The sequence below is a fragment of the Cervus elaphus genome, chromosome 29 (genome assembly GCF_910594005.1).
Source record: "Cervus elaphus chromosome 29, mCerEla1.1, whole genome shotgun sequence".
Lineage (NCBI taxonomy): Eukaryota > Metazoa > Chordata > Mammalia > Artiodactyla > Cervidae > Cervus > Cervus elaphus.
The window spans coordinates 11936047-12049889 of record NC_057843.1 but is presented as its reverse complement, the minus strand read 5'-3'; the positions used below and the strand labels follow the sequence as shown (position 1 = coordinate 12049889).

Sequence of the window (113843 nt, the reverse complement as noted above, 5' to 3'; positions counted from 1 at the left end):
ATAGCCTGGGAGCCGTGACGATGTAGCTTGGTGAACGGACCATAGTTTTTTTTTAATCTTCAGCTGGGTTACCTGCTCCTTTTCACCACTGAGGTCATTTCAGGGCACATGTCGTAGTCTGCTCCAGCTGCCATGATGAAATGTCATAGACTGAGTGGCTCAAATGTCAGAAATTTATTCTCTCACAGTTCTGGACGATAGATGTCCGAGGTTGAGGTTGCGGCGAGCTCATTTTCTGGTGCGAGCTCTCATCCTGGCTTGCAGCCAGCCGCCGCCGCCCGTGTCCTCGGGCGGCCTTCCCTCAGCGCCTGTGCACAGATGATGGATGAACGGACGCGCTCCCGGGGGTCTCTTCTTACGAGGGCCCGGCTCTCGTGACCTTTATTTAAACTTACCCTAGAGGTCCCACCTCCACAGCAGCACAGTGGGGGCTGGACTTCAATATAGGAATTTGGGGTGGAGGGGGCACCCGTTCCGTTCATAACAGGGCACCTTATACCTTACAAATTAATCTCCCTCTAGTGAGTTTTAAGCCTCAGCTTTCAGCACTCGGGTCTGTGGGCTAGTCAACAGAACTTTGGCTTATCTGCTCACTCAGCCATGTCTGACTGCAACTCCACGGTCTGTAGCCCACTAGGGTCCTCTGTCCATGGAATTCTCCAGGCAAGAATACCAGAGTGGGTTGCCATTTCCTCCTCTGGGGGATCTTCCCGACCCAGGGATGGACCCAGGTCTCTTGTTCTCCTGCATTGGCAGGCAGAATCTTTACCACTAGCACCACAACACCCAGGATCAAATCCTAACCCCCAGCTCCCCCCCAGATAATTGGACAAGGCAGGTTCCTCAGCATCCTTGCCTCTGAGATCCTGGGATCTAGCTTCTGTTCATGAATAAAAATCACAGACAGAACCCTGTTGTACAAGAAAACCCTGTGACCCACATATTAAAATCAGTGTAATAGCCACGCTTTCCGGGAAACAAACTCAGAAGGACAGTGCAGATAGTGGAGTGCAGTTTATTACACTGGTGGGCCCAAGGCAGAGTCTCCTCTTAGCCAAGGACCCCGACCAGCATTTGTGAAAATCTTTTATACCCCATGTGTACGTGTCTGAACCCACCACCCCAAATTCCTTGAGGCTTACAAAGGAAGGCTAAATACAATCACAATAACCCCATCATTCACGTGTTATGTGTTCAAATAGTTAATAAGCCTGCGGTTACATTCCAACCAGTTAATAACCGATAAGCCTGTGGTTACTTTCCGATAGATACTATCCGGAGGCAGGGGTGATTAGTGTCTGTTTTCTCTTAGGTGATGAGTAACCTGGATATGATCTTCAAGGTTCCCCTGTCCGGAGGGGGTCTTATCCTTCCATTGTCGTTCCCACAGGCACTAAGCAGAGAGTTCAGAGTCCACTGGACAGGTGGCTGAGCGTGATCAGCATGGACAGGCCTCAGGTGGAGTTCAGGCCATATGAATTCCTTCTTCACTAGCATGACAACACTAAGAAGGGCTGAAAAAACACATCCACCCCTCAGACCTCCAGTGCCGAACCTGGAGCAGCCTGGCTCCCCACCCTCGGTGCTTATGGGGAGACATTCTTGCAGCTATGACTTCTGGAATGGGGTCCCTTCACCTCTGAATTTCCCTCCTCTCCCTTCCAAACACCCTCTATCATGTTCATTAATAAAGTGTCTTGGGCCAGTGTCCCATCCTTGCTCTCAACCAGGCTGAACAAATAAACCCCTTTCACCTGGTTTCTCAAGAAGTCACTGGGTGCTTACTCTCCAGGTGAGAAGCTTGCTGCTCTTGCTGGGCCCAGCCCCTCCCTGTCTATGGGGTTCCCATCTCCCTCGTTCCTACTGTTTTCTAAATTCGTATGTGCCTGATACCTCCTAGGCAAACAAGTGTTCCTGGTGCCCAGTGAGTTCACAGACGAACATTTTTCTTGCAGCAAATAAGCATATGTGTCTTTGGCAATGGAACAGCTCATGTAGGTGGAAAGTGATCTAGGAGAAGGATAAATTAGACAGGACTTTTAGCTACAGTGTTAGAAGCACAATTCAAACTGCCTAAACAAACAAAAAAAGTGGCTCAAGAACCGAGGTGGCCATTGCCACAGGCATAAGATTGGATCTAGCGACTCAGACTCAGGTCCTTCCAATTCATTTCCATTTGTGATGGCCTCACTCTGGGCCAGTCCGTGTGCTGGGGGACATGGCCACTGACAGCTCTGGGATAACAGTTAAGCTTGTGATCTTAGATCCCAGTGTCCCCTAGGCCAAAAATACTTGGAGTTTCTTAGTCACCTAAACGAAGAACCTTATTCTGGGCACAGCTGGCCTTTCAGGGTTGAGTTAGGACAGTGTGACAGAGCCATGAGAGCTGCTTCTGAAAAACAGGAACCCAAGCTCCACGGGCTGCCTTCTTTGGAAGCTGTTAAATGTCCCGACTACAAACAGAATTTAACATCCAAGTAGTTTTTGTTTACCTGTACAAAGACTATATAATTAATAGTCGATATTTAACAGTTTTAATAATTTACATCCTCAAAACTGAGGTCTACATTTTAAATATAGATTTGTTGAGTGAGATTTCATATTAAATACAGATTTGCTGAGTGGAATTTATAGTTTTATTACATTATATCATAAAACAGAGATACTGGTATGATCCTGAAATTAATACTCTAATTTGGCTCCAGTCATCTGGTCAGCAGCAGGGCTTATGCGTATCTGCTACTGTGGTGGTTCTATAGGATGTTGATAACGTCCCATGAGTACAGGGGGTCTAGGGCCTGTGTATTTGGGAACCAGTGGGTTACATGGACCTTATCACTGCAGAACTGACACAAGGACACACAATGGCAGTGTGTGCTGCGAAATCATTCATTTGAGGGGAGAGCGGGTAACAGGCAACATAGAAGCCTATTTGCCCACAGAACTGCTTTCTTTAGAGCATCGCACAGCACCACGTTCCACAAGTCACACTTGAGAAAACACTGACCTGCTGGATTCTTTGTTTTTAGATTCAAATAATAATATCAGTTTCAAGGGTTGGAGTCAGTTTACTGGCCTTGTGACACAATCAGGCATTAGACTGAAAGTGACTTTTCAGGGGAAATATCACAAGGTCAGCACTAGCGGGGAACACTGTTAATAAGAGTGGTTGTATCAGATTATATCAGAACCACCTGAGGAACTTCAAAAGCTACACGTGGCTAGACACACCCTGCCAGGATGTTCTAAGGGGGCTAGGCATGTGCCCAAGACAGACTCCCAGTTGGTTCTGAAACGCAGCCTTTGATCTAGAAATCCAGGGACCATTTGGGCATCAGTCAAGAGTATGCAATTCTTCAATCCTTACTACTGTTTTCTTTCCTTCAACAAGTATCAACCAGATGCCTACTCTGTTCCATGCTCTATACCTGCAAGGGCTTGACTTCAGGCTAAAGTGAAACAAGGAAATGCTAAGTTTTTCTTGTTTCAGCTTTTGTCTGCATTCTTCGGTTGGCTGTCGGGAAGGAAGGCTACTCACCTTCATCGAAACTGAATTATTTAGATTTCCAGCAGATTTTCCAGCACTGAAAATCTGCTGGGTGTGTCGCTCAGTGCAGTCCATTGCAGCCCCATGGACTGTAGCCCCAGGCTCCTCCTTAAACCCTTGGAATTTCATAAGTGATGACAGCAACAAAGGTGTCTTGGTTATGTTAATGACTGACCTTTGGACCACACCTAAGGAAGGGTGGGCATTCCTGGTGGCTCAGAATCTGCCTGCAGTGCAGGAGACCTGAGTAGTGCAGGAGACCAAGGTCGGGAAGATCCCCTGGAGAACAGAATGGCATCCCACTCCAGTATTCTTGCCTAGAGAATCCCATGGACGGAAGGACCTGGTAGGCTACAGTTCATGGGGTCGCAAAGAGTCAGACACGACTAAGCAACTAACACTTAAGGATGGGAAAAACAATCACATGATCAGAGGGTTAGAACTTTCAGTCTCATCCCTTGCCCTCAGGGGAGGTGAGAGGGGCTGGAAGTTAAACAAGTTACCAATGGCCAATGACTTAATCAATCATGCTTCCATAATGAAGCCTTCATAAAACCCAAAGAACAGGGTTCAAAGAGCTTCCAGGTGTATGAACACATAGAGATTCAGAGAAGACATGGAAATTCTGAACCCTTTCCGCATATCTTACCCTATGCATCTCTTTCATCGGGCTGTTCGTGTCTCGCTGTATCCTCCTGACTACGCCAACTGTCTTGCTGTATCTCACAGTTCACTGAACCCAGGCAAGACAAGGCATGAGCAAGGAAGCTGGAAGAAGATGCGAGGAGCCATAGGAACTGTGAACGTGCATGCTAAGTCGTTTCAATCGTGTCTGACTCTTTGAGACCCTAGGGACTGTAGCCCACCAGGCTCCTCTGTCCATGGGGTTTTCCAGCAAGAATACTGGAGTGGGTTGCCATTTCCTCCTCAAAGGGCTTTTCCCGATCCAGGGGTCAAACCCACATCTCCTGCATTGCGGGTGGATTCTTTACCACCGAGCCACCTGGGAAGGAACTGCAGACACTTTACTCACTGTGGGAAGGCAGACATGCTTTATTCTCTAATGGCTGGCACAGTAGTAGCAACTACGCAACCCAATTCAATACAATTCTTACTCCCCTCAAAGGGCTTTTCAGGTGGGGCTTATATAGCTTTACAGAACAAAAAGCCGCCCATGGCCCCGCGAGTACATAATGACATGCATGCGCAGTTCTATAAGTGATCTCAGCTGTTACATAACCATGCAAAGTCATTATTTACAAAACATGGGGTGACAGCAAAAAGTCGTGGGGCAAGAGAGCCTGACCATTGCCATCTTGGCTAATTTATAGGAACGGTCCCTACACTTTTACAATAAACCAATAATCTCTGAGTCCTGTGAGTCTCTGGCAAATTAACTAAGGCCACAGAGGAGGTTGCTATAACTTTCATCCCTATTCAATTGGTCAGTTCAAGTTCAGTTCAGTCACTCAGTTGTGTCTAATTCTTTGCAACCCCATGGCCTGCAGCACGCAAAGCCTCCCTGTCCATCAACAACTCCCGGAGTTTACTCAAACTGATGTCCATCAAGTTGGTGATGCCATCCAACCATCTCATCCTCTGTCGTCCCCTTCTCCTCCCATCTTCAATCTTTCCCAGCATCAGGGTCTTTTCAAATGAGTCAGTTCTTCACATTAGGTGGCCAAACTTTGGAGTTTCAGCTTCAGCATCAGTCATTCCAATGATTATTCAGGACTGATTTCCTTTAGGATGGACTGGTTTGATCTCCTTGCAGTCCAAGGGACTCTCAAGAGTCTTCTCCAACACCACAGTTCAAAAGCATCAATTGTTTGGTGTCCAACTTTCTTTATAGTCTAACCCTCACATCCATACATGACTACTGGAAAAACCATAGCTTTGACTAGATGGACATTTTTTGGCAATTGGTCAGAAGCACAGGTAGTAACAATGTGTAGGGAGGAGGCAGGCAGTCTTATAGGACTGAGTTCTTAACCTGTAGGACTCTGACGCCATCTCCAGGCAGAGAATGTCAGAAGTGAGTTGAATGGTAAGACACCCAGTTGATAAATTGCTTGGTGGTGTGGGGAAAAAAGCCCACATTAAAACTGGTGAGCAGAACCTGAATACTCTTATAAAATACAAACGGAAAATGAATAAAAATCAGCAAGTAAGTCGGCTTAAATAACTCATTTTTTTTATGTCTTACTAAGAATACGTCTAATAGTAACCATGATCAAGCAACTACCATGTATAATCAAGGACTTCTCATATGTTATTTCAGTTAAAAACTCTCCATTAATCCTTACAGGTATGCATTATGCTTGTTTTGCAGAAAATTAAGCCAAGGAATAGTTACATAAATAGCAAGTTCTCTGACTCAGCCTGCAAAACCAGTCATCAGATCAAAACCAGGATGAGGTGGTTGTTGTGCGTCACCCGACTGATCTCCAGGATTGATCTGGGTAGTCTGAGTGGTCTCTTGGACACCAAATAGCCTTCAGATATAAATAGGTGCTATTTGAAAAGTTATGTGATCCCTTATATTGAGCATATTAACATTTTATGATGTTTACAAGTTTGTTTAAGCCATTGACGATCCTAGTGTATTACAAACAGCTCATATGTTTTAGGAATTTGCTTTAAATTACTACAGAGCCTACCCTGAGCTGAACATACAATACCTTGGCCTGGGGTGGAGACAGAAAAACTCAGGTGTCTCTGTGTCTGGAACACACCAAACTAAACTCCCGAGCATCAGCATACCATGTTAAACGGCACAGGATACCTTTGCACGCATTCTACTTTTTTAAACAGAATGGACAGCCAAATTAAACTGCCCCTTCAGGATCATCTAAGGGACCTACCTGAGAACACAGTCCAAATGTTGACCATCAACTATTACTAGAAAATGGCTTGAGATGATCAATCGAAGGGAACAGTGGCACAGATTAAGAAAAAAATTAATTGGGCAAGATATCCAATAGACTAAAACAACAGAAATCAACTTTGCAAGGATGACTGTTATCACTTCCATGTTCCCATTACTAGTCATTGTCCACTGCTGAGAACACGCTCTTCAGCACACGGAACTCTGCTCAGTAACCTGTGGTGACCTGAATGGGCTCTGTGAGTATGTGAAACTGATTTACTGTGCTCCACAGCAAAAACTAACACTTCAGAGCAACTACGTTCTAATAAAAATTAATCTAAAAATTTAAAAAAGAAGAAAAAGAACTAAACTTTAAAGGAGAAAGGTCAAAGAGACAAAAAAGAAAAAAAAAAGTCCACCACTGAATTTTAATAATAGATGCCACACGTTGCTACACAGAGAATACAAGTATATGTGACTCTGATGCCTATGAATGTGTATATACATTGAACCTTTGGAATTGCCAACATGTGAGGGCTCAGAAAAAGAAGCCCATAGAAAAGACTGGGGAAGAGTTAGAAGAGCTAGTGGCCAAGACGGAGTTCCAAGAAAGAAGTATTCAACAGGGCAAAAACAGCTAAAAGATCAAACAGAAGGACTAAGAAGTGCCCAATGGATTTGACAACCAGAGTCACTGATGACCTTGACAAAAGTAATTTCAGTGGATCGTTCAGGGCAAAAGTCAGTTTATAGTAGGTTAGTCAGTTCAGTCGCTCAGTTGTGTTTGAGTCGTTGCGACCCCATGGACTGCAACACGCCAGGCCTCCCTGTCCATCACCAACTCCCAGAGTTTACACAAACTCATGTCCATGGAGTCGGTAATGCCATCCAACCATCTCATCCTTTGCCATCGCCTTCTCCTCCCGCCTTCAATCTTTCCCAGCATCAGTATCTTTTCCAATGAGTCAGTTCTTCGCATCAGGTGGCCAGTATTGGAGTTTCAGCTTCAGCATAGTGGGTTAAGGAGAGGGAAGTATGGAAAACCTTTCAACATTCCATTCACTCATTCATTGATCCCAGTGTGTACTGAGTGGCTGTGGGTGCAGTGGGTTCTGAAAGGAAGGATGGCAACAAGTTAAGGCTTATTCATTTTTCCCAAGCTCTCCTGGCCAACAAAGAATCGCGTGCTCTAATCCACTCACTTGTGCTTGACAGACATGATACAATATCAGTACAAACTGCTGAAAACGAAATAGAAGTTGAGTGATAAATACTCAGTATCGTACAAGCCATAGGAAAAATAACTTGACCATAGTACAAACAGACCCATCATTTACCCACAGGTCTAACTTCTTCTTCATTCAAGGCCATCCATTCCCTGCAGATTGAGGTCTTGAGCGTGATTGTACAATTCTGCAGCATCAAATGGGATCTTCTCAAAATTAAAGTCCTTCCACTTTGCATACAGTGTCTGAGCTCCAGTCACAACATCTTCCACAACAAAACTTTCGATCTTTATAACTGGAATCTCGAATGACTTGTACCTCACGTGAATTCCCCAGTCATGGAGGCAGTCCTTCCTGGCACAGAAGATCTTAGCTTTCTTCTCAAAACTCCCAAAATTCTTCGGTCTCGGATGTAACTTAGTCACGAAGCGCTCCCTGAAAGCATCTCTAACCACAGTGAAATGGCATTCCTACAGATAAAGGGATCGAATAGCACCCAAAACAGAATGTTAGAACCAGAACATAACTATGATTTAAAAAATAAAATTCCCAACCAAACTTGTTAGTCCTCCTCTGCATGAGGTGTCCCCCATCGACTCACTGATCCCTCCACGCCCACCCTCACCTCCACTGTGTGGTTGGGAGTCAGACTGCATGGATTCTACTCTGGTCTTGAGGCAAACTCACGTTTCCTCCCTACTCCATCTGTAAAAGAAGTGGGACCCCGCCTCCTCGTCATCTCAGATTATTGTGGAATTTTACCTTTTATGGCAAAAGAAAAAGACTCAGAAAGGTATGGGAACTTGCTAGTATTAGCCCTAAATGTGTTTCATGCTCCAGTGTTGCCCTGAGTAGAGACTTCAGCTTTCTGAAGACTAAACAACCCCAGTGTGACAACTCATCATGTGAACCAGCCCAGGCCCTCCACTGTCCCCAGTCGGCAGCGATAGAGTTACGTCCACTTTTTGTCTTTGGAGATTTTTCTAACCCTTTATCTAAAAGTTTTAAGGAAAAAAAAAAAATAGAAAGCTAAGCTGCAGATGTGTTTAAAATCAGGAGATTTTGCTTCCATTGTAAAAGTGACCCATATCCCCAAAAGAAAGTTTAGAAAACGTAAAATAGGTGTGGGAGGAAGGCTCAGGAGGGAGGGGACACATAGATACTTGTGGCTGATCCACGTTGTTGTACAGCAGAAATTCACACAACACTGTTTAACAACTGTACTCCAATTAAAAAAAATATTTTTAAAGAAAACATAAAATAGAGAAAAGCATCACGGAGTCTCACTGCAAAACGTGAGGAGGTTTTAGTATACTTCTGCAGCCTTTTCTGGTACACACCTAAGTGTTTTTGTTGGTGGTAGTCATAGTGGTGGTGGTATTATTTCACATTGCTCTGATCGTAGCATATTTACTACTTTGTATCCTGGGGTTTTTCCACTTTGCATTAATTTGTAAAAAGTTTTTCCTTATACTACATAAGCTTCCTAATCATTTTGTTTAACAAATTTTATTTTGGAGTAACTGCAGATTTACAGGAAAGTTAGAAAGGTGGTCCTGTGTACCCTTCACCTAGCGTCCCTAAGCACTACCATCTTACATATCATAGCACATTTGTCAGAACTAAGAAATTAATATCGGCACATTAGTATTTACTAAACTATAAATTTTACTACTTTTTCTAATAATACCTTTATCTGTTTTAGGATCTAATCTAGAATACCACATTGCATTTAGCATAATGATTATTTGTAATGGTTATACAGTATTTAGTTAAACAGCAAACTTTTAAGGTATTCCTTTATTGTTGAATATTCAGGTTTGTTTTTTTTTTAATGTTTTAGCTTTTTAAAAATACATGGACCTTGGTCAGGATAACAAAAGAAATAAGAGTATTCTTACTATAATCCTCTCACCGATAGATAAGCTTTAATGAGTGCTAAAAAATGACCCAGTGCTCTTTGTGAAAAGGGTTGCTTACCTCCACCACTCTTATATCAGCTGTGTAACATGCAAAGGTTTTGCACTTTCTGCAAAGCAGTTTTTTATTTTTCTTATCAAGCACAGGTTTTACTTTTCCTTGATTATCCCTGATTAATTTTTCATGACTCTGTATCTGGAGAATCTAAGTGCAAAAAAAGCAGACAAAAAACCCTTCAAATATGTACTCTGGGTATGACTAAAATACACACACACACACACACACATACATAATAATTTATTCCTATACAACTTCTATGAATATACAGTACCTGGTGTTGTTTATAAAAATCCCATAGGTAATTTTGATTCTCCTAATTCTTTGTTAGTCAGTGTTTAACTGTGGCCTCTCCAATTAGTCCTTCCATATCTTCATCAAAGATCCATAAAAGCATGAAAGATGTCCATAAAACAGTCATGTGAACCATGCTTTCTACATTAGTAGTTGGTAAAACTTTAAAAACCCTTCACAAATAGACATATGATATGCATTGACTGTTTCAGGAATGAAATACCCACTCCCTAGGTATAAACCCATTGAACAGAATAGCAGGCAGAGGAGTCCCCCACTATCTAAACCTTTTTTCTCTCTTCCCTTGCAAACCACAAAGAATATTGTTGAATTATATTAAAGTTAAATGTCTAAACAGGATGTCTACATTCTACCTCAAAATTTGGCCTTGGTTAAGTACAACTAAGAACCCTGAAACATTATATATAAAATAAACCTAAGATTCTGAAGGATGAAGAGAAGAAGGCAGACCAGTTAGGAGCCATGGAACCCTAGAAACAACACAGGAGTGAGCTCCCTGGGGTTCTTCTTTTTTGGCCTTGTGTATACATCCCAGACACGGGGCTGAAGAAGCTAGCAACCAGAAATGCCTCTCAGCACAGACAGAAAGTCTCAACAAAGGCCTGTCTCTCTAGCCAAAGGATGAAGACAGGGGCAACTAGCTAGACAGAAAACTTTTAGACAATAGCTATTCCACAGGAAGAAATCAACAACAACAACAAAAAAACAAGAACCAAGGAACCCTGAATCTAGTGGGGAGGAACCTAGAATTCCACTAAGCAGGACTGATAGGAAGCATCTCAACACTCCCCCCTGGTGGTGTCAGAGAAGGCCACACAGGGAGCCAGGATTTTCAGTCCTGCCACATGGTAGCCCCCCTGCCTGTAGTATCCATAGAGATCACGGTGGGGGCCAGAACTTCCACCTCCAAGCGGAAGTAACAAGGAGCCTCCACTTGCTGACATCAACAGAAGCTGAAGTAGGAAACCTAGCCTTCTACCCTCACCTGGCAGTTATGAAACAGGGTCACCTACCTCCCCTGCCAGAACAATATCAGAAGAAGCCAGGTAACACAGAAGGTTAAGTAAGATCCCAAATTTCATCATATGGTATGAAAACCTCTGGGTTTTGATTTAAAAATCACTCTTTATACCAAAAACCAGGAAGATCTCAAACTGAATGAAAAAAAGAAAAAAAAAAAAAAAAAGAGAACCAGTTGATGCTAACACTAAGATGACAGAGATTTGAGAATCATCTGACAAAAACTTTAGCCATAATAAAAATGCTTCAATGGGTCATCATAAACACTCCTGAAACACAAACAAATTTAGAGGCTCAACCAAGAAATGGAAGATATAAAGAAGAACAGAATGGAAATTTTAGAACTAAAAGATACAATAACCAAAACAACAAGTTTAGTGGATGGGCTCAATAGCAGAATTGAGAGGACAAAGGAAAGAATCGATGAACTGGAAGACAGAACAATAGAAATGGCCCAATCTAAACAACAGAGAGTGAATAGAAAAAAATTAATAAATGAGCAGAGCCTCGGGTAACCTTAAGACTATTTTAAAAAGATCTAACAGTTATGACAGGAGAGGGGAAAGAGCAGAGCTTAAAAAGTACTGAAAGAAACAATGACTAAACATTTCCCAAATTTTACATAACAGAACCCTACAGGTATAAGATGCTGGACAAATCCAAACAAGATAAATGTAAAGAAACCACACCAAGACACATTATAATTAAACTTCGGAAAACTGAAGACATAGGAAAAAAACTTCAGTGTGTATGTATGGTTTGCCCCTTAGCTTCATTTATTTATCTATTTCTGGATTTACATGTTTTTTTATGTAGCAATTTCACCTTTAAGAGATTTATCCTATGGGAAGTCCAGATCATTTGATTTATATTGTCTTTTTACAATTTTTTTCAATTGAAGTGTAGTTGATTTACAATGTTATGCCAATCTCTGCTGTAGAGCAAGATGACTCAGTTACACACATACAGACATATTTTTTTCTAGTATGGTTTATCACAGGATATTGAATATGTTCTCTGTGCTATACAGTAGGATCTTGTTTATCCTATTGTTGTTTAAACTGTTACATATATAATAAATATATTTATAAACTATTATATATAATATATATAAAAACTATTATATATAATAGTTTAAACTATATATAGTTTATAAATATATTTAGTTTATAAAACTATTTAAAGTTTATAAATTTATAGTTTAAACTATTATATATAATAGTTTACATTTAATTTGCTAATCCCAAACTTCCCTCCCCGATCCACTCATCCTTGGCAACCACAAGTCTGTTCTCTAAACACATAGGAAAAAAATCTTGAAAGCAACCAGAAAAAAAAAAATGACACCTTACCTACAAGGGAAAAACAATCTGAATGATACCAGATTTCTCATCAGAGAATGTGGACAGCAGACAAAAGTGACATATTTTTCAAATGCTAAAAGAAAACCTTGTCAACACAAATGCCTATATACTCAGCAATATATACTTCAGAAATAAAGAGGATATAAAGACATTCTCAGATGAAGCAAAACAAATTATTTTAAGAATTTGTTCACCACCTTCCTTTCCCTAAAAGAAGAGCAAAAAGAAGTTCTCGAAAGAGGACACGACAGAAGAACACCTGAAACATCAAAGATGAAGGAAGAAAGAGCATGGTGATTTCAGAGCAGAGCTGTGTGTAGAAGGATCTGCTCTGCCCCACGGGTCTGTGGGGCCGCCTCTTTTTATCCAGTGTTCCAGGTGGAGCCAGACAGCTTAGGTGTAAGCCCTGTTCCTACCACTTAGCAGCTGTGTCATTCTGGGCAAGTGCCTCAAATATAAAATGGGAATAGTCATAGCATTTACTTCATAGGTTGTTGGGAGGTAACATGAGTTAATAATTGATCAGGACTGCCTGGTATAGCTTTGATGCTCCTTGGTATTCGTCTTGGTCTGTTAGGCTAGTCTTTTGCCAAGAACCATGAAAACATTAATGATGGTGATTTGTACTTCAATATTGGGTAGGGCAATACCTATTCATGAGTTATTTTTTCTGAAATGTCATCGCTATTTTCATTTATGTATGTGTCTATATAAACTCTAGAGCCATTTTACAAAGCTAAAATTTATACTTTGATTATGGGCTATGATAAATGTACAACTGAATTTGCAGTGGATGCACATCTTTAAAATACTCAGTCATTCAATTCAAGAAAATGGTGTTTCTTTTCTTTCTTTTTCTAAAGTGTTTTACTTGGCTGTGCTGGGTCTTAGTTGCAGCATGTGGGATCTAGTTCCCTGACCAAGGACTGAACGTGGGTCCCTGCATTGGGAGCTCGGAGCCTTAGCCACTGGACCACCAGGGTATTCCCAGGGTTTCTTTTGTCTTAATTTACCTTCTATTATTCGGTAAAATTTTTTTAGTTGTCCTTGTGGTGTTGGAGAAGACTCTTGAGAGCCCCTTGGACAGAAAGGAGATCCAGCTGGTCCATCCTAAAGGAGATCAGTCCTGGGTGTTCATTGGAAGGACTGATACTGAAGCCGAAACTCCAGTACTTTGGCCACCTGATGTGAAGAGTTGACTCATTGGAAAAGACCTTGATGCTGGGAGGGATTGAGGGCAGGAGGAGAAGGGGACGACAGAGGATGAGATGGTTGGATGGCATCACCAACTCGATGGACATGAGTTTGAGTAAACTCCGGGAGTTGGTGATGGACAGGGAGGCCTGGCGTGCTGCAATTCATGGGGTCGCAAAGAGTCGGACACAACTGAGTGACTGAACTGAACTGAACTGATTTATGCTTCAAACATTTCTGGTTAGGCCAACAGATGCAGAGTTTAGACAGATGGACTCTGCCCAGCCCCACCCCAACCTAGCTGTGTGATCTACTGACACTGAAAATTTTCATGCCTCAGTTTCCCTCCCAGAGCGTGACTTCATGAGAGGCTCGACCACATGGATCACTGAGAGACCCACTGATATAAATAAGCATTTGCAGGGCTTGGTGGAGAGCAAATGTTCTGCATGTATGAGACAGTTATTGTCACTGTGAGTGGAAATGTCCCAGCCCCATATACCTTGTACTGGCTACTGATCACCCATTGAGAAGCCATTGATCTCTAATGCACTTCAAATTGAAATAAAACTTGATTTATATTTAAAAATTTAGGCCTGGAATATAGGTCAGGAAAACAATCAAAATATGATTTTCTCTCCCCCAACTCCCCACTCTACTCCATCCCACCTGTAATTATTTTCATTGTTTTTGTAAGAATAAAGGATGCTTAATGCACCCTATTTCCAATCCACATTTTCACTGCTGTAAAACTACTGCATGATGTATGCATTTACCTCATTATTTCCTCTGGGTGAATTTCTAGAAATGAAATTCCATGGTTACATGATATACATTTCCCTATGAGGAATTTAAATTTCTCAGACATGGTTCTGATCGTTATTTAAGGCAGGCTCAGGGTGGGGGGAATGTGACAGGAAAAAAGGTAAAAATGTAAACTTGCCCTTTAGGCATCCAATTAAAAAAAATCACCTATATCTAATGATGTTCGATTATATACTAAAATGCAATTAAATAGTTCAGTTCAGTTCAGTTGCTTAGTCGTGTCCGACTCCTTGCAACCCCATGGACTGCAGCACGCCAGGCCTCCCTGTCCATCACCAACTCCTGGAGCCTGCTCAAACCCATGTCCATTGAGTCGGTGATGACATCCAACCATCTCATCCTCTGTCGTCCCCTTCTCCTCCCACCTTCAATCTTTCCCAGCATCATGCTCTTTTCAAATGAGTACGTTCTATGCATCAGGTAGCCAAAGTACTGGCATTTCAGCTTCAGCATCAGTCCTTCCAATGAATATTCAGGACTGATCTCCTTTAGGATGGACTGGTTTGATCTCCTTGCAGTCCAAGGGACTCTCAAGAATCTTCTCCAACACCACAGTTTAAAAAGCATCAATTCTTTGGTGCTCAGCTTTCTTTATAGTCCAACTCTCACATCCATACATGACTACTGGAAAAATCATAGCTTTGACTAGATGAACCTTTGTTGGTAAAGTAATGTCTCTGTTTTTTAACATGCTGTCTAGGTTGGTCATAGCTTTTCTTCCAAGGAGCAAGCATCTTTTAATTTCATGGCTGCAGTCACCATCTGCAATGATTTTGGAGCCCAAAAATATAACGTCTCTCACTGTTTCCATTGTAATAACCTCAAATATTTTAAATGTCACTAAAGGCAATAAATATAAATCCTAAAAATTAAAACTCTTACTTCTATACTGAAAACTAAGTAAAACTCAGTAACTGCATGAAGAGGTTTAACCAAAGTCGGGAGTTAAGTCTAGAGCACACAGTCTCTCCTTCGCCCACCTGTGGTTGGGAAGCGGCCTAACTCCCTACACTGAGGTGAGAAAAGCGAAACTATGAATACCTGACTGTATGCAGTCAGGGGCAGAGATCAGGCTGGAAATTCTGTAGTCAAAATGCACTTCCTTTTATCCTGTATCTTATTCTCTACTCATAAGAAAGGAAAGTAGGCTTCTTCATTTTAATTTCAAATGACCCTCCACAACTAGAACTATGAAAAATATCCTTTACACTTTATTGCTCTAGAATGAAGTCCAATCAGATCCTGAGGCTTCCATCATGGAAATAAGTTTCTGGAGGGTTCTGGGCTGTCTACAGTTTCAGCTAGATGGCTGCAGAATAACCAGAGGTCCCCAAGGGCCACAGTACTCTGGGGAAGTCAGCCACACACAGGTAATGGACAAGGCAGCTATGGGTGTGGAGAAGAGAGTGCACAGGCTCCCTTTCCCCTACTCAAGGACTGCCCAAATGCGCTCTGAACTTCTTCCCTCACTTGTGCAAAGTTTTGTGATATAAAGGGCCTGGATGCTCAGATCCAATGTCCAGTTCAGTTCAGTCGCTCAGTCGTGTCCGACTCTGTGACCCCATGAACCGCACTCAGCACGCCAGGCCTCCCTGTCCAACACCAACTCCCAGAGTCCACCCAAACCCATGTCCATTGAGTCGGTGATGCCATCCCACCATCTCATCCTCTGTTGTCCCCTTCTCCTCCTGCCCTCAATCTTTCCCAGCATCAGGGTCTTTTCCCTGCATCAGGACCAATGAGTCAGCTCTTCGCATCAGGTGGCCAAAGTATTGGAGTTTCAGCTTCAACATCAGACCTTCCAATGAACACCCAGGACTGATCTCCTTTAGGATGGACTGGTTGGATCTCCTTGCAGTCCAAGGGACTCTCAAGAGTCTTCTCCAACACCACAGTTCAAAAGCATCAATTCTTAGGTGCTCAGCTCTCTTTATAGTCCAACTCTCACATCCACACATGACCACTGGAAAAACCATAGCCTTGACTAGATGGACCTTTGCTGGCAAAGTAATGTCTATGCTTTTTAATATGCTGTCTAGGTTGGTCATAACTTTCCTGCCAAGGAGTAAGCATCTTTTAATTTCATGGCTGCAGTCACCATCTGCAGTGATTTTGGAGCCACAAAAAATAAAGTCAGCCACTGTTTCCCCATTTATTTGCCATGAAGTGATGGGACTGGATGCCATGATCTTGGTTTTCTGAATGTTGAGCTTTAAGCCAACTTTGTCACTGTCCTCTTTCACTTTCATCAAGAGGCTCTTTAGTTCTTCTTCCCTTTCTGCCATAAGGGTGGTGTCATCTGCATATCTGAGGTTATTGATACTTCTCCCGGCAATCTTGATTCCAGCTTGTGCTTCCTCCAGCCCGGCATTTCTCATGATGTACTCTGTATATAAGTTAAATAAGCAGGGTGACAATATACAGCCTTCACATACTCCTTTTCCTATTTGGAACCAGTCTGTTGTTCCATGTCCAGTTCTAACTGTTGCTTCCTGACCTGCATACAGGTTTCTCAAGAGGCAGGTCAGGTGGTCTGGAATGCCCATCTCTTTCCACAGTTTATTGTGATCCACACAGTCAAAGACTTTGGCATAGTCAGTAAAACAGAATAGATGTTTTTCTTGAACTCTCTTGCTTTTTTGATGATCCAGTGGATGTTGGCAATTTGATTTCTGGTTCCTCTGCCTTTTCTAAAACCAGCTTGAACATCTGGAAGTTCTTGGTTCACATATCGCTGAAGCCTGACTTGGAGAATTTTGAGCATTACTTTACTAGCGTGTGAGATGAGTGCAACTGTACGGTAGTTTGAGCATTCTTTGGCATTGCCCTTCTTTGGGATTGGAATGGAAACTGACCTTTTCCAGTCCTGTGGCCACTGATGAGTTTTCCAAATTTGCTGACATATTGAGTACAGCACTTTCACAGCGTCATCTTTAGGAGTTGAAATAGTTCAACTGCAATTCCATCACCTCCACTAGCTTTGTTCATAGTGATGCTTCCTAAGGCCCACTTGACTTCCCATTCCAGGATGTCTGTCTCTAGATGATTGATCACACCATCGTGATCACCTGGGTTGTGAAGGTCCCTTTTGTACAGTTCCTCTGTGTATTCTTGCCACCTCTTCTTAATATCTTCTGCTTCTGTTAGGTCCATACCATTTCTGTCCTTTATTGAGCCCATCTTTGCATGAAATGTTCCTTGGGCGTCTCTAATTTTCTTGAAGAGATCTCTAGTCTTTCCCTTTTCAAAACACCACAGACAGGGGGCTCACCCTGAGAACCATAAATCCTTTGACTTTTAAGAGAATAAGGTTTCTCCTACCTTGGTATACTTCTCCTAAGCCTTTCCCCTTGATAGCAAAGCCTGCCTCTTTAACCATGGCAGCGTGCGCTGGTCACCACAACAGGACAGGGATGAGACCAAGACTCTGCCCTCCCAACCACCATGGAATTACCAGCTAGCAGTGACTCCTGGCCACCCTTGAGCTGGGTCCCTGCTCACTTTTTACCATCTCTGCCCATTTTCAGTCCATGCATGTTAGGGGAATTCCCCAGTGCTCTTAACTAGCCTGATTCAACAGATATTTAACAACAGTCCATTTTCTCCTCACCCTACTCTATGACCTGATGCGTTGGCTACAAAAGAACATATGGCTAAGTATCTTCGCTATTCACCTGAAACTACCACAATATTATTAATCAGCTATACCCCAATACAAAATAGAAAGTTTGAAAAAAAAAAAGTCAAAAAACAGAAAAATTAAATTTTAATTTAAAACATAATTTTAAAAAGTAAAAAAAGAACTCTAGGGCTTCTCTGGTGGCTCAGTCGTAAACAATCTGTCTGCTAGTACAGGAGACATGGATTCAATCCCTGGTCTGGGAAGATCCCACATGCTGTGGAGCAGCTAAGCCCATGTGCCACATCTACTGAGCCTGAGAACCACAACTACTGAAGCCTTCACTTCCTAAGCCCATGCTCCGCAACAAGAGCAGCCACAGCAGTGAGAAGCCTGCTCACTGCAGCTAGGGAAAAGTCCTGGTGGCAACAGAGACTCAGCACAGCCAAAAATAATATAAATAAATAAATAAAATTATTAAAAAAAAATAAAAAAGAATGTCTATATGTTTGTTCCAGCCTATATCTTCCTCAACAGGCTTTTACTCTCTTGCTTTTGCCACATGTGAGTATAAGCACACCGTTACCTAGTGGAGGAGATAAAGAAGTTATGCCAAAGCTAAAAAGGTTTTAAAGCCTTTAATCAGCATTGCGTCTATATTCTACACAATAGAGAGGCAGCTCAGGGGAAAAACCTTGTCCTAAGTAAAAGTAAGGGGGGAAGTTAAGGGGAACTAAAGAATTTCCCTGCAATTCTTCTCAGTGAAAACATAGAAGAGGTACTTACAAATATCTGGTTCTCCTAACTTTAGGAAAAAATGTTTTTTAAAATGAGTCGACACTGACATAACATCATAATTTTTTCCTTAAGTAACTGTTAGTTTGCTTTCGATAGTTCATTCCCTCTCAATACTTTTTTGAACATACAGATTATGACTTTTCAAAATTATGAACCCTATGGAATTAGTCTACTGCATTGTAAGACTCATCTTCATGAAGTTAAAGTAGGCCTCTCACCCTTGTCCTGTAACCACTCCCATTTTAAGCACTTACTTTACAACAGGCACTGTAAGAAGCAATGCATACATCTCACTTTATCTCCAAAACCACCCTGTGAGTTCTACAAATGAGAATGATGATTTCAAAGAGGAACTATCTGAAGTCACACGTTTTATAAGTGGCAGAATTGAGACTGGAAGCACTGATTCTAACGTTAAACTCTTCCCCAGGGCTGCAGAGTCCAGTGTCTCCAGAGAGTCTGAGATGAAGTCTCTGCAAACGGTCTGGAGAAAGTATGGGTGTCTGTGAGGGGTGGGGGGTGTCTGTGTGTGTCTCTTTCCCTAATCTGCTTCCATGCCGTGTCATAGAGGAAATTAAAATCAAACTAGGGCACCACTCAGAGGCTGGGCTGAGCCAGCATGCTACTCCAAGGTCCACACTAGCATCCATATGCATGAACAGGCCTGCCGATACTGGGCACAGCTCCAGGCACAGTGCACCAGGACCCCCTCCCTGAGGACTCCAGGTGTTAGAGAGAGCCGTGAAGAAAAGACGAAAAAGAGCTGTGTCTTGAGTGTTAGGGTGTTGTCCTCAAAGTGAACAGTCCGTGTAGGAGCTATTCTAGCTGTTTCCCTTTAGATCTAAAAGCATAGCTTCAAGTATTAGCACTATAAGAATTACAGCAGAATGAATATTCTGATATTCACTGTGGGGTGAATTCCTGGCGGTCCAGTGGGTAAGAACCCACCTTCCAATGCAGGGGAGGAGAGTTTGATCCCTGGTGGGGAAACGAAGGTCCCACACACTGTGGGGCAACTAAGCCTGCCACAACTCCTAAGCCTGTGTGCCACAGCTAGAGAGGAGCCCTTGAGCCCTGACTAGAGAAGCCTGCACTCTGTAATGAAGATCCTACATGCTGCGACTAAACCCAATGCAGACAAATAAACAAATACTTAAAAAAATAAAAATATAACCTAAGAAACACTCAGAGCAAAATGAGAACAGGTACCAACCAGGTTCATGGTCCCTGTTCATGGCTTATAGTTAGATTCTGAAGGAGTCACACGGATGCAAAGACTTACCTTTTCCTTAAATTCTGCTTCATTCCAGCTCTGCAGGCTTGAAATGGAGTCGTTCATCATTTTTTCTTTGCAGATGTTTATTTTTTCTTTTTCGATTACATCAGCATTACTAGTCAGAAGGAAGCACTTGCTCCCTCTTGCTCTTCCTCTGCCTGTTAGAAAATAAACACTTTATTTGGTGTCTTTGACTTAAAACTCTGGCAAATGGGAGAATGTGAAAGAAACAGGGCTATTCTTAAAATTCAACTTTGGTTCACTGAATCCCACTTTCTGGAAAAGCTGAGCTGGTAGGGTGTGGAGTCAAATGCAGCTGTGCAACTGCACATTAAACATTCAGATAAAGGAACCCCCTTCAGGCTGGCTGCTCAGGGTCTCCCTGGTGCAGTGTGATAGGACAGACACATTATGAGAGACACTGCTTAAAGACAACCCAGCAGGAACCTCCAGGATGACACTGTGAGGGCCCCAACGATGAATGACAAACAGATGGGGAAGTGGGGAAATAAGGTATGTTCACAGGACTTGACTGGTGGTCCAGTGGATGGGAATCTACCTGCCAATGCAGGGGAAACAGGTTAAAACTCCTGGTCCAGGAAGATACCACATGCCACGGGGCAACTGAGCTTGTGCACCACAGCTACTGAGGCCACACGCTCTGAAGTCTGCACACCCTAGAGCCTGTACTCTGCAGTGAGACAGGCCACCGTGACGAGAAGCCCGTGGACCACAACTGGAGAAACGCCCGAGCGAAAAGCAAGGAAAACCCAGCATTCAGTTCAGTTCAGTTCAGTCGCTCAGTCGTGTCTGACTCTTTGCAACCCCATGAAGCACAGCCCGCCAGGCCTCCCTGTCCATCACCAACTCCCGGAGTCCACCCAAACCATGTCCATTGAGTCGGTGATGCCATCCAACCATCTCATCCTCTGTCGTCCCCTTCTCCTCCTGCCCCCAATCCCTCCGAGCATCGAACTTCCAGATGTTCAAGCTGGTTTTAGACAAGGCAGAGGAACAAGAGATAAAATTGCCAACATCTGCTGGATCATCGAAAAAGGAAGAGAGTTCCAGAAAAACATCTATTTCTGCTTTATTGACTATGCCAAAGCCTTTGACTGTGTGGATCACAACAAACTGTGGAAAATTCTTCAAGAGATAGGAATACCAGACCACCTGACCTGCCTCTTGAGAAACCTGTATGCAGGTCAGGAAGCAACAGTTAAAACTGGACATGGAACAACAGACTGGTTCCAAATAGGAAAAGGAGTACATCAAGGCTATATATTGTCACCCTGCTTATTTAACTTATATGCAGAGTACATCATGAGAAACGCTGGGCTGGAAGAAGCACAAGCTGGAATCAAGATTGCTGGGAGAAATATCAATAACCTCAGATATGCAGATGACACCAGATATGCAGAAAGGGAAGAAGAACTAAAGAGCCTCTTGATGAAAGTGAAAGAGAAGAGTGAAAAAGTTGGCTTAAAGCTCAACATTCAGAAAACTAAGACCATGGCATCTGGTCCCATCACTTCATGGGAAATAGATGGGGAAACCCAGCATAGCCAAAAATAAATAAATAAAACTTTTAAAAAAGAGACATGTTAAAGAAACAAAAGACCTATACATAGAAAACTATAAAACACTGATGAAAGAAATCAAAGAGGACACAAACAGATGGAGAAACATACCGTGTTCATGGATTGGAAGAATCAATATTGTCAAAATGGCTATTCTACCCAAAGCAATCTATAGATTCAATGCAATCCCTATCAAGCTACCAATGGTATTTTTCCCAGAACTAGAACAAAGAATTTCACAATTTGTATGGAAATACAAAAAACCTCGAATAGCCAAAGTAATCTTGAGAAAGAAGAATGGAACTGGAGGAATCAACCTGCCTGACTTCAGACTCTACTACAAAGCCACAGTCATCAAGACAGTATGGTACTGGCACAAAGACAGAAGTATAGACCAATGGAACAGAATAGAAAGCCCAGAGATAAATCCACGAACCTATGGACACCTTATCTTTGACAAAGGAGGCAAGGATATACAATGGAAAAAAGACAACCTCTTTAACAAGTGGTGCTGGGAAAACTGGTCAACCACTTGTAAAAGAATGAAACTAGAACACTTTCTAACACCATACACAAAAATAAACTCAAAATGGATTAAAGATCTAAATGTCAGACCAGAAACTATAAAACTCCTAGAGGAGAACATAGGCAAAACACTCTCCGACATAAACCACAGCAAGATCCTCTATGACCCACCTCCCAGAATATTGGAAATAAAAGCAAAACTAAACAAATGGGATCTAATGAAACTTAAAAGCTTTTGCACTACAAAGGAAACTATAAGTAAGGTGAAAAGACAGCCCTCAGATTGGGAGAAAATAATAGCAAATGAAGAAACAGACAAAGGATTAATCTCAAAAATATACAAGCAACTCCTGCAGCTCAATTCCAGAAAAATAAATGACCCAATCAAAAAATGGGCCAGAGAACTAAACAGACATTTCTCCAAAGAAGACATACAGATGGCTAACAAACACATGAAAAGGTGCTCAACATCACTCATTATTAGAGAAATGCAAATCAAAACCACAATGAGGTACCATTACACGCCAGTCAGGATGGCTGCTATCCAAAAGTCTACAAGCAATAAATGCTGGAGAGGGTGTGGAGAAAAGGGAACCCTCTTACACTGTTGGTGGGAATGCAAACTAGTACAGCCACTATGGAAAACAGTGTGGAGATTCCTTAAAAAACTGGAAATAGAACTGCCATATGACCCAGCAATCCCACTTCTGGGCATACACACTGAGGAAACCAGATCTGAAAGAGACACGTGCACCCCAATGTTCATCGCAGCACTGTTTATAATAGCCAGGACATGGAAGCAACCTAGATGCCCATCAGCAGATGAATGGATAAGGAAGCTGTGGTACATATACACCATGGAATATTACTCAGCCGTCAAAAAGAATTCATTTGAATCAGTCCTAATGAGATGGATGAAACTGGAGCCCCTTATACAGAGTGAAGTAAGCCAGAAAGATAAAGAACATTACAGCATACTAACACATATATATGGAATTTAGAAAGATGGTAACGAAAACCCTATATGCAAAACAGAAAAAGAGACACAGAAGTACAGAACAGACTTTTGAACTCTGTGGGAGAAGGTGAGGGTGGGATGTTTCAAAAGAACAGCATGTATACTATCTATGGTGAAACAGATCACCAGCCCAGGTGGGATGCATGAGACAAGTGCTCGGGCCTGGTGCACTGGGAAGACCCAGAGGAATCGGGTGGAGAGGGAGGTGGGAGGGGGGATTGGGAGGGGGAATAAGTGTAAATCTATGGCTGATTCATATCAACGTATGACAAAACCCACTGAAATGTTGTGAAGTAATTAGCCTCCAACTAATAAAAAAAATTAAAAAAAAAATAAATAAAAAATAAAAAAAGAGACATGTTCACAACCACCAGAATATGGGTGGAAAATGAGAAGTGGTATAAAAAAGAGGGATAAAAGGGCCACGGGCATTCAAATTAGAGATGACTGCCAGCTGGGAGAATGAGGAACCGGCGATGTGGAAGCAGGGGGAGAGAAACAATGAGCAGCAGCAACAATACATGAGCAAGTCCTTCAAAAAGGATAAAAGGTGAAGCCAGGTAGGCTGAAGTGGATAATGCACAAAGTGCAAGAACGGGAAACCAGGTTGGAAAGATAAGAGGTGCCGGATTTTGAAAATGCTTTAACATCAAGAACATTTGGGAACCATGGGAGTTTCTATACAGGGAGGTGAGATGCTCAGAGCTGTTTTTCAGGAAAAATAATGTGGCAGCTGTAGTTATGGAAATTAAGGAAAAATAAGAAAGGCCAGTTAGGAGGCTGCCTAGTTCCAGTGGGACAGAACTTGCAGTGTCCTTTCTGACACACAGGGGACCCACCAGCACCCAAGCACAGCCATGAACCGTTCACATGTGACTGCCGAAGCCTCAAAGCTGGAATTTTCCTTCCATCAATACGTCAGCCAATATTAACCAAGAAAGCAGTATTCATTGTGAACAAGAACAAAAATAGACAGAATTGTGGACAAAACTGTAATCACCCCATCCTGACCAAGTAGGTCACCGTAAGGGCCAATGATGGAAGGGTCCACTGTGCCGCCAGTCACGGCAAACGAGAAGGGCTGGAATGACAGACACATTCACAAGTCAGACAAAACGGTAGCCTTTGAGTCCTGGCATCAAAGCTCTTCTTACCTCTGGTTTGGATCATCTTGATGACATTGCCCACATACTCGTAGAGGATGACCAGATTGCACTGAGCAATGTCAATGCCTTCATCGGCAACCGAGGTAGCAATTAGAATCTTGCTGTCTCTGTTGGTTCTGAATGCATCCAGTGCACACTTCTGTGCTGGGAGGGTCATTCCTGTGTCAGAGGGCATTACATAACTCACCAAGAGGGAACTTTACCATTGAAAAAAACAGCTGTTGATTATGGAAAGCTTACGACATGCCAGGTACTGCGATAAGTGCTTTACCTTCATGATCTCACAACAAGCCGTGGGGTAGGCCCTATCCCTGTCCTTGCTTTAGAGAAGATAAGGCGGGGGGGTCTGACATCTTGGACTTTATCACAAGTCTGCCTGACCTCAAATTCCAGCTGCAGCACCTACTAGCTATGTAGTTTCGGTCACGATATCTCAAAACAAATGTTAAATTTTTTGCAAAAATACCAACAGCTTGACAAATATCATAGGATACCACTTATGTGTAGAATCTAAAGAAAAGCGTACCAATGAATGTATTTACAAAACGGAAGTAGTCATGGATGTAGAAAACAAACATGGTTACCAGAGGACAAGGGGGGAAGGGATACACAGAGATTGGGACTGATACATACACACCACTATATATAAAATAGATAACTAATAAGAATCTGCTCAGTGCTCTGTAAGGCCTATATAGGGAAAGAATCTGAAAAAAAAGAGTGGCTATATGCATATGTGTAACTGATTCACTTAGTTGTATACCTGAAACTAACATGACATTGTAAATCAACTATTTCCAATAAAAATTTTAAAAATATATCAATAGCTAACTGTAACACCTTTGTGCACATCCAGGAGGTCTCAGCTAACAAGACCTTTTCACATCTACTTACTCACTGGAACTTCACAAGGCCCTTTTTAGGTTGACATGGCAAATGTTATGATTCCCCTTTACTACAGGTGAAGACCTGGAGGTTTTGGAGGCATAGTAAACTGACAGCTAACTAGCCAAACCAGGCTTGGAATTTAAGTTGAGGACCCTACCACTGTGCAGTTTCCAGCCACTGATACACTGAGAAGAGCAGGAACTTAAGTGGTCTCCACCTCAGAGTTAGCAGAATTTATAAATGTTCCAACTCTGTCCCAGTAAATTGGCAGCAAAATTTTCACATCTATTTTGCCGAGGCCAAAACAATTTCTTTTCACTATGATCTACTGAACAATGAACATGCCCAAGACAGACACCACACTTCACCAATTTCTGAATTTAACTATTTGTTCATCAAACATTTATTCTGCAATTATGGTTTGTCAGATAAGGATAGAATGGTTAAAAGGCTCATTTTTATCTAAAGGGAGCTCCCAGTTTGTGGAAGAAGGCTATACATGGGAAACTATGATTCAGTGCGATGACAATGAATGCAGCCAGAACTGTGCGCTGTGGGATGTGGGCGAGGGAGACTCCACCCTCGTGGTCTAGACTCAGGAGGAGGGGGAGGCTGCTGGGCAGAAGCACAGTTACTGGCACAGAGTGAGTTCTCAGTGAATGTGGGTGGATGGTGGATGGAGAGATGAACGAATGAATGGACGGATGAATGGAGGGATGGACAAACAAATATGAAAAATACCTTCTGGGTGCTTATGTATGGTGAATAACAAAGTTTGAAAATCAAGTTGGACTCATGCTGGAGTCATACGGCAGAAGACAATTCCAACCACAAGGTCGTGTTGGACCTCATTTGGTAAGCCAACTATTCAAAATCTGACTTTGCTTTTTAGATTAATGAGGCTTAAATTTTGCATAAAGGGAAACTTCAAGGGTGATGACCAACGACTGAGAGCAGGACTGTTTATTATAAACAGCACTCAATAAGAGATACAGTGAGGACGTGTCATTGCCTGTCACTGGGGGGTGGGGAGCATGGCTGTGAGAACGTCAGCATGAGACTGGCCACCTAGGATCAAAGCTGCCTTTCATCCTTTAAACCCCCTACCTAGATTTTAGGATTATCTCTAGGACTTTTTTTAATTATAAAATACATAATGCATATAAGTCTTTTTATATTTTAAAGAATAACAATAAAATAGATAGAGAACATTTCTATTTCCAGTTAATCTACTGGTTGAAAATTTGAGCAAGAGAGTAACATACTCAAACAATATTAAAAACAAAACAGAACTTTGGTTTTGTCTGCAGGACATATGGGAGGAGGAAAGTCTACAAGTTTCTGACATTTGAGCATGGTGATGGCTTTTCAATGTGTCCACTGAGCTAGGCTTAACTGCAATCCCCAGATGCTCACCTAGGTGTTTCTGTGAAGGGGATTTGCAGATGTAATTAAACTTCTTAAATCAGTTGATATGGTTACTCAATAAGGACTTCATTTTAGGCAGGCCTGACCTAAACAACGCGGCCCTTGAAAAGAGGACTGAGGTGATCCCTGACCTCAGAGACTCTGGACAGCTCACACCTATGGGGTTCCACTGGTCCTGACCTGCCCTGCGGACTCGGACTGGCTTTGCCGTCCAAGTGTGTACGTCAATTCCTTGTACTACATCCGTGTGCCTGTCTGTGTACAATATACATGTGTTGCTATATATATATGAATGTATATATATATATATATGTATTTATAATCTCCTACTGATTTTGCTTCTCTGGTTGAATCCTGACTAATACAAGCACTAAGAAAGAATTAAAATATATCATATATGTTCTTATATATATAGTATGTTAGATCTAATGCACTATATATAAATACCCATTGTCTGATTTGTTCGGCCACGTCCAGTCAATATGCCAGGTTTTAGAAAGCTGAGCCTAGGATGTTCTTCAATCCAGTTCTTTAAGGCCTGAAAATACAAAGCAATTGTCAGCTGGATACTATTCTGTACTAATTCAATATTGCATATATGCCGCCTGATTTGAAGAGCTGACTCACTGGAAAAGATCTTGATGCTGGGAAAGAATGAAGGCAAAAAGAGGGAATGGCAGAGGATGGGATAGTTAGATAGCACCACTGACTCAATGGACATGGATTTGAGCAAACTCCAGGAGACAGTGGAGGACAGGGGAATTTGGCATATGGCAGTCCATGGGGTCACAAAGAGTTGGACATGACTTAGTGACTAAACAACAATGCAAGTAGAAAAAAAGCTTAAAGTAAATGATAATAGAAAAGAATTAAAAAAGAATGTATGTATATGTATAACTGAATCACTTTGCTATACAGCAGAAATAAACACAACATCATAAATCAACTCTACTTCAATTTTTAAAAAGTATACAGACAAGCATTCTGAAGTAGTTTTCAGACTAATAGACCTGAGGAATCAAAAGCTTCTAGTGATTGAATTCTATGCAATAAATAAATATAATGGTGTCTCTCTTTGTAATCTGATATGATTCAATTTCTAAGACATTTTTTCAGTGAAAAAGGCAAGGTTCAGAATAGTGGGTAGGTAGAAAATAAGTGAATTTAGAAAGATCTCAGGACACAAGATCAATACACAGACATTAGTTGTATTTCTAAATACCAGCAACAAACAAAAGTACCATTTATAATGGCATTAATACTTAGGTGTAAGTTTAACAAAATCTGTGCAGAATCTGTATGCTGAAAATGACAAAACACTGATAAAAGAAACCAAAGAAGATGTGGCAGGTGGCCTCTAAGGTAGCTGTGAGTGATCTCCACCCCCTAGAATTCAGATCCTGTTTAATCCCTTCCCCTCAAGTGTGAACTGAACTTACTGACTTGCTTCTAGTGAATAAAATAAGGCAGACCTGAGGGGAATCACTTCCAAGTTGAAGCTATAACATGACTGTGACCTTGACATTAGGTGCCCTCTCAACCTCTCTTGGATCACTTAACTCTAGGGGAGGCCAGCACCCCTTTGTGAGGTCGGCCTGTGGAGAGGCCCCCATGAATGAGTTAAGCATGTGTGTGCATACTTAGTCATTAGCTCATGTCCAACTCTCTTTGTGACCACTATGGACTGTAGCCCTCCAGGCTCCTCTGTCAATGGGATCTCCCAGGCAAGAATACTAAAGTGGGTTGCCATTTCCTTCTCCAAGGGATCTTCCTGACCCAGGGATCAAACCCGTGTCTTCTGTGTCTCCTGCATTGCAGGCAGCTTCTTTACCCACTGAGCTATCAGGAAGCCCCCATGAATGAGCTAAGCGCATCTTCTGCCAAAAACCACACAAGTGGGGTTGGGGGTTGATCCTCCCAGCCTTGAGGTGGCTGTCGCCGTGGCCAACAACCTGACTGGAGCCTCGTGAGACGTCCTGAGACGGAAACATCCGGTTAGTTGTTTCCAGGTTACTGACCCATACACATTATAAGATGATAGATATCTGCTGTTTCCAGCTACTTAGTTTGGGGATAAACTGTTATCAGCGGTAGATAATGAATACAGAAGCCCTTATAAATAAAAAAGATACAGTTAGGATATCATTTCTCCCCAGCTTTATCTATGGGTTCAGTGCAATCCCAAATGAAATTTCAATGGATTTTCTCATAGATGTGGATGAGTTTATTCTAAAATAAAAATGGAAAGGTAAAGAAAGGTAGCTAAGACAACGTTGAAAAAAATTTAAAAGTTGGAAGACTCACACTACCTGATTTCAAGACTTAATTACTAAAAAAAAAAAAAAAAAGACTTAATTACTATAATGCTACAGTAATCAAGACCGCATATGACGGGTGAAAGGATAGATGTGTAGGTGAATGGAACAGAATCCAGAATCCAGAAACAGAACAACATGAATACAGTCAACTGATCTTTTTAAGTAACAAACGCAATTCAGTGGAGAAAGGATAGTCTTTTCATCACATATGCTGAAACAATTGGATGCCCACATGCTAAGAGGAAAAAAGTCTCAATCCATACTTCAAGATGAATTGTAGACTTAAATATAAAATCTAAATCTATAAAACTTCTAGACGATAACATGGGAAAAAATCTTTGTGTTTTGGGTAGGCAAAGGTTTCTTACACACAAAATCATAAGCACAATCCACAAAAAGAAAAAGAAAAGATAAAATGGACCTGTCAAAGGTTAAAACTTTCAGAAAGAGATAGGTTAAGAGAATGAAAAGATCTTGAGGAAAATGTTTGCAAATCACATTTCTGATAGAGGATATTTTTGTCAGAAAATAGAACTCTCAAAAAACTAACAACAATAACTTAAAAACTCAACAATAATAAATAACCCAGTTAAACCCCATTTTAAAATGGGCAAAAGATGTAAACAGACACTTCATCAAAGGAGATACATGAACAGCTAATGAGCATATGAAAAACTGCTAAATCATATTAGTCACTAGTGAAATACAAATTAAAATCTTAGTGAGGTACCACTAGATGCCCACAGACATGGCTAAAATTTTTTTTAATTGATGGAAAGAATAAAAATTTGTGAAGTGCTTGCTGTGAGTGTATCAAGGCATTATAAACCAGAGTGATTGAGACAGTGAGGTATTAGTGTAAGGATAAACAAACAGAAAATCAGAAAAGAATAAAGAGCCCAGAAACAGACCCACACAGACCCTATATAGGGATGCTTAATTGCAAAGAAGTGAAGAACAGACAATCTTTTAAATAAAATGATACTGGGCCAACTTGTTTTCCACAACGAGGAAGAAGCTTACATCCACTAGTGCTCGGGTTTTCGCAAAGAGGATGGTTCTGGTCTCTGGGTTTAAGTGGTATTCCTCTTGCAAGATGAAGCTGAGATCTTCGAGTTTAGGGTTCTCATTGCTGGGATCCGTGGAAATATCTTCTAGTTCCAACAGCTTTTCTGCAAAAAGGGGAATATTTTACAAAAGGCTTATGTGTGTGTGCTAAGTCACTTCAGTCATATCCAACTCTTTGCTATGCTAAGGACTAGCCTGCCAGGCTCCTCTGTCCATGGTATTCTCCAGGCAAGAATACTGGAGTGGGTTGCCATGCCCTCCTCCAGAGGATCTACCTGACCCAGAGGTCAAACCCACATATCTTGCAACTCCTGCATTGGCAGGCAGGTTCTTTACCACTAGTGCCACCTGGAAGCCCACAAAAGGTTTATAAATTCTAGCAATTTAGAACACACTGCAACCTCTAGCTATAGTTCAAACATTTCATCTCTCAATCTCTGACCAGAATTTTATCATAAATAACCACCAATGCAATGCATACACTGAATACACTAATAAATGCATAAATTTTTCCTCCCCCCAGAGCTAGTTGTTCAGTGTTTAGCATATGTATAGTTAATACTTTGGTATAGACCAAAAATTATTATTTGGGAAAAGGCATTTGAGAGAGGAAGAAGAAAGACTTACTTTTCATTTAATATTTTCCTATATTTTTCTTAATATGAACACAGTGGCATCATGAGCCATATCGGTTTTCTTCTTTATATAGAAGTACATAATTACAATCTTGTTTGGTCACCAAGTCATGTCCAATTCTTTGCTCCCCATGAACTTCAGCATGCCAGGCTTCCCTGTCCTTCGCTATCTCATAGAGTTAGCTCAAATTACAGTCTAAATATCATTAAAACATTTTTATATTTTTAAAATCTTTATAAAATTACCAAAAGTTAAACCAAAACATGTTCCTATCAATTGACTATTTCTATGGGATGTATCTTTTGCAAATCCTACTATTTTTTCCTTCTTCGAAACAGGAAATAGTGTAAGCAGCAGATTCTTTTCCTAAGTGCAGATTTCCCTGAAGTTTCACAGTCCTGCCACGTATCCTATCTTCTTAAGCCCAGGACAAGTCCCCGAGCATCACCAGGTGTTGCTAAGTGTGACACCATATGCGTATGCTGCCCCTGGAGTCTCCAGGCTCTACTGGCTTCCTCCCCCTGGAAACACCACCTACCTTCAAATCTCTGAGTGAGATCTTGCTCAATTGCATCAAATCCTGCTGCCCGGACATTTCTGAAGAAGTTTTTCAAGTAATTCAGAGCATCTTTCACCCGTGCATCCTCATTGATAATGAGGGCATCATTGTATTTCTGTTGAAAATGGAAACTTTCAGTATGTTTCTAATGTCTAATACAACTGTTATACTTAAGTTCATTTCACTGTACTTAACACAGAATTAATTTTAATAATAAACTTGTCTCAAGTCTATTCCAACTCAGTTTTTAAAGATGAATTGCCTCTAACAGTTTTGCAATAAAACCCTAGAACCATACTGTTAAAAAACAACAACAACACACCTCAATTAGCTAGAATTAGTCATTAATTAGGATCACTTTGGATCCTAGAATCCTTGGAAGAGAAAGAAAATTACATGAAAAATGCATGTCAAAGATTAAATCACAAAAAGGAAAGCAAAGTAACTTCCACATCAACCTGCTTCATAATTCAGACATTCAACTTAACCTCTTTGTACATCCAAAGCCGTCACTGAATCACACCAAATATTCAGTTAAGTTCATTAAAATTCTACAAATTCACATGGACTGAATGTATTTTAAAATATTTTCAATGGCACGATAAGCAGAGGTGATGGTGGTAACTGTTGCTTAGGTTCTTGGTTAACCAGCAAACAACTACAGACTCTGGATTTCTTAGCATGTGGTTTGACCAAAGGGAGGAAAATGTGCTTCAGGTTATGGCAACATGACGCACCTGCTGAGCTTTAAAGACTTTAAAGATGGCTGTCCCTGGTCATGTATCTATAGTCATATTCATCACCCCCAAGGTCAAATATGGGGATACTGAGGTAGAGCACAGACCCATGGCCTTTGTTTCTGTCCCTCGGCCTCTAGGGCTAGGTTTCAGAGAGCAAAGATAGATGCTGATTAAGATAGCTTTTGGCATTTGCTTCATAAGAACCACCAGGAAAGTTCCTAAACGATGCTCTCTCAGCTGCCACAGCACAGCTCCCAGTAGGTGTTACAACTGAAATATCCTTTTCCAAAGAAGCTGCTGCTGCTGCTAAGTCACTTCAGTCGTGTCTGACTCTGTGCGACCCCATAGACGGCAGCCCACCAGGCTCCCCCATCCCTGGGATTCTCCAGGCAAGAACACTGGAGTGGGTTGCCATTTCCTTCTCCAATGCATGAAAGTGAAAGTGAAAAGTGAAAGTGAAGTCGCTCAGTCGTGTCGACTTCTAGCGACCCCGTGGACTGCAGCCTACCAGGCTCCTCCGTCCATGGGATTTTCCAGGCAAGAGTACTGGAGTGGGGTGCCATTGCCTTTTCCATCCAAAGAAGCTACATACCCGCAAATGTGACGTGTACAAAAACAGGGCTTTACAGATCCTGCTTTCTTCATCTTTGTCTGGCATCTGAAACACCATGCATGCTTTCTGAACTGCAATTATCCACTGTTCATATTTCTGTGTTCCAAAATTCCTATTTTGAATTTGCGATAAGTTTTCTGAAAAAAAAAAAAAAGTTTTCCATTGTGTCATCTGGCTCTTCATTTAAGGCTCTAAGCATGGTCTCGCCTTCTAATTTTGATTCCTTACTCTTTGTACACAGAGAATTTCTCTTGAGACAGTTTTCAGCAGTGTGTCTACGTACAAACACAACTGCTTACTGAACACTGACTACGTACCAAGAATCAACATGTCTTATATTTATAATTTCACTTCACAACCCCATGACGTAGACACATTTTATAGATGAGGAAATGGAAGCTCGGAGAAGTGAAATCATTACGCCAAGTCACACAGCTAGAATATAGAGGGAGCACAGGAATTCACACCCAGATGTGTCCCACACCCAAGCTCTGCTGGCTCTGTGAGCTGACAACCAAACAGCCCAGAGGCCAAACAACGGCCATGGGAAAAACCCTAACTGCCCCCCTTTTGTTTTTTGGCTGCGCTGGGTCTTTGCTGCAGCACAAGGGGCTTTTCAACATTGCATGTGGGCTCCTCTAGCTGGGGTGCACGGGGTTAGTTGCTCCACGGCATATGGGATTTTAGCTCCCTGAGCAGGGATTGAATCTTCATCCCCTGCATTGCAAGGGAGATTCTTAACCACTGGACCACCAGGGAAGTCCCCTCACCCATTCATCTTTAATCAGACGAACAAAGGCAGTTACCCAACAAGTAGCAGTAGCCCCATCTACAAACAAGGGGATATCAATAAATGAGAGCAATCAACAGGTATCTACTGAACGGAGGTAGGTGCAAAAATGAGCTAAGCCATCAGGCAGTGAGCAGCTGACAGCGTCTGAACAGGTGAAGAGATGGCAGGAGGGTACAAGAAACAAGAAGAATAAGAAGGCAGAAAGTCATGTCTCCCCACCCTTCTCCACCTCCACAACCCTGACCATGTTCGAACACTTCTGGATAATACCATGATCTCCTCCTGCCTGGTCTCCTTACCTCCTTCCTCCTTCCCTCCAGTCCAGTCTCCATTCAACAACCGGGGGGAATTTCCAAAATTGCAGATGAGACAATGCTAATCCACTAGTTAAAAGCCTTTAGGGAGGGACTTCCCTGGCAGTCCAGGGGTTAAGACTTCACCTTTCAAACCAGAGGGTGCAGGTTTGACCCCTGGTCAGAGAACTAGGGTCCCAAATGATGTAAGGTCCTGCGTGTTGCAACTAACACTTAGTACAGCCAAATAAATAAGCACACGTATCTTTTAAAGTCTAGGGTCTCCCTTGGTGGTCCAGCAGCTAAGGCTCTGCACTCCCAGTGAAGGGGGCCTGGGTTTGGTGCCTGAGCAGGGAACTGGATCCCACATGCCGCAACTAAGACCCAGCACAGCCAAATAAATACATGCTAAAAATAACAATAATAAAAGGTTTAAAAAATAAAATACAAGTGTTTAGTGGATTTCTCCAGCCAAACTCCTAGTCTGGCCCACAGGGGGCCTGTGGTCTGGCCTTTACCTGCTTCTGACTCTCCCCTCTAGCGACTTTCCTTCCTACAGTTCTCAGGATTAGTGAAAGCCCCCAGACTCTCTCCACGCGCCTGTCTCCTCTGCCGGAAATACCCCTTACCCCCACCACTCCCACCACTCCCCGGCCCCACCCGTGTTGCCTTACTGTTGCTACCCGCTCGCCTCTGGCACTACTGTTAGCCAAACTGAAAATGCCGCAAGGGCAGGGGTTGTGTCTGAGGGTCCACGCTGTGTTCCCACCACCGAGCACTTAGCCCAGCGCTGAATGAACAAACAAGAGAATGAATTTGTTCGAGGGAACTGCTAACAGGCAAGGAGCGGAAAGTTGGCAAGAGAAGCAGAACCAGATGGTGTGAGCAGGGTGCATGGCAGCTGAGCGGCCAGCCGTGAGAGCTCTGCCTAGAAGAACAAGGAAGCCAGCAGGACACTGACAAGATAAAATGGGTAATTTCAGGCTGGGTAATGGGGGTTCGACGGGAAAGAGGGTAGAGGCGGGCAAAGCAGCTGTGAGAATAAGTTGTTAGAAATCAAGCTGTGAAAGAAAGAAGAGAAATTAAGCGTGAGAGAAGGTGAAACATAGAAGTTACCTTGGAGACAAGAATTCAACATCTCCAAAACTCTAAACTCACTTGCACGTGCCAAAGTTGCTCCTCGCTCTGAAACCAGTAACACCTGCCGGTGCATACACAAGTGCCCAGAGAGAAGCCCCGCACTCGCTCACTCGCTCACTCCCACCCAAACCCAGTGAGCTCTTAAATCTGAACACTTCTGTTTCCATGAGCCTGTTCCCTTCATTATCCCATCTCCACTGCCTCACTTTGGCTCTCTTCATTTCTCATCACAGAACTTATCAGTTCAAAATTGTGCGTTGCTTCCGATTTGCTTTTAGAATATCTATTTATTTATTTGGCAGCGCTGGCTCTTAGTTGTGGCATGCGGATCTAGTTCCCTGGCAGATGGAAGCTAGGCCCCTGGCATTTTGAGTGTGGAGTCTTAGCCACTGGACCACCAGGAAAGTCCCACTTCTAGGATAAAATTCAAACTCAGCATGGCCTACAGGACACCTTCACTGTCTGCCCCTGGCCTCTCCCCCAGCCCCACTCTCCTTCCCACTAGTCCCCTGTTAGAATTAGCATGAAAGCTTGCAGATTCTAAAATTCACTGTGCTCTCTTCCCTCTGCAACTGCTGTCTTTTTTACTTCACTTGATCACCTCTCCTTCTTAACCTGGCTGACCTCAAGATCTGTCTCACGCATTACCTCCCCCAGGAAGCCCTCCCTATGGCCCAGCCCTGGCCTAAGTTCCCCTGAGTGCCCATAATAGCAGTGTGTAACCCTGCCTTGCCACAGGGCGACTATTCACATCTGATTCTCATTGTTTGATGGTGTGTTCCTTGAAGGCAAGACTGTCTTTAATCTTGGTGCTTCCTTTACCTAGCATAGTACCTGGCACAATACCCGGTCAATTAATTACTTGATTTAAAAAAGGAGAAGCAAACCTGGCAACTTCAAGAGGGTCTCAAAAGAATAAAGAATCAAAGGTCACCTGTAGGTTTGAATCCAGGACTTCAGGGCAATGGTGGTTTCATTCATATAATGAAAAGCTAAATTTGGAAGGTCAAGAAAGCAATGAATTGATTTAAATATGGTATTTTTCAGGTGTGTGTGTCTAGGTGGATACACTTTGGATTTAAAAAGGAAAAAAAAAAAAGCAAGAGAAAATAAAGAAGGACTTATAAGCCTCCTGAATAACATAAACAAGAAAGTCAAACTCTGGGTATCGTCTTGACATTATTTGGACTAAGAAAAGTGCAAAAAGACCCCAGTGAACAACAGATGGCCGTTCCCAGAGGGAGAGAAGACAAAATGAGGCTATTCTCACCAAGAGTTACGGTCCCAAGTTCTTCAAAGATACTCTTTGCCAGAGCCTCCGTCTCTGCCATCAGCTGAGATATGATGCATTTAAATTTGTCTGTAGTCCGTGATTCCACTTTCCTGAAAACTAGAGCCGTCAAAGGAAAGTTAGTATTTCTCAGGAAGAACACATCATAGGTGAAAGCAGGTGTCTCAAACCTTTCTCAGCCTTTGTCACTTCCTCCGTAAAGCCCGAGGCCCCAAGCTCACAGGCATCTGAACGATGAAACGAATACTCAAGACACCTTGCAGCCACTGCCTAGTGTTTAATGCACTCATTCTAACACTCTTCATGGTCCAGGTCTAATTCAGCTTCTTTTTAAAAATAATTTTATTTATTTATTTTTGGCTGTGCTGGGTCTTCATTGCTGCATGGGCTTCTCTCTAGTTGTGGCAAGCAGGGCCTACTCTCCAGTTGGGGTTCGTGGGCTTCTGATTATGGTGACTTCTTTTGTTGAGGAGCACAGCATGTCCCCAGGGCATGCGGACTTCAGCAGTTGGCTCAGTAGCCGCGGCTCCCACGCTCTAGAGCTCAGGCTTAGTCGTTGTGGTTCAAGGGCTTAGCTGCAGCATGTCATGCGGGATATTCCCGGGCCAGGGATTGAACCCGTGTCTCCTGCATTGGCAGGCGGATTCTTTACCACTGAGTCACCGGGGAAGCCCTCAGGCAAATTTTAGATTCTAGCTTTCCACATGCGTATCTGGTGAAAGAGGTCAAAATCAAGAGGCCTGGGAGCTGGGAGTCCTCAGTCACACTTCAGACTCTGCAATCAAAAGCTCTGAGGCCTTTGGCGAGCACCTCAACTTTCCTGGGACTGTTTTCTCCCCTCAAAACTGCCCCGCTGCTGCTTTTTCGTCACCAAGTCATGTCCAACTCATTCATGACCCCACGGACTGTAGCCCTCCAGGCTCCTCTATTCATGGGATATCCCAGGCAAGGATCCTGGAGGGGATTGCCATTTCCTTTCCCTAATTCAACTTGTTACTCAGGCTTTCCTGTTAACTCAATACAGAGTTCCTGCTCTGACTAGGCTGATATCCATCTTGTTTCTGCAAATACCATATTTTAAGCCCTGTCTCTGTTCTTTGATCTTCTCCCTTCCCACCCAGTCCCCAGGGGTGTTCACAATGTTCCAAATATTCATTTTTGCAGTATCCACAGAACATGCTGTGTTCTGGTGATAGCTGAAAAGAACATGCTCTGCGCTCCAGAGAAGGCTGTCTTCTTAGGAGAGAAAGATACACAAGCCAGGTGACCAGGCAGAGAGCTGTGACACGGTATGTGCAAAGTGCCATGGACCACGGGAGGCTTCTCTCATTCTTCCCGGGGCAGCAATGTCATCGGATAAATAGGGGAAGAGGCAGGGAGGAGGGAGCACAGTCATATGCAAAGGCTGGGATGGACAAAGCTTAGAGAGAGAATACACATGCCTCCTCCATCTGAGGAGCCCAGAGAAATGCAACTTGGTTGGGTTTGTGGGAGGTAAAAGGAGATGAAGATCAGAGCATGGGAAAGACCAGATGATAAAGAAATTTGTGCCTGTCCAACTCTTTGCAACTCTTTTGGACTGTAGCCCACCAGGCTTGTCTGCCCATGGGATTTTTCAGGCAAGAATACTGGAGTGGGTTGCCATTTCCTTCTCCGGGAGATCTTCCTGACCCTGGGACCAAACATGCATCTTCTGTGTCTCCTGCATTGGCAGGCAGGTTTTTTTTTTTTTTTTGTTTTTTTTGCTGTTGAGCCATCGAGGAAGCCCAAAGAAACTTGTGTTCGACATCAAAAGTTGTAGGTTGAGTACCTTGTCTAAATTCCTTATAGCCAGCGCCCTGACTGTCTTAAGTGTGTTTGTTCTGCCTTGTACTCATTTGGTTGTATGCCATTTAGAGAGCAAGGGGTGAAGTCATATGTGTCTTCCGTACCCTCTCTCCCTTGCTGGGTTAGTATAGCATCGATATTCAAGAAATATCAATCTTTGTTAGTCAATCTTGGTAATCAAATCATATTCTGATCTTTTGAGAAAAGACAGGATGAGTTCAGATACTTTCACTTCAACCAAAATTCCAGATACATATTCAAGTAATGGATAGGAACTCAGTATCATCCTCAGGCACAGAAGGCGGGAAGGACCGAGCCACGTACATGCTAAGGTGTTCTCAGCACCTCTCTCACTGCCAGTACCTTAGTTACGTTTTATGGAAATGAACAGTAAGAATGATTGCTTTCTACAGGCCACTCCTGAGCTTCGCTGGGGAGAGAAGCTGGAAATATGATTATTCTCCAAGTTTGCAGTTAAATATTTTCCTCTAAGCAGAGAAAGGGTAAAAATTCAGTGTTCATCTACATGACCCTGAACTAAGAATAGCAGAGGGTAACAAAGTCCCAAAGGGCTTGTGACTGGATCCCACTTACACTTCTGGGGCTTATAAACAACCTCCTCCAGTTCCTCCAAGTTGTCTCTGACAGTTGTTACCACTGATGTGTCGAGAGAAGCACACACTTTGCAGATATATTCTGTGGCTTCGGCTGTATTTTTGGCATCTCCAACGCCAACTGAGGCAGTCAGCCCAATGACCTGTGAGGAGCATTCCAAATTGTCAGATGTCTGGGAAATAGCAAGATGTTTCCACAATCCCTCATGTAACTCTTTCCTGCTAAAGTAGGGTTTTTATTTTTAAAACTAACTTCAGATAAAGAACAAGAACATTACTTTTCTTTTCTGACATTCTCTACGACATCAAAAATGGAAAGGTCCCCATTAGGTGAAGCACTGAGTAGATGCAGGAGCCACTGCCCAGCAGCTGAACACAGATCAGCACAGAAGCCCAGAGAAGAAACCCTTTCCGGCAGGACTTCTCTGTCTTTACCCTCGTTTGCCGAGTGACACACGCAACAATACACTGAAAAGGGCAACGACTAAAATCAGACATGCGCCCATTTCAGTCTCAGCCGTGTCACATGGCTGGGTGTCTTGGACAAAAGTCTTCATCTCTCTGTAAAGCTGGAAAACTTTAGCCATTTAAACTGGAAGTTGTGTGACATAGAGAACGGACTTGTGGTTGCCGAGGGAGAGAGCAGTGGGGGCGGGCTGGACGGGAGTTTGGGATTAGCAGATGCAAACTATTATATGTAGGATGGATAAACAGCAATGTCCTACTGTATACACAGGGAACTATATTCAATATCCTGTGATAAACCATAATGGAAAAGAATATGAAAAGAATGTGTATATATATATATATATATATATATAAAATGGAATTGCTTTGCTGCACAGCAGAAATTAATACAATACGAATTAATATTATAAATCAAATAGGCTTCAATTTTTAAAAAATGACAGCTTCAATTTTTAAAAAGTGATTAACTTCAATTTTTAAAAAAATGGTAGCTGGGTGAGTTCAATAAGATGACATTTGTAAAGAATTTAGTTTAATGGTCTTCTAAATACTTATTTCTTCCTCTAATAGTCACTCAAATATTGAATGACTGAATGAATCATTCAAATAAACAAGGAATCTAGTTAACTATCAATTTTATTCTAAAAAACTGAAAGAGTGTGATTTCTACTAAATTCTGTCTGAATTTTGGGCACCATACTGGATTTCTTCTAACCTGTGCTTCCTAAATGGTTAATTGTTAAGCCTAGAGAATGCAACACGAATGTGAGACAGGTGAACCAGAGGCATGGTTTCCAACCTCATTCGGCCTCAGTAACACCAGGCCGTCCATCTGTGTTCCTCTCAGTTGTGTCTCCCGTTTCAAATTTTCTCAACGCTCCTGAGCTCCCACCTCCATTCTCATCTTGATTTTTCTCAGTGAACCATCTCTCTTTCCTTCATTCAAGAGAAAACGCCAGGGATTCCATACCCTTCCTGCCCCCATGTATAAACTATTCTCTGTGTTGACTCCTCTCAGCCCCTCCCCTCTGATGACACCAAAAATAGCGTCTCGTCCGCTCTCCTGCACTAATCCATCTACTCATCCCACACCCTCTGGTCTCTCCTGGCTTCCTGTTCTGTCAGTCATTCCCTCTGTCCCATCCTGCCCCTCTGGTGGCTATCCACAACTTCATACTCTGCACTCAGGCAATATTAAGAACGTCATGATTCTTGGGGATTCCCTGGCAGTCCAGTGGTTAGGACTCAGCATATCCACTGCTGTGGCCTGGGTTCAATCCCTGGTTGGGGAACTAAGGTCCCCGTAAGCTATACAGCACAGCCAAAAAGAAACAAAAACAAAAAACTTAAGCTTCTCGAGCCCCTATGCACTTTCATACCCCTGTGGCTCTAGACACACAGTAGCCTTTACTGAAAACCATCCAGCTATTTTCCTTGTAAACTATTGTTAGTTTTTACCTATCCTATCTTCTATTAGGTCTCGCTTTACTTTCATAGCACATTTAAGATCGTTTTGATCTCTTTTCTGTACAACTCCATTGTCTGTTATTACCATAAATTATGACATAATTCTCACATATTTGGCTCCCCACAAAACTTAAGCTGCTTGAAGGCAAGGACTGTCTTTTTATATTTGTGACCCAGTGCCTAGCACAGGGCATGACACATGGAGGTACCTAATACATATTTGTTAAGTAAATAAATGAATGAATCAATCAAAATTAACCTAAAGAGTTGTACAGTATGCAAGGATCTAAGAAGGACATCCTCGATATGGCCACAAGGGTAAGTAAATAGGATTTAGAAAGAAATCCATCTGACTTTGGACATACCTGGGGCAGTGAGTCTGAAGATCCTCCCAGTTTCTGATCTAGATAATTAAACATAATCATATTATATGGATGGTGTTTATTGGTGTTGTGGCATTCATCAAATATCATCAAAGTAAAGATGGAGAGTGATGGAACAGTCCCATTTTTAAGGCTGTTCACAAGAATCTGTGGTGTTAAAATGATGATGTCATTGTTCTCAATAATCTGTTCCACAGAGACATTGTCAGCTGTCGCTCCAGAAATGCCTGCAACTTTGTACCTGGAAGATGACAGAAATGTCCCATTAGTAGCCATGACATGAATAAGGAACCACAAAGATCAGAATGTCAATTAAATTCTCCCTAAGTCCAAAAGGAATGGATTTGCAGAAAAGCTAAGTTCTTGGAGCAAAGCCTGACACATAGTAAAGTGAAAAAAGTGAAAGTGTTAGTCGTGTCAGACTCTGCTACCCGTGGACTGTAGCCTGCCAGACTCCTCCGTCCATGAGATTCCCCAGGCAAGAATGGGGAGTGGGTAGCCATTCCCTTCTCCAGGGGATCGTCTCGACCCAGGGATGGAACTAGGATCTCCTGCATTGTCGGTAGATTCTTTACTGTCTCTGACATATAGTAAGTGATCAATAAATGTAATCGAGGAAGAATTGCTAGTATTAATAGAATATATTCCATGTGGCACCTGCAGATACAGAGGACCGACCATAATTCTTTCAAGCCACCATGAAAGAAAATAGAAAAGAGTAATATTAAATAAATTATAAAATAATTTAAAAAGTTAAATGTGCCATTTAAATATAAAATTTATCTTAAGTCATTTACTCACTCTACAAGAGCTAATCAAAGGAGTTTAGGATTTCAGGTATATCCATGAAGGAGTTATATCTAAATTATAAAAAAGCTTAATCTACTATAAGTTTTTTGAATCATGGTTTTCCAAAAGCAAAACAAAGCAGAAAACACATCGGTTACATGATCTAGAGAAAAAGGAGCTGGACCAACTCATACTTACCCAAGTCTTTCAAAATGTTTTGAGAAGACAGATTTCTGCTGTTCATATACTGGGAGTTGAACAGCAAAAAAGACAACTTTCCCCTTTCGTCCTTGCGGAAATTTCTTAAGATGATGTTCACATATAAGAAGTGAAACAAAGGTTTTTCCACAACCTTTTAACATATAAAGAGAAAGACAACAGACAAGTAAACAGATGATGGGGGTGGGTTAACAACTGAAGAACTTTCACTCTGACTCAAACACCAAGCTGCTTCCTAGGTAACATGCACTTGCACACAGCCAGGGACTGCAGGAAGCTAAAAGAAAGCATTTTCTCTACTTCCTCCTGTCCCTGAAAACAGGAGACTACATGAATAGAATGGTTTTTTCAAAAGATAAATGGAACAATGAGACAATTGAAACTTGCCTACTTGGTCCCAGTGAAAAAAAGGAAGCAAACAGAGAAATAAACTATTTCAGTAATTGCATCTGCTTACCAGTAGGAGCACATATTATTGTGTTCTTTCCCTTCTGAGCGGGTAAAGCAAGCTCTAGTTGGTAATTTCTTGGTTTCAATGGGCTATAAGTTGGAGGCACTCCTGTAATACAACAGAAACTAAGTTAGCAAAGAGTGACCACCCTGAGGAATCAAGTCAACACTATCTTCCAAAGGACAAGAAATATGACTCTAGCAAGAAACACCTCATTTAAGAAAGTTTAGGATTCTTATTTCTAATTAACCATTCCAGCTTCTGCACTGATTTGAAATACAGAATTCTCCCTCAATAGCAAAGTACCAATGGCAGGAAGGAAAATAGGAAAAAAAAAACCCACAAAGATTTCTTTCTGAAATCATCATGGAAGCCTAATCAGGAGAAACTAAAGCAAGAATGGCCTGCTGCTGCTGCTAAGTCACTTCAGTCGTGTCCAACTCTGTGTGACCCCATAGACGGCAGCCCACCAGGCTCCTCTGTCCCTGGGATTCTCCAGGCAAGAATACTGGAGTAGGTTGCCATTTCCTTCTCCAATGCATGAAAGTGAAAAATGAAAGTGAAGTTGCTCAGTCGAATACAGGGCAAAACAGATCGCCACGGGTTAAAGGAAATGCTGTGAGACAAAACAACAACAAATCCTTCTAAGATCTTTGAAAAACACCAAACTGAATTACCAAACTCCAAACTAATCTCTTACCAACAAGCAACCATGCTTTATAATTCCGCAGGCTCTCACATGATATTCTCTCTTAACGGAATCAGAAGTTTCAAAAAAAAATCAGAGGTATCTCACTAACAGATAAGCGTACAGAATGTTAAAAGCTAGAAAGACCTTGGAAATCATCTATTGAGTCTAACCTACCTATTTTAAGGTAAATGGAAATTTCTAAATGGTTAACTGAGTTTGCTAAGGACCTTTACCTGTCAGAAAACTTAAAGCAATTGACATTCACTGATTTTATTCTGGAGTGACAAAAATATGTATCATTTTGTTGCAGAAACAGTCCATCAATTCTCACCTTTTGTTCTTATCCTCAAATCACATCCTTCTTCCAACACTTCTTTATTGATCCTATTTTTTTTCTCTGATGCCCTTTTATAAATAACGCTTTACTTAATTTATTATGCTGCATTCTGGTCTCCTCATGAAAATATGCTTCTAGAAACATGAAGTGGGCCTTATAGGGACACAGTTAACTCATAGTGCCTTTGTGTGAATTAGAGAAAGGACTCCCTTTTGGAGGATATAGCCCCTCACTGCACTGCGTTGGCAAACAATGCAGGCTGGATCTCACCCCAGCTCAACCTCTAGGGCCCACACATTTGTACAGTGCACACACTTATCAACATACATTGCAGCCCCGGGATCTTTTTTTTTTTTTTTCATTTATTTTTGTTAGTTGGAGGCTAATTACTTTACAATATTGTAGTGGTTTTTGTCATACATTGACATGAATCAGCCATGGAAACTGAACAAGTGATTCACAAAGAGCAGAAGTATTTCTTTAGAAAGCAGGGTCGATTTCAGATGTCACGGGCATTGAGCTTCTGGGAGGACTCTATTTGCATTTTCAATGTAGACATGCACATCCTTAGTGATAAAAAAAAGACCAAAAAGAAGAAGGGAAAAAAAAGGAAGAAGCTGGCAAGCGCTATGGCAGGGAGAGAATGGTACTTCTAGTTGTAGGGGAAAATATCTGTTTTAACACATATTCTCTTTTCGTTCTGATTTTTCCTTAAAAACCTTTTCATTAGGCTATGACTTTTGGCACTGCAAGACATGACCCCACACGAAATACCTCAAGAACATCATTACAGAGAACGAACAATGCTGAGTACCTGAAGGACAGGAATTCTGGCTAAGATTCTGGTTTTCTGGTTCTTCTTTGTAGACAATCTGTACGTCCAAAGTTTTCATTTCATCATCCTCAAGATCTTTCATTTGAATAGTTTCTGCACCTTTATGAAAACAAAACACATCTTATAATCTCTATCTGATTATGATCCTGATGGTGAAAGCCCTACAAAGAGGTCATAAAATTTTAAACTTCCATTACAATATCTCATAACCTTTCCCTCTACCTTTTAAAACAACTAAACAAATCTTTTTGAATTTGAAATCTCGATTTGAAGCCTGAACTCCAAAGTTGGTTAGGACTTTATTATTCACAGTGTGGAAGACAGACCAGAAACTTCTTTAGGAGCTTGTTGGAAATGCAAACACTTGAGCCCCAACTGAATCAGAAGCTTCATTTTAACAAGATCCCTAGGTGATCCACAACCACACCAAAGACAAGCCCTATTAGCAGAAACACGCTTGTCTTCCATTCCTGACCTGACCCAAGACACCAGATGTGTATTTAGACAGATAATTTCTGAAACAATTATAATCTTAAAGAAGACTCTGAAAGGCTAAGACCAGACCTCAGATGGTTTACCAAACTCAGCCTTTAAGATAATGCTCCGAGAAGATGTTATTAGCTTCAGGAAGCCAAGTGATAGCTCAGCCACTTAATCAAAACAGACTCTTCCTTTTAATCTTGTTCTAGTTCGGTTCCAGATGGATTCTAGGCAAGAGAACCACCAGATAGTGTCTCAGATGATTCTGTTCTGAAAAGGCAGTGAGTTGTGCAGTTTGAACCTTTAACTCTAGAATTTTCAAGCTATTTCTCTCAGCATTTAAACCCAGAGAGTGAGCTCAGACTCTGCCTTTCCCCCAAATACTCTGGGCAGATAGGCTAATTCTGGATGAAAGGGTTTGTCCTGATCCATTTTCAGGGGATATATACAACCCAACTAATTCTGTAGACAAAAAACCACCTACCTCCCAGAACTCAACTTCACACTGGCCTCTCACTAGAGATATAGCTAAGAGTATTTGAAGGGGAAAATGTTTCTGACAGTGAGTGAAAAGCAGGTAGGAATGTAAGAAGCTCCAAGCAGAACTATGAAGAGGGCCTCTTTTCAGACCCTCACACCCTTCCGAATATCCTACCTTTCTCTACCATCCACAGTTCGCTGAACTTGCTCTCTTCTTTCTCCAATGCAAGTTTCAAAGTTTTGGGCCAGTTCTCCTTGTCTGATCTGAGAAGGCATTCAACCATTTTCTCTGCACCTGCCATCAGCCCCTTGTTGGAACTTATCTAAGGAAGACAATTGCAGTGGACTGATCAGGTGTTTCAAAAGTTTTCATCTTATGAGTTTTTACTGAAGAAACATCAATTCAAATACTATCAAATTTAAAATCATTGTATACTCTGGTTCACTAGGTCTCTTTCATGACTGTTTTTGCCCCCATGCAACTTGATCTTTTAAGACACACTTCCCTTTATCCTTGTCCTCTTACACATGATATCACCATGTCAGGCCATGAGTTCTTACCTCCTCTGAGATGTTATTGTATTAACATCAGCTATATCAGGAAAACAAACTATTTCACACCTATTCAAAATATGGCTATACTGGCATAGGCATATTTGGAAGGATATAACAAAATATTAATGAATAGTTTTTTCTCGATAGTGAGACTTACATGGTTCTTATTATTAATCATGATAATTAAAATTCACTGAGCAATTACTATTATGTGCCAGAGATATGTAAGCACTTTACATATATTATCTCATTCAAAGCCTATAAAAATACCTTACTTATTAGTTAGTACTTTATTAGGTACCATTATTATTCCCATTTTATACAGGAAACAGAGACTTAGAGAAACTAAATGTGCCCAAGATCACACCACTAGTAAGTGGCTGAGCTTGGATTAACAAAATTGGTTTGTGTCCAGAGACTGAATACTTAACCACTGGAGTCCACAACCTTTTTTCTTTTTATTTGCTAAACTGTTTGATTTTATTTAAATTTGTAGAAAACATTATTCACAAAAGTAATAAAGTAATTTTAACTGAAAATAGGGCAAACCTGAAAAGACACAAATTGATTACTCAGATCACAAATAAAAGTATCCTTCTAGGTAATTATGCCTTAGATTTGAGGACTTTAGTGGATTTTAATGATCTTACTCAGCTCTAAAATAACATAGGAAACAGAAGACATTCCTCATGGTCAAATTTTCCCCAAAATTCAATATTTAATATTAATTAAAATACCTGAATAATTTCTTCACATTCCTGATTAATTAAACATCCAGATATTTCAGGAAGGATATCTTCTGGATTGATTGTGGTTTTAAATTCTGGTTGTAAACGCTTTAAAAGTAATCTATACTCCTCCAATTTTTCAATTTTTTGGAAATCCCAACTTTCAATGGCTTCATAAAGTCCAGAATAACCTGCAAAGTAGGAAAAAAATAGGGCTCTTAGGACACCAACTAAAAAAATATGTTGAGATTAAGATCATAGAAATCACTTTTGAATGTATCGTGAGAGAACTGAAAGCAACTGTAAATCACTTCCATTATTTATGATCTTTCAAAAGGAAAATTCAATATTCATTTTAGGCACCCCACATTTCAGGTGGGGCTAGTGGTAAGAACCCTGGGTTCGATCCCTGGGTCAGAAAGATACCCTGGAGAAGGGAATGGCTACCCACTCCAGTATTCTTGCCTGGAGAATCCCATGGACAGAGAAGCCTGGTGGGCTACAGTCCATGGGTTGCAAAGAGTTGGACACGACTGAGTGATTAACACTTTCACTGAGAATAAATTTGAAGTCTTATATGTGGTCTTAGTAAGACATCTTCCTTCCAAGGTACCCTATGGACTTCACCTACAATCTCTGATTTGCCTTTCAATTGAGTCAAACCATCATGCTAAGTATCTTAGTGCAAAGCAGTAAAAAGGGCGAAAAGAAATATGAATGTCAATTCCTGCCCCTCAGGGCCTTACCGCCTACGTTATTCCAAGGAAAGAATAGTAAGTACAATGGGAAATTTGAATGAAAAAATTATTTCCAACTAGAATTATCCAGGAATGCTTGGCTCTAAGTTTCTCTTCAGAGAACCACCAGGCTTGTCTGACTATAAGGCCCACACTCTTTTCATTGGGCTATAAAGACCATATCAGCACATATGAAGCTATTACCCAGCTTAATACCTGGAATATTCCAATACCTTTGTGGGTGTGTGTCTCCTCTCTCTCACTCTTCTATCTTCCTGCAAAGATACCACTATCCGGTATTTGATTTATCACTCTTGATTTCTTTGAATAGTTGTGTGCTATATGCTCAATTCTCTAAAGAATACATGTTTAGTTCAAGCTTGCTTGAAATGTTTTAATTATATTCTTCACTAAATGCAATTTTCTCTGACGTTTAAAAAAGTTTAATATTACACTTCTAAGCTTCACCTGTGCTGTCATCTGTAGCTATGTTCATACATCTCCATTGCAGGATAATCAACTTGTGTGAATATCACAAAATGTATTTATCCATTCTCTTCCTGAAGGATCTGGGGTTGCTTCTAGCTTTGTTTCTTTGCTTGCTTGTTTTTGGCATTACCAACTGATTATAGTATGAACATTCTTTGTAAGTGTATTCTGGAATATATGTGTTAAGAATTTTTCTGGGCATATACTTAATAGTGAAACTGCTGGATAGAAGGAGAGCTGTAACTATAGGAGCTGATGCCGATTATTTTTCAAAACAGTTGTAGCACTGTAACACCCGCTATGGTCATCCTTAATATTTCCCATTATTAAAAATCCTCAAGCCTTCCCACTGTTGGACTTCCTAGATTTTGCTATTATGTTTCTAAGTTACAACTTCCTAATTGCTAACTGGGCTGAGAATCTTTTCTCATGTTTATTAACCTTTCATGCTTCTTATTCTTTGAAGAGTCAGTTCACATTTTTTGCCCTGTAAATATTTTCTTTTTCTTTTCTAACTGATTTTAAGCCTTTTCAAAATATCATGGATACTAATTCTTTGGTGATAATGTAGTTTGAAAATATCCTCCTCCAGTTTGTCACTTGTTTTTTCACTTTCTGTATAGTGTTTTTTGATAAACAGATACTCTTAATTTTAATGTCCTCAAATTTATCAATCTAGGTTAATGTTTTAATGTTTTATCTCATAAATCCAGTCATGCCTAAGGTCAGAAAAATGCTCTTCTGTATACTAATCTAAAATAGTTAAACTTCTGCTATCATGAACCAAGTCTTGAATTCTTTTGACTTACTGTGTGTGTGCAAGTGTATGTATGTACATGGAATGAGGTAAGGAAGACAAGTTTATTTGTATCCACATGGATATGAAAGTTAGGGTTTGCCTGGTTTTTAACATTATCCCATTTTAAATGGCCCACTGCAATGTATCAGAAAGTCCCTCCTTTCTGAATAATCCTCTTTTCCCGGTGATCTCCAGTACATCAGAGTTCCATAAATATATGAGTCTGATTGAAGGCTCGCCATTCTGTCTCATTGGTCAGTTGTTCAATACCAGGGCCAGCATCACACTGTATCAATGCCTATGACTTTTAATAGATCTTGATATCTAAAAAAGGAACCCCCAACCTACTGAATTCTTCTTTAGAAGTGCACTGACTATTCTTGGGTCATAATTCTTCCACATACAGTTTAGAATCTGCTTGTCAAGTTCATAAAGAAGAATGCAGGATTTTTGCTTAGAATTGTACTGAATGTATCACTCAATGTAGGGAGCACTGACGCTTTTACGGTCCTCCTCTCTATGTGCACAGGTATATGCCTCCACTTAGCTTGGACTTTTTTTTTTCTCGGCTTTGCTGCACAGCTTGCAGGATCTCAGTTCCCCAACCAGGGACTGAATCCAGGCCATGGCAGTGAAAGAGTTCTAACCATTCGACCACCAAGGAATTCCCTAGAATTTCTTTATATTTTTTCAAAAACCTTTTAGCATTTTCTCTATTCAGACTCCACACATCTTTGGCTAGATGTATTGCTAAATATATTGTAACTTTTGTTACTATTAGAACTGGTATTTCATTTTGGATTACATTTGCCATTTTTCCCAGTGGGTGGAAATACAACTAATTTTTGTATACTGATCTTATATCCAATAAACTTGCTAAACTGTCCCATTAGTTATAATAACCTCTCTGTAGATTCCTTTGGAAATTTCAAGTAGGCAGTTATAGCATCTGCCTGAAAATAGTCTTTACATTGCTTCAGGTTAAGAGACATAAACTAAATGTGGATACTTATAAACTAATAGAATTTCACCTTTACAGAATCTTTAAACAGTCAAGTACTATACTCTGATTTGTGAGTAAAAAGAATGAACTAACCTGCTTGGTGAAGGGCATCCAGAAAGCCGCGGAACCAGCCTTCCTCCTGGAGCTCCAATAGGATCTGGAGGAAAAGTGAAGCAGCCTCCATGGGCCCCTTGTTGTTCTTCTCGGCCTGAATATGCTGCACCACATCTACAAACAGAGGCAAGAGGGACTCATCAAACTGCAGAACCGCTAATCATTGGAGGGCAGACCACTAATCATTGCAAGGGTTGTCAGATCTTCTCCAATGGGGCTGGGGATTCACAGCAATGGAAGGACCTGCAGGAAAGCAGCAAGTTCTCTGTCTTGGTCAATCATACCCATTCTTCACTACCCCCACCCCTACCCCCAGCCTCTCTGGAAACTTCTCCTATCTGTTGTGGAAGTCCAGACACATGCTGGAGGGCAGTCCTTAAGAAAAGGAGTTTCTTAAAGATGTTTGCAAGAGTCTCCCCTTAACAAGTGAGAAGTCAAGGTAGCACCAGGTTAGGTAGAAAAACCATGGCTTCTTCTAACATTTGAATGTTTCTTATTCAAAAGTCTGAATTAATCGCAGGACTAAAAGGGCATAGGATAGGACCACTCCTGTCATCAGTGACAATTATAGCGGACACAGCAACCAGCAAATCTGGAAAACTCAGCAGTGGCCACAGGTCTGGAAAAGGTCAGTTTTCATTCCAATCCCTAAGGCAGGCAATGCCAAAGAACGCTCAAACTTCCACAAAATGGCACTCATCTCACACGCTAGTGAAGCAATGTTCAAAATTCTCTAAGCCAGGCTTCAACAGTACATGAACTGTGAACTTCCAGATGTTCAAGCTGGATTTAGAAAAGGCAGAAGGAAAAAAGAAAATAAAAGGCAGAGGAACCAGAGATCAAATGGCAAACATCTGTTGGATCATCAAAAAATCAAGAGAGTTCCAGAAAAACATCTATTTCTGCTTTATTGACTATGCCAAAGCCTTTGACTTCGTGCGTCACAACAAACTGTGGAAAATTCTGAAAGAGATGGGAATACCAGACCACCTTATCTGCCTCTTGAGACATCTGTATGCAGGTCAGGAAGCAACAGATAGAACTGGACATGTAACAACAGACTGGTTCCAAATCAGGAAAGGAGTATGTCAAGGCTGTATATTGTCACCCTGCTTATTTAACTTCTATGCAGAGTACATCATGAGAAACACTGGGCTGGATGAAGCACAAGCTGGAATCAAGCCTGCTGGGAGAAATATTAATAACCTCAGATATGCAGATGACACCACCCTTATGGCAGAAAGCGAAGAACAAAAGAGCCTCTTGATGAAAGTGAAAGAGGAAAGTGAAAAAGTTGGCTTAAAGCTCAACATTCAGAAAACTAAGATCATGGCATTGGTCCCATCACCTCATGGCAAACAGATGGGGAAACAGTGACTTTATTTTTTGGGCTACAGAATCATTGCGGATGGTGACTGCAGCCATCCGCAATTAAAAGACACTTGCTTCTTGGAAGAAAAGTTATGACCAACCTAGAGAGCATATTAAAAAGCAGAGACATTACTTTGCCAACAAAGGTCCGTCTAGCCGTCTAGCCAAAGCTATGGTTTTTCCAGTAGTCATGTATGGATGTAAGAGTTGGACTATGAAGAAAGCTGAGCACCACAAAGAACTGATGCTTTTGAACTGTGGTGTTGGAGAAGACTCTTGAGAGTCCCTTGGACTGCAAGGAGATCCAACCAGTCAATCCTAAAGGAAATCAGTCCTAAATATTCATTGGAAGGACTGATGCTGAAGCTGAAGCTCCAGTACTTTGGCCACCTGATGCGAAGAACTGACTCATCTGAAAAGACCCTGAAGCTGGGAAAGATTGAAGACAGGAGGAAAAGGGGACAACAGAGGATGAGATGGTTGGATGGCATCACCAACACGATGGACGTGAGTTTGAGTAAGCTCCAGGAGTTGGTGATGGACAGGGAAGCCTGGCATGCTGCAGTCTATGGGGTTGCAAACAGTCGGACACGACTGAGTGACTGAACTGAACTGAACTGAACAGCAACCAGAGTTAGAATGAACAGAGGTCCTTTCTTGGTCCTTTTTCCAGGCTTTTGCTGAGACATGTAAAAAACTTAGTAAACAGAAATCACAATGGAGCCAGGAGACCAGAAGGGGGCGCTCTCATGCCCTGCACCCATAGCAGAGCCCAAGAGGAAGAAGTCAGACTTCTCTTCTTTCCTGGCAAGGACTGAGCCAAGGAAAAGCCACTGACTGTTTACTACAGCTCCTCCCAGCCTCCTTTTCTCCTCTATAGAAGTGTTCTTCCTTTGCCCTGCATGTGGGACCTGCATGTGGCTGCCATGATTGGACATCCCAGACTGCAGTTCTCTGATGATCCTGAAAAAGTCTGTCTTTGCTGGAGAAATATCTGGCAGTCTATTTATTTCAGGTCAACAGGTGGTAGGAAATATGGTAGAAAAGAAAAGGCAGAAGGAGCTAAAGAAAACACAGTGAGGCCAGGTAACAGACAACTATCCACCAACCAGCTGGTGGTCTTACTCATTTTGCACAGTAACTCCATGTCTGGGCTGATAACCAAACCATTACCTTCGTATGACGTGACATTTGATAATTTTCCCCACTGTCGAAGCAAAGCAAAGTCAGTTGCTCCAACTCTTTGCGACCCCATGGACCGTAGCCAACCACGCTCCTCCATCCATGGGATTTTCCAGGCAAGAGTACTGGAGTGGGTTGCCATTTCCTTCTCCAGGGGATCTTCCTGACCCAGGGATCGAACCCAGGTCTCCTGCATTGTAAGCAGATGCTCTACCGTCTGAGCCACAAGGGAAGTCCTATTGTCAGTGGGATGTAAATTCTAAGGGAGTAATTCCAATTGTCTGGCAGGTTTACCTCTGTATTCTCAGAGTTTAGAAGACCTAGTACTCAATGTACACTTAATAAAGGTATGCTGAATGAATGTAAGAAGACAGGAAGGAACGCCTCCCTTTTCTGCCAAGGTCTATGCAACAATAAAACAAACCCTTTTAAAGTATAAAATTCAATGGCTTTTAGAGCTGTAAATCCATTACCACTATATAATTTTACTGCCTTTTTATTACTGTAGAAAGAAATCTTATACCCATTAGCAGTCATTCCCCATTTCCCCTGTGGTAACTATGGATTTGCCTATTTTGGACATTTCATATGAATGGGATCATAGAGTATGTGGTCCTCATGGCTGGGTTCTTTCACTTAGCATAATGTTTTCAAGGTTCATCCATGTTGTAATCATGTATCATATTTAATCCTTTTCCCTGCTGAATAATAATCCAGTGTATAGATACACCAGTTTTGTCTATTTATTCATCAGTTAATGGGCATTTAGGTTTCTACATTTTTTCTTTTATGAACAGTAATGCTATAAGCATTCATGTACAAGTTTTTGTGTGAACATACATATTCATTTCTCTTATGTACATAAACAGCTAGGCACAAGACTGCTGGGTCTTAAAGTCATATTCTGAAGCCTGGGGTTAGGATTTAACCAAAAGAGCTGAGAAAACAAGGCGGGGGAGGGACAGATAATTTAATCAGTGTAACAGAAAACAGGAAAAATGGGGTGGAAAGCAAAGAGTTGATGTGGTAAAATACAAAGAAATGAACAGGAAAGATATAAACCAACTACATGAAAACAGCTGCCTATGGGGCAGGACTTGAAGTAAAAACTCTAGGGTATTGTTAACATTCAAAAATAAGATAATATTATACACAGAATTTTTAAGCTTGCTTTTAAAAAATTATTTATTTCTGGCTGCACTGGGTCCTCATTGCTGCATGGGCGGCTCTCTAGTTGCAGAGAGTAGGGGCTACTCTCTAGTTGTGTGGAGGCTTCTCACTGCAGTGGCTTCTTTTGTTGGAGCACAGTCTAGGCACACGGGCTTCAGTGGTTGCAGCAGGAGGCTCAGTAGTTGTGGCTCTCCGGCTCTAGAGCACAGACTCAACAGCTGTGGCCCACGGGCTTAGCTGCTCCGCGGCACGTGGGATCTTCCCGGATCAGGGACTGAATCCATGTCTCCTGCACTGGCAGGCAATTCTTTACCACGGAGCTACCAGAGAAGCCCTCAAGCTCACTTTTTAAACTTACCTTTTGGGGTTTTTTTTGTTTTGTTTTATGAGGGGTTTATTGTCTTTTTTTTTTTTAAGGTTTATTCAGAGAGATACATACTTCACAGAAACTTTTGGTATTTTTATTGTGATGTATTATAACTATAAATTAAAGTTAATATATATTAAAAAATAATCCCACCTATGCACTCCCATAAGCACACTATGGTTTTCCATCAACACAGTCATCACACTTTTATTAGCTATTGTTCAGTTACCTGACTTCACATATGCACTCTAATCTCAGAGTAGAACCATTCTTATTGATCCTTCATTTCCTAAAAGGATGCTTCCTATTAACTATTATGTGTAGTAGTATGTGTTAATGCTAGCCAATGCTAGCCTCAGGCCTGACACACACCTTAACTGGTGCTAAGTTGCTGGTTATTAAATCAGTATACTAATACATGAAAGAAGGGGATTCATATCATTGTTAGTGTTTCACTTTTTGGAGGATTTCTAGAAGAGACAGATGTCTTGCATGGCATACATTCTTCAAGGGCCCCAACTACTCTGTGGCCATTAGGATGTTATTTTGTTACTTGTCTCTGAGCATAGCAACAAAGTGGGAGTCCTTTGTGTTGGTGGTATTCTTTCACTCCTCACTCCACAACCTGTGCTTTGCTTTTACAGAGCAATTAGCACTCAAGTTACCTGTCAGCTTTAACACAGTTTCCAAAAACTGACTCACATCAGGAAAGTTATGTAGGCGTTTGGAGCAGACTCCCTCTTTCACCTCACTCTTTCCAGGCAGCCCCTCCCTTCTCTTCTCCCTAAGGCTCTGCTTACCCCTGGCACAAAGTACCTCAATACAAATCTGTAAAATGGCCATTATCCATCATCATGGGACTCAAATGCTGTGCGGAAACACCTGAATTGAAGCCTAAAGCCGTTCACTCCAGTGAGTCTTGCTCCTCTCATAATTTGAAAAGATACATGCACCCCAGGACTTATTACAGCACTATTTACAGTAGCCAAGACATGGAGGCAACCTAGCTCTCCAATGACAGAGGAATGGATTAAAAAGATATGGGACATACATACAATGGAATATTACTCAGCCATAAAAAAGAATGACATAATGCCATTTGTAGCAACATGGATATACCTAGGGATTATCATACTAAGTGAACTCAGACAGAGGAAGACAAATATCATATCACTTATATGTGGAATCTTAAAAATGATACAAATGAACTTCTTTACAAAACAGAAACAGACTCACAGACCATGAAAACAAACTTATGGTTCCCAAAGGGGAGAGGTGGGGGAGAGATAAATTAAGAGTCTTGGATTAGCATATACACACTACTATACAAAACAGGTAATCTATGGAGCACCCACTGGATAGTGCCTAGAACTCTGCTCAATATTCTGTGATAACCTATATGAGAAAAGAATCTGAAAAAGAATAGTATAGGTATATCTGAATGGTATAGGTGGTATATATAGGTATAACTGAATCACTTTGCTGTACATGAAACTAATGCAACATTGTAAATCAACTATAACCAATATAAAATAAAAATCAAATTTATAAAAGTTTCCAGTTATCTGCTGATAAGATCAAGATCTGGCAGAGTGAGTCTCAACTTCTTTCGGAGTACAGCACTTTCTTATCATTTGTGTGCTTCGGTCCTCACCTGTCTCCACCAACCCCTTGGACTTTAAAGTATTTTAAGGAAGGGCTTGTATCTTATTCTGAATCTCTGATGTCAGCGCAAAGACCAACACAGTAGACGGACACAACTATTAGTAGAAATAAATGAAACGGACAGCGACATATTTCCCCAGCTTTAAGTCTAAACAAATGTGCAGCTCTAAGCAAGTCGTTTCACTTCGCTGGGACTCAGTTTCCCCACCTGGGCCTCCAAGGGCTTCTCAAACTCTTGACAATCCCCAGTCTAAAATATTGAGAAGATCTTGCCACAAACCCGGCGTTAACTGTATTGAACTGAAAGACCGGGATGGGGGTGGAAAGGGAATAAGAAAGAAGTCCTGAACTGTTTTCTTGCCCCAAGGGACAAGCGGCAACCACTCACCGTCCCTAAACCAGGGAGTCATGTAGCTCAGGATGTAGGTAGGGTCCAGGATCTTCCTGACATAGCCGCGGAAGGCGTGCAAATTCCGCCGCTGTTCGGCCGTCATTCCGGCGGCTCAGCTCCCCGCGACCACCTGCCTCGCCTGCGCTCCGCTCGGCTGCGCTCCGAGAAAACACAGCTGTGAGGCGCGAGAAATTTTCCCAAGTGAGCACCCAGCGCGGAGGCGGAGCTGCAGGGGAACCCGGGCTGCGGAGGAAAAATCGAAACTGCAACTAGCGGTGGGGGTGGGACGCCCAGGCTCCCTGCGCGGTTTCGTTTCCTCTCGGGCTCGCGTTTCCCGCGAGTTGCTCTTTGGTGTTCACATCATCTTAGACTTTCTGTTTTGCTTTTAGGGCCGTAAAGTTTAGATACGATAAAATGCATAGGTGCTAATTTATAATTCCGTGAGTTTGGGGAAATGTATGCGGGTGTAACCACTTTGCCCAGGTTGTCTGGGTCCTGTGGTCTAGTGTCTTAACTTTACAGGAGACTGTCACCTGTCTTCCAAAGTGGCCATCCCGCGGTGCCTTCCCGCCTGGAGTGTGAGAGCTTCAGGTGATGCAAGTCCAGGAAATACACACGCTGGTTAGTCCGTTGTTCGCTTGTTTGGTTTGGGCTTTTGCCTGGTATGAAATAGTGCACTGTTGTCATATATATGTAGTCCAAATATCCTCTCCCAGTCTGTCTTACATCATTCTCTTTAAGGTGTCTTTTGAGCATAAATTTATTTTGGTGAAACCTAAATAAATTTAAATAATAAATAAATTTACCAGTTTTTTCGTTGATTACTGCCTTTTGTGTCCTCTTTGGTGAATCTTTGCCTACTCCGAGGTCATAAAGATATTCTTTGTTTTCTTTTAGGTCTTTGTGTTTTCAGCTTTTATCTTTGGTTATGGACATCTCAAATTAATTTTGTTGTGGTATGAGGCAGAGGTCAAGCTTTCACTTCTTCCATACTTGTACTTGTCTCACACAAACTATTTCATTGAAAACTTTTCCCTTTTAATAGCCTTGGCACCTTTGTCAAAAAACCAACTGACTGTGTACTATATCTGATTTTATTCTGTTCCACTTATCTATTTGTTTACAGTGCTTTATTTCTCTTTGTAAAGACTACACTGGGACTTACCTGGTGGTCCAGTGGCTAAAACTCTTGCTCGCAGTGCAGAGGGCCTTGGTGTGATCCCTCGTGGGGAACTAGATCCCACATGTTGCAGCTAAAGATCCTGTGTGCCACAACTGAGGCCTGGTACAACCAAATAAATTAAAAAATACTAAGGAGAAAAAGTACATTGACCGTTCTGGGATCTTTGGATTTTGCTATGAAATTTCCTTGCCTGGAGAATCTCATGGACAGAGGAGCCTCTCGGCTCTAGGGTCGCAAAGCGTCAGACGCCTCCGAGTGACTTTCACTTTCATGAACTATTCAGTTTGCCAATTCCTATTTTTAAAAAAGCATATTGGGGTTTTGATCAGAACTACATCAAACCTACAGGTGAACTTGAGGAGAAATGACATTTTTAACAGTAGTGAGCCTTCAAATGATGGATGTAAGTTTTCATTTATCTGGGTCTTTAATTTCCCTCAGCATTATTTTATAGTTTTACAAGTACAGATCTTCTACATCTCTATTAAATTTATTCTTACCTATTTTACATTCTTTGATGCTTCTTTAAATTGAATTGTTTTTAAAGTGTCATTTTCAGATTTTTTTGTTGCTGGTATATAGAATCTATTAATTCACTTGTATTATGCAATTCACTAACTCACTTATTAGCTCTAGAGAGTTACTGTTCTGTAGAGTTCTTAAAAATTTCTATGCAAACAGTCATGCCATTTGGGAATACATGGGTTTTATTTCTTCTTTTCCAATCCTTACGCCTTTTATTTTGCTTCTTTCCCATATGGCACCTCCTATGGCTTCAGAAGAAAGCTGAATAAAACTGGTGCGAGTTGACACACTTATCTTATTACTAATCTCAGCAGGGAAACAATCAATGTTCACTTTAATCACAAACTCTGTAACAGAGAAGAACAAACCTGACTCCATACCGAATCCATTCCTTTAGCTCTAACATGTGTGGTCTGTTGCCTGTGCTTGGTCACGCTGACTCTGCACCAAGGGTTCCTCAAACTCAAAAGAATGCTGCCTTCAGGCTGAAATATACAGGATAGTCCATTCTCAGGACTCTGATCTTTAGAGGCGTAACACCTTTGCATTCATAGAGAGATAAAAATTTGAAAGCAGAGCATAACATTTGTCTTGTCGGAGGTTTGTAGGAACATCATGCCAGACCTAGGTCAACGGCGGTTAAGAACAAAGGATTCCAGTGCCAAGAAGTTTGCAACAACCAGCCACACCGCTTTCCCTTTTAATATAAAAAAAGGCTCAGTTCTAACTTTTGAAAGATGGTTCCTTAGGACACTAGTCCACCATCTTCTTGGTCTGTTGGCTTTCCAAACAAAGTCATTATTCCCTGCCCCAGCAGCTTGTCTTTGAATTTACTGGCCAGTCATACAGTGAGTGGTATAAGCTTGGACTCAGTAAACAGGTTGGCTATTGGTTTTTCCTAGATGCCCTTTATCAGATTGATGTTTTCTTCATTTCTGCTTTGCTCAGAGGTTTTTTTTTTTTGTTAAATCATGAATAGGTGTCAAATTTCTCAACTTTTTAATATCTATTGAGGTGATCATATATTGTTAATATACTGAATTTCATTTATTGATTTTTTAATATTAAATCAACCTAGAACTCTCAGGATAAATCACATTTGATCATGAAGTAGCACCCTTTTAAAAATATATTTCTGGTTGGGTCTTCGGGTAAAGATGGCGGAGCATGGTTACAGCTTTTCGCTGACTACATTCAGCCCGTCTGGTAAACTTGTCCAGATAGAATATGCTTTGGCTGCTGTAGCTGGAGGAGCTCCTTCAGTGGGAATTAAAGCTGCAAATGGCGTGGTCTTGGCAACTGAGAAGAAACAGAAATCCATTCTGTATGATGAGCGAAGTGTCCACAAAGTGGAACCAATCACCAAGCATATAGGTTTGGTGTATAGTGGCATGGGCCCAGATTACAGGGTACTTGTGCACAGAGCTCGAAAACTAGCTCAACAGTACTATCTCGTTTACCAAGAACCTATTCCCACAGCTCAACTGGTCCAGAGAGTAGCTTCCGTGATGCAGGAATACACCCAGTCAGGAGGTGTTCGCCCATTTGGAGTTTCTTTACTTATCTGTGGTTGGAATGAGGGACAGCCATATTTATTTCAGTCAGATCCATCTGGAGCTTACTTTGCCTGGAAAGCCACAGCAATGGGAAAGAACTATGTGAATGGGAAAACTTTCCTTGAGAAAAGATATAATGAAGATCTGGAACTTGAAGATGCCATTCATACAGCCATATTAACCCTAAAGGAAAGGAATAATGCTGTCAGCATGTCTGCACACTCCATGCTCTGTGAACGCATCACCATAGCCAAGGAGCTGATCAAGAGAGCAGAATCACTTTCCAGATCAAGAAAAGGGGGCATCGAAGGTGGTGCCAAGCTGTGCAGCAAGCTGAAGGCGGAATTAAAATTCTTACAGAAAGTAGAAGCTGGAAAATTAGCTATTAAGGAGTCCCACTTGCAGAGCACTAACCTGACACACCTCAGAGCCATCGTGGAATCAGCAGAAAACCTGGAGGAAGTGGTCAGTGTTCTCCATGTCTTCGGTTACACAGACACCTTTGGAGAAAAGCAGACCCTTGTGGTGGATGTTGTTGCAAATGGTGGTCATACTTGGGTGAAAGCCATTGGCCGCAAGGCTGAAGCTCTGCATAACATTTGGTTGGGCAGGGGCCAGTATGGTGACAAAAGCATTATTGAGCAGGCTGAAGACTTCCTCCAGGCCAGTCACCAGCAGCCCGTGCAGTATAGCAACCCTCACATCATCTTTGCATTTTACAATAGCGTCTCCAGCCCCATGGCTGAGAAGCTGAAAGAAATGGGCATATCAGTGAGGGGGGACATAGTAGCAGTGAATTCTCTGTTAGATCACCCTGAAGAGCTCCAGCCCAGTGAGAGTGAATCAGATGATGAGGGCCCTGAACTTTTGCAGGTGACCCGGGTAGACCGAGAAAACATCCTAGCAAGTGTCGCGTTTCCTACAGAAATCAAGGTGGACGTGTGCACAAGAGTCAACCTGGACATTACTACTTTAATCACCTACGTATCTGCCCTCAGCTATGGAGGCTGCCACTTTATCTTCAAAGAAAAAGTGCTCACGGAACAAGCAGAGCAGGAGAGGAAAGAGCAGGTTCTGCCGCAGCTGGAGGCATTTATGAAGGACAAGGAGTTGTTTGCTTGCGAATCTGCTGTCAAGGATTTTCAGTCTATTCTAGATACCTTAGGAGGACCCAGGGAGAGAGAGCGAGCTGTGATGCTGATTAAGCGAATTAATGTGGTCCCAGACCAGCCTTCTGAGCGTGCCTTGAAACTAGTGGCTAGTTCAAAAATTAACAGCCGCTCATTAACAATTTTTGGGACAGGAGACACCCTGAAAGCCATTACAATGACTGCCAATAGTGGTTTTGTCAGGGCTGCCAACAACCAGGGTGTTAAGTTTAGTGTATTTATCCATCAGCCCAGAGCGCTTACTGAGAGCAAAGAGGCCCTAGCTACCCCCTTACCAAAAGACTGCACAACTGACAACAAACACTAATGATATCCTTTATTGTCATGGAAATAAGTTATTTATACCAAAGGCTGTGTCTCCCCATCTTAATTGGAAAAAAAAATCTATGGTAAAATTAATACTTAGAACTCTTATTAAATCAGTTGATGGTGTGTCTCATCTATAAAGTAAATAGCCTACCATAGAAAAAGCATAAGAGACAACCTTATTTATCAAACTGGCTACATTATAATTAGAACAGAAATACATCTCTGCAAGGCTTGTAGCTGTATCACAATACTTTGATTTGTTTGATTCAGTAGGGCTCCATCTCCCCTAATGGTAATTGCATCTCTTTGACTGTGGCTACATTGCATCTTGCATTAAATATCGAGCAACCTCTGAAAAAAATATATATATATATATTTCTGGATTCAGTTTGCTAATATTTTGTATTTATGGTCATACATTTTCTTGTAATGATAAGGTTACGCTGACCTTATAAAACAAAAGTTTGTGTAAGACAAGTATTGTTCCATCCTTAAATATTTAACAAAATATACCAGTGAAGCCACTTGGGATTGGAGTTTTGTTTGAAGATTCTTCTTATTATTATTTTTTATTGAAGGATAATTGCTTTACAGAATTTTGATTTCTGTCAAACCTCAACATTAACCAGCCATAGGTACACATATATTCCCTCCCTTTTGAACCTCTCTCCCATCTCCCACCCCATTCCACCCCTCTAGATTGATACATGAAGATTCTTCATAACAGTTCAATTTCTTTACTAGCTATAAGGCTATTCTAATTTTCTGTTGTTGTTGTTTAGTTGTTGTGTCTGACTCTTTCGCAACCCCATGGACTGAAGTCCACCAGGCTCTTCTGTCTATGGGATTTTCCAGGCAAGAATACTATAGTGGGTTGCCGTTTTTTTCTCTAAGGGATCTTCCAGACCCAGGGATCGAACACTCATCTCCTGCATTGGCAGGCAGATTCTTTACCACTGAGCCACCTGGGAAGCCCTAATTTTTTATCTGACATCAAATCAGTTTTGGTTAAGTTGTGCTTATTAAGGAATTTGGCCATTTCCTCTAAATCATTATATTTGTTGATATAAAGCTATTCATGATATTCTTTATTATCTTTTTACCTTAAAAAAAACAGTCTTGTAGAATCTAAAATATGACACAAATGAACTTATCTACAAAACAGAAACAGATTCACAGACATAGAGAACAAAGACTTGTGGTTGCCAAGAAGGAGTGGGGTTGGGTAGAAATGAACTGAGAGTTTGGGGGTAGCAGATGCAAACTATTATATATATGATGAATAAACAACAAGGTCCTACTGTATAGCACTGGGAACTATATTCAATATACTGTAATAAATGATAATAGAAAGGAATGTAAAAAAGAATATATATATGTATAACTGAATCACTTTGCTGTTTAGCAGAAATTAACACATTGCGAATCAAATATACATCAATTTAAAAAAAATTTAGTCTTGCCAGGAATTTACCAACTCTGTTTTTTCAAAAACCAACTTTGGCTTTGATAGCTTCATTGTTATTCTATTTTCTGTTTCATTGATTTCTGCTCTAATCATTATTTTCTCCTACATCCACTGGGTTTAATTTGCTCTTCTTTTACTAGTTTGGTAAGTTAGAAGTTTAAATCACAATTTTACAATTTTATACATTTTTCTTTCCTAATAAAAGCCATTTAAGGCTATAAATTTTCCTTTCCTCAGCTGAGTTTTAACATCCCATCAGTTTGATAGGTTGTGTTTTCAACATCATTCCATTTGAAATAGTTTCTAATATCCCTGTGATTTCTTCTTTAACCTGTGAGTTAGCTAGACATATGCTGCTTATTTTTCAAATATTGGGAATTTCCTAAATAGCTTGATGTTATTGACTTCTGATTTTAAACTGTTGTGATCCAAAAGCATATGTTGTAGGATCTCAATCTTTTGGAATCTATTGGAATTTGCTTTATGACCCAGCATATAAACTATCTTGATATACCTTTCAGATATACTTAAGAAGAATGTATATTCTGTAGTTCTTGAGTATAATATTTGATAAATTTCAATTATGTCAGGTTGGTTTATGAGTGTGGTTCTAGTCTCCTATATCCTTACTATTCATAGTTTTCTTTACTTGTTGTATCAAGGACTGAGAGGGGTGTTAAAATCTCCAGTTATGATTACTGGTTTGTCCATGTGTCCCTTTTGTTCTATCAATTTTTGCTTCATAAATTTTGTAGTTCTGTTATTAGATGTGTACACATTTAGGATTGTTGTTTTCCTGATAAATTATGTCTTTATGAAATGTCTTTTTGTCTGTGTTGATACTTGTTATATCAAAGTCTACTTCATGTGTTATTACAGAACCTATAACAGCTTTCTTATGCTTACTGTTTGCATGGTATATAATTTTCCATCCTATTATTTTCAACTTCTCTGTTAATATGTACAGTGCACCTTTAGTATACAGTTTATAGTTAGGTGTTCCTTTTTTATCCAGCTGACAATCTCTGCCTTTTAATTGGAACATTAAATCTATTTATATTTAGTCATTTTACGGGTTTAAAACTGCAGGTTAGCTGTTTGTTGCATCTGATTTTGTCAGCTGTAAATTGTTTTCTTTTTAGTTTTGTCTGTGTGTGTGCATCTTTAACTTATATCCGTCTACTTATCGTTAATATACCACATCAAGTAAAAATATAAGATCCTTGCAACCATGTAATTCCATCCATCCCAGCCCATCATTTTGCTATTGTCCTAATTTTTACTTTTTTATGCATTATAAACCACATAATACAATGCTATAAGCTTTACTGTAAAAAGTCAGTTGTCTTTAATAAGAAAATATTAAATAAGAAAATTATTTTCTTTTCTATTTCCCATTTACCATTTCTAGTGTTATTCATTCCCATTTGTAGATAATGGTTTCTTTCCATCTGATGTCATTTCTTCTGGTTCCTCCAATATGTTGTTTAGGCTTCCAGTGAATTTATCATTTTAAATATTGTTTTGAAGAGTTCTAAGATTTTCACTGTTTTTTTCTTCTTTCAGTTTCTCAGCTGAGAAACTCTATGTTCACCATTATAGCTGTCTTTTAAGTTCATGTATATATTTCTAATTATATCTTTAGAGTCTTCGCTAATTCCACCACGTGGATTATCTCACAGTATGTGGTTGGGTTTTTTCTTTCTTTTTACTTTTTTGGCTGTGCTGCCCAGCATGCGGGACCTTAGCTCCTTGGCCAGGGATCACACCTGTACACCTGCATTGGAAGCACTGAGTCTTAACAACTGGGCCATAGGCAGGTGCCACACTATGGTTTTGTAACTTTTTTCTCTTGACTACAGATTCCCTCACACGTTTAATAACCTTTTATTTTACACTGGACATCACAGATATGCTGTAGAATCTCTGGATTCTATTATTTTACTTTGGGGAGTGTTGCTTTTTGTCTAGTGTACTAACTTACCAGTTATTAATTTTGAAATTATAGAGGGCTTGTTTCACAATTCTGGTGGGTTTCACACAACTGTTAAAGGTTTGCCTTTATGCAAGGTGATTCCCTTATTTGGGGATATAGTCTTTTTTGTTAAGGTGTGGCCCTGAGGGGTTTCAGTGAAAAGCCCTACATGTTTCCACTGCCTTTCCAAGTTGGTGAAACTCAGACTCCAAATTCTGCCTTCCCTTTTCAGCTTTCTTGCTGAGCTTTTCCAGCCCTCCAGCCGTTGCTTACCTGGGCCCTTGGATTCTCCCCTCCATGGAAGGATTTGAGTGAAAGTTATATACAAATTCTAGGGGTCCCTCTGTTTCCTTTCAGAAATTTCCCCCTCAGTATCATCACTGTGGCAGCCCCAGGGTTCAGCTTCTAATTCAATGACTGTGACTCTCTGTGTTCAAACTGACAGACGGACGAGTGGGAACCCTCAGAAGAAAAGTCAAATGAATGCAGTCCTCCTGCAGTACGGTTCCTGTCTTTCAGCATTCTACCTCCCTCTAGTTTCTGCTTTTTTTTTCAATGCCTTTAAGTACTTGTTCTTTATATTTTGTCCATTTTTATCACTGTTTTCTCATACAAGCTATTCTGCCACTAATTGGGTTTAAATTTTTAACTGAGGAAGAAAAATCAGATCTAAAATTCCTTAAAAAAAGGAAGACATGCCTCCTTTTATGCTACAGAGCTTTGAATAACAATGAATTAATTAAACATCAACAATTACAGTGCAGAATCTGAAAGAACTGAAGTTCTATAGACAGAGGCATTTGAGAAGTCAGAGAAGCAGCGAAAGAAGGAAAGCATCACCGAATGATGAGAAGAAAGGATTCAGCAGAACTGCCAGCTCACCTGGGCATTAATTTTAACCAGCACATTTGCAGAGTATTTACTATATCGGGGGTATTGTGAAAAGAACTGGGTATGTGGGGATAAGTAAAAAAGTTTCCCTCAGGTGGAAAAGCATAAATAAGAAATTGACAAATGTGAAATAATGCAAAGAAAGCTAGTAAAGTCATGAATCAGAAAATAACAGACATTGAGAAAAAACTTTTAATACAATGGTAAGGGTATATTTTTCTGAATAGGACACATTTCATTCAGCTGGATCTTTAAGAATGAGAACTGTTCACAAAAAGCTGGGACAGTGGATTTCATGCAGGGGGACAGAAAACAGAAACAGGTCAACAAGAAAAAGTAAAAAACACTGGTAGCTGGAACTTCAAGAACAAGGGGTAAATAGTAGGCAATGCTGCTAAAGAGGCAAGCAGGGCCTTGTAATGCAAGGAATGAAGGGCAGTGGTAACACATGGCAAGGTTTTGAGCAAAACAACATAATCTGATAACATTTTTAAAAGAACTCTCTGGTTCCTATGCAGAACTAGTAGTTCAGTTGGGAGGTGACTCGAGTAAGATATATGAAGGCTTAGATAAGGACAGTGGCAGTGGAGAGTGGAAGAAGAGATGTATTTTAGAGATAGGATTGAGTCAATAGCAGAAGAAAAGAATAGGGAAAAGAATCAAGGCCACAGCTCAGGCATCTGGTCTGAATGACTGAACATGGTCGCACCATAACTAAAATGGAGAAGATACGTTTAGACTTTATGACATTCTAGTGTGGGAGACGGACAAGAGATTAGATGTCAGGTAAGAGCAGTGAGGAGAATAAAGCAGGAAAAGGGAATAAAGAGTAAATGGGGGCCGCTTATGTTATATGAATTGATCAGGAAGATTCATATCAAGTGAGAACATGCCAACTGGGTGAAGAGCATTCTACTCAAAAGGAAGAGAAAGTACAAAGTCTGGTAGGCAGTAGTAAACTGAGTCTGCAGGAAAAAAAAACAAAAAAGGTAAGCAGGGCCGTGGGAGTGGGGTGGACAGGGAAAGACAAGGGAGAGAGGTGGCCAAGGCAGTGCATGGAAGGCCTGACAGCAGACAAGGAAAACGATTCTGATCCTAAGTACACTAGGTAACTACTGCAGGATTTGAGAGGGAGAAACAGAAAACAAACTGCAAGGGGGGAGGTGGAAGCAGTGACCTGGTAAGAAGCTACAGCACTAGTCCCAGTGAGAGACAATGGAATCTTGAACTAGGATCAAAGCAGTGGAAGTGGTGAAGTTGCTGGATATGTAACCTTAAGACCCCCACGACAATTTGCTGATGGACTGGATGAAGGATACGTGAGACAGGAGCCAAGGAGAACGCCCGTTTGTCTCCCCTGAGCAGCCGCATGAGTGGGGGTGCCATCTGCTACCGTGGATGCTGGAAGAGAGGCAAGCTTGGAGTAGGAAATCAAGAACACGCTCGCTCGCTTGCTGATGAGGACAGTTCACAGGTGGCACTGCTCAAACATCAATGTGCGCACAAATCATCCTGATAAAGGTACAGCTTCTAATCCAGTGTACCTGGACTCTGCATTCCTAACAAGCTCCCAGGTGATGCTGACGTTGGTGGGCCACAGACCTCAGTCTGGATAGCAAAGTCACTAAAGAAGCAAGAGCTAAAGGAAAAGGAGGAGAGCTGCAAAGTCAAAGTTGTTATGAAAGTGAACGGAACTGAAACCCAGAGCACACAGGGAGGGAGGAGCCTCAACTAGCGGTTCTCAAACTGGTGTGCGGGCCGGGAGCACCCGAACCACCTGGAGACTTGGTAGAAAAACACATTCTTGGCATCCCAGACCTTCTGAATCAGAAACTGTACGGGTGGAGCCCAGCAATCTATGTTTTAACAAACTCTCCCAATGATTCTGATGCATGTGAAGTCTGAGAACAGAGGCCAAGAGAAAGAGGAGTTCATCGAGTGGAAAGATGAGTGCTATCACAGGTTGATAGCAAAGATTACAAGTCACTTTTCTCAGTATTTACACCTGTTATCAGGTAACTGCAGTTCCCCTCATCAACAACAGAATCTCTTTTCCCTCCCCTGGAGTCTGCTTGGAATTACGACTTTGAATGAGGAAATGACAGTGTGTTACTACTGAGTCAGGCTTTCAAGCTTCTGCTCTCTTGGAGCCCTGTGACCATGATATAAACAAGCTCAGGCTAATGTGCTACAAGATAAATGACCACATGGAAAGTACCCTGTAATCCTAGCTGAGGCCAGCCTAGGTCAGCAGACCCACCAGTTAACTGGACACATGAGAAAGCCAGTCAAGACCAAGTAGGCAGGCAGTGTCTCTAATAATGTGCTGGAGGTTATCATTTTTGATACATTTTGATAATGTGCTAGAGGGTTCTTTTTTTTTTTTTGCCTGAGCTTAGCACTGACCAGAACTGCCCAGTCAATATGGAGTGTGTAGGAGAGAAATGGAAGGTTTGAGGAGGAAGAGGTGGGAAATATCCATTGTATCAATGAGAAAGAATAATACACTTGTCCACTAATGTGTATCATCTGGAAGTTCTTGGTTCCTGTACTGTTGAAGCCTGGCTTGGAGAATTCTGAGCATTACTTTGCTAGTGTGTGAGATGAGTGCTACTGTGCAGTAGTTTGAACGTTCTTTGGCATTGCCTTTCTTTGGGAGGCAAGCTAGGCTTTCAGATTCTCCAAGCTAGGCTTCAACAATATGTGAACTGAGAACTTTCAGATGTTCAAGCTGGATTTAGATAAGGCAGAGGAACCAGAGATCAAACTGCCAACATCTGTTGGATCATCGAAAATGCAAGAGAGTTACAGAAAAACATCTACTTCTGCTTCACTGACTATGCTAAAGCCTTTGACTGTGTGGATAACAACAAACTGTGGAAAATTCTTCAAGAGATGGGAATATCAGACCACCTTACCTGCCTCCTGAGAAATCTGTATGCAGGTCAAGAAGCAACAGTTAGAACCAGACAAGGAATGGACTAGTTCCAAATTGGGAAAGGAGTAAGTCAAGGCTGTATATTGTCACCCAGCTTAAATCAAGATTGCCCGGAGAAGTATCAATAAGCTCAGATATGCAGATGACACCACCCTTATGGTAGAAAACAAAGAGGAACTAAAGAGCCTCTTAATGAAAGTGAAAGAGGAGAGTGAAAAAGCTGGTTTAAAACTCAACATTCAGAAAACTAAGATCATGTCATCTGGTCCCATCACTTCATGGCAAATAGATGGGGAAACAGTGGAAACAGTGACAGACTTTCTTTTCTTAGGTTTCAAAATCACTGCAGATGGTGACTGCAGCCATGAAATTAAAAAGATAAAGAACATTACAGCATAGTAACACATATATATGGAATTTAGAAAGATGGTAATGATAACCCTATATGCAAAACAGAAAGAGAGACACAGATGTACAGAACAGAAGTTTGGACTCTGTGGGAGAAGGCGAGGGTGGGATGTTTCGAGAGAACAGCATCGAAACATGTATATTATCTATGGTGAAACAGATCACCAGCCCAGGTTGGATACATGAGACAAGTGCTCGGGCCTGGTGCACTGGGAAGACCCAGAGGGATCGGGATGGGGAATACATGTAAATCCATGGCCGATTCATGTCAATCTATGACAAAACCCATTACAATATTGTAAAGTAATTAGCCTCCAACTAATAAAAATAAATTTAAAAATTTTTTTCAAAAAATGCTTGCTCCTTGGAAGAAAAGTTATGGCCAACCTAGACAGCATATTAAAAATCAGAGACATTACTTTGCCAACAAAAGTCTGTCTAGTCAAAGCTATGGTTTTCCCAGCAGTCATGTATGGATGTGAGAGTTGGACTATAAAGTAAGATGAGCACCAAAGAATTGATGCTTTCAAACTGCGGTGTTGGAGAAGACTCTTGAGAGTCCCTTGGATTGCAAGGAGATCGAACCAGTCAATCCTAAAGGAAATCAGTCCTGAATATTCATTGGAAGGACTGACGCTGAAGCTGAAGCTCCAATACTTTGGTTACCTGATGCAAAGAACTGACTCACTGGAAAAGACCCTGATGCTGGGAAAGATTGAAAGTGGGAGGAGAAGGGGACAACAGAGGATGAGATGGTTGGATGGCATCACCGACTCAATGGAAATGCGTTTCAGCAAGCTTCGGGAGTTGGTGATGGATAGAGAAGCCTGGCGTGCTGCAGTCCATGGAGTTGGACACGACTGAGTGACTGAACTGAACTGAATGTGTATCATACAAAGTTTGAGCTGGTGACTGTTTTTATGATAACAATCTATAGAGTTATTGATTTCCTTCAGGAACACTTAGCAGGATGTACATACGGACAAGTTTAGAAATGGGTTCACCCAGATTGAGGTCTTGCTAGGTAACAGGTTAATAAACTATTACTTGCAGGACAAATCTAGCATGTGGCTTGGTTTTTAGAGGCTGCAAGCTAAAAAATGCTATAACATTTTAAAAGTGCTATAGTAAAAAACTATAGACCGTACTATTAAAGACTACAACAGAGACTACATATAGTGCCTAAAGCTGAAAATATTTACTATTTGACCCTTTATAGGAAACGACTGCCGACCCCTAAATGATGTGAATGAGGACAGAAAGTTGGAGGGTATTGCAACGAACTGATTTAAGTATAATCCAGAAAATCATAGCTGGGCATGAAGGAAAATGTAGCAAAGAAGGGTGACTTAGAAAGGTCAAAAGATGGTCACTCCTAGTACTGAATTGTGTCTAAGTCATATTAGATATCCTCAGAGGCAGTCTAACCTGATCTACCCAGAGCAGTAGTTCCTGATATAATGATCACAAGAAGGTACAGTGAGATACTCTAAAGAACTTGAAAATAAGACACTTCTTGTGTTGTACCGTGTGTAGGACACTGTTATGTATTTGGCACAGGAGATACGAGATAAAATTGGAAACAAAGAAAGTATATGAAACTAGAGGAAACACTTCTTGGTCTCTTTGAAAAGCATTTCTTCTTTCATCAGCCTTCTTTAGGTTGTATTCTCCAATACTTTGGCCAACTGATGCAAAGAACTGACTCATTGAAAAGACCCTGATGCTGGGAAAGATTGAGGGCAGGAGAAGGGGATGATAGAGGATGAGATGGTTGGATGGCATCACTGATTCAATGGACATGTTTGAGTAAACCCAGGGAGTTGGTGATGGACAGGGAGGCCTGGTGTGCTGCAGTCCATGGGGTCCCCAAGAGTCAGACAGGACTGAGCAACTGAACTTTAGGTTGTATTCTCTAGATTTCTCACTTGTCTTCTCTTCTTGCCCTGCCTCCCCTCTCTAGGAGGTCTCATGCATCCCCACAGCCTCATTACTACTCTTACCAGTGACTCTTCAATCCTGTCTCTAGCCCCAGTTGTTCTTCCAAGATGCACACTCCTACTTCCAGCTACCCACTGGAAATCTTCATCTGCATAGGTAGCCTCTATTCCATGTTGTGCAAAGAATTTTTGTGGACATGCTTTCTACTTGTACTGGCCAATATGATAGCCACAAGCCTTGTGTGGCTATTAAATGTAAGTAAAATTCAAAAGTCCTGCAGTTTTCTGACTTATTAATTTTTGGCTGCTCTGGGTCTTCATTGCTGCTCCAGGGTCTTCAGGCAGGCCTTCTCTAGTTGCAGAGGGGGGGCTACTCTCTAGTTGTGGTGCCCAGGCTTCTCATTGCGGTGGCCTCTCGTTGCAGAGTGCCAAGCATGGGCGTTAGGCGCACAGGTTTCAATAGCCGCAGCATGCATGCTCAGTAGTTGTGGCACACATGTTTAGTTGCCCCATGGCATGTGAAATCTTTCTGGACCAGGGATCGAACCTATGTCCCCTCCCAGCATTGGAGGACCACCAGGGAAATCCAAAAGTCCCTCAGTTTTACTAGCCACATTTCAAGTGGTCAACACCCCCATGTAGCCAGTGGTGACTTAATTGCATAGCATAGCTCTAGGCAACTCAAACATCTCAAACTGAACTCGTTTTTCTCCCCCAACTATCGCTAATTCCTTTATTTCTTACCTTGAATATTGTCAGCATTCTCTCACATGAAAAAAAAAAAAAATGTCTGGTCCTACCAGACTGTTCCCTGTCCCTCACAGACCAGCCTCATCGAAATGCTGCCCAAATCTTGTCTGGTCTACCTCAGAAATCTATTGACTTCAGCCTCTCCTCTGGGTCACCACTTTCCCACAGGTCCTTTTGACTGAACTGCTGCAAAGAGCTTCTCAAACATATTTTTTGGCCGCACCGAGAGACACTGACATTAGTGATGTCCATGGAGATGGCAACAGCCTTGATGGCTCAGTTTGAAAAGAAGACATTACTGGGCTGGTTCTCCAAATCAGAGGCATGAGAGATCTTAGTTCCCTGACCAAAGATCGAACCACACTCCTGGCACTGGAAGGACAGAGTTCCAACCACTGGACCACCAGGGGAGTCCTCAAATGGTTTTTTACTGAGACTTGCCCTACTCTAAACCTTCTTCATTATTTCTAGTTGTTTTTTTAACAACCTGATTGTTCCATTCCCACCTTCTTTAAAATTCTTGTCTTCCCAACCCAGAGATCGAACCCAGGTCTCCCACACTGCAGGTGGATTCCTTACTGAGCCACCAGGGAAGCCCAGAATTCTCGTCAGTACCACCTTATTCATCCTCATCAGCCAGCACCTGGCATGATCTTGGACGACAGGTACACAGCATCTGGTGAAGAAACCAATTTTGCAGATAGGAAAGTGGAGACATAGCTTCCCGCCTAGGAGAGAACTGTTACCTATTTGAAGTACAGACAACCTTGCAGGGAAACAGAAGCCAGCCTACTCCAGGCAAATACTGGAGGCTTTAATTTTGTCCCATGACCATGTGAAAGCATACCACCTAGCATTCTGGCAAACATCACAGCCACAGTTTCTACTGGGGTGAATCTGGACTCAGACCTTGGTCTAAGTTGAATTCTATCTCCCTTACCTCCTGCTTTTCTCAGGTACAGATCCAATGGTACTTCTCATCCCCTAAGTAAAGTACGAAAAAATTTACTAATTTCTGTGACATTGTAACACTGAACATCACTGCACTTTTTAAAACAGCCATATACCACTTACTGTTTCCCAACACCTAAAAGATTCAGTTATTGACTGAAAACCCAAAATGAGGAAATTAATCCTCTCCCAAGCTTTGGTCACCTTCGGTGCATGAGTCAGCTGCTGCAGCAGAAATGAGTGTAGTTAAAGGACAAGACGTAATACCCATGACACAATTACCGTTTTCTTCTCCATCCTGTTATGTCCCAGCATCACCCAGAGTGTTCTTCCATGTAGAGAGTACTTAGCCTCACAGATCATTGTCCTCAAATCCAACCACCTTCACCTCCAGTCACGTTGGTTACTTTCAATCATGGCTAGAATTAGGCATTCTTTAAAACATTTTTCAGTCTTCTGAAAAAGGCATACCCCCACATATACATACTTGAACCTCACTGTAAAATGAATCCCTTGACAATCACTGCTAACAGTCATCTCATAGCTTCACTTCCTTCCCTACCCAGCCCAGATGCCAGAATACACCAATTTAACTACACTTATCTCACTCAGCTCCCTAGCCCACCCTTTCTTTTGCTACTTACATTCAGCGATACTTTAACCATAGATAAATCCATTTGTTCATTTGCTGTGTAAATACTGAATGCATACTCCATGTCCAACTTTAACTTCTGCTTCTATTTCCACACTGTTGAATGCTACCAGAGCGAAATCACAAGTATCAGGGCCCCATAAATACTCCACTATCACCATGAGGCCTCAACATTCGCCAGCAATTCGTGGCTAACCCCTTCACACCCCTGAAGAAGCATTTTTCCACTCCTCTCCTCAAGCCCAATCCTAGTGACCATCCATCTTTCTCAGAGGATGGCATTGCTTCTTACTTCATGGAGAAGAGAGGCTTTAGATAATGAACTACTTCATCATAACCATCTACCCACCAATGTCTTTGTGCAATTTTACTTCCTTCTGCCACTGTGGTAGATTCGCCTCTGCTGCTGTTACTAGTTCATGTACCTGAGCTCTGCAACCACCCCTCTCTGCATTTTTCTCCTCCAGTTACCCTCCTTTATTTCCAACTAATCCTATTCCAGGAGTATGTGTGTACACGCCCAGTTGTGTCTGACTCTTTGTGAACCCATGGACTGTAACCTGCCAGGCTCTGTCCATGGAATTTTCCAGGCAAGAATATTGGAGTGGGTTGCCAATTCCTTCTAGGAGCTCCTTCCCCAAAATCTTGTCTCCCTCCCATTCAAAATTTTAAACATTAAGCAAACTCTCCTTTGGTGTTATACCCTCACCAGCTTGCTTCTGAGCATGGAACCAAGAGTAGTTAACTGTGTATCTCAGACAAGACCGTCATCTTCAACAGGTCTAGCCTTATAAACTGTCTAGTGACTTCTATTTTCCTGAAAAAAAGTGGCTTTAATAGTCACATTTCCTTTGTCATTTTTGCCCCCTTTTGGAAAATATTCAAGGCTGGTAACTAATACATTCTCATATGCAGGCAACCCTGAAGGCCTGGAGGCACTTTTGTTTTGAAACTATTTCATCCTTACATAAAAATCACAAAAAAAGTAGAGAATTCCTGTATTTTACCCTCCTTCACCAATTTTTAAATTTTGCCACAATTTATCATTATTCCTCTCCAACTATGTATTTTCTCTGAACCATTTGAGGGTAGGTTACATAATGATTATGATTCAGATACCCAAGTGGGTTTTCCTAAAAGTACCAATCACCAGACAGACCTATACAAATTCTGGTCTACATTATCATAGTAATTAATCAGTCACCATTTTGGTAGTACAAAGGTCTACTGAGCTTAATGTTAGAAATGGATCCATGCTCTGAATACTGATGAAATCGGATTTTTGTTAAGAACCCCTTCCCACTTCTCATCCCGACCCCACTGACAGGGACAGTCGGTGGTGGTGGTGTTCAGCACCCAAAAGCACCTTCTGAGAAAACTTCCCAAGTCCAGAGACCCATTACCGGCTAGCTCAATGTTGGCAGCCTATGCTAGAGGGGACTGAAATTATTCTCCATAATAGAAGAATAATTCCCAATAAGGAGAGGTCATCAACTGGCCTTGCATAAAGCCTTGCCCCTTTGTACACACCACCCATTGTTATTACAGACTAGATGGGTTAGGAACGCTCTTGGATTACCTTCCCCAAGAGCTAAGGCCGAATTTAACTATTTAGACCAATAGCAGTAAGTTTTCCTGTTTATCAGAGGATCAATACAAGCACAAACGCTTGCATTTCCTCTACACAAATTAGTCACAAAAACTAAAATCCCGAGGTAAAAGAAAATGACTCACTGACAATAGATTTGGATGGATAAGCTAAGTGAATGTAGTGTTTGGTTGAAGGTTTATTATGTAGCTTCATGAAAGCAGGTCTCAGGCAATTTTTAAAATCTCTAGCACCTATACTTCCACCCAGTAAGGGTTTTAAGCATATCCAATGTGAAAGAGAAGGGATACAGCAGAACACACAGTTGCCAAAGAACTTTCAGACTGGTGAGAGAAAACAAAGTCAAAGTCAAAGTCACTCAGTCATGTCTGTGTCTTGGCAACCCCATGGACCATACAGTCCATGGAATTCTCCAGGCCAGAATACTGGAATGGGCAGCCTTTCCCTTCTCCATTTTCCCAACCCACGGATCGAACCCAGGTCTCCTGCACTGTAGGCAAATTCTTTACGAGCTGAGCCACAAGAGAAGCGGTGAGAAAGAAGACATTAGTAATCAACTGCAACCAGTGATGCATGCTCTAAAGGAATCCAGGGCTGTTAAAGAGCAAATGATTGACAGGAATGGAGTGGGAGGGCACACTTTAACACTAATCTAGTTTAGCTACAGAGTTTAGTTTCCAGTAGAAGAAAAATGCTATGCATGAAGGCCGTGAATTAGTGGGGAGCAGCACACACGCAGACCCAAAGCATGTCAGTGAGGCCAAGGCACAAATCAAGTGAGAGAAAAGCTGAAGATGGACTAGAGTCTCTAATTAAGCAGATGTTTGTAATTCGTATTATTTTGGACTTTCGTTTCCTTTTCATAAATATCCTAAGAATAACAGGAAGCTACTGAAGGATTTTAAGTAGAATGAAAGGATAAAAAATGTTTGTAAAGGTCTTTTGAAAGCTACAACAAGAATGGATGGAGGCAACTAGTGGATGCAGGCAGACCCATTATGATAGCACAAGAAGAGATCATGGCTGTCCAGACTGGATGATGGTACAGACACATTAGAAATATTAGAAAAATATCTAGTAACCAGGATTTACTGATTGGATGAAAAGGCTGAAGGAGAAAAAAGAATCAAAGACTTGGAAATTTGGGGCCCGAACACCTAGGAGGATGATGCAATGGTGCCATGTATGAAGATGGCTTTCCACTAGTGCTTTGAGCTTTTTCATTAAAATACCATGCAAAAGCAGAATGTGTAATAAAACAGTACTCTTAAATTTTTAAGCACTCTTACATACTTAAGAAAAACTAGTCATTTCATAATTTCAAAGTGTATTTCTTGATTAACTATAATCATCCCACAACTTCTCAATGTCTGAGCTTACCAAAATTGTATCAACTTTAGATTTTTGTCATTTTAACCAGTTTTCTACTGCCTTAGGATAAACACAAACTCTAAGCACAGCCTACAAAGCTTGGTCCCACACTCTTGTCCCTTAACAAAACCTGCTTTTAGTTCCTGGAATATACCAGACTCCTTTTCCATCCTTGGATTTCTGTATGTCTCCTTTACTAATAACTCTACTCCTGCTTAATGGCTACTTGTCTCAACCATCACTTCCACCTAAGATTAGGCCCCCACTGTACGCTCTTAATGGAAATTATGCTTTCTCTCGAGAGAACTTATAGTCTGCAATGTTTATAAATACATATACATACATGTCCCATGAGGACAGGGAACATACCTGCTCTGTTCTGTCACTGAATCTCTAAAACCTAAAACAGAACCTGTCACAGAGCAGGCATTCTAACTTCTGTTAACAAGGAACGAACATCGCAACCAGGCAGTGACCCCTAATTTAGACCTAATCGAAGTTCCACTGTTCACGGACAATCAATCCTACATCAGGCTACCAATATCTAGCAGTTTTTATCACCTCTGAAACAGAAGAAAACAAACACAGACCTTTTGTGTAAAAGAACTATTTAAGTAAAAGAAGACAGGCAAGGGTTTTGTTTTGTTTTTAGTAAGCTGTAACTGCATTTTGCTGAAGACAGAAAACAAGAAAGATACTCTTCATAATCAGATTAAAGAACTAAAATAATCATTAAAACTGTCTGAGGTTAAATGCAGTTTGCATTAAAACTGTGAAATTCACTATTTATAACACAAGGATAGCCTTAACAATTCACAAGACTTTAGCTCCACTATAATGATTTAAAAAAATACTGCATAAAAAAAATTTATGGATTGTTTTAAAGTGTTACTGTTTTATTTTTTTCTTTTGTTGAATATACATTTGCTTTACTGGCAGTCCAGATAAACAAGTATATAAAGGAAATATTTAAATTTTTCTTTTGGCAGATGTCAAGATAAGCTGTGCAGATTAAAATGCCTCAATTTAACCTGAAGAAATGGTTTTGAATTATACAAATTTTTCAGAAGAAAAATAAAGACTGTCCAAAGGGATTCTTCTAGCTTATAACACATTTCCAGAATAACTCTCAAAAAGAAATTCAAAAATACTCATTGGCTACTTTAAAAATATGTCAATACCATATGGCTTTACGAAATAACTTCTAAAATTTTTATTTTTTATTTAAAAAGGACCCCAAGTTTTAAATAAACTGCTAGCAATATCATTTTCTTCACTTAAAAGTGCATATCTCTCAAGGTGGAACATACATACTTTTTGAACAAATAATGATTTTTACAAATTTTTTTTTTTTAACACCAAAAAAACCAAAAAAACTCACAAAATATCTTTAAGGGGGAAAACAGTTTTCACCAAGTGTCATCTCTAAACAGACTGCAGTAGATGACACTGTTCTTTTCTTCTCTTTTTATACCATCAGAATTCTCAAAGAGATGCTTTGGCAGTTTAAGACACATCATGGTCTCTACCAAGAGACACTGACATTAATGATGATGTCCTTGATGGCTCAGTCTGAAAAGAGACATTACTGGGTTGATTCTCCAAATCAGAGGCAAAGGTGCTCTCTTCTCTTACATCAAGAGTTTGTTCAATTGAAGCTGCCTGGGGTGATATATTATCCACAGTTTTATTGGCATTATTGAAGCTGTTATTAAGTATGGTAATATCACACTCCTTGCTCAGGACACCAAATTCATCTTCTATTGTAACTACATCTTTAGATTCAAATGGAGCCAAAAATTCACTTTGGAGAGGGTCTTGAGGACCACTAGGGTCACATTCTATATTCTCTTTTACTTCAGAGTCTTTATCACTGTCACTGTCAATGGTAATCACAACTGGGGAACGTGAAGCATTATCACCATGGTGTTTCTTATGCTTCCTCTTATGTTTCTTCTTTTTCTTTTTATGGTGTCTGGTTGTATCAGTAGCTTTCCCTTCATAAACTATCTCTACACTCAGGCTGCGGGTCCTCCTTTTTCTCCTCTTGTGCTTTGTCTCTCTGTCTGATGACCGGCTATCTGAAAAGCTGTCACTCTCATTTTTGTAGCTTCCATCCAATTTTGATGATTTTGAATAGTGACCTTCCTTTACTTTAGAAGCAAATTCATGTGATGGTTGAGCAACATCACTAGTACCCTCCAAATGCCGTGTTTTGTACTTTCGTTTCCCACCAGGCTTTTCATTTCTCACCCGGTCAGGCCCTGTAGATGCAGTCTTTGATCTACTACTAGACAGGCTCCTTGATCTATGCCTTTCATAGTAGTAGTATTTCCTTTCACTGTGATTATTTTTCTTCCGAGCGTTTGTTCTTTCAGAAAAGGACTGAATTCTAAGTTCTGGACTTGACGATTGTCTGGAATAGTGAGCTCTGGACAGAGTCCTCCTCCTGTAAGATGACTCGTAGCCATCCCTGTCCTTGTTTCTACTATAGTAAGTATACTCCCACTTATATCTGCTGCCATAATTATTTCTCAAATAGTAACGATCTCGATTTCTGCTCCGTGATCTTCTTTTACCACGATCACTGCTATGAGATCTTGATCTGCTAGAACTTTCACTACTTAGAGACAGAGTTTGGCTTCTTCTTGACCAACTGCTATCTCTGGTTCTTGATCTCTTCTTGTCTCTTCTACCTCTAGGTCTACTACTCTCCCTGCTTCTGGATCGCTTGCCTTTCATTCTTTTCTTCCCATGATGCTTTCTGCGATTCTTCTGATCATGCCCACTCCTACTCTGGGAATGTGAATCTGAACTTCTCGATCTTCCCCTCTTTCTGTGTCTGCGGGTATATGGGGAATATACTCTGTCTCCTCTGAGGGATGAGCTCAGGTCTCTGAGAGAGGACAATGATATAGATCGTTTCTCTTCCTTCTTTGAGCTGATTTTTGTACCAGAATCACACTGACCTTTATTTATTTGTTCATCCTTTCCAACAACAGAGCGTGGAGATGAACATCTACTAACATCACTATCACCAGAACTGTAAGACTGCTCTTGTTCTTGTGTCTTCATGGTCTCCATTTTCTCATAAGAACCTAACTCCACCTCAGAATCAGAGGACAGTTCAACAAGTTCTGGGGTCCTCTCCGCTAGAGGTTTAACAAATCCAACAATGACACAGTTATCTGAAGAAGAATCACTGTCATTATTTAGGTCCTCATTGGTCTGTACTCCTTGTATCTGAGATGTAGCTCTTCCTGTTACAAGTTCTTCATCTGAACTGTCTGAAGTATTTAAAAGGGAAGACATGGCAGCATGCACCTGCTCTGAGCTTGAGTAAGAAGGTCCTGGAGTTTCATCATCCCATGGTGCTTGACTAACAGTGGCTACATTAACATCCAGCTCTTGGGTCTCAGCTTCATCTGGAGATATTGTTATGACTGAAGAATCAGAATGGCTACCTTCTTCATATGAAGGAGCAGGGCAATCATAATTAGCATGCTGATCAAAGGCTGCCATGTTAAATGGAGAGCGAGCAAAACTGATAAACTCATGTATAAAATGCTCAGTCCGATTAAGCAAAAACGGCCTCAAATCAGACACAAAGGCCTGACTCTCCAAGTCATAGCGAGTAACATTGCTCATGATGATGTGCTGGACGATATTCACCAAAGATCCATGAGCTCCAAAGAGAACTGTGAGTTCACGTTTTAACCAGGGGACTAATCTGTGAAGGCAAGCTGGATTTCTACGGAAAAATTCAGCTGAAATGTCCCTGTAGCGACCACCATCTTCAATATTTCTAACTCGAGCACCAGCACGATAGAGAGTTCGCCTAAAATTAATGATATCCTGTTCTTGAATTTTCCGCAAAGATCTCTCATCTGCAGTAGCTGGCCTTCTTATTGAAATCTGTCTCATAAATGGAGGAATTTCACCATCTCTAGGTCTCGCTGAAATGCTTAACCCTTCAAATAGTACTCCACTGTCTGGTGGAGTTGTTGTTCTTCTATTCACGGTACTACTAGGTGAATAAACAGAAGCACTTCGTTCCCTTGTCATAGTTGTGCGATAGCGGAATCGTCGGACATCAGGAGTGGCAAAAGAGCCATTGTATGAAGGTCTTAGGACATATTCCTTGAAGTCATCTTCTGCCCTCACAGAATGAAAAATAGAATCAAAGGGCTGCTTACATAGTGGGCATTCGGCTTTGTTTTTTGACCACTCCTGTACACAGCGAAAACAGAACTTATGTAAACAGCGATCTAAGTAAGACACATTATCAAATCTATCCAAGCATATAGGACACTTAGAATCGGGAGATGCATCAGCTGGTACTGTCTGTTGCAATTTGCTAGTGCCAGCTTTAGGTGAAAAGTTGTCCATTTTAAATTCCTTAGCGGCTGATGCCATTATCTGTAAAAGGGAAAAAAATACATCAGTAACCTGATAAAAATGAAATGACTAAATCTGAAAAAAATGCAAATGACTGAAACATACTTCAGTGAAAAGTAGTACATGTCTGTAACATAAAGGGACAGCGTAGCATAGTAATACAGTACTTAAAGCACTAGTTCTAAAGTCAGATCTCCTAGTTCATATCCTGGTTCCACACTACCAGTGTGATTATAGACTAGTTACTATCCTTATGCTTCAATTTCATCTGATGAGCACTAATACTAGAACCTGCCTCACAGGATTTGTGAAGATGTTTAAAAAAAGAAAAAGGTCTTAGAAAAAGTGCCATAGTAAGCTCTCAAATATTCTATACTATGCTATTATTCCTTTTAAAAAGATAATTTGAGGAAAATTTGATATATACAAAAAAGTGCAAAAGAAAATATATCAAGTAGCCAAATATCCACCATTCAGATTTAGCAACTAACATTTTCTCATGGTTATTCCAGATTTTTTAAATTGTCCCTTTATGTGCCCCTCCTCCAAGCCCATCCTTCTCCAGAAAACAAAAACCAAAAATATTGCAATTCTCAGAATTATTTCTATGTATGGTTTTATATCTTTCATACACACACCCCAAACAATATGGACTACTTGTTTTGTTTGTGGGATTATATACGTACCTTTAAAAATAGCTTTAGTGAGAAAATTTGCATACCATAAAGTTCCCCTATTTGAAACAGTTCTGTGGATGATTCTTCCAAACACAAAAAAGGATCTGTTAGTGAAGATTATTAAATGAAATAACTGTAAAAGCATTCAAGGCCAGTCTCTGGCTTACAGCAACTGCTAAGTAAACGTTAACTACTGTTACTCTTACTATTGTTACTATATTCAGTTCATCACTGACTCCTTTCAGTATCCCTAAGAAGCTTTTCTTCTCCTTCCTGTTTAATCTAGTCACTCACAAAGTATCTTGAAATCATGCTTTCAGCCTCCTTCCCTTATCTATTCTCACAAGGACCACTAGAATCTTAAAAGATTCGTTCTGTTTTCTTGAAATGTATCAGTTTACATTGGCCCATAATTTACTAAATGAATTTTCAAGAGCTGAAATCTAGTTGCATTACATCTGGGCCTTGTTCCCTGTTTAGTTGCTTTCTATACTAATCATTTTATAAATATTAAATATGTGTTTCTTCTTCTGTGTTTTCCTGGGCCTATTACTGCTCTTTCTCCACCTCCTCTATCACAGAAGTCTCATGAACAGTCTACTGATATCTAGTCAAATAATAAAACTGTAATTTTCTAAACAAGAGACTCACTGGCCTTATCTAGCTCTAACAAAAAACAAATAAAACCCACAACAAAAATCTGTGATTGTGGAATTTAAGTATTTCACCACAGACTTCAAATTAATTTGCTCATCTAGTGCATCTTAGCTTTCTCAGAGCCGTATCTTAATAGGAAATCAATTAATGCTGAACAAGTTTCTTCAAGGGGGTCCAAATACCTCCAGTCCTGTCTTCTACAGTGGGAATGCAAAAATTACCACTGTTCTTAAATAGAAGAGAGTTATAAATAAACTTAATATGACATAAATTTCTCAGCATTTCCCCCTAGTTCTAATATTTTTAAATTCTCCAACTCAAGGGGGGGAATCTTTTAAAAATAAAAACTGTTCAGACACTCTGTGGGCATTAGGGAAAAGAGTGGAGAGGGCACCAGATCTGGACTGATGACCAGGTTTCACCTAAAACTAACTCTGTCAATTGGAGAAATCCACATTAACTCTGGACTTCAGTTTGCCTCTCAATATAAGAAATCACTAGACTTTTAAAATGACTGGTGAATTTCTAGTTAATACAGTTTACCTTAATTTGTTTTTCTGGAATACAGAATTTTTGTGTGACCTGGAAATGTTTAACAAAGATTTACAACCCAGAATGAATTTATTAAAGAGAACTATTTGATAATAATTTCAAGTTCAAATAAAACAATATTTCACTAATTATAAATTTTTTAAGATGGAATTTTAGTCCTCCTTTCCCTAGTTTTATAAGCCTGTTAACCAATATGACAGCACAAGTATATAAAGAATGATGAGTAACATTATGCAGAGTAGGTAAAAAGAAAAAATTCTTAGTTCTGTTTCGTATTTCTACATAGAAGTTACTTTAGCTATAAAGAATGGTATTCATGAGAAACATCGTACAATGGCAATGAATGTAAATCATCAATAAGGGATCTACTCTTTTGAAATCACCACTAAATACTAAAAATATGTGCTAATTCAAATAAAGTAGAATTTATTACCACATGACCCAGCAATTCCACACTTATCTATCCAAATGAAACAAAACCATATGCCCACACAAAAACTTTTAAATGAACAGTCGTCGTTGCTAAGTTGCTTAAGTTCTGACTCTTCTGCAACCCAAGGGACTGTAGCCTGCCAGGCTCTTCTATCCATGGCATTCTCCAAGCAAGAATACTGAAGTGGGTTGCTGTGCCCTCCTCCAGGGGATCTTCCTGACCCATGAAAAGAACCCATGTCCCTTAAGTCTCCAACACTGGCAAACGGCTTCTTTACCACTAGTGCCACTTGGGAAGCTAAAAAGAGTTTTAATAGCTAAAAAGTGTCAAATGCTCATCAACTGATGAATTCTAACATTTATCATCTTTAGAACTGGGGTGGAAGGAAGGGTGATAGTGGAGGCAGGTGGAGGCTATCTCCACCTGTGGTATATCCATACAACGTGGTTTATCCGTACAATGGAACATTTGACAATACAAAGGAACAAACTACTGATATATGCTACAAAATGGACGAATCTTTTCATTATCAATTACAAAACATCACATTATATGCTATTTTATATGAAATGTACAGAACAGAATCAATAGAAAGTAGACTAGTGATTGTTGGATGTGTGTAGGGGAAGCCTGGGTAAGGATTATCAAGGTTTCTCTCTAGGATGATGAAAATGTTCAATTATAATTGCAGAAATATACTACATAAACACACTAAAAACCACTGTATTATAAATTTTAAAGAAGTGAACTTTATTGATAAGATATAAATTATATCTCAACAAAGCTGTTTCAAAATGCAAATTAAGGCATAAAACAGAGATAGCAAGGGAACAGATTTGAAGGTTTGGGGAACTTCTCTGGTGGTCCAGGGGCTAAGACTCTGCGCTCCCAGTGAGTAAGGGGCCTGGGTTCAATACCAAACCAGCCAACTATATTCCACATGCAACTAAGACCCAAGGCAGACAAACAAAATATATATTAAAAAAAAAAAATGATTTGTAGTTTTGCTGGAAGAATTCTGGGTTAGGCAGCAAAGGCAGACCTGATGGCAGATTTAGTGCTTCAGATTCTAGAAGCACCCTAGAATAAAAGTTTCTCTATCCTAGTACTCTAGGAATTATAGAACTTCAAATTAATTTCCCCATGAAGAGAAGATTAATCAGTTCTTCTGAACCCTTCCCCTTAACTGCCTCTCAAATTCTAAATAAAATTTATCATCTTTAGAATTGGGGGGAGGGGTGGCAGGTGGAAGCTGATAATAAGAGCTGGGAAGCTGGAAGTCTAAATTAGACCACAGACTGGACATACCTCACATTTAAAAAATTTGACAGAAGAGTTCTGTTTTCATGGAGTGATGTTAATTCTAATGCAGAGTCAGGGCTGAGAAAAAAACCTTACATTTTTCTCAATTCTAAAATGTTTTAAATAACAGTATCCACCTGAAAAGGTGGTTGTGTGAAGAGATATATTCCACATAAACCCTTGGCATAGTGCTTGGTGGGGAGTAAGAATTTAATACTGTTATCCCATGTTATGTGAAGATAAAATTAATTTCTGTAATTTCCATCACCCATAACTGATTATAAATGCCCAGAAAGATGACAAGCGAATGATCCTCATATTAGTATCATTATCATATTTAATATATCTAAGCAAAATGGCTAAAAAGGGTTCACAGGTGGATCAACTAAGTATTATAACTATTATAATATTCATAAACTATTATAAACAATCTGGGCCCTATCTCTTGTGACCTTAAAGAAACCGTGTACCTCTCTGCACTGCAATCTAATCATCAATACCAAGAAATCAAACAATTTAAACGATCAACTAAACAGATCCTAAAAAATGTAAATTTACACCAGACCCTAAAAAATGTAAATTTACACCAGACCCAAGGAAATTTAATTCCAGTTTCAGCAATAAAAGGAACTGCTTGGGAACCATTACCCTCTAAAGCCGCTCATTCCAGCTAAGCACGACTGCTTTGGCTGACTGTACAGCTTTCAAAGCCAGAGACTAAAAGCAAACAAAACCCCAACTCTCACCGTTATTAACGTAAATCTTCGATAACCCCTTCCGAATTTACTTCAATTAACTTGAAAATGACCTATCAAAAATTCTATTCACTTTTCCTCCCAGAGCACTATTTGCCTCCTCTCAGTACCGCCCTCTTCCAGTCTACCAAAGTAGCCCGTGAAGCGAGATGCAGAGTCGACGGATGAAGTCACAGGCTCACGGGGTGTAACAGACAACTACCAGAGTTAGAGACAGTCGCTTCCTTTGGTTGAGAACTGCCACCTGCCAGGATCGAAGGCAGGCACCCCGTGCATTACATAATCCCAACGAACTCAAATACTGTTACTCCCATTTTACAGACGTCCTCAGAGATGAGGGGGCCCTCCAAGGTCACACCTCTGGCAGCAGCGACGCCACAGACTCGAACGTTTGTGCTTTGTGTCGTGTCCCCCCCACCCCCCACCCAGAGACCAAGCTCCTTCCAGTACGCGGCTGGGCTCGCGCTTTGGGGAGCGCGTCTCGGAAAGCAGCCCTCCCCCGCCCACCGGCACGGATCCACAGGTGCGCCGCAGAAGCCGCTCGCCCGAAGCCTGGCCCGCCGGCTCACCGCGGCGCCTCAGGCCCGGACAGCAGCTCTCTCGCCCCTGGGCCTCGCTGCAGGCTGGAGCTCCTGCTCTCCCGGCCCCCTTCCGACCCCCGCGCCCCATTGTTCCTGACCTCACTTACCTCAGAGGATGCCGGCGCAGGCCGGGCTGGGGCGCTCGTGGCCAGTTCCCGGCGGCCCAGAAGGCTGGGCCGGTGACGGCAGGATCCACGAAGGCGAACTCTACGACTTCTCCGCCGGCCCTCCGAAGCGGGAGTAGGCGGGGGCGCTTCACCCTCCTCGCGAGACAGCGGAGACCCCGGCGGCTGCTGCGACCCCTGTGACGTAAAGCGCTCATCACCAATGGCAGACAGGGGGCGGGGGCAGAAACCAAAACCCACTTCCCGGCCCCCAGCGCGTCAAAACACAGCAACCGCCCGCGTGACGCATGCGCGGTAGAGGACACCCGCGCTGAGGGCGGGGTTTAGCGCGCTCGGCCTGACCCCGGCCCTTCCCCCACTTTCCTCCGCTGCTCGAAGGAGAGCGACGGGATCCCCTCAGGCCGAAATCGCTAACGTACCGTCAACTTGAGTTATACCTGGGGATTACAAGCTCACTGTCTTAAAGTTCGCTTCTAACTTACCTGGAAGACACGATAACTAGCTTGGTCTCATTTGAAAGTTAAAGTCAATCAGTCGTGTCCGACTCTTTGCGAGACCTCATGGACTATACAGTCCAGGGAATTCGTCAGGCGGTAATACTGGAGGGGGCACCCCTTCCCTTCAGCGGATCTTCCCAACCCAAGGATCGAACCCAGGTCTCCCGCATTGCGGGCGGATTCTTTACCAGCTGAGCTACAAGGGCTGTGGTCTCATTTAAACCTCGCCAAATTCTGCGAGAAGTTACTCAAACTATCTCTGGTGTTCAATAAAGGAACCGAGTTATCCGGAAGGGAAGGGACTTGGGCTGAAAAGTTAAGAACCACCACCAGGATTCGAATGGAATCCCAAATCAATCTTGAGAGATCAACTCCAGTCAGGATGAACAGGGACCTGACCTAAAATCAGTGGGAATTGAAATCTTCCCGAAACAGATAACGTCTTTTCCTTACCCGCTCTCCGAAATATGTACTAAAACCCTGTTTAGGTGATATCTGAGATTACAGAAACAAAACGTCTGGAGCCTAACGCGGCCCCGTTGTCCCATTCTTCGCTTCAAATGTAAGCGTCCCGAACATTTTTGGTACAACGGCCTGCGTGCCAAACCCCATCCTTTGGCTTCATATTTGATCGTGCTACAGTTCTAAGCATACAAATGCTCGATGAGCACTTGCTAATTGGCAGCTACATTATGTCGGGTAATTCGTGCCACGTTATTTCTTCTTAAAAGTATCTGATATCAACAAGCCATTGCGTTCTCAAAAACTTTTAAGAAAAGCTCCAGTAACAAGGAGTCCCACAACGACTCGTCAGTTATATAAAAGCAGGCTGTACTCTAAATCAAAGGTGAATACACGAACTACCTATACCGTGGGAACAGATCCGGTTAGAAACATTAATTCTTTCAGTGCTAGACGTCGGCGTAATACTTAACCGTGGGTTATTTTTCCAAATAAACTTTTAAATGCACGTGACGGTACCTTATCTCGCATTAATACTGCTCTACAACCAAAAGGCGACCGGTGACAAGTCAAGGCTATCCCTCACAGCGGCAAAATAAACCCATTTCTAGCGTTATTTTCTCGTTTCTCTCACTTCCTCCCCTTAAGGCGGGCTAGGCCCCCGAGCACGTGACACCGCCCCCCAGCTCCGGGCGGAAGAGGCCGGCCGGGCTGATGGGAAACGCGCGGGGAGGCGAGTGGGCGGGCGCTAGCGCCCGGCTGAAAGATGGCTGCCGCCGCCCGGCAGCCACCGCCCCGGAGGTTACTGTAGGGCCTGCGGCTTCCGCCCGTGCCCGCGAACCACTGCCACAGCCTTACCATGAAGCCAGTGAGTCGCCGCACCCTAGACCGGATTTATTCCGCGGTAGGTCCCGGGCTCGGCGGGCCTCCCCGGGGTCTACGCTCGAGGCCCGCGGGTGGAAGGTCCCCTATATCTTCAGCGCCCAGAAACTCTAAAATCCATTCTTGAATTAAGCCTTTCACTCCCTAACCTCGACTCCGCCTCTTCCTGGAGGACACGGTCTTCCGCTTCTTACGTAAGGGCTACCGAGTGAACTCGCTTCCGGAACCACATTTATGCGAGTTTATCACTAAAATCCCCACCTTAGCAACGTGCGCGGCAACCTGATGGGGGCCGGGAGGACGTGCCACTCAAAGGTTGTTTTTACTCCATTTCCTAGTTGCTCCTCGCGGTCGTATTGCTCTCCTGGGGATACGTCATCTATGCGTCAACTGTAGCTGCACGACGACAACTAAGCAAGGAATACCCAGACAAAATCTTCGGAATGAACGAAAATTTGTAATTCCTCTGGATTTGATTTCATGCATATACAGTTCTTTACCTCTGATACTTGTCTCGATTTAAAGTAAAATCTTTAATATAATGATCCCAAATTCACTTTCGTATACCGTCCGTTATAGTAACCACTAATTGTCGATTTTTCATATACCAAGAGCTTTGTCTTTTAGGTTCTCATATAAGAAAGCACAAGGATCTTAGGTGACGCAGTTGTAAAGAATCTGTCTGCTAACGCGGGAGACACCACTTCCATCCTTAGGTGGGGAAGATCCCCTGGAGCAGGAAATGGCAACTCGCTCCAGTATACTTGCGTGGAGAATTCCATGGACAGAGGAGCCTGGCAAGCTACAGCTCAAAAAGAGTTGAAGAAAACACGAGGAAGGATAACAATGCAAAGTATATCTGACAGTTTTTTGATCTAGAGTTTCTGAAATACTTCTGAAATGTCTCCAGAAAGCCTTTAAAACAAAGTGTGCTGTAATTTCTGTTCTTATTTTTATTGCAACATTTCATTCCGTTGTATACCTTCACATCAACTAGATTAAGTACAGTGTAAGAAAAAACTATCATGTGACTAAACAATTTTCTACATTATGTTTTCCAGGTTAAAAATGGCCAGAAAAAGTAGGTAACTGACCATATTATTTTTATTTAGCCTGTCCAGTTTTTACTTATTGTTAGATAATTCAGTCTCAAATTGTACAGAGAGAATGGCACAGGTTGGGAAGAAACAGACAGCACATATGTGAATAAACTTTATTACTTTTCCAGAAAGTACTTTCAATAAGTTGGTAATGTAGCAACAAACTTAGGCTCATACACCTTTGAAATTTTAAAGTAATCTTCAATGATGTTGATCAGGAAATTCTTTCATGGGTGGGATTACTTCTCCAGTCTCCAGAATTGTATCACCCTAGAGAAACAAAGGTGCATTAGTGATAAATCTTGTCAGCAGAGGCAACAGTTCCCCTTCGAGCTAATCTGGAAAACCTAGCTCAGTTCTGGCATTCACATTTAAAAGTGACATAGGTAAAATAGAAGCTGTCTAAAGATAAGAAACCAGTATCCAAAATCTTAAGGAATAAGGAACAAATAGGGGAAGTTTTACTCAAACCAAACGACCACAAAGGACATGAAAGTTGTCTTTACAAAGTGACAGAAGGATGATCTTTATTTGCTTGGCCCCAAGAAATAGGAGAAGCCCTAGAAAGAAGTTGTAGGGAAATAGCTTCACTTCAATACAAGGTGGTATGTATTCCCAGCAACTAAATATGGTAGGCAGCCACCAGTTTACTCTTTGGCTCAGAAGAGATATTAGAGACAGACCAGCAAACTTTGCCTAGGCAGCTGGTCCAGATGTCTCTCCAACTTTCCAAACCTAAATACAGTGGGTGTGGCAGAACAGGAAGGGACTTAAAGCTAGAACCAAGTAGTGTGAATCCTGGAACCCTCCACTGACAAGCTGCATAATTTCAGGCAAAGTACTTAGCTTTCATTTCAGCTCTCTGTTTAAGATAGCAGATTCCATAAGCCTGACAGTCCATGAATTGACTGAGAAGGGCAGAATTATCCCATCACCACCTGCCATTCCCTGTCCTGGTTGCTCAGGACTATAAACTTGTATTATAGTAAACCAGTATACATTTTGGGGAAAACCTGTTAGCACAGCTAGCTTTACCCTAACACAGAAATTAATAACCTGAACTGGTATGAATGCTGTTGTAATAAAAATTGAGCTACACGGCACTGGCTTAGCAGTCTGGCTTCAAGACACTGGCGCTGGAGGCTAAGAGATGGAAACAAGAGACACTAATCAGTTAGAAGCACCAATAACTTAGAGGTTCTAGGAGAAGTACCTGGAAAAAAGTTATAGTATGGGTTTAACTACTACACTAATGGCTGCCTTAGGAATGTACTTTAAGAAACGTAAGCCCAAGTAAGAAGTGGCTGATTCGAGAAGAGAAATAAGAATCTAAACATTCAGGACCAGGCAATATTAGAAAATCAGATGGATTGTTTCTGAATCTCTAAAGAGTAAGAGCTAAGACTGAAGATTCTGAGAAGCCCATAAAGCTCAGTAAACACAGGGACCCAGCACCATGCAAAGATCAGACTGAAGCGGAGGTAGCGCCTGAGACAGAGTGTGTCTCAGTGGCTTCCACGTAGCTGCCGCTGAGTGGAGAGGCAGCAGGGTGAGGACATGAAATGAAAGGACTTGGTAACTGGGTACAAACCACACATACCGGCAGGTGGGACCGACTCGAAGCACAAAGGTTAGACTCCTACCAAGTTTTTCTTTCCATGCCTGCCAAATGTGAGAACTAGATGGTCCCAAGAAACCGAACGTACAGAGGCAAAAGCCTGTGATGGTTTTCTCTGGCCCTCAACCTTCTGTCAACAGGAGGTAGACTTTAAAGGCTGTACAACCCTAAGAAGGGCATATTTCCCAGTCCTCATTTTAGATGTGGTCTAGATTGATAAAGGAAAAGAATGGATGTGCCCCCGCAGCACACCACACCCCCCACCCCCGCCAGGAGTCAGGAAGAACAATGAACAAAGGTGTTTCCTCCAGAAGCAAAATCAGTCCCATTGAAGTAACCTTCCACACACAGGGGTTAGGAGTCTTCCCAGTGTTTGACCAGTGGGGCTTCAAAACCAAGTGACTGCTATGCTGTCCACATTCCACTGTTGAATAATGGGTGTGGTTGGGGGGACAAGGGATACAGTTCACTTGTCATTGATCCTCAAATCTCTAAGAGAAGAATCTCCAAGATTAACCCTGACAGATATTACTGTGCATCATCTGGCAGTCTCAGGTTGCATTGATGGAATGGGATCTTGGGGTTTCTCCCAAGGAAGAGGTCTTGTGTTACATGTGTGGGAAGAAGGAAGAGAGAGTCATTTGTTAACTAGAAGGATAGACTGTGGCAGAGGTTCCAGGTATGGGAGGCTGGGAAATATAAAAAAGCACAAAGATATCTGGGACCATGAGAATAAGTCCTGGCAAACAGGACTTGAATAGAAGTGATGTTAGCTACATCGAAGCTTAGACCTTAAAATCATCCTCTGAGATATTCAACCCTGTGATCTTGGAGCTGCATATTCACAATGGCCTAACTATAATTGTCTGATCTACACTAGTCTGTGATATCAATAGGAAATAAACTTTTGGTAAGCCACTGAGATTTGGGGATTTATTTCTTACTGTCTATCCTGTTCTAAAGTATGTACAGATGAGCAGTCTTCAGGTCCTCAAAGGGGCAACTTCTCAAGTGGGTCAATGGTACAGAAATAGGAAAGAACCGCAGTAGCAAAATATATGGAAGTAGGAGAGATGCTATGGAATCACCATGTGGTCTTCTAAAGAGATCCTCCTCCTTTTCCTTTGAACAGTAATGGCAAAATAAATAAAAAACATATAAATGGAAGAATAAATATATTACCTAACTGGTTGAAACCAGCAAGATAAATGAGGCTACCTGGGCCCTGACAAACACCAATTATACAGAAACACAGAAATCTACTACTTCCTAAAGCAGAATTCCAACTGGAGGAGTTAGCCTATTTTGGTGGTTCTCCCTAAAATTCCCTTCTGCTGCAGTTGTCAATGGATTATTGTGACTATGTCATTTGATGGAAGCAAGAATCTACATGGAGTTTTGTTTTCTAGAAGTACATAACTTAGAGATTGATGGTAGTTCATTATCTGTGACTAGAAATGGGACAAGAACATAAGATGTATTTGACTCTGCTAAACAATAACCTCATGAACAGCCAGCAAAATACCAACTGACTAATAAGTAACCTTTAATGGTAAAAAGAGTCATTTTAAATTAGGTTAATAGCCTGCATATCCATAGTATACAATTTAAAGCACACAATAACATTTTAAATTCACATATGGAGAGGTTATGGTCAAACTGTCACAGGAAACAATAATAAGTTTGGAAATAATAAAATAATTCAGTTGTTCTTACAATGCCCAGGTGTCTGCTCAAGCCAGGGCCCTAAGTCCTTAACCCACATGAAACAGGGCACCCAATGAAAAACTATTGGGACCTTCAATTCACTTTAGGACTACAAAGGTCACACAAGTTTTACAGCCAGGGTGAAAAGAATGTGCCCATGTCCCAGGTTCAACTCCAATTGCTACATCACACTATTTCCTTTTTTTTTTTTTTTTTTAAAGAATACGCAATAGGTACTTAAAACTTTCAGCAAGAAGAATTTTAGTCTAATGATCATTTGGGAAGGGAGAGAGAAATATAAGCAAAAGAAAAAACATGTTTTAAGACTTACTGGAAATATTCTTGGCTTCTTTTCAACGATGGTATACGGTTTTGTCTGTAATAAAAATAATTCTCTGTTAATTATGGTTTTAGAGTTTTTCCTAAAAGAAATCGATCATATCCCAAATTTTTACTAAGCTCCAGGCTCATACATTCAATTATTTACTTAAGATCTACTTGATCAAACAGGCATTGCAAACTTAACCAGGCCCAACAACTTAACATCCTTCAGCCCCAAACTATTCCCTATCTCTGCGACAGCACTTTCATTCTCCTAATTATAAAGGCCGAAAACCCTGACTTCGTGGCAGATCCCACTGACTCCACCTTGAGGATTTATCCTGAATCTAAGTGCTTCTCACCACTTCTAATATACTACTACCCTTGTCCAAGCCGCTACCATTTTTTCACCTACTGGTCTCTTGGCTTCCGCATGTGCCCTCGTATGGTCTATTCTCCACATTGCAGAAAGAGTAGAGTAATTCTTTTTTTGTTTTAATATTTATTTATTTGGCTGCACTCGGTCTTAGTTGCAGCATGCAGGATCTTTAGTTGTGGCATGCGGGCTCTTAGCTGCAGCATATGGGATCTAGCTCCCTGACCAAGGATCGAACCTAGGCCTTCTGCATCGGGAGCTCAGAGTCCTAACCACTGGACCACCACAGAAGTTCCTACAGTGATTAAGATGCATCACTCCTCTGCTCAAAGTTTCATAATTCTTAAGAAAAAATTAAAAAGCCAAAGTCCTTGGCCAACTCTCTGATCTCACACTACCTCCCCCCACCCCACCGCCTGCACTGTAGTCGCAGTGGCTCCTCTGTGTTAGTACAATCTGTAAGGCCTGCTTGGGCCTCAGAACCCTTCCACTTCATGATTCCTCTGCCTGAAATGCTTTTCTCCATATCCTCAGTTCATTTACGTTTTTCAAAGAGCATTTCCTCAAAGAAGCTTAATTAGAATAGCAGTCCCTCTCATCCTCTAGTCTTTTACCCTTAAGTTTTTCTTCTACAGTCTTAACCACCTCCTGTAACATTATCTTACAACATTTGCTTATCTATTCACTGCCAGTCTCCAAGACTAGAAGAAACATTTCCTGAAGACAGGGACTCAATCAGCCTTGTTCAGTGCTGTATCCCTACAGTGTTTTAGATCAGTGCCTTGTACACAGGAGGTGCTACATAAATGTACTTACTAAGCACCCACATCTGCACAAGATACCACACCAAAAAATTTAAAAGATTATTGGCATGATGTAAGACTCAGGCAAATTGGAACCAAAAGCAGGAGAGAAACTCATAAAACAATGTGAGGACACTCAAATGTCGCTAAAAACTGCAGCCAGAGGCAAGAGGATACTGAAATATCTTCAGAGAATGTTCAATTTAATGCAGCATAAAGGTATTAGCTAAAGTGAACTGGCTGTAACAGTACTGAGGATGCAGGCCTACCCAAATCAAGAGAAAGAGTAAGGTAAAGGAGAGGCCTGCGGACATCTACTGACAGAAAACCTTTAATTATGTCCATCTGTCCAGGAAAAATCTTCTAGAAGTATGAATTTCTCAGATAAGCCACCATATTAATGGCTCAAATTGTCAACCCAGCAACTGCAGGTGGTTAAATCTTTTTCTTTGAGGAGATAAGTGTTTTTTCAATCCTAGAAATATTCAGTTAAATATAGCTATGACAAGGTAAATTAAGTCAGGGTATAAACAGATGAATGTCAAATTTAATAAGGATTCTAGGTAAAATGCATTTAGGTATGTGAATTTTAAATTTAAAAAGATTTTCCTTTTCAGGGTCATTAATGTGTCCTGTAAAATTCAGCAGTCCCCAACATCTTTGGCACCAGGGGCCAGTTTCCTGGAAGATAATTTTTCCATGGGGATGAGGTGGGGAGTGGTTTCAGGATGATTCAAGCACATTACATTTACTGCCACTTTATTTCTATTATTATTACATCAGCTCCCTCTCAGATCATTAGGCATTAGAACCTGGAGGTTGGGACCCCTGCCATAAATACTTAAAAATAAAACTGAATATATAAAATATATAAATGCAGTTTAAAACATTTAAGAGAATTTGATATTTGTAAGTGGAATTGTTTTATGGAAATTCAATTTGAATTATCCAAAGATAATAAGAACAAAGAAAAGAGACTGTTCATATTTTACTAGATGTATATCTAGTTAACAAAATTTTAAAACTGAATTAAAAAAATCAAGAAATGTTTTTAAATTTGAAACTAAGAAACTGCACATTAATTTATATTTCGGGTAACTGGAACAGTTACTTCTGCACATAAAAACCACTCTTAGATGTTAAAAAAAAATTTCACAGATAGTAACATTTTTTCTTCTTTAGGGTCCTGCATGTTAAGACACTGAAAAAAAAGAAGAGGTATAATGATACAAGGCTATCCTCATAGCTCAGTCAGTAAAGAATCTGCCTGCAGTGCAGAAGACCCAGGTTTGATTCCTGGGTTGGGAAGATCCCCTGGAGAAGGAAATGGCACCCACCCCAGTAATTTTGCCTGGAGATTCCCATGGACAGAGGAGCCCGGCGGGCTGCAGTCCATGGTGTTGCAAGAGTGGGACACAACTTAGTGACTAAACCACCACCATCATGATATAAAACGGGCTGTGGACGTGTAGGTGAACATGAGTATAAAACTTTGTTTAAGCTCATCAATGACAGAAATGTAAACTACACTCTGACCCTTAGACATACATTGTTAGCCCCCTTTTAATGGCCAAAGAAAGATTTTCTGTTGGTTTATAAAATGAAACACTAACCCCCAATTCTTCACTAACCCCCAATTGGAGGCCCAATTACTGGCCTCCACTAATCTCATGTTTCTACCATGTAAGACAGGCCATGTCCACTCAAACTTCCTCAGAAACTGACAGGGCAGCACGTGCTCCTAAGCAAATTTACTTCCTCCCCATCACCAGAAAGCCTTCCTTTACAAAGTCCTACTTAAAACCTTCGTTGTGGAGGAAAAAATTTTCCTCTACCTTTCTAGGCTCTTCTGGTTTGTCTAAGAATTAAGTTGACATGAGACAGATTAATAGGAGAAAAGCAAACAAAATTCAGTAACATCTATACATGGGAGAGACCCAGGAGAACCAAGTAACTTCCCAAATGAGTTAAATACCATCTTAGGCCAAAGACAAAAGAAGATGCCGGGAGTAAGTGTTTAGGACTTCACTGGAGAGGAAGGCAATTCACATGGAGACAGAAGAGCAAAACTTTGGGAAACAAACGTCTGCTGGACCATGAGAGACGATGGGACACAGTAGGGAATTTCAATAGCCTTTGCTAGGCTCCTTCCTGTCTACTACATTTAGAGTTCATATTATAGTTATCTATGGTGATAGTTCCCTTCCTGGAACAGGTCTTCTAATCTACATTATTTTAAGAAGTTAGTGAAAGTGTTAGTTGCTCAGTCTTGACCAATTCTTGCGACCTGATAGACTAGCCCTCCAGGCTCCTCTGTCCACAGAATTTCTCCAGACAAGAATACTGGAGTGGGTACCCATTCCCTTCTCCAGTGGATTCTCCAGGGGATTGTCCTGACCCAGGGACTAAACCCGGGTCTCTTGCACTGCAGGCAGATTCTTCACCATCTGAGCCACCAGGGAAGCTGTATCTCTTGTCTAACACTGTCCAACAGAAACATAATGGGAGTGGCTTATGTCATTTTAATCTGCATACCAAAGAGACATTGTGGAGTGGCAAATTTTGCTTCCCTGAACTTTTAAGGCTAAAAATTTTAGAGTCAAAATGATTGTGAAATTTTATTTCATCCCCACCTTGGGTTATTTCTTTAAAAAGTATCTTTTGGCTCACTACTTTTTCATTCCTATTATCTCTGCCCTGATCAGATTCTCATCAACTAACATCTAGTAAACTGCAACAGCCTCTGCTGATTTGCCTGACATCAGTACTTTCCTCCCTCCAACTCACCCTACAGTTCTGTTTTTATGTTTTCCTAAATAGATGAGTTCAGTTCAGTCACTCAGTCGACTCTTTGCGACCCCATGGACTGCAGCACACCAGTCTTCCCTGTCCATCACCAACTCCCGGAACTTGCTCAAACTCTTGTCCATTGAGTCGGTGATGCCATCCCCTGTTATCCTCTTCTCCTCCTGTCTTCAATCTTTCCCAGCATCAGAGTCTTTTCCAATGAGTCAGTTCTTTGCATCAGGTGGCCAAAGTACTGAAGCTTCAGCATTAGCCCTTCCAATGAATATTCAGGACTGATTCCCTTTATGATTGATTGGATCTCCTTGCAGTCCAAGGGCTCTCAAGAGTCTTCTCCAACACCACAGTTCAGAAGCATCAATTCTTCAGCGCTCAACTTTCTTTACAGTCCAACTCTCACATCCATACATGACTACTGGAAAAACCATAGCTTTGACTAGATGGACCTTTGTTGGCAAAGTAATGTCTCTGCTTTTTAATATGCTGTCTAGGTTGGTCATAGCTTTTCTTCCAAGGAGCATCTTTGACTGCAGTGCTGCAGTCAAAATCTGCAATGATTTTTGAGCCCAAGAAAATAAAGTCTGTCACTGTCTCCAAAATAGATCAAGCCCCCTACACACAAACCTTCAAGTCACAAACTTTCAAAGATGCAAATGTGTCTGCATGCCCAATCATGTAAGGCCTGAGTTAAATTGCAGCTTGCCCTCCATCTCCTATTGCTGACAATTCTTCAACTCTATCATCTTCCACCCCCTCTCCCTCCTCCAGTTAGTAACTCTTCTTACTCACTGACCTGATGCCAACCCCTGTAAGTCAGCTGTTGTACTGTACTCCTGTACTTTTCAAGGTACTATTGCTGTTCACTATCACTTTTATGTATTATTTTTGTGAAAAATACTATAAACCTATTACAGTACAGTACTTCATAGACCATTGTGTTAGTTGGGTACCTAGGCTAACTTGGTTGGACTTAAAAAAAAAAACAAAACTGGATTTAATGAATGTGCTCTCAGAATGGAATCCATTCATATGTAGGAGACTTACTGTATATCACCTTATCAACTCACTCTCCTACTTAAAAATGGAAAGCTTCTCACTGCCTGCCACATAGAGTTCAACATGCATATAACCAACCTCCTGTCATTCACCACCACCACACTCCAGTATAAATAACCTCTGTCATTCAGGTTGTGACACCTTACTCTGGCTTGCCAACCCCATCCCTGCCCCAAACCACACTTCTCCCTGATGTCCTCCTCCCCATGCTTAGGTTCCAACGTCCTACCCCAGGTTGCTGCCGCAGCAGCTCTCCAAATAGGTATACACATCAACCCCCCACCCCCCATCCATTCAGGACCTAACACTCATCACTGTGTACAAGAATATCCTCCTCACGCTTTGGGTTATAAAACTCCACGCTGGGCAGGCAACTATCACCACTCTCCTTCCATTCCACTCCCTGAAATGTACTCCTTCCTCACCACGCCTGGGATCTAACACCCTACACCAAGGTATGCTGGGCTAAGTCGCTTCAGTCATGTCCGACTCTTTGTGACCCCATGGACTGCAGCCCACACCAGGCTCCTCTGTCCATGAGATTCTCCAGGCAAGGATACTGGAGTGGCTGCCATGCCCTCCTCCAGGGAATCCTTCTAACCCATGGATCAAACCCGTGTCTCATGTCTCCAGCATTGGCAGGCAGGTTCTTTACCACTACTGCCACCTGGAGAGCCCCACCAAAGTATCCTGAGCCTTTAAAATAAGGCAACAGGCTGAGTTCAATCATCACATGCAGATCTTCTGGACACACTGAATTCTAAAGAAAGTAAGTTGTGAAAAACCAGAGAGAACAAAGGAAAACGAAATGACAAAGACAACCTTTATCCATTTTGAATTCTATCTTATATAAGATCTGTGCTTAACAAAAAAGAGGCAGAAATTCTGTTCTCCTTTCCAGACTCAGGGCTTCCTTGGTGGCTCAAAGGGTTAAAGCATCTGCCTGCAATGCGGGAGTCCTGGGTTCAATCCCTAGGTTGGGAAGAACCCCTGGAGAAGGAAATGGCAACCCACTCCAGTACTCTTGCCTGGAAAATCCCGTGGACGGAGTCCATGGGGTTGCAAAGAGTCGGACATGACTGAGCGACTTCACAACTTCACTTTCCAGACTCAGGACCCTGAGTTTGTACCAGTATTATTAGATCAACTACATTCCTGATCATTTAAACATCATTTCTATGAGGAAATATCATTCAAGTTGTAACCAACTGATATAAAGATTAAATTTTCTGAGACATTGCTGGTGGTTCAGTGTTAAAGGCATCGGTCTGCCAGTGCAGGAGACATGGATTCGATCCCTGATCCGGGAAGATCCTACATGCTGCGGGGATGCCTGTGCATCACAAATACTGAAGCATGCGCGCCCTAGAGGCTGTGCTCTGCAACAAGAGAAGCTACTGCAATGAGAAGCCTGCACACTGCAACTAGAAAAAGCCCCCGCTCACCACAACTAGAGAAAAGCCAGTGCAGCAATGAAGACCCAGCACAGCCAAAAATAATAAATAAATAAAATTATTTTTAAAAATTAACTTTCTGAAAAACCATGCATTAGTTAAGTTTTATTAAGCCTTCTACTAAAAAGGATTCAAAGTAATTCAAGATCAGTTATAAGTGGCAGATTATTTCGACTAAGTAGAGGAGGGTAAGGCAAATTGACAAAGGAGATAATTTTGTGCAATATCAACAATATATTCTGGGATTTCCCTGGTGGTCCAGTAGTTAAGAATTCGCCTGTCAATGCCAGGAACACAAGTTCCACCCCTGGTCGAGGAAGATCCCACATGCCATGGGGCAACTTAGCCTATGTGCCACAACTACTGAGCCCACTGCCCTAGAGCCTGTGCTTCGCAACAAGAGAGGCCACCACAATAAGAAGCCAGTGCACTGCAATGGAGAGCAGCCCCCACTCGCTAAAACTAGAGAAAGCAACAAAGACCCAGTGCAGTCAAATATACTTAAATAAATATTTTTAAAAATAAATAAATTCAGAAAAACACACACTTAAAGCATACTTACAGTCACATGATACTTGAGATAATAATGAATAATCCAGACAGGAATAAGTACATGAGTAAAAGCAAAGATACTGTGTCGGTATGTCTTATAGATCTGGGGGAGAAAAAAAATACATGAAATAAATAGATTTCTCACTTTTTTTTTCCAAACTACAGTAATATGTGCATAGATATATGCCTTCAAAAAGACTTCTAAAAATATCCTTAATATAAGTTTATGATAAAATATGGAATTAAAAAATGAAAGGGTAAGTTTAATTGATTTAACCAGAGTAATCGAAACTACAGAATTTTCAGGTAAAGTCATTTCCCTGATTTATCAACTTCAGATACGCACAATCAACACCATTTGTACCGTTCCAGGTTTAGGGTGGACAACCTTGAATACACTAATGCTGGGAAAAGCATGTTTTACCTACTGGGATAAGGGTGCCCCAAGCTCACTTTGAGGTGCCTTTACACACAGCTGTTTTTAAAAAGAAAGGCAAAAGACAGCTAAAAATGGAGTTTTTCCATGGCAGCCAATTTCAATGAAAGAGACCTATTCTTTCAGGGAACGGATAATCTAGATTAAAAGTACTATATCTATATATATAGTACTTTTAATCTAGATTATATATATATATATATATATATATAGTACTATATATATAGATATAGATATATATAGATATGATTATGGAAGAAAACGTTAGTTAACTCTAAGTAAGGTAAGACAGATTTCAACAAATGATTATTTCCTTAAATCACTAGCTGTCAACTTTCAGTGGCTGCCAGTGAGTAATATCAGAGATACAAAGTGGGAGAGGGGAGGAGATTGAATTTTACCACCATAAATTAGTATCGAAGACACTCTTTGAAAAATTTGCACCAGACTTTGCAGCACAGTAAGAAAGTAGATACACATGGATTTCAAAGTGAACGCCTTCATTACTAGCCCTGTGACCATCAGTAAATCACTGAATTTGTGTAGGTCTCTGTTTCCACATACTTACAATGAGGATGAGGAATGGTTTCTACATTACAATAGTAAAAAATTAAACTTTTAACACACATGAAAGCACCAGGCACAAAGTAAGCACCCAAGCATTACTTATTACCACTATTATTAGCCAAAGTTCCAAGGAACTCTGAGATACAGTATTCATCACCCATAACAGATGTGATTTAACAACGGCTTCAAGAAAATGTGAAGAGACCCTGAAAATAAAGACAGCACTTGAATGATTTTCTGCAGAGTAAAGTCCAGGAATGACATTCTTAAACAAAAGAATGTGTTAAATGTACATAGTGGTGGCTAAGGAAGTTCAGTAGCTCAGTCGTGTCCGACTCTTTGCGACCCCATGGACTGCAGCACGCCAGGCCTCCCTGTCCATCACCAACTCCCTGAATTTACTCAAACTCATGTCCATCGAGTCAGTGATGCCATCCAGTCATCTCATCCCCTGTTGTTCCCTCTCCTCCTGCCTTCAGTCTTTCCCAGCATCAGGGTCTTTTCAAATGAGTCAGCTCTTTGCATCAGGTGGCCAAAGTAATGGAGTTTCAGCTTCAGCATCAGTCCTTCCAATGAACACTCAGGACTGATCTCTTTTAGGATGGACTGGTTGGATCTCCTTGCAGTCCAAGGGACTCTCAAGAGTCTTCTCCAACATCACAGTTCAAAAGCATCAATTCTTCAGCACTCAGCTTTCTTTATAGTCCAACTCTCACATCCATACATCACTACCAGAAAAACCATAGCCTTGACTAGATGGGCCTTTGTTGGAAAAGTAATGTCTGCTTTTTAATATGCTGTCTAGGTTGGTCATAACTTTCCTGTAAGGAGTAAGCATCTTTTAATTTCATGGCTGCAGTCACCATCTGCAGTGATTTTGGAGCCCAAAAAATACAGTCTGCCACTGTTTCCACTGTCTCCCCATCTATTTGCCATGAAGTGATGGGACCAGATGACAGGATCTCAGTTTTCTGAATGTTGAGCTTTAAACCAACTTTTTCACTCTCCTCTTTCACTTTCATCAAGAGGCTCTTTTGTTCCTCTTCACTTTCTGTCATAAGGGTGGTGTCATCTGCATATCTGAGGTTATTGATATTTCTCCCAGCAATCTTGATTCCAGCTTGTGCTTCATCCAGTCCAGTGTTTCTCATGATGTACTCTGCACAGAAGTTAAATAAGTAGGATGACAATATACAGCCTTGATGTACTCCTTTTCCTATTTGGAACCAGTCTGTTGTTCTATGTCCAGTTCTAACTGTTGCTTCCTGACCTGCATACAGATTTCTCAAGAGGCAGGTCAGGTGGTCTGGTATTCCCATCTCTTTCAGAATTTTCCACAGTTTATTGTGATCCACACAGTCAAAGACTTTGGCATAGTCAAGAAAGCAGAAATAGATGTTTTTCTGGAACTCACTTGAACTTTTTCGATGATCCAGTGGATATTGGTAATTTGATCTCTGGTTCCTCTGCCTTTTCTAAAACCAGCTTGAACATCTGGAAGTTCACGGTTGACGTACTGTTGAAGCCTGGCTTGGAGAATTTTGAGCATTACTTTACTAGTATGTGAAATGAGTGCAATTGTGCAGTAGTGTGAGCATTCTTTGGCATTGCCTTTCTTAGGGACTGGAAAGAAAACTGACATTTTCCAGTTCTGTGGCCACTGCTGAGTTTTCCAAATTTGCTGGCATACTGAGTGCAGCACTTTCACAGCATCATCTTTTAGGATTTGAAATAGCTCAACTGGAATTCCATCACCTCCACTAGCTTTGTTCATAGTGATGCTTCCTAAGGCCCACTTGACTTCACATTCCAGGATGCCTGGCTCTAGGTGAGTGATCACACCATTGTGATCACCTGGGTCGTGAAGATCCCTTTTGTACAGTTCCTCTGTGTATTCTTGCCACCTCTTCTTAATATCTTCTGTTTCTGTTAGATCCGTAGTATTTTCGTCCTTTATTGAGCCCATCTTTGCATGAAATGTTCCCTTGGTATCTCTAATTTTCTTGAAGAGATCTCTAGTCTTTCCCATTCTATTTTTTTCCACTATTTCTTTGCACTGACCATTGAGGAAGGCTTTCTTATCTCTCCTTGCTATTCTTTGGAACTCTGCATTCAGATGGGGATATCTTTCCTTTTCTTTGCTTTTCGCTTCTCTTCTTTTCACAGCTATCAACAGCATATCAATAGGGCCTCTTACAGTAATTAACATGAAGCTACATTACCAGCTAGAGGCTTATCCTGCTTTTGGGTCGAATGTAGTGTTAGTTGGTCTGTGTAATCTCAACCTCAAAAATCACACAAGAGTCCTTGGATACTAAAATCACTGGATTTTAACTCTAGTGAATCCTTGGCCATCCTTCTGAGGAAAGGTTTCTGCAGTCAAAAAAAAGCCCAACCTGTAGCGTCCTGTATAATCTAGGCAAAGATTCGCCTCCTTCTCATCACACCTGAGGGCCAAAGGGCAGGACAATCCCAAAGCCATACAAGCTCCGAACTCCTGACATCCACCGCATGACCCTTGGGACCAGACGGAGTCCCAGACAAGCCTAAGTCTCGACTGAACCTGACTCTCCCTTGGGGAACTTCCGGGCGCAGAGCTAGTCGGTCCTTAATGCCGCTATACCGAGCAGGTTGTCTCAGTAGCCAGTAGGGGTGGGGTTGGGGAGGGCGGTCACTCACCACGTTCTTCCAGAGAGCTCCGTCTTGCAAAAATTTATTCCAGAATCGCTCCACAGGCGACACCCTCTGCGGAGGCAGCACCGGTTCCCGGGGGCTCAGCTCCTGATCTTTCAGCCATCGCCTTCTCAGCTCTCGCAGCTGCTGCAGCCGCAGTTTCTCGTCGGGCGTATACCCCGACATGTCGCTGCTGATACCAAGGCAGCAGGACACGGCGCGCACCCGAACCAGGGTCTTGTAACTTACGCGCGCTCCCGCTCTGCAAGGCGACCTTGCGAGGACGCCTGGGAGCGGCGCGCCGTTATAACGTCACTCTGTTCCTGCCCCCGAGCGACTCCAACCTGTGCATAGTGGCTGGGCATGCGCAAAACCTGGCACACCTCGCCGATTTTACTGTTCCAAATTACCAGAAGCGGCGGGGGCGGAGCCCAGAAGCGATGGGGGCGGGGCCCAGCGGGGCGGGGCCCAGCGGGGCGGGGCGGCGGGCGCTTAGTTCCCTGAAGAGAATGAGAGGTCGGAGAACTAGAGGTTCTGATGAGGAAGAACTGGTGTGCTGGATATTGAAAAAATGAAAATATGTGACTCAGTGAATGTGACGTCCAAGTGTAAAACTCTTTACTTGCTCTCCCACCTTAGAATTCCTCTTCCCGTGACCTACAGAGCCTGTGGAGACACGTTGTCTTCTGCTAGTGACTGAAAAAGTGACCCTGAGCAGCTGTCTCAGTGTCCCTTCATCTGTTCCTGTTATTGTTTAGTTGCCAAGTCGTGCCTAACTCTTTTGCGACCCCTTGGACTGTAGCCGGCCAGGATCCTCTGTCGGTGGGATTTCCCAGGCAAGAATACTGGAGTGAGTTGCCATACCCTTCTCATGAGTAATCTTCCAGACCCAGGGGTCCGCATTGCAGGCGGGTTATTTACCGCTCAGCTCCTGCGGGAAACCCTTCCTTCATCTGTACTGTAGAAGTAAAAAGAATCTCAATATATAGCAGAGTTATACACATTCACCCTTTGATCCGGTATTCTCATTTTTAGAATTCTATCCTAAAGATATAGTGGTGAAAGTACGTGCAAGATTGTTCACTGCAGCATCATATATAATAAAATATGGAAATTCCTCAACAAATGGCTAGTTGAATAAATTGTAAAATAACGCAATGAAGTGAGTGCTTGAAAACATATATTGTTCAGTGAAAAAAAAGCTACATGGAGAGGTGTACATAGTACCTTTTATCCAAAAAAGGGAGGACAGTAGTAATACATATACATTTGCCTATGAAACAGCCTAGAGACTATGGCCAACGCAGTAACCATGAATATCTCTAGCTCCTAGATTGTGATCTCTAAATACTGTCTTCCATTAAAAGGAACCAAGGCTCCTTAGAGTAGTTGGTCTCAAAACATTTTGTTCCATAAATCTCTTTAAATTCTTAAAATTGCCTGGCTTAATAAATGATAGCAGAATTCTTATAGCTGCTTCTACATTCAATCATAATCTCATACGTCATGTAACCTTGGGAAGTTCTGTATATATTTGTGAGACAAAGAGAGTATAAAAGAGCAAATAGCATCTTAGTATTTTTGTGAAAATAATTGTGACCACACAAACCCCATGATAGGATCACAGGGACTCCCAGAGTCTCCCCAGTCACACTTTGAAAACCATCACTTTGGAGAAATAGCTAATTTCAGGTTCGGGTTGGAAATGTAAAATAAGGCTGGAACGTCTTATCTTAGCCGAAGGCAGGGAGGTTTTTAAAGACTAACAGGGTCGTGTCAAAATGATTGAGGAGACAACTTGAATAGACTTACACTGGTCAAAGATGGAATGATTTGAGCATCAATAAGTATAGTGACTTCAATGGAATGAAAAATATCAGGTACATTTACATACATGATTTAAGAAATGATTTGTGGTTTTAAAAAAATCGATTTTTTTTCCACTATAATTTAAAAAAAAAAAACCTTATTGGTCACTATTTGATGGTGTTAGGGAAAGTGAAAGTGAAGTCGCTCAGTCGTGTAAGACTCTTTGTGACCCCAGTCCATGGGGTGTTAGGGAACCAACTCATTATTTTGAAAACTAATAAGCAAAGGAAAAATCAAGCATTTTTCTGGCCTCTTTATATAAATCATAAATTAACAAAATAGTTGATAAGGAGAAATTTATTTAAAAAATCATAAAAACCTAATAAAAGAAGAATAGATGGCATAGTTAGAATATTACTATTTTGCAAACATTAGTTTGTTAATTAATGCCCAGAGGAAGAGGTTGACATCCTTGACAGCAACTGCGCCTCCTGGTGGGAGACTGCCTCACTGCCTGTGAACGAGCCTTGCTAAACAAAAAACTGAAGCTGAATCTGATCAAGTTTCTAGATCTAACCATTCATTTACAGGAAACAGGAATGAGATCAGAATGATATTAATACAATAAGAAAAATCTAACTTGTAGAAACTTCAGACAAGCAGCTCAGATTCTTTAAAAGACTATCAGGAGGCGAGAGAGAAAACCTATACATTAAGAGAAACAACAATAAGAAAACAAATAACCCAATTTAAAAACTGGCCACAGATCTTGGCAGACACCTCGCCAAAGAAGATATACAGATGGAAAGTAAGCATACGAAAAGATGCTCCACATCATATGTCATCAGGGAAATGCAAACTAATGCCACTACACACCCACTAGAAGTGCCAAAATTTGGAACACTGACAACACAAAATGCTGTGGAGGAGGGATGTGGAGTAACAGGAACTCTCATCCATTGCTGGTAGGAATGCAAAATGGTATCACCACTCTGGAAGACTGGAGGGTTCTTATGAAATGAAACTTTCTCTTACCTTAAAATCCTACAATTTTGTTCTTTGGTATTTACCAAAGGAGTCAGAAACTTACATCCACACAAAAACCTGCTCACAAATGTTTACAGTACCTTTATTTATACTTGCCCAAACTTGGAAGCAACCAAGATGTCCTTCAGTAGGTGAATGTTTAAGTAAACTGTGGTACATCCAGACACGGCTTCCCTGGTGGCTCAGATGATAAAGAATCTGCCTGCAATGTGGGAGACCTGGGGTTCAATTCCTGAGCTGGGAATATCTCCAGGGAGATACTCCTGGAGAAGGGAATGGCAACCAACTCCAGTATTATTGCCTGGAGGATTCCATGAACTGAGGAATCTGGTGGTCTACAGTCCATGGGGTCACAAAGAGTCAGATACAACTGAGCGAATTAAGTGTGCAATAGCATTATATCTTAAAAAGCAAAAAAAAAAAAAAAAAAAAGGAAATATGTTAGCTTTAAAATACTTTATTAGGCTTCCCTGGTAGCTCAGCTGCTAAAGAATCCACTTGCAATGCAGGAGACCCCGGTCCGATTCCTAAGTCAGGAAGATCCCCTGGAGAAGGGATAGGCTACCCACTCCAGTATTCTTGGGCTTCCCTTTACCCAGAAGGTAAAGAATCCACTTGCAATGCAGGAGACCTGGGTTGGGAAGATCCTCTGGAGGAGGGCATGGGAACCCACTCTAGTATTCTTGCCTGGAGAATCCCCATGGACAGAGGAGCCTGCCGGGCTACAGTCCATGGGATCACCAAGAGTCGGACACGACTGAGCAACGAAGCACAGTATAGCACATCCAGAAAAGGGCATGTTATTCCATGCCAGAAAGAACTGAGCTATCAAGCTGTTGAAAATACATGGAGGAATCTTACTGGCATATAGCTAAGTGAAAGGAGCCAAACTGAGAAAGTTACATGCTGTATGATTCCAACTACATGACATTCTCCGAAAGACAAAACTATGGAGACAATAAAAGATGAGTGGCTGCTGGAGGGGGTTGGGGGAGACTAACAGGCAGAGCACAGAGGATTTTAGGGGAGTAAAAATATTCTGTATGATACTATTATAATGATGGATGTATTATCATACATTTGTCCAAACCCACTGAACTCACACCACCAAGGGTAAACACCATGAACTTTGTGTGATGTGATGTATCCATGTAGGTCCCTTGTATGTTCATCATCGGTTTAAAATAAAAGCACTATTCTGGTGAGAGATGTTGATAATGGGGGAGGCTACACATGTGTGAGAACAGGGCATATACCTCTCACTTCTCTCTCAATTTTATTTTAAACCTAAAACCTGTCTAAATATTTGTTTTTTAAAGAGAGACAATGAGGGAAATTTGAACACTTTCTCAATCTTTTATGATAATAAGAAATTACTTTTCATTCTATATGTTATGATTTTGTGGTTATATTTTTAAAGGGGTATTCTTATCTTTTAAATATAACTTCTAAACTACTTATAAATGAAAGGACAGTAGCCTGCCAGGCTCCTCTGTCCATGGGATCCTCCAAGCAAGAATCCTGGAGCAGGTTGCCATGCTCTCCTCCAGGGGATCTTCCAGACCCAGGGATCAGACCCATGTCTCTTACGTCCTGCATTGGTAGGCGGATTCTTTACCACTAGTGCCCCTGGAAAATCTGCAATTTACTTCTAAATAATGAAAAATTAGTAATGAGTTGGTAATGTTTGAAGCTGACTAATAGGTAAATGGTGGTTAATTATACTCCGTTCATATACTATTTTGTATATGAAATATTTTAAAAGATTTATGCCTTGAAGTAGTAAGCAAATTGTGTCTTTTAAGCTCTTATTAACCCTCATTCTGTCTTATAACTGCTTAGGTGAGAGCTCTCATCTCTATTATGATGAGATACAATCATTTGATAGTCAAATTTGGGTAAGTCCCTGAGTGTTTAATTACCCCCAGAGGGGTTGTGTAAGGCATTTGATAGCCCAAGTAAGTGTTTTCCTTGTGAGTCAAGACAGGGCTTCCCTGATGATTCAGTGGTAAGGAATCCACCTGCCAAGCAGGAGCTGCAGGAGATTTGGGTTCAATCCCTGGTTCAGGAAGATCCCCTGGAAAATAAAATGACAACCCACTCCAGTATTCTTGCCTGGGAAATCCCTTGGACAGAGGACCCTGGTGGGCTACAGTCCAGTCCATGGGGTCACAAAAGATTTGGATACAACTTAGCAACTAAACAACCAACCAAGAATTAAAGACATCTAGTAGTTTCTTGTGGAGAAGGCAGTGGCAACCCACTCCAGTACTCTTGCCTGGAAAATCCCATGGACGGAGGAGCCTGGTGGGCTGCAATCCATGGGGTCGCTAGGAGTCGGACACGACTGAACAACTTCATTTTCACTTTTCACTTTCATGCATTGGAGAAGAAAATGGCAACCCACTCCCGTGTTCTTGCCTGGAGAATCCCAGGGACGGCGGAGCCTGCTGGGTTGCTGTCTATGGGGTTGCACAGAGTCGGACACAACTAAAGCGACTTAGCAGCTTAGCAGCAGCAGTAGTTTCTTGAATGGAGGGTCCTTATTCTGACTTGCTCTGGAAATTTACCACACTTTTCCCCACTTCCCACCATCACCACATTTATAAAGGGGCGGGGGGGGGTGGGAAAGAAATGAAATCAATATTGTTTTGGAAAATATCTTATTCCATTGGTTAATGCCTACCATATTTCCACCCCTTTCCACTTACCTATAGCTGTGAAATCCATGGAGATTAGTTAAATAAAAACAAAGCACAACTGGGGAGCCTTTCCCTCTCAACACACCTGGGAAAGGTAACACAAACTTAGATGGTTGCAGCACTTGGATAACTACCTGATATTCCCACAAGAGGGCACTCTAAGTTTCTGAAAAATCATAAAATCTAACAAATGGGGTTTTATATAAGGTCTCATTAACAAGCCCATAAGGATGGGAAAGAGCTAAGGAATGGTGGGCAGGGAAAATAAGGGGTCAGGAGATAAAGTGAGACGTTGTCTTCTGTCAATAAACTTACCTCTTCAACTTTAAATCCATCTAATAAGAGTCTGTGGGCGTCCCAGGTGGTGCTAGTGGTAAAGAACCCACCTGCCAATGAAGGAGACAAAAGAGATGTGAGTTCGATCCCTGGGTTGGGAATATCCCTTGGAGGAGGGCATGGCAACCTGCCCCAGTATTCTTGCCTGGAGAATCGGATGGACAGAGGAGCCTGGTGGGCTACAGCTCATGGGGTTGCCAAGAGTCAGGCATGACTGGAGCAACTTAGCACACAATAAGGGTCTGTGTTTCCAGCTATGGTTTTAAAACCCAGTTCAGTTTGACTGCTGCAAGTGCACAGTTTGGGGCAGACATGAAATGGAGCCTGTGGATTTCAGATGGTGTGGGACAGAAGGCAGAAATGCCTGCAGCAAACCACCTCCCCACCACCACCCCTGCACCTGTCTGAGTCTGCCAGCAGGAACTGCAATGAGAGTTCCACATCAAAGTTCCCTTTCCTTCCTTCAATCAAAATTTTAAAACCTCTGTGTTGTCTTCATTTTAAGTACTGCTTAAGACTACTGTTGAAAAAATATTTATTTTCCATTCTTTTATATCCTAGTAAGATTCATTCATATTGTGCTTCCACTTTAAAGAACAGTGTATTATCCTACTACACAAGGCATGATTATTCCCAAAAGGGGAAAGAGGAAAATGATGCTTGCTTATGTTGATCAGAAAAATCTGTGAAGGTGCACAGTTCAGTTCAGTTGCTCAATCGTGTCCAACTCTTTGTGACCCCATGGACTGCAGCACGCCAGGCTTCCCTGTCCATCACCAGCTCCTGGAGCCTACTCAAACTAATGTCCATCGAGTTGGTGATGCCATCCAACCATCTCATCCTCTGTCGTCCCCTTCTTCTCCTGCCTGCAATCTTTCCCAGCATCAGGGTCTTTTCCAATGAGTCAGTTCTTCACATCTGGTGGCCAAAGTACTGGAGTTTCAGCTTCAGTGTCAGTCCTCCCAATGAATATTCAGGACCGATTTCCTTTAGGATGAACTGGTTAATCTCCTTGCTGTCCAAGGAACTCTCAAGAGTCTTCTCCAACAACACAGTTCAAAAGCATCAATTCTTTAGCACTCAGCTTTCTCTACATATGTCTACAAATTTCCAACTAGTGTTTCAGAGGTATACAGAAACTAATATAGTGAACAACTTCATGGGGAAATTCATTACTAACAGAGGGAGAAGGGTGTGCCAGAGACAAAGCATTGAGCTGAACCATCTATGGAGCATGGTTGGCATGACTTCAAGTGTCTTAATTTCCTTCTGAGATGAGTAGAGCAGACTAAGTTGTTTGATGGATTAGGCATTTAGTAGTCCACAACAATATCCGTTGATAAAGTTTTTACATCTGTTTGGATCCCTGCACTTTCAGTGGCAAGTGATGCCCATCAGAAATCAGCCTAGAAAGAGTGATTGATAAAAACTGTTACCTCTGTAACACAGAAGGTATCCTCCAATTCTCTGCAAGAGTTTCTAAATTTTATGTTTTCATTTCAATGATAATTTTTAAAATATAATGTGAGCATACTCTCCATTGCCTCAATAACTACCTTATAACCATACACCCAAAGGTGCATGTATGTTTACAGTTGTAGGGGAGCCATGTGCAGGCCGTGTGATGTTACAGACACTCTTTGTAAACAAAGGCTTCACAGTCAGGAGGGGTAGAAAGGTGGCAATGGAGCCACCCAACAGCATATAGCACCTCACAGTAAAGACCCTGTCTTTGTATATTCTGACTAGCAACAGTTCATTCAGTAGATAAGGTAATACATAGACAAAAGAAAAGGTTTTCATTATGCCTTTTTGTTGTTAGAACATTATGTTATTATTGCAGTTTGGTGGATACTATTGAGCAGATCAGTCCAACAAAACAACAAATTGCTTAAAATTAGTATTGCTGTTTAAAAGGAAAAATAAAAAGCAATGCTCAATGGTGCAATATTCCAGCATGTTCAAAATCAAGGCAATATGCAATGAAGCAGAATATTCCAAATACGTCTCTCCATTATTCAACCCAGTATCACTGTCTTTTTAAATTACAACATATCCATTCTTTGAATTTTATTAATTTTTGGTTATTGTTTAATTTGTAAGTAAATTTATGTTTTATAGTTGAAGCACGATATAGGAGAAGCCTATCCCTTCTCCACGGGAACTTCCCGACCCAGGAATTGAACCAAGGTCTCTTGCATTGCAGGCAGATTCTGTACCTGCTGAGCCACCAGGGAAGCCTCTAGAATGCTGATTTATTCCTATTCAAATATTTTGGTTCTGTTTCTTAACAGTAATAGCTATCATTATTATTATTATTTCAAGCAAACTACTTCCATTCCTCTGATGTAAATTTTAAGAGGCAATAATGATATGACATATTGAGTAAAAGTGTGAAATTTGAGGAGAGAGCATTTTGGGTTCCAATTCCATCAAACATTAATCAGTTATGCAAATTTACAGAATGTATTTCATTTTTCTGAGCCTCAGTTTTCTAGTTTTCAAAATGAGAATAATAATAGTGCTTATGTCACGGTTTTTATGATGATTAAAAGGGTTCTTGAATATTAAAAAGGCAATGTCAGGTAGGTGGTTGGACATATGAGTCTGGAATGCAGAGGAAAATTCTGTGTGAGAGATATACTATTAATCTATATTTATATTTAAAGTAGGTTTCTTCTTCATGACAAGCCCACAGCTAACATCATACTCAATGGTGAAAAGCTGAAAGCATTCCCTCTAAGATCAGGAACAAGATAAGGATGCCTCACCACTTCTATTCAGCATAGTATTGGAAGTCCTAACCACAGCCATCAGACAAGACAAAGAAATAAAGGGAATTCAAATTGGAAAGAAAGAAGTGAAACTGCAGATAAAATGATACTATACATGGAAAATACTAAAGATGTCACCAGAAAACTACTAGAATTCATCAATGAATTTGGTAAACTTTCAGAATATAAAATTAATACACAGAAATCTGTTGCATTTCTATACACTTAAGCTATCAGAGAGACAAATTAAGGAAACAATCCCATTTACTATCACATCAAGAAGGATAAAATACCTAGGAATAAACTTACCTAAAAAGGTAAAAGACCTGTACTAGGAAATCGATAAGGCTCTGTTGGAATCAATTGAAGATGGCATGAAGAGATGGAAAAGACATACTGTATACTCTTGGATTGAAAGAATTAATATTGTTAAAATGACCATACTACACAAGGCAATCTATAGATATAATGTGATCCCTATAAAAATACCTATTTTTCACATAACTAGAACAAATACTTTAAAAATTTGTACAGAAACACAAAAGATCCCAAATAGTCAACACAATCTTAAGAAAGAAGAACAGAGCGGGTTTGGACTATACTACAAAGCAACAGTCATCAAAACAGTATGGTAATGACCCCAAAAAAAAACAGCCACACGTAGATCAATGCAACTGAATAGAGAGTCCAGAAATAGAACCATGCACTTAAACAGGCAATTAATGTATGACAAAGAAGGCAGGAATATACAATGCAGAAAAGACAGTCTCTTTGATAAGTGATATGGGGAACACCAAACAGCTACATGTAAAAGAATGAACTTAGAACATTTCCTAATGCAAATAAATAAATTCAAAATGGATTAAAGGCCTAAATGTAAGGATGGAAACCATAACACTCCTAGAGGAAAACAGGGGCAGAACAGTGTTTGACCTAAATCATAGCAATATATTTTTGGATCTGTCTCCTAAAGCAGAGGAAATAAAAGCAAAAATAAACAAATGGGACCTAATTAAACTTAAAAGCTTTTGGACAGCAAAGAAACCATCAACAAAATAAAAAACAACTTATCGAATGGGAGAAAATACTTGCAAATATTAAAACTGATAAGGGATTAATATCCAAAATATATAAACAGTTCATACAACTCAATATTAAAACAAACAAACAAGCAAACAACAATTAAAAAGTGAGCAGAAGACCTGAATAGACATTTTTCCAAAGAGGACATGCAGATGTTCAACAGGCACATGAAAAGACACCCAATATAGCTAGTCATCAAGGAAATGCAAATCAAAACCAAAATGAGATATCACCTCACACTTGTCAGAATGGCTATCATCAAAAAGAACAAAAATAAATGCCGGTGACAATGTTCAGAAAAGTGAGCCCTCATACACTGTTGGTGAGAATGTAATGCAGTGCAGCCACTTTGGAAACAGTATGGAGCTTTCTCAGAAAACTAAAAATAGAACTACCACACAACCCAGCAATGCCACTCCGGGGTATATATTTGGGAAAAAAACAAAAACAATAATTCAAAACAACATATGAACCCCAATGTTCATAGCAGCATATTTATTTATTTATTTATTTTCTTGTTTTTTTTTTTTTTAAATTTTTTTATTAGTTGGAGGCTAATTACTTCACAACATTTCAGTGGGTTTTGTCATACATTGATATGAATCAGCCATAGATTTACACTTATTCCCCATCCCGATCCCCCCTCCCACCTCCCTCTCCACCCGATTCCTCTGGGTCTTCCCAGTGCACCAGGCCCGAGCACTTGTCTCATGCATCCCACCTGGGCTGGTGATCTGTTTCACCATAGATAGTATACATGCTGTTCTTTTGAAACATCCCACCCTCACCTTCTCCCACAGAGTTCAAAAGTCTATTCTGTATTTCTGTGTCTCTTTTTCTGTTTTGCATATAGGGTTATCGTTACCATCTTTCTAAATTCCATATATATGTGTTAGTATGCTGTAATGTTCTTTATCTTTCTGGCTTACTTCACTCTGTATAAGGGGCTCCAATTTCATCCATCTCATTAAGACTGGTTCAAATGAATTCTTTTTGACGGATGAGTAAAATTCCATGGTGTATATGTACCACAGCTTCCTTATCCATTCATCTGCTGATGGGCATCTAGGTTGCTTCCATGTCCTGGCTATTATAAACAGTGCTGCGATGAACATTGGGGTGCACGTGTCTCTTTCAGATCTGGTTTCCTCAGTGTGTATGCCCAGAAGTGGGATTGCTGGGTCATATGGCAGTTCTATTTCCAGTTTTTTAAGGAATCTCCACACTGTTTTCCATAGTGGCTGTACTAGTTTGCATTCCCACCAACAGTGTAAGAGGGTTCCCTTTTCTCCACACCCTCTCCAGCATTTATTGCTTGTAGACTTTTGGATAGCAGCCATCCTGACTGGCGTGTAATGGTACCTCATTGTGGTTTTGATTTGCATTTCTCTAATAATGAGTGATGTTGAGCACCTCTTCATGTGTTTGTTAGCCATCTGTATGTCTTCTTTGGAGAAATGTCTGTTTAGTTCTCTGGCCCATTTTTTGATTGGGTCATTTATTTTTCTGGAATTGAGCTGCAGGAGTTGCTTGTATATTTTTGAGATTAATCCTTTGTCTGTTTCTTCATTTGCTATTATTTTCTCCCAATCTGAGGGCTGTCTTTTCACCTTACTTATAGTTTCCTTTGTAGTGCAAAAGCTTTTAAGTTTCATTAGATCCCATTTGTTTAGTTTTGCTTTTATTTCCAATATTCTGGGAGGTGGGTCATAGAGGATCTTGCTGTGGTTTATGTCGGAGAGTGTTTTGCCTATGTTCTCCTCTAGGAGTTTTATAGTTTCTGGTCTGACATTTAGATCTTTAATCATTTTGAGTTTATTTTTGTGTATGGTGTTAGAAAGTGTTCTAGTTTCATTCTTTTACAAGTGGTTGACCAGTTTTCCCAGCACCACTTGTTAAAGAGGTTGTCT

General features: G+C 41.2%; 5 protein-coding genes and 2 long non-coding RNA genes across 13 annotated transcripts; 3 read left to right on the top strand and 4 right to left on the bottom strand.

Moving 5' to 3' along the window:
* Positions 1–6825: 6825 nt before the first annotated feature.
* Positions 6826–84986, bottom strand: DDX58 (DExD/H-box helicase 58). Of its 4 annotated transcripts, none has more exons than XM_043890597.1 (19): positions 55696–55978; positions 49532–49666; positions 46420–46601; positions 45303–45450; positions 44147–44266; positions 42311–42412; positions 41833–41986; positions 40828–41086; positions 38508–38670; positions 36066–36185; positions 32549–32706; positions 31196–31331; positions 29977–30125; positions 27083–27173; positions 24308–24478; positions 20037–20188; positions 9623–9766; positions 7961–8112; positions 6826–7528 (listed from the first exon to the last, which is right to left on the bottom strand). In XM_043890597.1, exons 1-19 carry the CDS (start codon positions 55799–55801, stop codon positions 7480–7482), a joined length of 2691 nt encoding a protein of 896 aa, XP_043746532.1. In that variant the 5' UTR covers positions 55802–55978; the 3' UTR covers positions 6826–7479. The 4 variants fall into 4 exon arrangements, with proteins under 4 accessions (XP_043746532.1, XP_043746533.1, XP_043746530.1 ...); XM_043890596.1 differs by having other exon boundaries at positions 7389–7528; positions 7754–8112; XM_043890598.1 differs by lacking the exon at positions 55696–55978 and adding an exon at positions 84856–84986 and having other exon boundaries at positions 6826–8112.
* On the top strand, positions 25637–31202 carry LOC122685731. Its single transcript, XR_006338533.1, has 3 exons — positions 25637–26062; positions 28454–28629; positions 30996–31202. It is a non-coding gene; the product is annotated as an uncharacterized LOC122685731 (long non-coding RNA).
* On the top strand, positions 58539–60801 carry LOC122685728 (UPF0415 protein C7orf25 homolog). Its single transcript, XM_043890600.1, has one exon. It carries the CDS (start codon positions 58564–58566, stop codon positions 60436–60438), a length of 1875 nt encoding a protein of 624 aa, XP_043746535.1. The 5' UTR covers positions 58539–58563; the 3' UTR covers positions 60439–60801.
* Positions 76265–87016, bottom strand: TOPORS (TOP1 binding arginine/serine rich protein, E3 ubiquitin ligase). Of its 3 annotated transcripts, none has more exons than XM_043890593.1 (3): positions 86691–87016; positions 84856–85050; positions 76265–79812 (listed from the first exon to the last, which is right to left on the bottom strand). In XM_043890593.1, the coding sequence occupies exons 1-3, from the start codon at positions 86691–86693 to the stop codon at positions 76900–76902; spliced, it is 3111 nt and encodes a 1036-aa protein (XP_043746528.1). In that variant the 5' UTR covers positions 86694–87016; the 3' UTR covers positions 76265–76899. The 3 variants fall into 3 exon arrangements, with proteins under 3 accessions (XP_043746528.1, XP_043746527.1, XP_043746529.1); XM_043890592.1 differs by lacking the exon at positions 86691–87016 and adding an exon at positions 86352–86501; XM_043890594.1 differs by lacking the exon at positions 86691–87016 and adding an exon at positions 80478–80572 and having other exon boundaries at positions 84856–84990.
* On the top strand, positions 86570–87259 carry SMIM27 (small integral membrane protein 27). Its single transcript, XM_043890603.1, has 2 exons — positions 86570–86736; positions 87053–87259. Exons 1-2 carry the CDS (start codon positions 86692–86694, stop codon positions 87173–87175), a joined length of 168 nt encoding a protein of 55 aa, XP_043746538.1. The 5' UTR covers positions 86570–86691; the 3' UTR covers positions 87176–87259.
* A 654-nt stretch (positions 87260–87913) lies between these two features.
* Positions 87914–102527, bottom strand: NDUFB6 (NADH:ubiquinone oxidoreductase subunit B6). 2 transcript variants are annotated; one of them, XM_043890601.1, is made up of 4 exons: positions 102189–102508; positions 98517–98609; positions 91471–91515; positions 87914–88084 (listed from the first exon to the last, which is right to left on the bottom strand). In XM_043890601.1, exons 1-4 carry the CDS (start codon positions 102366–102368, stop codon positions 88016–88018), a joined length of 387 nt encoding a protein of 128 aa, XP_043746536.1. In that variant the 5' UTR covers positions 102369–102508; the 3' UTR covers positions 87914–88015. The 2 variants fall into 2 exon arrangements, with proteins under 2 accessions (XP_043746536.1, XP_043746537.1); XM_043890602.1 differs by lacking the exon at positions 98517–98609 and having other exon boundaries at positions 102189–102527.
* A 490-nt stretch (positions 102528–103017) lies between these two features.
* On the bottom strand, positions 103018–108128 carry LOC122685732. The gene is made up of 3 exons (XR_006338534.1): positions 108056–108128; positions 107750–107825; positions 103018–103140 (listed from the first exon to the last, which is right to left on the bottom strand). It is a non-coding gene; the product is annotated as an uncharacterized LOC122685732 (long non-coding RNA).
* Between the last annotated feature and the right edge of the window lie 5715 nt (positions 108129–113843).

Bases quoted from the DNA above. Each gene is read 5' to 3' on its own strand.
- LOC122685728 (XM_043890600.1), top strand. From the start codon at position 58,564: ATGGCGGAGCATGGTTACAGCTTTTCGCTGACTACATTCAGCCCGTCT.
- NDUFB6 (XM_043890601.1), bottom strand. From the start codon at position 102,368: ATGTCGGGGTATACGCCCGACGAGAAACTGCGGCTGCAGCAGCTGCGA. The intron at 91,516-98,516 runs GTAAGTATGCTT...TTTTTATTACAG, and splicing joins ATCTCAAGTATCATGTGACT to ACAAAACCGTATACCATCGT. The intron at 88,085-91,470 runs GTAAGTCTTAAA...TTGTTTCTCTAG, and splicing joins AGAAGCCAAGAATATTTCCA to GGTGATACAATTCTGGAGAC.
- TOPORS (XM_043890592.1), bottom strand. The intron at 79,813-84,855 runs GTAAGTGAGGTC...TCCCTTTTACAG, and splicing joins CTGCGCCGGCATCCTCTGAG to ATAATGGCATCAGCCGCTAA.
- DDX58 (XM_043890596.1), bottom strand. From the start codon at position 55,801: ATGACGGCCGAACAGCGGCGGAATTTGCACGCCTTCCGCGGCTATGTC. The intron at 41,987-42,310 runs GTAAGCAGATGC...ATATGTTAAAAG, and splicing joins AATAATATGTGCTCCTACTG to GTTGTGGAAAAACCTTTGTT. The intron at 20,189-24,307 runs GTAAGAAGAGCT...ATTTTCTAACAG, and splicing joins CAAGATGATCCAAACCAGAG to GCAGAGGAAGAGCAAGAGGG.
- SMIM27 (XM_043890603.1), top strand. From the start codon at position 86,692: ATGAAGCCAGTGAGTCGCCGCACCCTAGACCGGATTTATTCCGCG. The intron at 86,737-87,052 runs GTAGGTCCCGGG...TCCATTTCCTAG, and splicing joins TAGACCGGATTTATTCCGCG to TTGCTCCTCGCGGTCGTATT.